Source organism: Furipterus horrens, unplaced genomic scaffold (assembly GCF_987537825.1).
Source record: "Furipterus horrens unplaced genomic scaffold, mFurHor1.1.pri manual_scaffold_2, whole genome shotgun sequence".
NCBI classification, from domain to species: domain Eukaryota; kingdom Metazoa; phylum Chordata; class Mammalia; order Chiroptera; family Furipteridae; genus Furipterus; species Furipterus horrens.
This window is the reverse complement of record NW_028327172.1, coordinates 7,561,276-7,683,171: the sequence shown is the minus strand read 5'-3', so window position 1 is coordinate 7,683,171 and position 121,896 is coordinate 7,561,276. Positions and strand designations below refer to the sequence as shown.

Here is a 121,896-nt window from a genome sequence, read left to right as displayed (position 1 = left end):
TGGGGGCGGGGGTCACTAAAGCACTTACAACAGAGAGATCAGTTTCGTGGCCTCTTCAAAGCAGTCTGGTAGCACCACAGGCTGGACCAGAACTCACTGAGACCGGAGAGACCAGCGGGAAAGCACCTGTAACATGAAGCAGTATGGGGACAACAGGGATGGGTAGCAATCAAGAAACCTGGGGCCATGGGGACTTTGAGTTTTTGGGACATGGAGCCAGGAAGTTTGCTAATACCTGTCAGCCACAGACCATCTGAGCTAGAAGGGACTCTCTAAGTGATAGCCTATCTACCTCTTGGTTTTATTATTGGGGAAACTTAGGCCCAAAGAGGGGAAGGGGCTGGCCGAAAGGTGCCCCATATGTGAAAACTGAGACTGGACCTGAACTCAAGCCACCTGGCATTTCATTCCAGGGCACGTAAATGTCTCTGACAATTCACCCTGGCCAAGACCTCCCAGCGCGCATTTTCCGGCTGATAAATAGATGTTATTTGGCTTTATTAACATTGCCTCCTCTCTAGTGAAACCTGACTTGATTGTGGCTTACATAGGATGTCCAAGTTCATTCATCACATACCCTTAGGACTTAAGAACACAGTCTGTCCTGACAAAGACCTCTTAATGGCTTTTCAGTTAATACCTTTGTGGTTCGGGGCACATTGCTTGTTGTTTCTGCAGTAAAATGGAAATGACAGAACCTACCACACAGGTAGTATCTCATCCAGGAAGTAATGTATGGAAAGCACCCAGCGTAGTTCTAAACTCTAGCTATTTGGTACGCTTCCTGTTTCCTCCCCCAGAGCAGAGCAGAGAGGAGTAGGTTGGCTGAATCAGGGAGATCAAAGACATAGAAAATTCCTTGCAAACAGAAAATCCCTGGTGTTGCTAATAACAGAATGCTATAGAATGGCTGGATGGGGCTGTGGGATCGTTCTCATGGAAAGTGGGTAGAAGTCATAATAGTATCTTGAAAAGTAGAGGACACTTGCAGCGCATGGGTGGTGCTAACCCTGCCAGTCCCTCCTCTTTTCTTCCTTCCTGTCCAGCTGGGACGTAGCCACAGAAGCAGGCGGGGGAGGAGCCACCCTTCCTACCAGTTCATTGAGCAGGTCTCTCAGGGAGGAGCGGACAGTTTGAAACTAACCTCCCGGGTTAGTTACCAATGAGTTTGTGGATGATGAAGAATGTGAAGTCCCCCAGGGTCACTCGGAGCCTATACCCTGGAGAGTATTGGGCAGCACCCTCCCTGGCTTCAGTGCCTCTTGTCACCAGCCCATATGGATCTTTAATGGCAGTGCTGGGCCTTGGATGTGAGGTGGGAGGCCTGGTGGGAGGCAGTCACCAGTTCCGACCATGTACATGTACATTTATACCAGCCCGCTTCTTAAAGCACAGTGCTCCCTCATTCAACGAATAACCGCCCACACGTGGCTAGGGGTGGAGTCGTCGTCGTCGTCGTCGTCGGCAGCCGTCCGTCTCGAGAGACAATGGTGTAGCTTCTTAAGAGTCTATCTGCACCGCTGAGAATGGTTGTGCAGTCCGACTCGGGAGTGACACGGTATCTGTCTCCTCCCGTGTTGAATCGACATCTTGTGATGACGCTGAAGCTACAGAGCCTGGGCAGGGTAATATGGAGGGTCTGCTGTTGCCCATGCAGCAGACCCCCCCTCTCTTCGCAGCTGAAGGGTCCAAGGGAAAGACGGAGCCAAGGGGTGGAGTAGTGGGCAAACAAGTCTGGTCCCTGCCCTCAGGAAGTTTTGAGTCTAGTGGAGAGGAAGACAATAAGCCGATAAACAAAGTGTGACAACTGCCAGGAAGGAGATAAAACAGGGTGGGAGAGAATGAGGGATGGTCGCGCTGGTGGAGGGTGCTTAGGGAAAACTCTGAGGCGTGGCTTTGGAGCCAGACCCAGGCAGGGGGAGAGCAGGAACGTGTTAGGCAAAGCTAGCAAGCAATTTGGGCCAAGGCCATGAAACAGGAAGAACCTGCCTTTTCAACACCAGAAAGCAGTCTTGAAGTTTGGACTACGCTAAGAGCAACGGGAGATTTTCAACAGGGAGCGACAGGATCCAACTGTTTATGTTCTAACTCCTCGAGCTGGGTGGAGCCAGGCAAGAGTGGGAGCTGGCCAGCGCTCAATCCACTGAGCCACACCAGCCAGGGCTTTAGTTCAGCTTTTTATTGAATGTGTCACAAAACAGGTTTAGTCAAAAAGACCAAAGCCCGTGTCCTCACCAGACTCCTCAGATTCTTCATTCTGTGCTTCTGAAGCTGGAAAAGTGGGAACTTGTGCTGCCTGTCACTACCAGACCCAATAAGTAGAGACAAGCATCGGATCTTTATGGGCGCTTTATTCAGATGGTCGGTGATCTGAGAGGACAGCAGGTTGTGTACCCTAAAAACCATCTTAACACTTCTGTTCAAGCTGACCTTTGTATAAGGAGGAGAAAGGGCGGGTAAGGGATTTGGAAAAAGGTAAATTGGGTAAGAGTTGTAGTCAGGCAGATTTCCTAGTACTTCTTTACCTGTTGATCAACGATTCTTTACCTGCATCACAGATTCTCTCCCTGGAACACAGTGGCTCAACTACTATCTCCAGACCCCCTGGGGCACACTTGCCTGTGGCCTGTTCCTGCATTCCAGTTCCTGGAATGACAGCTTTCCACATGCATTAGTCACTTAAGCCTATCAATGAAGGCCAAAATCTTTAACTCTTGAGTTCCCCTATCACCTCCACTTTCTCCTTCTCCACTGGGGCAGCAGTGGTGGAACGGGGGCAACCCCAGCTCCCGGGGGGCAGATCCACCAGCCCCTACATTGCAGAGGAGGCTCCCCATGCTGACATTGGCCAGAGGCTTGCAAACAAGCCTGGCCAGCTGCTTTAATGAGACCAGTGATCTTATCCTTCATCACCGTCACCTCATCATCCACCTCATCATCAGGCAGGAAGGAAAAGGGCCTGTGACCCAGCCATGTGCCCTGACCAGGAATGGAACCAGTGACATTTTGGTCTGTGGGGCCAGGGGTGTGAGAGAGGCAGCCGATTGATGTTTCTCTCTCACATCAATGATTCACTCCCTCTCTCTCTCCTTCCCTTCCCCTCTCTCTGAAAATAAATAATTTTTATTAAAGTTTTGGTAATTAACACCCAAATTTTATGCTACTTTTTCTACTCTCACTTTCCTGACATATTTAACATAAACAGGACTAACTTTGCAGTCACTAGAACAACGGGAATGGCAAGTGACATATATCCCATGTTGCTTTTGGTTTCCCATCTCTTCCTTGCTTCACATCCCCATGCAAATCTCTTGTTTTTTGGAGCACTCTGTGACTTCTCAGCTTCTTTTTATTGGCTTTCACAAAGTCATGGCAGGCAAACACTTTGGCAGTTTTTACACCAAGCTCTTGGGAAACTAGCTGGTTGCCGAGTTCCTCAGCCTTCTCAGTATTCCACTCTTTCCGCAGCCTGGCTTATGCTCTTTTCAAAGCTGGACTTCAGTGGTTGGGGTTTTTTGTTTGTTTGTTTGTTTTTGTTTTTTTCTTTCTAACAGAGGGTTCAAACCTGTCACTGACTCCAAAATACTAAGTTCCTTCGACTGGGCTTTACTTGAAGACTGTCTACGATGAGGTTCTTCTTCATTCTTCAATTTAGCCTTTCAAGGGCGTTTTCTTCTTTTCCTTTTGAATCTTGAAGTTGAGGCTTTCTGTTCAGAGTGTTTTTTATGCAATTCTTGAAATTTAATTTCAGGAGGACACTCTTCATATTCATTTGCACTTGCCTTTGCTTCCGTTTTTGGTCCGTCTGTAGGGAAATCTTAGATCTCTGTTTTTGTAATGATCCCAGCTTCTTTATCTTCCTGTCAGTTCAGTCCAGAGTTCTCTAAATGTGCCTTCATCTTCAGAATTCAACTCAACATCACCTTCATTGAAGCCAGGAGGCTGCAGCCCACTCCACGTATTTTCTTGGGTCAGGAGCCCACCCCCAACCCTTTCTTTCATTACCCTAACCCCTAAGAAGCCATTTTAGACATTTCTCCCCAGATCATAATCCCCCTTAGAATGTTAGTACCCCAGATGGCTGTTTATGTACTGTATGCGTATCTGTGTTTATATATGGAAAGAGCAAGATTTTTTAATTGAAGTTTTTATTTATTTATTTTAGAGGGAGGGGAAGGGAAAGAGAAAGAGAGGGAGAAACACGTCGATCAGTTGCCTCTCGAATGCATCCCGACCAGGGACCAAACCTGCAACCCAGGCATGTGCTCTGATTGGGAATTGAACTGATAACCTTTTGCTTGAGTAAGATTTTTTTTTTTTTTTGCAGTTTTTGTCCCTTCGGGGTGATCCTGACCCATACTGGAGATCAGAGTCTCCCCAGGTTGTCACGGGCCCGCAGAGAGCATCTCACTCAGCTCACCACCACGTCCGCTCTTGCTTCCTACAGGAACTTGACTCGCTTCGCCAGCTTCGCACGTCCCGTGAGGGCCCTGGGCTCCCAAGGCCACCTGCCCGCACTTCCGGAGCAGCCGAAACCTTGCGGATCCCACCACACTGGGTTCCCTGTGGGCCTCACCGCCCCAAAGCCTGCCGACATCCCACAGAAAGGAGGTGCGTGCCCTTACCCCCTCCGTATCTTGTGTGTCTCTGGCAGGAGGCAGCACCCTGTCCTTATTCTCAGAGACCTCATGACCAGGACCTTTCAGCTGAGGCAGGCTGAGTAAGATACACTGCTGTCTCTCCGGTTTTTTAAAGGTTTTTTTTTTTTTTTTTTTTTTTTTAATGAATGAATTAATTTGTTTGTTTGTTTTTAAGAGAAAGGGAAGGGGAGAGAGAAAAATATAGACACGGGAGAGAAACATCAATCCGCCACGAAGGCCCCTTACCCAGCGAGAACATGGAGAATGACCGATGTTCGCCTCGCATGCCCCCAACTGGGCCGGAATTGGACCTCTCAGCCTGTAGGATGACGCCCAACCCGCTGAGCCACACCAGTCAGGGCCCAGAAGGTACTTCTTGAAGGGCCCTTCTAGCAACTACAGATCGCAGCCGCGGCCGTATCCCAGCTCAGGCTCAGCTGGTCTTCCCCAGACCATGGAACATTGACACTCATCTGCGTAAGTCACCTTATTGTGCCAATAACAGCCCATTTCACAGCTGAGAGCCCTGGGACTGAGAGGTTCGGAATTGCAGAAGGTCGCAGAGTGAGGGGTTCCGAGGCCTCTTTCCTTCGGAGCCTCCGCTGCAGTGCCTACGCCTCTGGGAGCCGGGACCGCGCCTGTGTCTCTGCAGAGTATGTATCCCAGTCCTCTGCAGAGTGTGGGCCTCACGGCGGCACCTGGACACGAATCATTTGTTACCTGTCCACCCCGAGGTAAGTACAGGAATCGAGAGTAAGCATATAGAAGTGTTTATAGCTAATTGATGGAGAAATTCTATGTCTACTAATTTTAATAATAAAAACTGGCCTTGTATCCGGTTTTTTTTTGTTTTTTTTTTTTTTGCTTCTAGTTTTATGATTCATTTTCATTGTATTTTACAAAACTGTTGATCTGCGATGGGCTGGATTTTGTTTTTTTAAGCTGGTCGTTTGTCACTGATAGTTTGAGAAGTGCAGTATGGAAGCCGTGTGCCCCCTACCTCGGGATTAAAGAGAAAAATAACGTGGTGGTTGTTTGGCAGAGCTAAGAGGTAGATGGAGCTCAAAGTTCTCTTAGCCTGGGCTGACACAGCCTCAGGGTCATAGAAGCCTGGCTCCCAGAAGGTCTCCAGCCCCAGGGCATGGCTTCCCACTACCCTACACTTACTTCTGGAGAGGACCTGGCTGCTCAGCCCCGCAACGGGGCCATAAGGCAGGATGCCCGCTGGTCTGGTGTGAGTCCCCCTTTTCCTTAAAGCTCTCCATGGAGTTGTCACAAGAATCTAATGAGACTTAACTCTGAGTCAGGCTCTTCCAACCAAAGCCTTCAGGTCTGGTGATGGAGGCAGATGTTTAAATCATCTTGATGCTATATATGTATTCACGTATGTGAAGTGCTTTGGGAGCACAGAGCAGGGAACATCTGACTGGGCCCCAGTGGCAGCGACTTGCACGCAGAATCTTAAGGTCGAGTAGGAGTTACAGGCAGACAAGGTGGGGAAGGGCCCCCTGGCCAGGGGATGACCTTGGATCAGAAGCCGGGAGTGTTGAGATGTCATGGCCATGCTGGGGTACACTGAGCGCTTCCGCATGGCTGCGGGTGGGACAACCAACCGGAGGGGAGAAACGACCCAGGAAAGTTAGGTTGGTGCCGGATCACACAGGGTCTCATGTGCTAGAACGCTGGCAGGAAGACAAAGATGGCTGGACTTGGCAAGTGCCTTGCGGGGGCAGAGGGGGGCAGAAAATACACCTCAGGGACGATTAGAGGTAGGGTTTGGATGGAACACCCGTGGGATCTCTTGGAGGGCGTGAGAGCTTGTAGGTTTGAATCTGGGGGCTCATAACAATGGCAAACAAGGATGAGGAAGCCACTTCCTGAGTCACACGTGGTGTCAGGGCCAAGGGCAGGATGTAAGGAGAGGTAAGGCCAGACTGGCAGCCTCTTTTGCTTTAGGGCGGATCTCTCCTACGGGCATGAATGAGGCCCTTAGTGTGTGCCAGTCTGCGGATACAAGATCAGACAGGACTCCCAGATGACTCTGAAACCTGGTGGGCGATTCCTTCTGGCTGCCAGCACCTGGGATGGACTGACCCCTCCTCATACAGCCCTGACAGCCCCCTCTGCTCAGCTGCCTTGAAACAGGGGAGGTGGTGCCTTAACTTGAAGTATCTGTCACTCTTGGAGAAAGTGGAATCACAGGTTAGAAGGGAATTTAAAGATTATCTACTTAAAAGCATTTTGTTTATAAAAAGGAGAGCCCTAGCCGGTGTGGCTCAGTTGTTGGAGTGTCGTGCCGTAAACCGAAAGGCTGCGGTTCCGATCCCCGGTCAGGGGACATACCTAGGTTTCGGGTTTGAACCCTGGTCAGGGCACCTATGGGAGGCAACTGATAGGCGCTTCTCTCTTACATCGATGTGTTTCTCCCTCTCTCCCTCCCCCTTCCTCGTTCTCTAAAAGCAATAAAAAAAAAAAGTTCTTGGGTGAGGATAAAAATAAAAAAGGAAAAAAGGAAAGAGAGAGGTACAAAGTGAAGACAATGAACTTGGGCCTATTTACCCCCATTTGATGTTTTTGCAACACATCCGTTATCTGGTTGTCCCGTGCTTTGCTTGGCTTTCAGACAGAGATGGCTGAGGACATTCAATGGCAGTGCCAGGGCAGGGTATCATCCCCCTGGGGGCGGGACCCAGAGGCGAGGGATACTGCTCCAAGGTCACCCAAGATCTGAACAGCCTTTGCACAGCTGACGCAACTGGTGGCTGCTGCCTTGTAGTGATACTTTGTATGTTTTATCCAGGATTTTTAGTTAATCTCAGGTTCCTAACTGCTGAGTGGTTTTTGGACAAGCCAATCTCTTGAAGGTAAGGCCAGTTAATCAGCAGGCTCTCCCCCACTGCTAGTTACAGCATTCCTGTGCCCTGTTGCGTCTTCCCCACGCCCTGGGCTGTGTAAGCCAACCAGACCCCTGCCCAAGGTCCCAGGGCCCGCAGCTGCACTCCCACTGTGTGTCCAGCTCCGCCCCTATGGCCCCCTGAAGCTCCCTTTCCTGGCAGTGCTTCCTCTACCCACCCTCCCTCCCTGGCTAGCAAAGTTCGACATGCGCAAACTGGACTCCACGGAACATGGGAGGAGAACCACTGAAGCACAGAGACAGCGTTTCTGCCCAGCTATAGGCAGCAGAAGACATCGACTCAGCCACCACCCACGGTGCAATCAGCGGACTCAATTAGATGCTACAGGGCCTCTGACCTTCTAGGTGTATGTCAATGTCATCTCTGTAGATGGGCATCTGCGTTACTTAGCCTGCATTTATGACAATCTGAAAGTGTTTTTCTACCCATTATGTCAGGTAACTATTGCAGCAACCCTTTGAGGTACGCAGGATGTGTGTGTTTTTCTCTTTTTTACTAATAGGAACGCTGAGCATCAGAAAGGGTTAAATCAGTGGCCTGAAGTGATGCTAGTTTGGAAGGACATTGTACTTTGGAACTGGAACTGAAAGTCAGATTCTAGTTTTGCCAATTACATAACTTCACAGAATTTTGATTTCCCAACTGTACAACAGGACAAGAAGGTCACGTCTGCTTCTTAGGAAGTTCCCTCCTTTAAGTCACCTGTGTTTGAGCACTATCAGCTGTGTGGTGAACCAAAGGCTGGGGGCCAAGGGGCTGGATACTACCCTGGTGAGGCCCCACAAGTCCCTAACCCGGAGCACTGGGGCCTCCTAACCCTGGGTCTCTCCAAGGTGAGGGCAGAGAACCCAGGCACAGCAAAGGGCGAGGGCAGGAGGAACCTTCCAGGCTCAGAGACTCTTTGAAACCCTTAGGCGCCATTAGTATCTTGCTGAAACACGGGTGCATTTTTGGGTGTTGAAGCAAGTCCTGCCATCTGTAATTGTCTCGGTTGTTACCAGCAACTAGATCAGAGATGAAAGCGCGCTGACCTTTAAGTCAGAGAACCTGAATTTCTAGTTTTTGTTCCGCCGCTAATTTGCTATGTGGCCTTCATCAAGGCCTTCATCTCGCTGGGCCTTAGCCATCTTGTTGGTGTAATGAGGCCTTTGATGGCATCAGGAGACCTGAAAGCAGAACCAAAGACAGTGCCCTCCGCGGTCCTGGGATCTGTCTCTTGCTTCAACAGGGTTTGGATGGAAAGGATCCCAGGACACACCTTCTTTCCAACTACCCTCCCACCTCTTCTCCTGTCCCCACCACCTTCAGGACCCCCTCGGCCGTCCTCAGCCTCCAAGACCAGCCAACACCGTTTTTCTTTCTTTTCTTTTCTTTTTTTTTTTTTTTTTTTACCTTAAATCTTCCTTGTGGAACAACCCTGAGCTCCCAGATTCATCAAAATTATTCCACCGAGGTGGAAGCCCCATCCGCCACCTGGCCAAACTGCGTCTGTGGGCCTCCTACACTTCCCTCTCCCTGGGCTTCTGTTTCAACCCGGAGGATGTGGCTCTGCAGGGCGTGGGCCACTTCTTCCAAGAGTTGAGGGAGGAGAAGTGTGAGGGCGCAGAGTGTCTCTTAAAGCTGCAAAACCAGCATGTTGGCTGCATTCTCTTCCAGGACGTGGGGAAGCCTTCCCAAGATGAGCAGGGTAAAACCCAGGACACCATGGAAGAAGCCACCTTAGCCTTGGAGAAGAACCTGAACGGGGCCCTTTTGGATCTGCACGCCCTGGGTCCTGCCCGCACAGACCCTCATCTCTGTGCTTCCCCGCAGAACCACATCCTGGATGAGCAAGTGGAACTCATCAAGAAGACGGGCAAGCCCCTGACTCAGCTCCGCAGGCCGGCCGGCCTCCAGGCTGGGCTGGGAGAGCATCTCTTTGAAAGACTCCCCCTCAAGCAGGACTAGGAAGCCTTTGGAGCCCAGAGGCCCTTGAGGGACCCTCTGCATCTCCCTGGTACCTGCCTTTTGCCCAAGCCTCTCCCTGAAACCACTGGACGCCCTTTTAACCCTGGAACCCTCTCCCATGCATTGGACCAAATGGAAACAATAAAGCTTCTTGCAGCAAGAAAAAAGAAAGGAAGGAAGGAAGCAGAACCGAAGATCTGCAGGGCAGCCCTTCCTCCCAGTGGACACTGCCTGCCTTGTCTCCTCTGAGCCTGGCATGAGAGGACACTCAACAGGTTGCATGAGTGAGTGGATGGCTTTAGGTTTTCCCATTTATCATGGAAACACATAACCTCCCCGAGCCTCGAAGTCCCTAGTGGTCCTTATAGGATGGTTAGAAGATTAAAACAGATAACACTGGGAAACACGCTTTTTGTTGCATTAGATCTGAAACTTGTTTTTGACTAACTTTTGGCATCTGAATCCAAACATGACCGCAGTTTTTCTCTATCACGTCACCTTTTTAAGGTACAGGATACCCTCCCTTTGTCCCAAAGATCATACAAAATGTACATACAAAGGAAAATAAAGAAAACATTACCTGAATATACTCTTTATTTAGAGTTATTTTATTCATACAAAGGCTATATATTGCTACTGTAAGTCAAATTGGGTACAAGTAGTAAAGCTCTGCTACCAAACATACATATTAAGGTATTTTATCTTTTCAGACGACAGGCTAGGAAATGACAAAAAGAGATACTTGAAAATAGTCTCCCTTCAGTTGGCAAAGCTTTCACAAATTGCTTCATGAGACCCAGTTTTATGTGCGGAGGTGGGAATATAATGTTCTTTCTGTCAACAAGTGGCTCATGTAGAACATTTGGATCATCAGGTTTGAGGTTAGACCTTGGAGGCCAGTTCGACTCCACCCAATGCTTCTCACGAGCTCTGCTGTCCCACATACACAGAAAACAGGGCTACTTGGTGTATCCGCATTGCTGACCAAGAAGGAAGCAGACCATTTGAAGGTCAACACAGATGCTCCTATTGTGCTTGTGATATTGCAACAGATCAGTTTCTTCATATTCTTCACAAAAACAAACTGAATGGCCAGTTGGGACTGCACCACATAAATTGCCATCGTGGAGGGGACACACTTCAAGCTCCGCTTTGAGCTGTTGATGAACAGTCACCATTCAGTTGCGTTATAGATTGGAATTCCCAATTCTTCCATTAAACCACATATGTTATGGCAATACACAAAGCCACCATCACTTCGAAAGTACTGCAGAAATGCACGTTCTCTTGATCGAAAGTAGGATGCTTTTTCTCCTTTTTCAAGCAAGTTTTCTCGTGCAGTCTTGATGCTAGGAGTTCTGAAGCCTTTTTGGATGGTCCCAAATCTCTTGGCAAATCATTCAATTCATGCTGATCAAATCCCTTCTGAACTGAGTCAACTTCAATTTCAAAATCTTCATCGTTGCTGTCACTTAGCTCTTCACCATACTCCTGTTTTTCAAAAGAGGGTAGTTCACTGAAAACTGGCACTGGGATTTCAGCTGAATGAGGCACTGGGCATATAGCTGATGGTAGACTAGGATACTCTGGTTTACATTTATTTTTCTTGTTATACCCTGACGTTTTCACTATACAAAAGTAACAGTTACTTGAATGATCTCTGGGCTCTCTCCAAACCGTAGGTATACCAAATGGCAATTGATCACGTGTTCCCTTCGTCCACATCCGTAAACTCTCAACACACTGCTTGCACACCTTGTGAGGAGCCCAAGACTTATCTTGATTAACAAGTTTTACTTTAAAAATGCAAAATAGGCTTGCCTGACAAATGCGCTGATGTTTGTCTTTTGACTGGGAATGGTGAAACTGCCACAGATATAACAAAACAAATCAGGGTTGTTTAGGCACTTACGATGAGAAATAGCAGAGGCAGACATGATCTGAAGGAAAGGAAATAAGTACATACGTAAATAAAAAATAAATTCTGCTAACTCCTTGTATACAGACAAGAACTCGGACTACACTTCGGAATATGATTCACTATATAGAGCGGCACCCAACCTCTCACCACACTGTCTCGTGTGTAACTGAATAGCCTAGACAAGTATGAACCTGTCACTGGTCTCCAAGGTCATCCCCCACCTCTCCCCACTCGAGGGAGGTTTGCTCTTAGCCAATAGGAGAGCGCTAGTGCTTCCCTCAATCCAGGTTCAATCCAGCCTAGAGTGGTCACATTAAGATAAACTGTACAGAAAAAATCTTGATGTGTTAGAAGAAAACTAACTGCAGTTTTGAAATTAGTATGCCTATTTAAATCTGAAAACAGCTGAAAAATCGAACTCAACGGGAATTATGTTAAAAACTGTTCCCCTGTGTAATGGATATAAAAGATTTAACATAGTGCTTACCTAACGCAGAGTAAATGCTCAAGAAATGTCAATTATCGCCTTGACCAGTGTGGCTAGCAGGTTGGGCGTCATCCTGCAAAATGAAGGGTCACTGGTTCAATTCTTGATCAGCGCACATGCCTGGGTTGCGGGCCCGGTCCCCCGCTGGGGGCCTGTGAGACAACCAATCAATGTTTCTCTCCCTCTCTTTCTCCCTCCCTTAATAAATAAAACCTTTAGCCCTGGTTGGTGTGGTTCAGTGGATTAAGCGCTGACCTGCAAACTGAAAGGTCACCTGTTCAATTCTTGGTCAGGGCACGTGCCTGGGTTGCAGGCCAGGCCCCTAGTTGGGGGCATGTGAGAGGCAACCAGTCAATGTCTCTCTCGCACATTGATGTTCCTCTCCCTCTCGTTCTCTCTCCCTTTCCATCTTTCTAAAAATAAATACAAACAGAATCTTTTTTTAATGTTATTTAAAATAAATAAATAAATAAATCTCTTTTTACAAAAAACATGTTAATTCTCAGTGCCGGTAGCCAAAAACAAACAAACAAACAAACAATTATCAGCAGTGGCACCAAAGCCCTGGGACTGCTGATGCAACAACAGCTGTGATGATCGATCCCTTGTGTTGGGTATAGTGCTTCATAAACTGTCAAGTGTTTTTTTGTTTTTACTGCATTTGTCCGATTTTTGTCTTTATAATCCTATACGGTATGAATTTTACAGATGAGGAGGCCGTGGGTCGGAGAGAGAAAGTTACCTGGTCAGGGAGGGTCACACAGCCAGCAAGGGCCAAAGCTTGTTCTAGGATCCCGGCTTTCTAATACCCGTATATTGTGGGGGCTGGCTCATGGTTCATCGAGCCATTGTCCTTTCCTGGCTGGGACATGAGGTGTGCGCGGTCACCTTATCTGATGTGATTATCAAAGATTAGACACATCCTCCTGGGAGCACACTGGGTGCCTTTCCCTTCCCCCCTCCTTCTTCCCCCAGGCCTGTTGTTACCTTTACCTTCCCCTCCCCTAAGCTCCAAGAACCCTGCTTTTGCCTCTGTGACTTGTCTCCCAAAGCCTGCTTCTTCTTCTACCTCTGTGACTTTCTAAATAAACTTTCTCCTATAAAACAAACAAACAAAACAAAACAAAACCAAAAGAGGTTAGCCACATCCCCCCAGCCTGGGTTCCCCGTTACTCTAGAGCAGGCATCAGCCAGTCATTCTTACACTGGTTCCCTACTAGACATACATCTCCTTAGTCATTCGTTGATGTCATGATCAAAACTACATGGGGCGCTCCTATCATGATTTTGTATAAAAATAAGGTAATCTTCCCCCCTTCCCCACCTTACCCCCCGCATCCTCTCTGATGACATCCTATATATTTTTAGCCATTTGGGTTGGAGTTTTGGGCAAGGCCAATGACTTCAGGGAACATTATCAATATTTACGCGCTTTCCTTCCTCCCGCATCCATGCTGAATTAACTAGGCAACGAGAAACCATGGGCAGGAGAAGTCCAGTAAGAGCTGGGCTCAGCAAAATGACATCGAGGCAGTGACCGCAATGGCGGAGTGTTAGGTCTGCGACCCAGGGCAGTAGCGGCAGCATGGATTAAAAGGAGCAGATCGGAAATGCCGTCGGAAGTAGAATCTATAAAACACAAGGGTGGGAGAAAAGAGAAGAGAATTAAAAGACATTCTGAAATTCTGAGATTGAGTTTAAGAAAGAGTGGTGCCTAGCCAGGTTAGGACGTCATCCTGATACACCAAGGTTGGGGGTTCCAACCCCAGTCGGGGCACATACAAGAATCAACCAATGATGCATAAATGAGTAGAACCACAAAAATTGTTGTTTCTCTCTCTCCCTTTTCCTGTCTCTCTAAAATCAATAAATAAAAGGTTTCTTTTTAACGTTAAAAAAAAAAAAAAAGTGGTGCCATGAATAGAAACGAAGAAGTTCACAGGAAGGGCTAATTTTTAGGAGGGAAGATAAAAAATTCAGTTTTATACCCCAAACAGTGAAGGTTACACCTGGATGGACCCAAAGAACGCATCTGCTGAGTCCATGGGCTCAGGGAGGTGACACTGAGTTTGAGGTGCTGGTGGGACATTCAGCTGTGCACGAGGAGGAGGTGAGTGGATGTAGATTCACAATACAGAGTCACCCAAATGTGGTTCCTAAAGGAGAAAACATTGAAGCCCTGGTTGCTGTGGCTCAGTGGATTGAGCGTTGGCCTGCGAGCCAAGTGTCGCTGGTTCGATTCCCAGTCAGGGCACATGACTCGGTTGCACGTCAGGTCCCCAGTTGAGGGCGCAAGTGAGAGGCAACCACACAGTGATGTTTCTCTCCCTCTCTTTCTCCTTTCCCCTCTCTCTAAAGAAATAAAATAAATAAACAAATAAATAAATTATTTTAAAAATATATTTTTTTAAAAAAAGGAGAAAATATTGAGTGAGCCCAGCACAAGAACATTTAGAGGAAATGGAGGAAACAGAAAAATGGGTGCCCGACAGCAGAATCCAGTTGTCTGCAGTCAAAGAACCAAAGGAGCATGACATTGCTAGAGCGAAGGGACGTTGGCTTGCCAGGTGCCTCCAAGAGGTCTTGACCTTACTAGTGACCTTTCAGAGAGGGTTCTAGAAGGCTAGATGGGAGCAGGGCCTCAAGTTTGCATTCTAGAACTCAGGTCTACTTTCTTCTGGCTGAGGGCTGGACCTGTTACCTCCCTGACCAAGTCTGTTGTCCTCTGCAAAGATAAGCATATTAATACTTACCTTTGGCCTTGACGGGAAGGATGAGATCAGGAAGAGGAAGGATAAGAACCACCACCGACTGAGTCCTTTTTCTATACCAGGCGTTGTTCATTATTTGAGTTCTTTGCCCACACTAACCTACCAGAATTAGGGAACATTAGGATAGTCAAAGAAATGAATGGGAGACAGAAAGCAGACCCAGACAGGGATGACTACCTATTCACTCACAAAATTTGACACTGAATGGACTATGAAAGATAGGGGCCATGACTTGAGAAAAAAATTGACTTTGAAGATTGTTTTGAAGATTAGGGGCAACTTGGTCATATCTATCAACCAAGGAAAAAAAGAGCAGTCTGCTTCGGCTGCTGGTTCTCTACCTGTGCAGTGCTCGGTGTCTGAATCATACTCCCTCTTTAAGTATCTTTTTTTTATTGTTATTTTATTACAGTTGTCCCATCTTAGGTGTCTTTTACTTTCACTCTTTCTCGCCCTCTGATGACCTTCTGTGACCTGCCCATCTACCAGCAGACATCAGAGACTCCTTGTAAGGAGTAAGATGGAAAGCCCTGCTCACCTGTTCTTCGGGGAGGGTGGCACGGGCTCCATGCCCCCAGGCCCCGTCTTTCACTTCTACCCAGTCTTTCACCCACTTAGCTGAGAGGCCTGGGCTCCAAGCCACACAGGTCGGTCTCTTTAGATGCTGATAAAGTACAATGATCACAACGGATTCCTGGCAAGCGCCCCAGGAAGCTGCAGCCCTTGGTACTGCTGGAGGCAGCGGGGAGGGATTCTGAGGGGCAGGAGGAAGCCATGGGAACCTTGTCCCTCTCTGAGATCGCCTCTTTACCTAAGTGACTCTGGGGTCAGCTGGACACTGGGGTTTTCGCTAAAGGAACTGTTTTATCAGTCCATCCAAGTAGTGAGAACAATAAATAATAGAGTAGGAAGAGAGCAGATGGGGGCAAGGCAGTCGTGTCTGCTGTGGGCTGCAGCCTTCTAAAGTTCTCTCTTAGCTCAGGCCCCCTCTTCCTCTCTCACCTGGAATGTTGCAATGGCCCCTGAACTGACCTCCTTATTGAAACACACGAGGCTTTTCCCAATTTGAACACTGCCCATGGCAGGTCCCATCAGAACCCCCACCAAAGTCATTCCTTGTTCTTTTATTCATTCATTCATTCATTCATTCATGTCATCAGCAAAGGTTTCCCAGGGCCTACTCTGGGTAGGACTATGCGAGGATCTGCTGGGAACCACACACCCTGGCTGGTCTGCACTTCTTGTCCACCCCAAACACCCTCGCTGCCTTTCGGGGCCCATCGCCTTCCCCCTCACATGCCCGGCTCTCACCTGCGAGCCTCGTCCACACACTTGTCCCTGGGTCTCTTTTTAAAAAAGTGCTCCTTTTTCTGAGCTCCACGCCCTTTGACAGTTTTTTCCTTAAAGTTATCCATGTATTGTGTTAATCCTCCTTTTGAAAAAACCTTTTGAAAAAATCGCAGTCTTGGTGTTTATTTCAGTAACCCTTTAACAGACATCAATGTCAGTGTCCCTGGTGCTTGCTTCATCCCCTCCGAGTGTGTCAGTGAAGCTTTTTGTTTGGACGTCTAATCCCACTCTCCAGAACCAGAAGCCTTGCTCTCTTCCCACCTGGAGTTTGCCGCATGCGTGAAGGACACTCGAATGCATACCAGCATGATATGACAGTGCCACAGCAGGATCACCACAGTAGGAATGGTGTGAAAGCGACCGGTGTGGCCCCCACCACCCTGTCCCCACCAGCTGGCCAGAGTGGGCACCCTTCCACAACCCGTGTCAGCTTGCTCCCCAGCAAAGTTTCTACAGTGGTTCCTTTCCGCTGATTGCGTTAGGAGAGAGGCAGTGTGATGTCTGAACAGGCCCAGCTGTGTCCTCTGTGCATTGGGCCATTTCCTGGGTCCTAAACCTGTCCCTCTGTGTTTACATAAAACACTGGCGATTATTCACCTCACAGGGTTGGAGTGAGACGCTGACAAGAAGTGTGTGCTACCTCTCAGGGACCTAGAAATCATCCCGTTGGAATCTGAGGGCCCCTTATTAACTTCTAATTCCCAAGGCCTGCTTCCCCCCACCCCACCACACCCCACTCTGTTCTTCCTTCCTTCCCACTTGTCCTCAGCCAGGCTCTGCATGCATGGCCTTGCCAGCCCTCTCCTCGAGGCCCTGATCTAAACAGCTGCATCCAGCTAAGGCCTGGGGGGCTGCCCCTCCACCTATCCTTTTAACACCCCAGTCTTTATTTCCTGGAGTCTGTACAGCATTGCCCGGTTAATCGTGTGTGGTCCCGTAATGATTCCATCTTCGTCTCCCAATTAGACTGTGAGCTTCCTGAGCCCAAAGCAAGGACCATGCTCTGTTCCTAGTCGAGTCCCCACAGCCCCCACAACGGAGCTTCCTGCTCCCCCACCACGGCGCGTAGCACAAGGAAGCAAAGCAAAGAAAGGTTCCGCGACTCTTTCCTAAGATCGTCTGATTACAGGGCTCAGGGCCCTGGATGAGCCCGAGGCCAGCTCATTCCTCCAGGGAGGGCGCAGGAAGGCGCCAATGTGGAACGCGCAGACAATGTGCAGATACTGGAATCCCGATTTCAGCGCGCTGGGGAGGGCGTAGCCTAGCCACGCTAGCGCCGAAGTGCGGCTCGCCCGCCGGGAGGTTAGTGCCACCCACCCGTTCGCCTGGCCGGCCGAGCCCCCTTTGTGCGGGCATCAGGTGCAAACCCAGGCAGCGCGGGGCGTGCGCACACGCGCTCCGGAGCGCGCGGAGCCAGGCAGCCGCCTCAGCTCGCCCGCCAGCCAGCCCGCCCGCCCGGCTCCTCTGGGATCTCCTCCTGAGCCCCGGGCGGGGACAGGAGGAGGGAGGAGGTCGGACACGTAGCCGGCCTTGCGGCAGGGCTAAACTCGGCGCGGCCGGGCGGGCGGGGGAGCCGGGGACCGCCGCTACAGCCCGCTGGCCTTCGAAAGATCCTCCTGGGCCAATGGCAGGCGGGGCGACGGGCCCGGATTGGTGCAGGCGCTCTGCTGATCACTGTGGAAACCCGGACGGCGGGGAACGCGGGAGGATGCGGAGCCCGGGGCGGGGGAAGCCAGAGGGGCGGGCGGAGGAGGCGTCGAGGCTCTGAGCACCCGAGAGTTTTTACTGGTGGCAAAAGTCCATCGCGGGTTGGCGGGCGGAGGGCGGGGCGGAGGAAAGAGACTACTTGGGGGCCCTGGGAAGCCAGGGATATTCCGAGGGGTATTTGGCAGCACATTCCCAAGCAAAGTCGAGGAGGTTGGGGGAGGGGGCGCGGTGGGAGGAGGAGTAGGAGAAGACAAAAGCCGAAGGCGAGCAGTGCCCGGCGCATACTCGGGCAACTGGTGCCGGTTGGCTGCAATACGGGGGATCCCGGTCGGTAGGCACCATGGGGAAGGGAGGGAACCAGGGCGAGGGGGGCACTGAGCGCGAGGCGCCGTTGCCCACCTTCAGCTGGGAGGAGATTCAGAAACACAACCTGCGCACCGACAAGTGGCTCGTCATCGACCGCAAGGTCTACAACATCACCAAATGGTCCAGCCGGCACCCGGGAGGCCAGCGGGTCATCGGGCACTACGCGGGGGAAGATGCTACGGTAAGGGTCTGGGGCATTCTCCCGCCACCTTTCTCTACTGAAGGCGAGAGTCAGGAGCCATGAGCCCCAGGGCGCCAAACCGCCGCCTCTAAATGGAGCTTTGGGGCGCCCACAAGGGGAAGTGTGTCTACTGCGCTCATCCCCTGCTCCGAATCTTTGTCCCATGGGACAGGCGGGCCAACCTGCTATGGGGGTCGGATTTGGGACCCCGGGAGGCAGCGCCGCGGTGAAGATCCGAGCGGTGGAGAGCCGTGCAGGATCTACCGCGCGCACTGGGACCCACACGTCCTCCTCCTCCGCCGCCGCCGGGTTCACCCGAGCCAGGGACGTCCCAAAAGGGGGCGCTCCGGCCCTAGGGCTTTGGCGCCCCCAGCGTGGAAGATGGCCGCCCGGGCGCTGCGGAACGGAGCCGGAGAGGAGCCAGGTGTGGGGCCCCGAGAGCGTCCCTCACTCTGCAGCCAGGCTAGGGGGCGGGGAAGGAAAGCTCGTTCCCGGCCCGAGCTTGCTCCTGCCGGAGTCTGGTCTAAGGAGGTCCGCAATGGCTGCCTCGGAGAGACCGCCTGGGAGCTGCTGTTCCCACGCTCTCAGACTCCCAGGACCCACCTCACCCCGAGGATCAGCCTTCTTGGGGACTCGGGTGGGGACTTTGTGAAAAGGAGAAAGGTCTGGAGTTTGCAAAGCCCAGATTGAGAGTCGTGCCCGTGAGCCGCGTGGATTTAGCTGCACTAGGCTGGTTTGGCAACAGGTCCAGGTGCAGCCGAGGTTACTCTGGGACGTTCAACTCAATGGTCCTCTTTTAAATCCAGCCAGGAATGTCCTTCCCTCATTTTGCTCAACCCCTATCCCAGAAGCTTACTTCCTTCTAAGATCAGACTTTTTAAAAAAGGGCATGAACTGTACTAACTAGGGATGTAGTTTAATGGTAGAATGAGCAACTGGATATTCTTTCTCTCCGCCCCCCCCCGCCCCCACCCTTCACCATGGGAAGAACAGGAAGGGGACTTGAAGAGAAGAGGCAGAAACAAGCTAGGAATCAAGAGAGTTTTGTTTGTTTTTAGGCTGTTGAGCAGGTGCTTTGCCTGTTGGCGCATGGACCGGCTTCTTCCTCAGAGTTTGGGGAGTGGCAGTATGAAGGGCCCAGTAAGTTTGGGGAGGGACTGATCAGCACATAGAGGTGGCCTCCGCTGCAGCTCTCGAATGCACTGTTAGGAGCCAATCACCATGCAGTCAGGTCTTGACAAAAGGCTGAAAGTCAAGGAAGCTCTTCTTGGGACAATTCAGGGTCTCCCTAGGGAAGTTTCCTGTTTCTGAAGGAGAGACCCCAGAACTCAGGACTTCCTCTTCCCCCAGAAAGATGACCTAGTGAAGGGCAAGGGCAATTGCTTTTTGGGCCTCCCTGGTCCTCCCCATCCAAGTGTGTACAGATCCACGTTTCGCTCTCACCTCGCTGTTTTTCTGTGTGTGTCTGTCTTTCTCTATAAAACCAATAAACGTATCCAAGAAAAAAACAACTAAGGAAGAAAAAAAAAGAAGTTAGAACTTCTTGGCCTTGCCTGTCAGAATAAAAGTTGCTTAATTTTTTGAGCTTACAAATCACAATCATACCTCTTAAGTCATTTAGCCAAGCCTGGGATCAGCTCTAATCATGTCTGATTGCTCATTGCTCTTATGTTTAAAAACCTGCTCAAGCAGAAGCACCTGGGCCTAAACTCAGGCCCTACCATCACTGAGTCCTCCCTCCCTATTTCATCTCTGATCTCTTTCCCTCTGGTCCTCTGGCACCTCTCTGATATCCATGCTTTGCTGTGGGCAAAAGGAACGCTCACTCAGGTCCCCAAGGGTGTCTGCTCTTCTCATGGCGAAGTCCCACCACTGCAGAGCTTTCACCACTGGGGACTTTTAATCTTCAACTACAATTTCGTCACACATTTATTCAGTGTCTCCATGGCTCAGAGCTAGGCCCTGAGCACAAAGGTGAGTAAGCCACCCACAAGGAATGCATCTGTTTGGTTGCTTCCCTCCTTCCTCTCAAGTTGGGACTTGAATGCAGACCCTCTGCCTCTAGATTCCAGCTCTTCCCATCCCCCTGGTCCGGCACGTTCCTGCCCCGATCCCTCTTAGAACCCAGAGAAGGAGAGAAGAGGTCAGGGTGCATCTTCTATCTTTCAACCTGCTCCCACACTGTTCTTGTGGAAAGGCCACAGACGGAAAATGGAAGGGGTCCTATCCTCCTTTAAACAGGACAAGAGGGTCACAGTAGAGGAAGATGACATGGGTTTCAGTGCCAGACTTGTGAATTCCTAGGCAAGACACTTACCTTGGCCTCCCCTTTCCAGATCTATGAAATGGGAAGGTTATTATCAGGCTCAAGTGGGCTGTGTGTGAGGTCACTGTTTGAACTTCAGAATGCTCTACAGGTGTGAGGGATCCTTACGGCACCTGTGTTCCGAGCATACACACTGGGGAGCTCAGTAAACAGGAAAAAAAGTGTGAAGAACGGGAACCTGAGTGACCCCATTTTTTCCAAAGGAAAAGACATTAACTGCAATAGAAATTCCTCTCTTGGCTGTGCCTGGAGGGCAGCTCCACTTTCTCAGTTCAATCTGGGTAGAAGGAGTCCCATCTCTGCTGGCCACAGCCTCAGGGACGATCCCCCACCCAACCCAGGTTTCCCGGTATTCTATACAGAGTCCAGGGATGGAGAGCCCTGCTTCTCCGCTGTAATCCCACCTTGCCCAGGTAGCCTGCATGGGGCCTGCTTCCTGTGTAGCCCTACCCTTCCCAGCTCCCAGCAGTGCATGTACCTGGCATCAGGGACACTTGCCAAGATCTCTGGGCACAGATCACTGCCCCCACCAGCCTCCAATGCTTTTTTCCCTTTGGAGGGGACGTGGCATAAGAGGCTTCCTGCCCTGCCTGCATCTCTGCTTGCTTTGGAAACGAAGTCAGCATCCCTGTCTCCAGCTGAGAACCCAGGGTCCCCCCTTTGCTTCTCCCTTTCTAACCACGTGTTCCAGAGTCCGGGTTCCCAGGGCTGCTGCCTGCAGCACCATGTGCCTGGAGCTGGCTCCTCCCACACTTCTGAGTCCCCTGCTCAGTGCCCGGATGTGCGAAGCTGGATTAGGGACCAGCCATGCTCTGCAGAGAAGGTGGACTCAGCCAGGAATAAATCTTGGCATCAGGTGCTCAGAGCACAGGGAGGAGCTATGAGCTCTACCTGGAGTGGGGCTGGGACAGGGATTACGTCTTTTTGTACGAGTTGGCTGGCGTTGGAACCAGGTAACGGCAGAAGCAGGAACCATGAAGGCCAGGCAGTGTGCCATGCACATCTTCCATTTGAGAATCGGGGCGTTGTGGCCCTCCCTCCTGCGGCCTGCCCCCCTTGCCCCCAGTACACCCTGCAGGGGCTGCGTTCCTCTCTGCTCTTTCAACCCGTTTGCTCCTCCTTTCTCTTCGTCTGTGTCCATGGGCTTTTCCTGGAAAGTGTTTGGCTTCTCTCCCTGTCTATCCTACTAGAGCCTGGTTTAAATTATTTCCAGCTCTACCCTCGAGTTGTTCCAGTCTTGCCTCGCCTTGCCACCAGCAGTCACTTCTGTAATGGAGCAGCTATTGGGGAACTTCTCCAAGTGGGTGCAGCACGTCTGTCACACTTGGAAGGGGGAGACACAGTGGTCAGCTCTCAGGGAAAAGGAAGCTCCGTTTGGTTGAGGGCTTTGTATTAACAGTGGGAAACTATAGAGTTCAGGCACACCTGGAGTGTGACCAGGGACAAGTAGCTTTGTCTCCCTTGGCCTGTTCTCATCTCTAATACAGGACCTGTCTCGGAGTTTGGTAAAGATTAGTGGCTTGTGAACACAAAGCCTGTGGCTCAGTGGCTGGTCCACATAAATTCAGCAAGTGGCCCCTCTACCAACCACCGGTGTGTAAGAGCTGGAAAAAGTGAGGAGCTCCGCTGATCCAGACGCATAAACCGGGTTGTGCAAAACAGCAGAAGGGTCTGAACATGATTGCAGAGTGGAAAAGTCTCCTGGGATTAGGGGGTGCAGAGTCGTGGGGTCCTGGGTCCCCACATTTACTGTGAGCCCTTGTGTTGGGCACTGTTGTACGCGCTGCGGCTAGTGCAGTAAATGAGATGGGCATATGGCCTATCCCCTGTGGAGCTTATATTCCAATGGGAGAGACAGACAATAAAGAAGTGAGCACAGCCCTGACCGGTGTGGCTCAGTGGGGTTGGGCATCGTTCTGCAAAGCAAAAGTTGGCTGGTTCGATTACTGCTCAGAGCACATGCCTGGGTTGTGGGCCATGCCCCCAGTTGAGAGTGTGCAAGGGACAACCAATCGATGTTTCTCTCCCTCTCTTTTTTCCTCTCTTCCCCTCACTAAAAAAAAAAAAAAAAAAAAAAAAATGTGAGCACAAATGCTCCCCAGTTAATGATGGTTTGACTTAAGATTTGTCTACCTGACGGTGCTGCAAAAGGGGTGGGCATCATAAGTTGCACTAGGCTTTGTGTTAGGGGGTTTTGCCCAACTGTAGGCTAATGAGTGTTCCGAGCATGTTTAAGATGGGCTGGGCTAAGCTATGATCAGTAGGTTAGGTGTAGTAAGTGCATTTTCTCATTTTGATATCTTCAGCCGGCAATAGATTTAGTGGGACAGAACCCCATCGTAAGTCGAGGAGCATCTATACATAATATATCCTGTGATCCTGGTAACTGTTGAGAATAAGATAAAATATGTCTCGGAGAAAGTGTGGGGCTGAGGGCGGCTATTTCCGGCGGGGTGGCTGGGAAAAGCCTTTCTGAGGTGCATCCCCTATGGAGCCAGCCATGGGGCGCCGTGGGAGCAGGAGTCCAGGCCAGGGTGAAGGGCAGAGCAAAGGCCCTACTGTGGGTCCCATGGCGGTTCTCACCAGGCCTGCTCAGAGAACTGGCAGATCCAACAACGCTCAGCTTTCTGAACTGGCAGGAGGCGTCAGGTGTGTGGGGAGACAGTCCCTGAGCCAGGTGAGCCTGGATTGGATGCACATGGAGCACAGGACGCCACCTTCCCGAGCTCCAGGGTCTTCCCTGCCAAGTAGGGCTTGAGGCCTCAGGGCTCCAGCTCCCTGCCTGGCACGTGGCGATTCCCTTGCCCAGGAGTGAGAGCCCCACCAGGTCCCCAGCCCGGGCAAGGGCCTGGAGGCATGGCCTGGACCTGGTGGCTGTGGCAGGAGCTGGATGCGGGGTGAGCGCACTTGCAGATGACTGTCCTGAGTCCTACCTCCCCACGAAAAGCCGAGAGTAACCGTTGAATTGTCAGACAAGGCAGCTCTTCCTCAGGAAGCCGCCTTTATCAGGGACTTCCTCTTAGTGTCTCAGGGGCTCCGGTCTGATGTGAGGGGGACCAGTGAAAGGGCTCTTTTAGGCTCCCACTTGAGGAGGCAGCGCTGCTCACTACACTGCCACCAACGTGCTGGGCCTGGCCTTGGGAAGCAGCGCTGGGCCCTTCCCAGGGCCTTGGAACATCAGCGCTGGGAGAGACCCCCCTTTGCGAGTGGGCAGCCGGCCCAGAGTGGGCACAGCTGCTCAGGACCGCACCCCAGCCCCCCTCACTGCCTGCCCAGGGACCCTGGAAGAGCGGCAGGTCTCTTCTCTGGAAATATTCAGAATGGGGATACTCTACCACCATCCCTTTTCTGTTCAGCTAGGGGGACACAGCCCTTTTTTTAAAAAAACTCTGGGCCCAGTTTTCCTCTGCACAAAGTGTTGCTTTATAAGTCTGTTCTAGACACAAATAGAACAGAGGCGAGGCCAAAGGACTTGGTGCCAGGGAGGCAGTAAGAACATGGGAGAAGACCGGCAATTACCGTGGCGAGATACTGGGGTGGGGAGTAGGGGCGGGGGCGAGTGAGAACGTTTTTATGCACGGTCAGCATTTTCCGTATTTCTCCCCCTTTATTTTTAATTTGAAAATTTCCAGACATACAGAAAAGTTAAAAATGAGTGAACACCTGTAGAGTTTCCTCATTATGCACGTGCAATTTCCTTTCCCTGAATCATAGGAAAATACATTGTATCATATGGCACATCAGCCCTAAATTCTTCGCCATCTTTTCCTAAGAATTGGGACATTCTCAAACATAATCGCAATACCTTTCTCAAATATGATAGAATTCATAATAATGCTTTAATATGGTCAGATATCCAGTCCTTTTTCATATTTTCTCACTCAACACCCCCCCCAAAATTGTCTTATATAACTGCTGGGGTTTCCCCCCTCCCTCCGAATGGAGCCTTTCAAATCAAACATTGCAGTTTTTATATCTTTTTATTATCTCTTTATTCAGTCTCTTTTAATCTAGACATTGCCCCCCACCCCCCGCCCCGGCCCTGCCAAACACACACACACTTTTTTCCCCACTATGTTGATTTTCCTGATTGTTTCTCCTGGTGCCATTGAACTTGTTCCTCTGTCCTAGCAATGTCCCGAAGCTTGATATCATGCAGAGTGAATACTGTTTACCATGGGGACATCCTACTGTGGCCCATCAGGGGAACCAGGTGGCAGTTCACCTCCAAGGCAGATGCTATATTTGTTATGAGACAATTTATGAAATGTACATAATAGGTACAAAACACAAAAAACTGGAGCCCTGGCTGGTGGGGCTCAGTGGACTGAGTGCCGGCCTGCAAACCAAAGGGTCGCCCATTTGATTCCCAGTCAGGGCGCGTGCCTGGGTTGTGGGCCAGGTCCCCTCTTGGGGCGTGTGAGAGGCACCCACACATTGATGTTTCTCTCCCTCTCTTTCTCCCTCCCTGCCCCTCTCTCTAAAAATAAAATAAATAAAATCTTTTTAAAAAGGAAAAAAAAACTGGAAGGAAATATGCTAAAGTACCAGCAACGGTCACTCTCTGGGTGGTATTTATTTTCCTCTCTGTTCTGTCCTATTATTTACTAAATTTGCCAAAACTATGCACATTAGCACTTTACAATTGAAAAAGATTAAAATGGATAACACTTTCTCAATTTTAAAAGCAATAAAGCAGTGTTAGAGGAAGTTTGGAAAGTAATGAAAATAAAACAAGCCATAATGCCACCACCTTAACATATAACAGTTTAGAGCCTCCCCAAAAATTATTTTTATAATTTTCATAATTAATTTCATATTTTTTAAAATTTTGAAAAAGTTTTTTTCAGAAATGTTTTTACCTAATCCTGCATTTGTTTTTGGTTCAACACTGTCCCTATCTTCCACGCAGGGGTAGTCGCCAGCCTTGTCCCCGCATTGATAGCTGAGCGCCGGGTGTGTGGGTGGCCCACTTTGTGGGGTCCCTGGCCCTGCTCAGCCCCGCACCAGCACCCTGAATCTCTCCCTGGAGGAGCGCCTTGTTCCGACTTGCCCAGAGGCAGCCCGCGTGTCCCCGTGCCCACTGTCGCAAAGCTCAGCGGCCCCTCATCAGGGCACAGGCCTGGGTGGCACCTCGGTGGGCACGGGGCGCTGAGGCATCTGCCCTGGGTGAGGCCTAAAGGAGCATTTGGGGCCAGCACATGCGAGGCCACATCGGTGCCGGAGTGGGAGGCACAGAGAGGTCTGCTTGTGGGTCCTGCCCTTGCGGGTAGGAGTGCAGGCTGAGGTCGGGGTCCCCACTCACCACCTACCCCCTGCTCCCCAGGATGCCTTTCGTGCCTTCCACCGGGACCTTGACTTTGTGCGCAAGTTCATGAAGCCCCTGCTGATTGGCGAGCTGGCCCCGGAGGAGCCCAGCCAGGACCGGGGCAAGAACGTGAGTCAGACCGGAGCGACGACGGAGGGGAGGGTCCGTGGGAGATGAGGACTCCCACCGCCAGGTGGACAGAGCTGGGTGTGGGGCAGGGGAGCGTCATGCCAGTCCAGGGTGAGCCGCCACCCACGAGCTGGGGTCAGGGAGGGCTCAGAGCCTCTACCGGCCACGAGCCCCCACCACTGGGGTCTTGCTGCCAGGCCACCCTCCGCGCCCAGCCTCTACCTCTGGGGCCTCAGTGGGCCCAGGCTGAGCAGAGGGCTGTCCCCTCTTGTCCCTGTGTCTTCCAGAGGGCAACCTCGCTTCCTACTGGCTCACCTTGCCTGCTCCTCCTCTCATCTTTCCCTCCTGGAGCTGGGCAGGGGGCCCACCTGAACTGCACTGGTGACTGCGCCCTCCACCCCTTCCAGGCAGCTTCTCTCCCCACCCCCACCGCCACCGCACCGCCACCGCCCAGCAGACCGCAGGCTCCGCCCCTCCGGACCCTGCTCCTGCTCCTCTAGCCCCCACCCTGTCTCCCCACTTTCACTGCGCTTGAGTGGTGGCCAGAGATAACTCTGGGTTGGTTCTTCACGGCCGGATCTGGCCTCCCCCATCCCCTGGCTGCCGATCAAAGGACCCTGGGTGTGTCCCGTAGGTGCCTTCAGCCCTTGCTCTCCACTTCCTTCCCCCATTCCTGCCCTGCCTCCCAGCCAGGCCCCTGTCTCCTCAGAGCCATCCTGGGTGCTGCCTCCTGACCCCTGACCCCACCAGTCCTGTCCTGCCTCCCTCCCCGGCTCCGGGGGCGGGGGCTGCTTCCCACGCAGTTTATGTCTCCTCCACCTCAACCTTCTCGAGGCCCGATGGGGTACCCAGAACGAGTGCTGCAGCCTCGCTCGTTTAGTGGAACCTGCAAGCTTTTACGTTTGTGTGTGTGTTGGGGGGGAGGCGTGTGTGTAAAATAGACGTAAAATAAAATCTACCATTTTAACCACTTTTAGGTGTACAGGTCAGTGGCTTTGAGTACATTCATACTGTTGTGCAACCATTACTCCAGAGCTCTTTCTCTCCAGAACTTTTCCGTCTTCCCAAACTGAGACTGTCCCCATTAAACATTAACTCCCAGTCTCCCTCCCCCAGGCCACGGTGAATACCATTCTGTGTTCTATGGTTTTGCCTATTCTAGGTACCCCAGCTAAGTGGAATCAGTTGATTATTTGTGTGTTTGTGTCTGGCTTAATTGCACCGAGCATAGTGTCTTCAAGGCTCATCTAAGCTGTAGGCATGTGTGAAGACGTCCTTCCTTTGTAAAGACTGAGTGACATCCCGTTGTATGGATGGACCCTCTTTGTTTAACCATATTCATCCATTTGTTCTGCCTCCTGCCTACTGTGAATAATGCTTCTCTGAACAGGGGTGTACAAAATGCAAGCATTTGCGTCAAATCCTTTCTCTGCCACCTAACTGCCTGTGGACAAACGCATAGTCCCCAGGGCTGGGCCAGGCCCAGGCAGGCACGTGGTATTGACAGCAGTTGTCCTGCATGGTGGCCGGTGGCTGACACTTTCCCCGTGTTCTTGCTCCACAGTCCCAGATCACCGAGGACTTCCGGGCCCTGAGGAAGACTGCCGAGGACATGAACCTGTTCAAGAGCAACCACCTTTTCTTCCTCCTCCTCCTGGCCCACATCATCGTCATGGAGAGCATCGCGTGGTTCATCATCTTTTACTTCGGCAATGGCTGGATTCCAACCATCATCACAGCCTTTGTCCTTGCTACCTCTCAGGTGAGGTGTGACACCCTCACCTGTCGCTCGAAGCCCCCCACTCCCCCAGCTCACAGGGGCCTGGTACCTGGGCATGGCTGTGGCCTCTGTGAAAGCACCTGGCCCTCTCTCCCCAGGCCCAAGCTGGATGGCTGCAACATGATTACGGCCACCTCTCTGTCTATAAGAAGTCCATGTGGAACCACATCGTCCACAAGTTCATCATTGGCCACTTAAAGGTAAAGGTCAGCAGCCTGGGCACCTGTCCCATCAGTTAGCAGTCGATGAAGCTCTATTTCACTTGACTCTGAGACCAGGTCTCCTCTTGGGCCAGCGGACTTTTTTTTTTTTTTTTTTTAAAGATTTATTTATTTATTTTTAGAGAGAGGGGAAGGGAGAGAGAAAGAGGGAGAGAAACATCATTGTATGGTTGCCTCTCGCATACCCCCAACCAGGCACATGGCCTGTAACCCAGGCATGTGCCCTGTCTGGGAATCGAACCAGCAACTCTTTGCTTCGCAGACCGGCGCTCAATCCACTGAGCCACACCAGCCAGGGCAGCTGTGAGACTTTTAAATCCTCCACTTCTCCAACCTGCTGAGCCCTGACTCCATTTCTTTTTTTTTTTTTTTTTTAAGATTTTATTTATTTTTAGAGAGAAGGGAAGGGAGTGCCAGAGGTGTTTAAAACTCAGAAGGTAAGGCAGTTCTGTCCACCCTGCAGAGGCCGGCCCACAGCAGTGGCAAGTTTGTAAAAAACCCTAGCGGGACTTGCCAGTGACCTTGTGCTGATCTGAGAGGCGTTATCTCCTTGGTTTTGGAAATAAGACCTTGCCAGCTCTCTCTCTGAAACAGGTCATCCTCCCCGCACCTTAGCCCTTTCCCTTCAAGCCTCCAGCTGCTTCCTAAGAAAGGCTGGGTCCTAAAGACTTCCATGCTCCCCACCCTGGCTTGGGAAGTGCTACCTGTCTGGCTTAACTTACCCTCCTGCAACCCTGATGCATCAAGCCCTTGGCTTGCAGGCTCCAGATCTGGTCGGGGGTGAACTACCACTGAACTAGATACCAGTCCCACGGCAAGCGGCTGGCCTGGCCCTGAGCCTGAAGCGGCCTGAGAACCTGGGTTCTTTCCAGAATTTCAGGGGTGAAGGGAGCCGTTGCTCATAGTAGAGCACTTTGTTTCGTTTCATACGCTTTTCTGTTGGACAAACCCCTCCTCAGCATTGGAAAGTAACATTTCCCTCCCGACCCATGGTATTCCCCACGCTCTCAACAAAGATGGGCTGTGTCCTGTTTCCAGATTCTGGGCAGGAGCCAGGGTGGGGGGGTGCTTCCCCTCCTGCCGTCCCTTGGTCCTTGAAGGGCCTGGAGCACAGCTCTTGTGTCATGCGGAAGACAAGGTCAGAACTTAGGATTGGCCTCCGTGGAAAACTCTTAGGAAATTGGAATTCTGGAATGACGGGAAGATGGCACTTGGGCTCAGAGACTAGAGGAGGTCAGGGACATGGGTTCCATTCATGACTCATTAGCCCCCATGCTGGCTGTGTCCTTCATGCTGTGTCTAGGCCAGTGGCAAGGCCACGCAGCTCGCCCAGGGGTGCCCCAAAGCCAGGGCAATCGCAGCAAGCCTGGAATTGCTCTGGCACCCGGTGCCACATTGCCGTAGACAAGTCTTATAAGGCCATTCATTCCTCTGGTCTCTGCTGGGGCAAAAAGGGACTGGAGCATCCCCTTCCACTCAGATGTTTTAGCACAAGCAGTGAGGATAGTGAACAGTGTTCCGGGGGCCTGGAGGCCTTGAGGTGCTGGGATCTGCTGCTGCTTTTTAAAAATATATATTTTATTTAATTTTAGAGAGAGGGGCAGGGAGGGAGAAAGAGAAGGAGAGAAACATCATTGTGTGGTTGCCTCTCACGTACACCCAACTGGGGACCTGGCCTGGAATCCAGGCACATGCCCTGACTGGGAATCAAACCGGCAACCCTTTGCTTCACAGACCAGCGCTCAGTCCACTGAGCCACACCAGCCAGGGCTGGGTCCTGCTTCTTAGTAACGGGCTGTGGGATTGCATGTGTGAACCCTCCACGTCCCGACTTCCCCTCACTCTTCAGCCCAAGCCACTTCCGGTAGACATCTCTTTCAGAGGATGATCTTGCAGAAAGACAGTTCTAAGCACCGTGCCTCTGCTTAAAACCCGTGCGTTGTTCAGCACCGCACTTAGGATGATATGCAAACAGCAGGGCCTGGCGCCCGGCAGACTCTGCATCTGGAGATGGAAACCTGGAAACCTGCCAGCCTTTTAACAACCTCCTCTGGGGCCATCGGGCCATCGGGGCCACGACTAGGGTGAGGCGAGTGAGGCACTCACCCAGGGAGCAAAACTTAAGGGAACATCAACAAATTTTAACTCAGTAATCATAATCACATTTTCAATGCCATATTTTATTGAAAAAGTCAAATTAATGCAAAAAATCCACATTGAACAAAATATCAACATTTTATTTTTAAATTTATTTATTTTTTAAAATAGTTTTTAATTTTTTTTTTTTATTTTTTAGAGAGAGGGGAAGAGAGGGAGAAAGAGAGGGAGAGAAACATCACTGTGTGGTTGCCAACTGGGGACCTGACCCGCAACCCAGGTCTGTGCCTTGACTAGGAATTGAACCAGCGACCTTTTGGTTTGCAGACCAGCACTTAATCCACTAATATTTTTAATTTTTAAGATTTCATTTATTTTATTTTTAGAGAGGGGGGAAGGGAAGGAGAAAGAGGGAGAGAAACATCAATGCGTGTCTGCCTCTCATGCGCCCCCAACTGGGGACCTGGCCTGCAGCCCAGGCATGTGCCCTGACTGGGAATTGAACCCACGACCTTTTGGTTGGCAGGAATGTCAACATTTTAAATAAAGATCAGGACTATGTTGAACCATATTGGAACTGGAGGCAAAAGGAAAAGCTTGTGCCCCTGCATACATGTTTGTACGTGTTCTCTATTTAATGGTTGATTTTTTTCACCCTAGAGCTCTCAAGTAGTTGACAAATATTTAAAAATTGGGAAGTTCGGTGTATTAAAAGCCCCAACATTGACTTTAAGTATATTATTTATACCAAAACAGAATTTACTACTTTATTTCAGTTCATTGAAAATCATTTGTGATGGCCACTTGGTTGAAGTCATCCCACTCAGCAGTTCTCGCCATTGAAAACAAGATGAACCATAAGTAGATCTGGAGAAGATTGTTGATGAGGTTGCATCTGTTCAAACCAGGATGCACCTGTTCGCTTTTCCCTCTGGCTCTGATGTGGCTCTGCCCAGCCCTGCTGGTTGCCATCCTGGGTCTCGGGCCCAAATCAGGGGCCTTCCTTTGGCTTCTGGGACAGCCCACACTCCCCCTCCCTCCATTCCCAAAGTCCTCCCCTGGACTCTTCCCCTCTTGTCACTAAAGCACCCTCACTCGGCCTGGCCCCCGCCTGGCCCGCCTACAGACCAAGTGCAGTCCTAGGCAGCCTCCTGAAACCAGCCCCATCGGCCCCGTCTCAGGGTGGTGTGATGCCTGACTCCCTGACTGGACAAGGGCTTGCCTCTCCTTCCCCACTTCACCCCAGGGCAGGAACCATGGCCACCAGGGCTGGGTCACTGTTCCCGGGCAAGCAGGGCTTCCTGAGAAGGAGGAATCAGGAGGGAGAAGGGGGGCTTTTCCTAGCAAAGATGAACAGAAGAGAAGCACAGCCAAAGCATGATCAGAGCATGAGCTGTCATTCCATCCGAGCTGATGCAGCGGGGCTCCGCCTTGCTGCTGGTCAGCCCATCTTGCTTTTCTCGTTACTCATTCCACAAACACCGTGTTGACTCATAACATGCCTTGTCTCTTAATCTCTTTGTCCCGGAGGCTTTTCCATTTCATTCTTCTCAGGAATTTGGTTGCTTTTGGCAAGAAAGACAGGTGTGTCATCCCATTCCTTCAGTCCTCTAAGCTCTTGCTCCCTAACATTTTGTTTTGCTCTGATGGTCTTTGAGGCCCACCTGCCTTCAGGTGCCCAAGGTCACCCGCAAGGGCCGCGCAAGTGAAATGTTCGTTTTTGCTATTCGTCGTCGGCAGCCGTCCGTCTCGAGAGACGATGGTGTAGCTTCTTAAGAGTCTATCTGCACCGCCGAGAATGGCTGTGCAGTCCGACTCGGGAGTGACACGGTATCTGTCTCCTCCCGTGTTGAATCGACATCTTGCGATGACGCTGGAGTGTCCTCTCCAGTGAAGCTGAAGCTACAGAGCCTGGGCAGGGTGATATGGAGGGTCTGCTGTTGCTATTAGGCCCTTTTGTAAATGGCCAGACCCCTGGCCAGAGCATTGATGGATCCAGGAACAGTTCACCCATGAAGTCGCAATGTGAAGGGCCAGAGTCTTTTTTTTTTTTTTTTTTTCTTTTTAAGTATATTTTATTGATTATGCTGGTACAGTTGTCCCAATTTGTCCCCCTCTGCCCCCCTCTTCCCGGTACCTCCCTTCCCTCCAGCAACCCCCTCCCACTCTCTGCTTAGTTCATTCATGTCCATGGGTTGTGCATATAAGTTATTTGATTCTTTCTCCCTTTCCCATATGATTCTTAACTTCCCCCTGTCTATTCTGTTCCTATCAATTATGCTTCTTAGCCCCTGCACCATTTCCCCATTTCTCTTCCTTCCCCTTCCCCACTGATAACCCTCCACATGATCTCCATATCTAAGATTCTGTTCCTGTTCTGATTGTTTGCTTAATTTGCTTTTGTTTTTGTTTTTTAGGTACAGTGGTTGATAGTTGTGAGTTTGCTGTCATTTTAATGTTCATAGTTTTGATCTTTTTCTTTTTCTTAAACAAGTCCCTTTAACAGTTCATGTAATAATAACCTGGTGATGATGAACTCCTTCAGCTTTACTTTGTCTGGGAAGCACTTCATCTGCCCTTCCATTCTAAATGATAGCTTTGCTGGATAGAGTAATCTAGGTTGTAGGTCCTTGCTTTTCATTACCTTGAATATTTCTTGCCAGTCCTTTCTTGCCTGCAAAGTTTCTTTTGAGAAATCAGCTAATAGTCTTATGGGAACTCCTTTGCAGGTAACACTCTGCTTTTCTCTCGCTGCTTTTAAGATTCTCTCTTTATCCTTAACCTTTGGCATTTTAATTCTGATGTGTCTTGGTGTGGTCCTCTTTGGGTCCAATTTGTTTGGGACTTTCTGTGCTTCCTAGACTTATATGTCTATTTTCTTCACCAAATTAGGGAAGTTTTCTTTCATTGTTTTTTCAAATAGGTTTTCAATTTCTTGCTCTACCTTTTCTCTTCTGGCAACCCTGTGATTAGGATGTTGGCACATTTAAAGTTGTCCCAGAGGTTCGTAAGCCTCTTTTTTGTTTGTTTGTTTGTTTGTTTGCATGCTTATTTCTTCTTTTTGTTCTGGTTGAATGTTTATTTCCTCCTTTTGTTCCAAATTGTTTATTTGAATCCCAGTTTCCTTCCCTTCACTGTTGGTTCCCTGTGTATTTTTCTTTATTTCACTTTGTGTAACCTTCATTTCTTCCTTTTATTTTTTTGCCATACTCTATGAGTTCTCTGAGCATCCTTATCACCCGTATTTTGAATTCTGCATCTGATAAGTTGGCTATCTCCATTTCATTTAGTTATTTTTCTGGGGTTTTGTTCTGTTCTTTCATTTGGGCCATATTTCTTTGCCTCCTCAATTTGGCGGCCTCCTCGTGTTTGTTTCTGTGTATCAGGTAGAGCTGCTTTGACTCCCTGTCTTGGTAGTGTGGCCTGTGTAGTAAAGGCGCCTGTACATTGTGTGGGGCAGAGCCTTAGGTGGCCAGGATAAGGCCACCTGCTTTACTACTATGTGGCTCTGTTCGTGGTGGGGGGGCAGTGCTGCTGCCTGGCTTCTGGTGATTTGCCCAGTGTTTGCTGGGCTTCCAGTCATGTCACCCACTTCCCATATATGACTGGCGCCCTTCCAGTTGCTGCCCTGGGTTTGCATATGTTCTAAGACCATGCGTGCCCTTTAAATGGTAAAAACCTGGCAGTTTCTTCCCCCACCCCAAACCCCACTGGTTATTACAACCAGAGGTCATGGGGGTTTATCTTCCCAGTGCTGGAACCCTGGACTGTGCGATCAGGCCTGGAGATGGGATCACTCACTCCCAGAGTATCCCTCCTGATTTTTATCCCCCACATGAGTGTGGGACCACCCATTCCACCACTGCTGCTGCCACCACTTGTCCAAGCACATGCCTCTCAACCCCATCTCCGTGACTCCACCCCTTCTACTCATCTGGGTGAATGATGGGATCACTCACTCCCAGAGTATCCCTCCTGATTTTTATCCCCCACATGAGTGTGGGACCACCCATTCCACCACTGCTGCTGCCACCACTTGTCCAAGCACATGCCTCTCAACCCCATCTCCGTGACTCCACCCCTTCTACTCATCTGGGTGAATGTGGCTTCTTTAAATCCTTGACTGTTGGACTTCCATATAGTTCAATTTTCTGACAGTTCTTATTGTTACTTGTTTTTGAGATCTGGTTGTAATTCTTTCTATGGCTGTGTAAGGAGGCAAAGCATGTCTACCTTCTCCTCCATCTTGACCAGAAATCCAAGGTCAGAGTCTTATTTCTTTCTGTGCATCACTGGGCCCCTTTGTAGAAGGACAAGCTCTCAAAATGTGTCAAGAGCTTGAGCTATGAGACAGATCCGTGGCCTAGAAAAAAAATACTAACATAATGCTGCTTATTTCCTAGAATCTTTTTTTTTAAATTATTTTTTTAATACGCTTTAGTAGAATCTTAATTTTATACTTACGTGTAAGAACCAGGGAGCTCTTACCAGTGCTTGTTAGCGATTCAGTCTGTTGTCCCTGTAGCCCTGTCCCTGACTCTGTCCTCACCCCTCAGTCTGGCTGTTGGGTTATCACTTGCCAACTACTTCAGGCCCTTGTTTGTTTAGAAAAGCTTTATTGAAATACAATTCACATACTGTCCAATTCGCCCAGTGAAAGCATCTAAGCCAATGACTTAACTATCGTCACAACCCATTTGGGGACATCTTCATTACCCCCAAAAGGAACCCTTGCCTCTTAGCTATTGCCTTTCCATCCTCTCGTCCCTTCCACACACCCCCGACCCTAGCCGTAGGCAACCACCAATCTGTCTCTAGATTTCTCTATTCCGGACATTTCATATAAGTGGAATTATTTATGTGGTCCTTTGGGACCGGCTTCGTTCACTTAGCATGAGGTTTTTCAAGGTCCATCCATGTTGTAACACGTCAGGCATGGCCAAACAGCATTCCATCGTACGGACCCACCACGTTTCACTTATCCAGTTGTCAGTGGTGGGTACTTGGGTTGTTTGCACTTTTGGGTTATTTTGAGTAATGCTGCTGGGAACATTCGTGTACAAGTTCGTGTGTGGCCATGTTTTCATTTCTCCTGGGGAAAGACCGCTTCTTACTTACACGACACGGGCACACAGGGGCTGTGCAGAGGACAAGGGCATGGAGGCTCACAGCTGGTGCTGCGGGAGGGCAGAGACCACCCCACGCCTGCCGAAGCGCTCGCCATGTGGCGGATCCGCGGCAGCGCTCACCCACCGTCACCATCTTACCACTGGGGAAACGGGCCGGGGGACGCAGTGACTTGGCTCCACTCAGAAGTCCTGGCCACGCGGCCGCCAGCATTCTTGACTCAGTACCGGCAGGGCCGCATTCTTTTGCGGTCAGATACCTTTTTTTTCTAAATTGATTTTTAGAAAGAGAGAGACATCAATTTGTTGTTCCACTTATTTATGCACTCATTGGTTGATTCTTGTATGTGCCCTGACTGGGGATCGAACTCGCAACCCTGGCATATCGGAACAACACTAACCAACTGAGCTACCCGGCCAGGGCCAGAGGCCTTTTGTGTAACAAAGAAGCAGCCCTGAGCGTTGCAGGTGCTGAGTGCCTAGCAACTGGCCCCGGGCAGGCCTGTAGCCAGCGAGCTCGAGTCCCCCGGCAGACTGCACGCCTCACCCCCATCTCCCCACACAGGGTGCCTCCGCCAACTGGTGGAACCATCGCCACTTCCAGCATCATGCCAAGCCCAATATCTTCCAGAAGGATCCAGATGTGAACATGCTGCATGTGTTTGTCCTGGGCGAATGGCAGCCCATTGAGGTACAGTGATGGGGGGGCTGGGAGGGTTGACATGGGGAGTGTTTGTCCTGACTGAGGACCGGGAAAGGAGTTCCGTAGGGTGACTGTCGGGCCAGACCTGATATGTACATGGAAACCTCTCCTGGGCGCCCTGAATGATTGAAGCTGCAGTCTCTGTGGCACGGTGTCACGTGTGAATAACAGACACGGCCCCTTATCAGAATTAGATGTCCGCCTGCTCCCGCTGGCCGGGGAAGAACATTTCCTGGCTTGTTTCTTCCCTGGGGAGGGAGGAACCTGGTTACAGTTTTCGAGAAGACACACTTCTAGGGCTCAAACTTGGTCCCCAAAGGCCAGCTCAAGGAAAGCTTATTTGGAAAGTCACAGTCCTTGACACTGGGCGTGATCTGTTCCACCTGCATCACCAACAGATGACAAAGCGAGGCTCCGCGGGAGGAGGGGGTGTGTTCAGGGTCACGTAGGGAATGTGACACAGCTAACCATTTTCTCCCGCTGTCGCATGGCCTTGTTTTAATATCAGTACATTTAAAAAAAAAAAAAAAGATTTTATGTTTATTTTTAGAGAGTGGGGAAGAGAGGGAGAGAAACATCTATGTACAAGAACAACACTGTTTGGTTGCCTCTCCCACGCCCCCAGCCAGGGACCTGACCAGCAACCCAGGTGTGTGCCCTGACTGTGGATCGAACCAGCAACCTTTCGCTTTGTGGGACAACACACAACCCACTGAGCCACGCCGGTCAGGGCTAATATTAATACCTTTTAAAATTTTAAATATAGAACATACTTGTTAGAAGCATTTCAGTGGCACAGAGATACACACAGTTTAAAAATGAGTCTTCTATTATCTCCACCATCCACCTTTGCCCCAGGTGTCATGAGGGTGACCACTGGTGACAGGCTGCCATAGACTTTCTATGTGTGTATAATCATGCATATACCTGTTTCTCAAAAGAAAAAGTTGGGAGTTAGGTGCTCTATTCGTCCACTTGCCACCTCACCAAACATGGACCCCTTTCCGAGAGGCTATGGGCCTCCGCCTGGGGCTGCCCAGTGCTCTGCTCTGTTTCTGTTCCATGATGTGACCCACGCTGTTTTCTAAGGCAGGAACATTGGGTGTTGCGAAAGCTTAATTTCCTTTTAATAAGAGCACTCCCTATTTATTTGAAGAATGTCCTCATTTAATGCACTTTTTTAAAAAGATGGGACCCTTTTTGTGACAGCTTCTGTTATGGTTCAAGTTCCCCCCAAAAATCCACCTACGCTTTGATTTGTGGAACTCCATTGAGGATGTGGAACAAAGATGAGCCCATCCTCGTTGCTTTTGGGCAGATCTTAGCATCGCAGAGCGGGACACAGGGCAGGGGGGCAGGGAGCGTCTGCCCAGTGAGGCCCGCTGACCCCAGTAAGGAGCGGTGTCTCCGATTTTGTCCTGTTCTCAACAGTGTGGGCACCCAAGGCTTTCAACAGGAGAGGAGGGGAGAGCCTCTTCCCCCAGGTCTGGTTTGTACCTCCTCTCTCCCATTTCTCGTCCACCTGAGAGAATATCTGAGCAGAAACATGGGTTTTCTGTGACATCATCAGTTCAAAGGAAAGTCGCCAAAGCGCAGTGCTTTGGAAGCGTGGGGTCTCTGTGCCAAAGTACATGCTTGAGTTTCTAGGAAATGTTGCTAGCTTTGATTAGAGGTGTCTCGATGGTGGCCCTGATTCACTTCGGCCTCCTGGTGAGCGAAGACAAAGCCTCCCTTCCTGGGTGAGGCTTCAGGTTGGTTGGCTGTCTTGACAGATGGTCTGTGTTTCTAACAAGATCGAGTATCACCAGCAATGCTGGCGGGAAGGTGTCTTTCTGCCTGGTGGCCTGTGAAACTTCTTCCAACATCTCCCTCTAGAGACTTCTCCACTGCGGGCTTTTGGGCAGGGGATGGGCAGGAGGTTTGGGGGTCTGGTCACTGTTGCCGGTAGCATTTGAGAAACCTTGGCCTGGGCCACAGTGCTCCGTGCCATCCTCCTCTCTCACACTTCTGGGGGGAAAGGGCAGCTGTTTCTGGATTCCTGGCTGAGCTGTGCCCTGGAAGGGACTCTGGTGACAAGAGGTCTGTTGGCACTCGTCCCATGCCAGACCCGCATGGCACAGCAGGGTCAGCCTCCAGAGCAAGGAGGCCAGGGCTCTTATCTCTGTACCATAAACAAACCAGCCCTGCTGGGCACTCCAAAGGGCTGCCCCGCACGCAGCGATGTAAGCAGGGGCCTCCTAGCTGGTTTTCTGTCTTTTGGTCTTCTTTATGACTTCCGGGAGAATTTCCTGTTTGTTTTATATAGCAAGGTGTATTCGTCACCCCTCTACCTTGTCCCCCCCCCCCCGAGAGTCCTTTCATTCCTTTTATGTGTAAGCAGTCCTTCATACCTACTATTTTCAGTGTTGTATAGTTTTGCTTTTGAGGGTTTAACTTTTGCCCAATGGGATTGGGCTAAGATGATCTTCTGCCTTCACATTTCTCCAGAGGCAGCCTGTTTCCTAGTTCCCCCGTCGGGTCACATTGCTCGTCCCTTCTCGCTGAACCCCGGCACCCGGGCTGGGCTGGGCTGTCTATCCTGGTGCTGGATGGTGTCTGTGTGACTTGGGCATCACCCCAATCTATCCTCGGCTACCCTTCCTTTTCTAGAAAGAAATTACACCTTTTTATTCAGTTTTCCATCCAGGAATAAGGCATCTTTCTTTCTTCACCCAAGCCTCCTTTTATATTTCTTGGAAAGGTTCCATACTTTTATTTCATACTTTTCTTTTCATACTTTTCTTGATCTGTCTCATGGAGGTTCCTTTTTCTGCTTCATCTTGGCTATTTTGTACTTTCATCACTATGAGTGGGGTTTCTCCGGTGTGCCCAGAAGCTGTTGATAGTTGGCTAACTAGTTGTCCGAGGGATGTGCACTTATGTCTTTTTGTGATTCTGCTTGCTTTTCAGTTGGGCAGCCAATCAGCTCCTTGAAAATAATGAAAATTTAGTCTCTTTCTTTCTACTAGCTCCACACTCTTATTTCTGGTGTGGGTTTATGACATTTGTGGGGCTTCCAGAACAGACTTGAACGGCAGTGATGTCCGTGGCTCAGTGGCGGTCTGGTTTGCTCATCCTCCTTTCCTGGCCCCGCCACGGAGGCCATGGTCCCCGTGGCTCTGCGTGGCTCTGCGTGTCTCTGCCTCTCTGCCTGAGAGCCTGCTTTTCCACCCACCTGGGGTGCTCTCCCCGCCCCTGGGCCTGCTCACCGCTGACCCACCAGGCTTCCTGACTCAGCCAGCCTTCGGTGAGCAGGCCCAGTGGCCGGCCTCCCCTGGAATGACCACGCCCTCCTCTCGGGGCCGTGGACGGGCGTTGGCGGTTTTGCCAGTCGCGCGTGCCTGCTGTGGCCCTGCTGATCGTTCTCTCTGTGTGAGTTTGCAGGTTCCCAGGGGCTGAGGCTGGACTTGGCCACAGCGCCCCTCCTCCACTCCTCAACAGACAAGGAAGGCCCTTGTCCTTCCTTAGACATTTTGTTCCAAAGCTGAAAAGTCCCCTGTACATGCCCTGGCACCCAAGCCCGTAATCCAAGGCTGGCCTTGTGGTCCACAGAGAGGCTGAGCCCGGGAGGGCCCGCCAGCCGGGCCAAAGGGTTGCGGACCTCCAAGAAGCCGAGCCAGCCGGCCTGTGCTCCCCCTCCTTGTGCCCCCGGCCTGTGTCCCCAGTCAGCCTCAGTTTGGGAAGGCGTCAAAGAGAGCCCTGTGTGCCACCATCTTCTTCTTGGGGTCTGGACACACAAGCCACCCGTGCCCCGCTTGAGAGAATGCGCCCTCTGTCCTCCCAGCATCTCCCCTCTGACAGCCCCACTGCCCTGGGCTTTCTCCCTGTGTGTGGTGAGGGGAGAGAGGCGGGGGTCCCGGTGGGGATGCAGGCCGACTCTCAGCGCGTGAGTCCGGGGCCCGGCACTGTGCCGAGCGCTGCATGCGGGTCCCCACCAAGCCTTGCTGAGCCCTGAGGCGGGTGCTGTGAACACGCCCACTTTCCAGGCAGAACAACTAAGGCTGAGAGGGACGAAGTAACTCGCTCAAGGTTACCGCTAGAAAGGCAGCACCGCCATCATCTGGCCCTGAGCCAGGACTTCTGGGTCCTCTGGGACCCTGCCTAGGACCACCACCTGTCGGGCATTAGGAAAATGTATTTGTTGGGTCAATCCAGCTTTCTGATGAAGGAAGAAGCAGGAGCCCCCCTGCCCCCCCGCTCCCAGCTTGATACTTTCTAAAATACCTCTCTCGCCCCTTCGCGGTGCCCATGACTTATTAGACAGCTGGGTTTTGGCAGAGGACTGCGCGTGGGAAGACGAGGACCAGAAAGGCAGCCCTACGCGGGCCCGGCCTCGGCCAGCCACAGTTGCATATTCTGGTTTTGAGAGGAAAACTCGTGCTGTGGGTCAGCCACACCCTGACCGATGGCCTGGCAGATGCCCCAGCTCAAGATGGGATAGACGCACGGTGGCGCTTCCGTGTGTCAACACACACAGGTGCACGTGTAACCGTGACCGACCATCCCTTCACGGTCCCGAAGGGCTGTTATACCCACTTCGTCTGCTGGGCCCTCAACAACCTTGTGAAGTGCCCATCAGCCCCCACCTGACAGATGAGGAGCCCAAAGCGCGTGGGGTAGGCGGTGATGGAGCAATTTGCTCAAATAATAACTTGGTTCCAGGTCTCGAGCTGCCCTTATCCTGGCGACCTCAGGGGCTGATGGAGAGCCCTGCCACTGCCCCGTCAGCAGGGACCCATCAGCCCCCAGGCCATTCTGGGGCACCAAAGGGACACACATAGGAGCCGGTTGTGGTCACCCCGGTGGGAGCTGGGGGAGCATCAGCCCCTGTCATCCCTGTCACCACCCCACAAAGGTCACCGTAAATAAATGAAAACTATGCTTCTGTGCAAATGCAGCTTGAAAGGAATTCCCAGGTGACTCCCCTGGACCTCCCCAAGCAGGTCGGTCGCCCCTAAGGCCTTCTGTGGGGAGCCTCTGGTCTCTGCTGACTTGCCTAGGCTCATGAAGCCTTAGTGTGGCGAGCCTGACCAGTTCGAGAGGGTCCTCTGAGCTGCGGGGCAGAGAGATGGGGAGGGCTCCTGTCCAGGGCCCGAGAAGCCTGCAAAGGTTGGGCTTGTGGGCCTCTTTCCTGGCCTCTGCCAGGAAGTTGGAGCAGGACCCAGGGGCCATATGCTCCCCAGACCCTTGGGCAGCTGTACTCTCCCCCTCCCCCCAGGATGGCCACTCGGGGCTCCCTTCCCCCAGTGCTGGCCCCTCCCCCACCTCTGAGGCCTCCCTGGCTGGGAGATCTCCAAGGTCAGCCTCAGCCCTGGCCTTAATGGCAGTCTTTGAGCAAATGGACACACTTTCTGGGGACAAGCGGGACCCCTGCCAAAGCACAGGAGGGCTCACAGAACTGAGGGATAGGTTCTGGTGGTGCCTCAGTCGGTGAGCAGCCACCATGGCCGCTGGCACCAGGGTGGGCATCCTGGGGACAGGCTGGGCTCTGTTCCTGTCCAGGGCCCCTCCTTTCAGGAGTGCACAGACCCCCCCGGTGATTTGAACAATCACTTTCCTCTCTGCTCTCCCCTGGAGAACAAGGGGCATTGGCCTGGACAACCCTCAGAATCTGTCCGTCTACCTGGCTTTGACTTCCTGGCAATAAGCAGAAGTGGACATTGTTGGCAGAGGGTGGCTCTGGCCTTCAGGTCCAGGGAAGGGTTGCCAAGGGGCAGTGCCCCTGGGGTCAGCACCTGGCATTTTAGACCCATGTTCTCATTGGTTGTTCTTAACAACTGGTGATATGGATGCCAAACCGCTTAGCGGGGCTGCAGGTCTCGGCTCCATCCCGGGCTACCCGCCCAGCCCCAGGCAGGGCAAGCAGGAGCAGGTGCCACCCTGCGAGCAGCATCTTTTGGTCTTAGCCTCCAAGGAGCAGGCTGGACTGTAGGATTAAAGGGCTGCCGGGACCCCGTGGGCTATGGCCTTCCCGCTTCCTACATTGAGGGTGCCCCAGCCCAGCCCTCCTTCTTTGGCATATCCGGGCGGCAGGCTGCCCAGGGGTGCAGGCTCCAACAGGGAGGGAACTGGTACCCTGGGAGGAGTGATTAGCTTTGGGAATTGCCAAAGGCTCCCAGGAGGTAGATGCTCCCAGCCTGCTGGCTATTCATAAATCCCCAGGCCCTTGCCTGGGTTTTTGCAGCTGCTTCAGGCTCTGGAGAGCTCCCCAAGATGACCCAGCAGCTTTTGTCCCTCCCTCTAGGGGCCTGTGCCCCTGTGTGAGTTGTTTGGTTGTGCATGCATGCAGCAAACAGCTATTTAGTGACTGTCACCTGGGCTCTGAGTCAGCTTTCTGAGGTCCAGATCCCAGCTGGGCCCCTTCTCGTGTGGCCTTGGGTAGTGACTTGGCCCAGAGCCTTAGCTGCAGAAGTGCCAGTTTGGCTCATGGACTCCGGGAGGGGGGCATGGGCTGAGGCCTGCATGCAGCATGGGGACAGCTGTTAGCCAGGGTGGCTGGGAGCCGAGAGGGCCAGAGGGGTCCAGGCTTGGGGGGCTCGGGGTGCAGACCGACAGCAGAGGGACAGAGGCCCCCTGCGTAGAGGGAGAGATGTTGGCTACAGAGTGGGGGGCGGGGGGGCATGGGAGGCTGGGTCCTAGGGGTGCCGAGCACTCACGGTCTCTGCTCTCTCCTCAGTATGGCAAGAAGAAGCTGAAATACCTGCCCTACAACCACCAGCACGAGTACTTCTTCCTGAGTGAGTTGCGGGGGTGGGGGGCACAACCTCACCCCAGCCTCCCTCACCCCGTCTAGTCTCTTCCCGCTGACACCCTTTTCACTCAGAAAGTGACAGTAAACCTAGAAAAAGGGAGGCCATAGCATCCACTCCATGCAGACCCCTCCTGGCCTGTCACGCGGACGGGACACAGAGGCCGGGGTCAAACACTTGCTCGGTGATCCCTGGGTGGGGGGGGTGGAGTGGAGGTGTTGTCTGCTCCCAGCCCCCTCGGTGGGCGCCAGGCCCCGGCTGCCTCCCCGTGAGCTGCAGGTCTGTGTCCTGGTCCCGCCTTCTCCCGCCCTTCCAGCCTGGCCCAGGAGGGACAGGGCACACCAGGTGGCACGGGACACCTCTAAGCACCTCTGCTCCACTCTCTCCCCTGCAGTTGGGCCGCCGCTGCTCATCCCCATGTACTTCCAGTACCAGATCATCATGACCATGATCGTTCGCAAAGACTGGGTGGTGAGTCAAGGGGCGCAGCTGGCCCGGGGGTGTGGGGAGGAGGGAGTCTGAGTGGTGGGCCCCAGGGGCCTGCACTGTGCCCCCCACCCCTCCACCGTGCCTCTGCGGGGCCCCAGGCATTCCTCCTGGGGTGGCTTGCCATGTCACTCTCAGAAAGGGACCTGCTGTGACTGTGAGGCTGCCAGGAGGCAGCAGGCCCTTGCGCCCCCTCTCTTAAAGATCCCCCCACACTGTGGAGCCACAGCCTTTGCAGAGTCCCCTTAGAAAGTTCCTGAAGGCTGTGTGATCAGAGCCAAACGCAACCCACCCATCTGCAGCTCTGCTCCGGCCAGTGCCCTGTTGTGTCCCCGTGTGGCCTCTAAGACCCGTGAACTAGGTCACACGGCACTCAGGTTTGTAAATAGAGAGCAGCTGGTGGTGGCCGAGACAACAGGTATATTAATTTGCCGAGGCTGCATAATGAAGCATCACAGACCAAGCAGCAGTTCTGTGAACAACAGAATTGTACTGGCTCACAGTTGGGGGCCGGAAGTCCAAGGCTGCGGTAGGACCAGGGCTGGTCCTTCCGAGGCTGTGAGGAAGGGTGTGGCCGGGCCTCTCTTCTTGGCTGGTGGATGGGCACCCCCTTCTCTGTGTGTCTCTTCATATCATCTTCCCTGTGCATGTGTCTATCTGTGTCCAAGGACACTGGTCACAGTGGATTAGGGCCCTCCCTCATAACCTCATCTCAACTAATTACCCCTGTAGCAACTCCATCTCCAAATCAGGTCACATTGTGAGGTCCTGGGGGTTAGGCCTTCAACATAGGCATTTCAGGGGACACAGAGCGGCCCATAGCACCAGACTGGAGGGGATCTCCAGATTCTGCCCCCAGAGAGAGGCAGGGACCCTGGAGAGGGGCTGGCAGTGCTGTGCATGCAGCCGTCCTTGGCTTTATGTAGACATGTAGGATAATGTGCCCACGATGAAAGGACCAGGAAGGGGCAACCAGTGTAGGCAGAGCCTGCTTTTGGCAGAGCTGGTTTTGGTGGAACAAGGACAGGGCCCTGCTCTCCATAGGGTCACTTGGTCGGTACCGCTGGTCTCTCTTAACTCAGTTTCATCAATGAAAATATTGAGACTGTGAGAGTTTGGGACTTGCCCAAGCTGACACCAAAGGGTGGCTGGGGCTCTAGAAGCCAGGCCTCCCAGTTCCATGTCCCAGTCCCTCTCCCTACACTTCAGCCACCAGTCTCTGAAATAACAGTACCTTGTATTTGTATAGTATTTAAAGGGCCTCAAAGCACTTTGTCTTACATTCTGTCATTGAAAGTATGGGCACCGGGGCCACGGCTTTTGCTTCTGCGAAGAGGGCTAGGACCGGACTCAGGAGCAGGGGGGTGGTTGGGGACAAGACGTGACTCGAAGTCTCTGCCACCCCTGTGCTGGTAGAACCTGTATGACTCACGTCTAAGATATGCTACTTTCCCGAATGTGAGCATTTCGTCAGTACCCACCGTGTCCAAGGAATGGTCACGCACGTCTGCCTATGCTGTATCATATGCACGAGGCAGGAGCGGCTGGAGGAACGGGATTTCTGGGTCAGTTAAGTGATAAGAATTTGACCGGGATCTGCTCCTGCAGCGACCACTGTTTGCACAGGCTCACCTGTGCCCCGGAAGGAGTCATGGCGGAAAGGAATGTGAGCCCTGCTGTGCTGGGTCAGGTGATGGAGGTATTTTATCTGCTTTCATGGCAAATGACTCCTGACATGAATATTTAATCTTTTTTTTTTTCTTCTGTTTGTTCCCCAAGGAACAAAGCAATTAAATAGGGACAGCAGGAAAGGAAATTAGACTATGTACATGAACAGGATCAGATGGCAGGGCCAGGGAAATTTGATAGGGTGCCCTGGCCTTTTCAAGGGCTTGCCCAGAGGTGGGGAGCCTGCGTGGCCCTGCTCTAGCGCTTGCTGGGAAGTAGGGTTCAGTCTGGGCCAGAGGGCCAGCCTCCTGGCTGCTCCCACGCTTGTTGCCTGAGATTCACCATGGACACCACTCGGTGCCACCGTCGAGGGCCCATGACCACGTGGGTAGAAGCATGCCCCCTGCGTTGTGGTCTGCTTTATGGCAACAGTGATCTTAGGTGCCAGTTGCATCTGTGACCTGGGGCAGAGGTCCTCGACAGGGTCAATTCTGATTGTCACAACTCAGGGTGGTGGGGCCGGGGAGGGGGAGGGAACGGAGTGCTACGGGCATCTAGTGCGCACCAGCCAGGGAGGCAGCCGAACATCCTAACGCCCTAACATCCCACCATGCGCAGGGCTGCCGCCTACAGCTAAGAATTATGCAGCCTCCGTGCCGACCTTGTGAAGGCTGAGCACCAGCGTCCAGGAGGGAGGTGTTGACCGCTCTGGCCGCATCCTGGGGCTGCTTCCCAGGCCTCACCTGGGGGCTTCAAGGCCGGGGTCCGCGGTATTGACACCACTTGCAGCTCACTCCTGAAATTGGCCCTGTCGGCTCCCCCCGACCCCCACCATCCCTCCCGGGGGCCCTCCCCCACCTCCCTGGTTCCCTACGCCTCCATCACCGCCCACCCCGGGACCAGCGGCCGCAGCCCTGTATCCCTCCGCGGGAAAATAGAGGTGAGCACGCGCCACCATTGATAGGCAGGTGCTCACTGCTGCGCTGGGGGCGCATGAAAACGATGGTGAAGCGAATGGGATGAAAAGCAGGAGCAGAACTTGTAACATTGGCTCCCTCCGCCCCTTAGAGACCTACCAGGTGGTCCGGGGACGTTGCCCTGGGCTCACTGCGGGCCCTTCCGGCGCTCTGCTCCCCGTCCCTCCCCAGCCACGCTCCTCCCCCTTTTCACGCAAGGGACAGACAGACAGGCGCAGCAGTCCCTAAATGCAACTGCCTCTGCCTCCCAAGTAGTACTGGAGTCGGTTACCGCCTCGTGGGTGCTGCGAGTCCTGGTGGGGCCCCGGCCATTGCGCGCCCGAGCTACAGCAATAACCTCATCTCTGCACCTGCAGTTGGCAGGGGTCTATTTTAAATCCAAATGTACAGTAATCGGGTTCTTCTGTTGTTTGAAGTTCTCAGTGGTTCTCCACTGCCCGTAAGGTAGAGGTCCATCTCCGCGGCCGGACGTGACCTGGCCGTGGTCTCCTGCCACCCCCCACCCCCTCGGGCTGGAGAGTTTGGAACATATAATCTGTATGGAAGCATTGCTCCTGCCGGCTGCTCGCCGCCCCCACCAGCACGCACCCTCTGCATTGTCTGGGCTTTTCTTTGTATCCTTACCTCTTCTGCCCATGTCCTTCCTACTGCTCTTTGCTTGGCAGACCTCTGGGGTATCCCAGCCCCGCTCAGGCAACACCTCCTCATGGAGGCCTTTCCTAAATCCCAGGATAGCGTCGGGACCCCATTGCCACGTTCCCTTCACCCCTGTAACTACCTGTCCACTTCTGTGTGATATTGAAGGAATCTCTTTATAAGCCTGTCCTTGCAAACTCAGGGCTTCTGAACGACCTTTTGCTCCCAGGACCTAATTTAGCCTCTGACACAGAGAAGGCTTTTGCTGGGTGTTGGCGGAGCTAAAGGGACCAGAGCTGGCTTGAAGGATGAGATTGCTGAGCAGATAAGGGAAGAAGGAGCCTCCGGGCAGGTGCAAACATTGAAGCAAAAAGAGCACACCTGCTCAGGCGCACGTAGGTCAGGATATGGGCTGCAAAAGAGGCAAGATCAGTGTGTGAAGGGTTCCTGTGTCCTACCTGTGTCCTACCCAGGGGCTGGATCTTACTCATTGTCCCTTGGCAGTGATGGCTTTGAGGATGCGATGGCGTGTTTGAATTGACATATTGGGAATATCTGTCTCTATGGTAGAAGGCAAAGTGGTGCAGGGGGCTGACCGGAGTCATGGGTGCAGGCTTCGCTTCTTGTTACAACACACATTCAGGCCATGTAGAACCTCAGTGGGAGGTTCTCTCCCCATCCTGCAGATGGGGGAACTGAGGCACAGCTAAGTAAACCACCTACAGCCATACAAAGCCAGGGGTGGGGCTGGAATTAGCACAGGCAGCCTGAACCCAGAGGCTGTGCTCTGATCACTACCCTGCCAAGGCTCTGGGGAGGAGAAGTGACGGGGGACCCAGCCACTGCATGAGCATTCCTGGCAGAGCAAATAGTCTGTGCAAAGGCCCTGAGGTGGTTAGCCAGGGCCACAAAAGGGCGGCGGACCTCTGGCCCCTCCCTGTAGGTACTCCTCAGCTGATGTCCTCTGATCCCCATCCCTGTTTTTCTCCCTGAAATCAGAGCACACATCTCCCTTCCTGCTGCCGAACACTCAGCATTTCCCTAGAAACAAAGAAAGTTTCGCAAACCCTGCGCAAGCAGGTGTCTGCTACTCAGCGGGCCTGGAGCCTGGTAGAGTATCTCACATACCTGCGCCTAGCGGGCCACGTGAGGTGCTGTGTACACACCTGTGGTCAGGACGCAGTGCCAGGGAGGGCGGGGCTGGCCCACGTCTAATCGTGTCTCTCTCTTGGCAGGACCTGGCCTGGGCTATCAGCTACTATGCCCGTTTCTTCATCACTTACATTCCTTTCTATGGCATCCTGGGAGCGATCCTGTTCCTCAACTTCATCAGGTGCCTGAGCTTTGCTGGTTCATCCCTGGTCCCCTGAGAGGGACCATGAGGAAAGGCTCTGAGGTCCCCCACTTCCTGCCCCGGGCTGCTTGGGGTTGGAAGGGGGAGCTGTTCCCACTGTGGCAGGGTCCCTAGGCTGCGAGCAAGGCGGCCAGGGCCCCAGCACTGAGCGGCACTCTCTCCCAGGTTCCTGGAGAGCCACTGGTTTGTGTGGGTCACGCAGATGAACCACATTGTCATGGAGATTGACCGAGAACCCTACCGCGACTGGTTCAGCAGCCAGGTAAGGCCCCCGGGGTCCTTGGTCCCTGTCCGTGGCTGCCTCTTGCACCCAGCGCTGTGGACCCAGCGCTGTGCTGGGCTGTCCTGCTGGTTGGCACAGGGCTAAGCAGCAAAGGGTGGCAGGACTCCTCAGGAGGGACCAGTGGGAACCTGGGTGGGTGAGGGCTCCAAGCAGAATAGTATGACATGGGGCGGGGGGAGCCCTGAGACCTTGGCTAAGGCTTGCCTTATGCGAAGGAGACGAGGCCCTTCGTTCTTCATTCCCGGCCGCTCCGCCCTCTTCCCCTGACAGCTGGCCGCCACCTGCAACGTGGAGCAGTCCTTCTTCAATGACTGGTTCAGCGGGCACCTCAACTTCCAGATCGAGCACCAGTGAGTGCAGGCGCGTTTGGGGCTGGGGCAGGCGGGCCACATACAGTGGGGGGCAGTGGCCACCAGCCCCCTCTGGGCAGAGGGCAGCATTTGGGGGCTCCCTCTCTCTCCCCCCTGGTGAGATCTTCCACCCCCCAGTCCTAGAGTGTGTTCCACAGCCACCTGCATGGAGTCCAGGGAGGGGCTCCCGGTGCCACACTGTCATTGTGACAGCCATGCCTCAACGTGTGGCCAGAGCCTTGTAGCCACAGACAGCTTACAGCAGCACCTCCCTCGATCCCGTGAGCCTGGCAGGGCTGGGTGACTGACCCCATTTTATTAACAGGGAAACTGAGGCCCAGTGAGGTTAGCTAGCTTGCCTGGAGCTGAGATGCTGAGGGGCTCCCCCTCAGGCCCTTACTACCCCTGCGGTCCCTCATCCTGACTCCTGGCCCCTGATCGCCCTTCCCTTTCCTCTCACCCCCTCCAGTTCATTCACTTCCTTTTCAGAAAAACATGGTGTTCTGTCTCCAGCCATCAGATTTCTTTCCAGTGCCCAGAGCACAAACAGGGCTGTCCACAAACAGCCCCCACCCACGTGCCAGACGCCTCAGTGGGCACGCGGGCAGAGCTGCAGGCAGGGGCCCCTGGGGCCCGGGGGGGCAGGCACCCTCACACTCTGCCCCCCGTGCTCCCCGCAGCCTCTTCCCCACGATGCCCCGGCACAACTTCCACAAGGTCGCGCCGCTGGTCAGGTCTCTGTGTGCCAAGCATGGCATCCAGTACCAGGAGAAGCCGCTGCTGAGGGCCTTGCAGGACATCATCAGGTAAGGGGGAGCCCGGGGGTCCGGGGGTCCCTGACGCCCCTGGGGCACATAGCTGGGACCCCCCGTGGTGGAGACAGTGGCAGCCACCAGAGGGGCCGAGCCCTGCGGGCACAGGGGCCCCACCAGGCCACCTCCCTTCCTAGGAGCTGCCTGGCTTCTCTCTCTGGGCCGGATGAGGGCCTTCCCTTTGTCCTTCCACAGGGGGGACCCCTGGGAGCTCTGGTTGAGAGCTGAGAGGAAGCATCTGCACCCCCAGCATGGCCTCCCCCCACCCCAGGGCTCCCTGGCTCCTCTCCTGGTCCCTGACTGTCCCCACCTCTCTTCCTTCCCAGGTCCCTGAAGAAGTCTGGGGAGCTATGGCTGGACGCCTACCTCCACAAATGAAGCTGCAGCCCCTGGGGGCCCGTGGGGAAGGGGGAGCAGATGGGGGTGATGGCCATGGGAGGGGTGGGTTTTTGTTCTGAGGGGTGTCTACAAGGCTGGGGTACACGCCAGCTCACTGACCCCATTTTGGTCTTTCTTCTGTTCTCTCAATTTCTCTTTCACTTCGACCTCCAACACCCCTCGTGAGGCCTGCCCTCTGCAGTCCCCCACTCCCCCAGGAGCAGGGAGAGAGGTGGCTGCGCGCCCCCTCCACCCTTGGCCCCTAAACATCTGCTAGCTGAGAGGTCCAAAGATGCATCTGGCCCCCCTGCAGCCTGGCCTCCAGGCCTCACACTCCCTCCGTTCTCCCTCAGTCGGAGGGGCTGGGTCAGAGCTGGCAAGGTGGCTCCCGACCCTGCAGGCCCAGCTGCAACCGGCTCAGACCTCAGGCCCAGGAGCATGCCCTCATCGCCCAACGGGAGCCCTCTGACCAGGGCTTGGGCACTTCCGTGCCTCCGCCTTCCACCCTCTTCCCATCTCCAGAGCCTGTGAGCTTGGGTCCAAGGGGGCCGTCCCACAGATGGACTCTGCAGAGGTTGGGGGCCAGGTCAGGGTGCGTAGGCTCAGCCCCAACCCCCACCCCCATTCCGGTGTTTGTCCTGGTTGGGAGGCCTTAGATTCTGAGCATTCAGACCTTTCCCCAGATGCTCTCTTACTTACCAGGCAGCCACATCTCCCACTCTCTCGTGTCCTTTACTGGTTTTTTAACCTTTTGCTACAGGATATACATTCTGATGGGGTGGCACTGGGGCTGGGTCTTGTGACAATCTGCCTTTGACCACCACCCCTGAGCCCCCCACGCCAGGCTGTGCAGTAGGTTGAGCTGGGCTCACTCACTGAGGCCAGGGTGGCGGGACTGTCACTGTCAGGGCCACCAGTGTTGGGAGGGCAGTGGGCAGAGAAGGAGGGAGTCGCAGAGGTGACTCCGAGGAGCCGGGAGATGGGGGAGAGCCTCACGAGGGCCACATGGGCAGTGCAACTAAGAAGAGTTTGGTGCTGGAGGCCAGGAGCTGAGGGGACAGGAAAGTGGGGGGTGGGAGGGGAGCCCGCCACCCTGGCAGGGATCCAGAGCTACTGCATTTGGAAACCTAACCCGCTAACCAATATTTAGCTTGGAGGCAGCACAGGGCAGGAAGAAGCTTGGAATGGGGGCCTGTGGGGGAGGGCGTCTCGTCCCCCAGCTCTGGCCAGCCAGGAGGGACCAGCATCTACTGTGGCAGACCTTCCCGTTTCCGTGGCAACGTGGGCCCGCTAGAGGCCCTGCTGCCAAGAACACACAGGTCCAAGGAGCTGTGTCCCTCCCAAGGCTGATGGATCCTTAGGGAACCGATCTTAATTTTTATCATGCTGCTCCCCCAGCCCTGCAGTGTTTGGAAATAAAAGAAGTAATTTTATTCTCACTTCCTTGATGAGCGGACTGCCTTGGACTCCTGCCTGCTAATGCTAGCGGGGTGTTGGGGTCAAGGAGGGGCCGCAGCAGGACCCAGGGCTGGGCACAGGGAGGAGGTGAGCTGGCCCTGACAGCCCTTCTCCGTGGTCCCCTCCTCCCCTGTGGCCACCCTACCCCTGCCGCCTCTCCTCATGAACTTCCTCTCCCCATCCTTGACATGCGCTCCAGGCCGGGAACTTTGGGCAACTGACCCAAATAAATTGGGCCACCTTCCTCCTGGGGACTCGGCAGCTCAGACAAACCCAACTCCAAAAGCCCCTGGAGCCACATGAGGCCTCCCAGAAGTGTCTGGAGAGTGGCAAGGAGGGACTGGCACAGGTCACCTTACTGACACAGTCCCCATCGCTGGCATCATCCCAGGGCCAGATGTGCCTCCTGTTAGCTGGCTGCCGCCTCCCGTTGGCCCCCTTCTTGGTTAATACACAGCCCTGGGGGCAGAGAGAATCTCTGAGCAAAGCTCTGGAGACCAAGGCTCCCGGCTGGGCCCCTGGGCTCCTGTGCTGGCTCATTCAGTCCCCACCTGGGGGGAAGCCTGTGCCCTCCCGGCCGAGCAGGACTCACCAGTTCATAGGTGGTGCCGTGAAGACGGTCCAGGAGGGCATTCCCACAGGTGGGCTCTCAACCCCTACCTAGCCTGGGAAAAGTCCAAGGGAATGTACCAGTTGGGCCCCCACGGTGCTCCATGACCCCTGCCTCTGAGGTGGCTCAGTGGACAGGTCAAGCTAGGCAAACTATGGAAGGGCCAACAAGGTCAGAGCTGACTGTACCTCAAGGGCCTCCGACCTGGCCTTGCATCTTGCCCCAGCTCCAGAGTAGATTCTCTCCCCCTCTTGTTTGGCCTGTGACCTCAGTATAGCTGGCAGGGACAGCCAGGTGACTCAGATAGGATATGTGTGATCCCCCAGCAGACAGGGACTTGACTAGGACTGAGAGCTGAAGCAACCTGAGCCAGGCCAGAGACCCACCCCTGGCTCACTGAGTGACCTTGGGCAAGTCCTCTGCCCTTTCTGGCCCTCTGGGCCACAGTGTCCCCATTTGTACAGTGAAGGGACGGGGCTACAGCCCCTAAGTTTGCTGTCCTGTCAATACCTGTGAACCTTGGGCCCCGCCATCCTGTAGACCTATTCAAAGCCTTCAAAGCCAGGATCCTGGGCAGAACTGGCAGGCCAGGTGGACACCGTGGCTATGAGGGCACTGGGTAAACCTTGGCTCAGGTTGGTGGGCACCGGGATCTTCTCTGATGGTTTTCCCCCCACCTTGCCATGAAGTATTACCCTTGGGTCGATAAGCTGGGGGTACCTATACCTACTCTAACTACCCCTCCTGTCCCCATACTTCACTGACTCTTGCTTAACACAGAGTAGGGGGGTCCTGATTCCCACCCTCTGTCAAAGCTGTGACACCCTAACACTCAAGGCCGGGAAGCGTCCATTCACAGGACGCTGAGACCAGAGGGGAAAGGGCTGGCCCGAGGCCACTGAGTGACAGCAGCTGGGTCAGGGCAAGCACATGGGGTCCTGACTCCTCCCCCCCCCCCCCCCCCAGCACTGCACTTGACCATCTCCTTCACTTTCTACAAGGGAAGGGCTCTTTCCGAGACCAAGGCTTACCCCTCACCCCACCTTGTCAAATGTCAGACCTCCCAGGAGGCCCAGAAGCCGGCCAGAAGGGGTGGAGACCAGAGGAGATAAGAGCTCGGATAAAAGGGTATCAGTGTTGGGGGTGTGGGCATGTGCGGGGTGCCAGGCCCAGAGCAGGGGCTGCGGAGCAGCCGGGGCTGTGTGTGACCCTGGCGCCCCAGAGGCGGCCAGTGGCCTGGCAGGTTCCTCCTGCATCAGCAGGACACTCAGACACCCTCTGGGCCCACTGGCAGGAAAGGAGGCCTTTGGTGAGAAGGGGCGGGGCAGAGGTGGCAGCCACCTGGGCTGAGCTCCAGCTGCCACTGCTCAGGTGACAGAGCCTTGGACCAATCAAGATTCCTCAGCTGTCCCAGGTGCACCCTCGCCAGAGAGGTCTGTGCCTCTGACAGGAGGCGATGGGAATGGTAAACTGTGGGTCCCAGGGGCGCCTACAACCATGTGTGAAGCAACGGAGGCCTGGAGGGGGAAGGCAGACCCCCGCCGAGAACGCCGGTGCTCTGGTGGCCGCGCTTTATGTCTCTAACCAGACCGGTCGTGCAGAAGCAGAACAGGCGGCCACCTAGCATGGGTGATTGACAGTTCATGTCCCCGCTGTCCTCCACGGTTAGGAAGGTTTCTTTTCATTTGGAAGGCATTTAGATATTTCTTCCAAATCATCTGGTTCAGGAGCAAGTATCCTAGGGAATTAGTCACAGGCACCAGGAGCTTGGGAAGGGTCAAGTTGACCAGGGCAGCCAAGCGCTCCCAGACGTGGGGGGAGGGGTGTGTGGGAAAGACCAGCGAAAGAGCCACAACCTGTCCTGTCACGAAGAAGTTTGTCACCCCTACCAGCCCCTCTGGACTGGTTCCGGTGACTGCTTTGCCACCTCCAGCCCAGGTCAGCCCCCTGGTGACTCTTAGTAGAGCCATGGCTTCCCTCAGGAGTCTTGCGTTTCTTCGGGCCCCATGACTCTGTACAGACCATAAAGCAGGAACACGGAGCCCCACCCAGACCTGTCCCTCCTCCCTTTACAGACCTGGCACATGCTCGCTGAGTTCGTGCTCCCCGACTACGTAAGAAACCTACAGGTGGATAAGGGAGAGCGCTCAGCTCAGGAGAAGGGTGGTGACCTGTCCCCAGGGACTCTAGCATGGGGGACAGAGTGGGACAAGGACAAAGGTGACCAGCTCATGGAGAATTTCATGCAATAAGGTGTCTGGGGCTGGCTAGTTGAGGCCAGAGGGCCTCTCCAAGGGTCCCTTGAAGCAGGTTACTAGGCAACTAGCCTTTTGCAGATGAAGGGGCGCACTGTCCATGGCCACCACCAGGGGCAGCATGGAGCACGGCCTGCCGCACAGTGGTGCAGCCACTCCAGGCGCCCTCTAGGTGGCGCTGCAGGCTCAGCGTTCGCGCTGGGTGGGGACGCGCTGCCTGCCCTGGAGTCCAGGATGTTTGTATCTCCGACAAAGGCATCAAAGCCATTGCAGGAAATGTACTGACCGTCTGCCCACGCAGAGGATAGAGGGAATGCCATCCAAGGGCCCACATGGCACCAGGAGTCAGCAGGGCCTCCTCTGTTGGATACCGGAAGGGGAATCCCGGCAGAGGGAACAGCCTATGCAGGGGCCCCCAATGTGGGTCCTGCGCTGGACATAAGGAATTTGCTTTCAAGGCAGAAATACCTTTCAAGGAGTAAGCAAGCTCAGAAAGAACCAAGGACTCGTCCCGAGTCAGAACAGGTGGTGCCCTAGGGCATTGAACTGTGTGCAGAAAACATGTACATTTCTGAGCTCTGTTGCTACACCCTATGCCAAGGGTCTTCCATGAAATCCTTATCCTCCATCACTACTACCCTCAGAGAGATCAAGTAACTTCCCCAAGGTCACACAGCCTTGAGTCCTGACAGAAGCAAGATTTGCCTGGTGGTCCGCCAGACTCCAGAGAAGAGGGGAAGCCAGCTGGAGTGGATCAGGGTGGGGTTGAGCAATCCCAGGAAGGATTGAGCAAGAACTGCTTCCCAAAGGGAACCCAGTTTGGGGCAATGGGGGCCCTAACAAAGAGTGGGGGACAATCTTTAGCTGGTGGGGAGACTCCAGCTCCCACTCCAGAAAGGCCCTCTGATATGCTAGCTCAGTATTTCAATATTTTCTTCAAATTGATGACACTTCTTCAAATGGGGCCTTCACCTTAGCTTGGAACTGCTGGTGTGTAGGTACTGAGATGGCAGGGGCCCAGCAGTCCAGCTCTCCCTCCCACCTTCAGGAAGCCCCAAGGGGCAACTGAAAGGCCTCTACAGAACATCGAAACCACAGGCCAGCTGCACCCATTTCCCAGATGAGGAGCCTGAGGCTCAGGGAAAGTCAATGTCTGCCTAAGGACATGGGCAAGCCAGGGCGGGGCCCCCGATGCTGCTGTCAGACTCCAGGGACAGAAACGGCCACTTCTCGGTGGCCCAGCTCAGGCACTGCAGTCACTGCAGGCAAGCATCTAGCTCCAGGCAGGCACGGGGGACAGCCTGTGGGTGACTGAGTGCAGTCAAGCTGAGCCCCAACAGGTGCAATGACAAGAGTCATACTGAGACAGGCAGGTGGCCCACTGCCTATGGCCCTCTAGGCCCCTCATCACAGAGGCCGTGGGAGGAGCCCAGTGCAGGTCAAGGACATACTGGCTTCCCCATCCTGTGCTCTGGGACCACCTGCAACATGGCTCTTGGCCCTGGGCTCTCATCCCATACACCAGCCCCTCTCCCACTGTGCCCAGGAGTAAGGTGAAGTGAGCCTATGTGGCCACTTATAGCTGCTGGTGAGTGGGTGAGGAGAAGGAAGGGACCAGGCAGGCCCTCAGGCAGATGTGACCCAGAGCAGAGGGGAACTCTGAAAGCCACTATCCAACCATTCCCCCGCCCCCAGTACCCTGATGGCCCAAGGGCCATCGTGGCAGGCTCCAGCTCCAAAATTTATGCAAGTTCAGCCCTGACCAGTGTGGCTCAGTTGGTGGGGTGTCGTCCTGCAAAGTGAAAGGTTGCAGGTTCGATTCCCAATCAGGGCACCTGCCTTGGTTGTGGGTTCCATCCCTCACTGGGGCATGAGCGAGAGGCAACTGAACAATGTTTCTCTCCCTCTCTCCCTCCCTTCCCCCTCTCTAAAAAATAAATAAAATCTTTTTTAAAATTCATGCAAGTTCAATACTTTATTCCATAATATATACGGGTTTGTTTTTTATATAAAAATAACAGTTTTCCCTAAATTTTCGCTCCAAGAAAACATGCCATGCTCACCATGTGGCTTTAAGTACCATCGCGCCAGCCCCCGTCGGGTTGGGCTGGGAACTATGGCCTTGGGGCTGCTGAGCAGACAGGCGAGAGGGCCGAGGGCAAGACGGCAGGACCAGGAGGACAGCAGGGCCCCCGGGGCCCAGGTGTGGGTCGGGGGTTTCAAGCCTGAGTGAGCCGGCTTGGTGGTTGCTGGGGCCTGGGTGCTGCCTTCACTGTTGGAGGTAGGCTTCCAGCCAGACATTGCCAGACTTCTTCAGGGACCTGGGAGGGGGTGGGGTGGATGTTGAGGGCTCCACTGTAAGAAACCAACCCCCTTCCCCCCGGATGATGAGTGAGTGGCGGTATCCCCATTCCCCCTGAGTCCCTGTCCCCTGAGGCAGGCAGCTCAGTGGGGCTGAAGGGGTGGCCTGGGAAATGAGGCTATCCTCTCAGGAACTGGAGTGGAATTTAGATCTGGGGTGGGGGCAGGGGGAGGGGTAGAGCCAAGGCCAAGTCCAGGCAGGAGCCAGGGTGGGCCTGTCCCTCCTTCTGCTGGGCCCTGCAACCTAGAGATTAGTCAGGACTGGCCGCTGTCCACCAGTAAGTAGCCCGAAGTAGACAGCCAGAGGAGCCAGAAATACCAACGACTTGCTGGGAAACCCTGGGCCAGGTGTTGTAATGGGGCCAGGCTGAGTGGCAGGGACTCAGTGACAGGGCTGGGAAGGGTCACGAAGGAGAAGCAGGAGCTCAAACACCAGGATGGAAGGAAGGGTGTCTTAAGTCAAGGGAACATTGTGTCAAGGCACAGGGTTGGAAGAGCTCTGGCTGGGGAATCTGACCGGTTCCCCACCACCAAGGCTACCACCCGGCCCAGCCCATCGTCCTGAGCCAGGGCAGCTGCAGGACCCTCCACTCGGCTCTCTCTGCGGAGAGCGTCTAGCTGTGGTCAGCGCATCTTTCCAGGATCCAGTTCCTGCGTGTCCCTCCTCTGCTCAGCGGCTCCACCACACACCAGCTCCTGCCTCCGGGCTTCTGCCCTGCCGTTCCCGGGCCCAGAACATTCTTCCCCCAGACATCACCATGGCCATCCCTTCCCGCTCCTCCCTGGCTCTGCTCACTTCTCGCCTCAATACCAGCCACCTGCCACCCTATTAAAAATGGCAGCCCCTGCCTGGCAGTCCCCAGCCACTCTCCTGCTTCCACCCTTAGGTCTCATGGCTCGGGTTCCTGCCAAAGCACTTCCCCCTCTCTCACATTTTTCCGTAATTTACTTCTTTTAACTGCTTGTTTTCTGTTTCCCGTGCTAGGACGTCAGTGCCGAGAAGGCAGGGATCTTGGGCTGTTTCACTCCCTGGTGTATTTGTAGCGCCTACAACAAGGTCTGGGCCCAGGGCAGGAGGCGTGTGGGTGACGGCTGGGAAGGGAGGGAGGCCCCAGGCTGAGGACAGACAGGCTGATGGGAAAGGCCTCACGTGTCAGCTCCGAGAGAGGGACCAGTGTGGGCTCCGAGAGGGGGCTGGTGGGAACCAGCGTGGACAGGGGCCCCGGGGGAGCCCCCATGAGCCCTTACCCAACGATGTCCACTAGGGCAGTGAGGAAGGGCTTCACTTCGTAGATGAGCCCATGCTTGGCACACAGCGCCTTGACCAGCGGTGCGACCCTGTGGTAGTTGTGCCGGGGCATCGTGGGGAAGAGGCTGGGGTGGGGGGAGAGCACGTGCTGACACCTGAGGTGGGTGGGGGGGGTGCCAGATGGACCACCACCCATCACCAGCCAAGCCCCCCGGGAGTCCAGGGCTCACGACCTGAACCCCCCGGGGGAAGGCCTGCGCCCCTGCTGGGCCCTAGGCCCTGCACTCACTGGTGCTCGATCTGGAAGTTGAGGTGCCCACTAAGCCAGTCAATGAAGAGTGATGACTCCACGTTGCAGGTGGCGGCCAGCTGCCAGGGGCAGGCGAGGGCACAGGTGAGGAAGGCTGGCATGAAGGCCTGAGCCCACGGCATTCCCATCAGGGCCCCTTCCCGCTCACCTGGGGCCCCACCCCAGCCCAGGAGGTACCCCTCTGGGCCATTCCTGCTGCCCACCTGAGAGCTGGCCCAGTCTCGGTGCTTCTCATGACCGATCTCCTTGGGGATGTGGTTCATCTGCGTGATCCACACAAACCAGTGGCTCTCCAGGACCCTGTGGGAAGGCTCAGGCACTGCCATGTCCAGCTCACCACTTAGACCAGACCTCGGCCTCAGCTCCCACATTTGCACGATGGGATTGCGCTAAACCCTCCCCCACTGGTATCTAAAGCAGCTGAGAGGGGCAGGCTCCATTCCAGGCTGAGCCCAGAGCAGCCCTGGGGCTGCTTCCCCGAGATCCACGGTCCCCCCGGCAGGTGACCACTCTCAAGTCATTTGATTCTTCTACAACCCAGGGAGGGCCTGAGGGTGGAGGACTATGGTCAGGGTCCCCTGCTGCTGGGGCAGGACCTCACCATCCCTACCATTCCGAACTGCCATACCTGACGGCCACAAAGAGGAGCAGCACCCCAGAGATGCTGTAGAAGGGGAGGTAGGACAAGAAGAAGCGGGAGTAGAAGCTGGCGGCCCAGAGCAAGTCCTGCAGAGCGGAGGACAGAGGTCTCGAAGCAGCCAGGAGGGGCAGCCAAGGTCTTCCACGCCTTCTGCTTGATGTGCCTCGGAGCCCTGGACAGGCCGCTGCCCCTCTCTGGGCCTTGGTTTTCTCAGCCAAGTAAAGGGGCGCGGTCTTTGCCCTACCAGCTGAGCGTGGACATGAAGATGCCGTGGCCAGGCTGAGAGGCAGACCCCTGGCTGGGAGTCAGCCTGGCAGGGCTGGCCCAGCGGATCCCCACCCCCAGGGAGGACGCACATTCACTCTCCCCCCACACACGTGTACCTCACTGCTGCATGCACACACACCTGGGTGCATTCGTGGATAGGGGCTGCTCCCTGATGCCCCCGCCTCCTGCCACCACAGATGTATGCCTAGGGGACCGGAGCAGGGCCCACTCACCCTCCATTGCATGCACACCAACATGTAGGCCAGATTCTCCACCTCAAAGTTCACCAGGGTGAGCAGCGGCGGGCCGACTGCAAGGAGGGCAAGAAAGAGCTCAGGCACGGGGCGGGGAGCTGAGTAGGCTGGGCAGACGGGACGGGGGCGGGGCTCCGTTACTCCGGGAACACCAGTGGGACTTGATGCTGAGCCCAGCCAGCTGGGATGACCCTGCATCACCCTCCAGGCCTGATCCACATTCTTCCCTTGGCATCTGAGCTTCCCCAGGCTGACCTTTGCCTCACTGCCTCCCGTGTCCCTTCTGCAGGTCGGGGCCAGCCTTGCATGTCCCCATCCTGTCCCCTTTGGCCACACCCCTTGAGTCCTTGCCCTGTCCACCCCAACAATTATGCAAGTGCTCTAGAGCTCTGGACCGCTCTGATGTGAGGGCAGGAAGGAATTCTGAAAGCTCTGGGCAGGGCTGTGACTACCTCTGGCCGCAAGGCACTCCAGGCAGAGAGACAGGCTGGGGCAAAGACCTGGCAATGGGACAGTCAGCACAGGCCGCAGACGGGGGTGGCAGAGCAGGGTCTAGGAGTGGCTTGGAAGTGCCAGCGCTGAGGGATGGTTAAGAAGTGCCCCTTCTCCAAGAGGCTTCTGGAAGCTGCCCAGTGTCAGCACGCAGTGCAGGCTCAGGCATGGTCCGCCCCCCAGCCATGTGCCCACCATTGGGGGGACAAAAGGACACTCACTCAGGAAGAAGTACAGGTGCTGGTGGTTGTAGGGTAAGTATCTTCGTTTCTTCCTGCCATACTGTGGAGACAGGTGGTGTGGGGGGGGGGGGCAGCTCCCCAGGCCACCCTCCTCCCAGGCAGGGGCAGGGCGGCTGGCTGGACCACGGGGCAAAGTCTAGATTCTAGCACCTGGGCCCATCGTCACCAGCAGGCTGGGAGGTGGGGAGGGGGCACCTCTGGGGTAGGGGCTCAGCCTGGAACTAGAGTGGGGGGCTTGGTTGGGGGCTATAGGGCTAGGCCACAATTGGGGCCCCAGGAGCTACCAGTCCCCCCTCAGCTGCCAGCCCAATCCGTGTGTGCCCACATCCTCCCCACAAACCTCAACAGATGACTCTCCCAAGAGGAAGACAGGCGCCAAGGTCACATCTGGGTCTTTGTAGAAGATGTTGGGCTTGGCGTGGTGCTGGAAATGGCGGAAGTTCCACCAGTGGGCAGAGAAGCCCTGCAGGGGAGGAGGGGGCTCTCAGGGGTGGGGCTCGGCCGAGGCCACCGCTCCATGCCTGCACACGTGGGCAGTCCCGGCGTGGCGCCCCAACTCAGCCCCCTGATGACCGCTACGAACCCCACCCTCACCTTCAGCTGTCCCATCACAAACTGCTGGGCCAGGTGGTTCCACCGGGACTTCCTGAAAACAGAGGTGTGGCCCAGGTCGTGCTGCAGAAACCAGCTCTGAGCCTGGGGAGAGAGGCAGGCTCAGAGCCCTGGCACCTGGCTCTGGCCGTGTGGGGAGGTGCTGGCTGCCTGGAGGCCCAGGGAGCCCCGCCCCACCCCCAGCTCACCGGGCACACCCATAGCTAGTGTTCCGTTTTAGGACCCTGTACCCCAGCTTCCTCTTTTACAGAACACTGAGTTTCGGGAGGTTTAGGGGCCTGCACATCATGGGGCTGTGGAACAGCGGACCTCTGGTTCCGCCCCTGTAGTCGTTCAGGGTTAAGTAAGGTGCTTCCTCAGATTATTTAAAATACAGCTTGACCCTCAGATACATGCCTCATGGGGTCTTTGGCTGATTGTTCATTCATCCATCCATCCATCCATTCATTCATTCAGCAAATAAGTCCAGAATGTTCACAGGTGTCTGTTGCACAGTTTAGGGGCTGCAGACAGTGCTGGGGTCACCTGGGAAATGGCCAGGATGAGGGCGGCGAGGGTGCTGGGCACCCAGCCGGGGCCAAGGAGGTAGATGATGAGCCAGGCGAGCACCTCCATGGCCAGGATGTGGCCCAGCAGGAGAGCGAAGAAGGTGGGCTTGGCCTCGAACAGCTTCATGTCCTTGGCTGCCTGGCGCAGGGCTCGGAAGTCCTCGGCCAGCTGGGCCTGCCATGGGGAGTGGCCAGTCGGGCGAGGAAGCGATGTCCCAGGTGCCCCAGAAACCCCCTGCAGCCATTCCTCCCATGCCAGGCCCAAGAGTGTGGCCAGAGGGGTCAGAGGGACAAGAGCCCCTGGCTTGGGGAGTGACCTGGATTGCTGCCTGGTGGCAAAGGCTCCCCTGCAAAAGGTGGGGAGTATGAGAAGCAGCAAGAGCCAGAGCGCGCAAAATCCTTAAAGCACAGCTCCTCAAAATCCTTATCACAGATGGGGATGCTGGGCCCACCACCCCTGGAGGGCAGGGCCCACCTGGGGACAAGCACTGGCCCAGCCCGAACTGCAGCCACGGGCCCCTGGCAGGCATCCCCACAGCTCTCCCTACAGCTGCCCGCCAAGGAAGGGACGGCAAAGCAGCCTTGGCTCCGGGGCCCGTTGGGGTAACGCAGATGGAGCTGCTACCAGCCACGCACACCCCCGTACCCTCCAGGGCCCTGCTCACATTCCGAGGTCCATCCTGGCTGGGCTCCTCTGGGGCCAGCTCTCCGATCAGCAGGGGCTGCAGGAACTTGCGTACAAAATTGAGGTCCTGGTGGAAGGCATGGAAGGCGTCCTGAGGGAGAGCAGACAGTCAGGTGGGCAGACAGACAGACAGCGGCGCAGCACCCAGAGGCGGTGGGCCAGGTGGAAGGACTGTTGATGGAAGGGCAGAGCAGACAAGACAGATGGACGGAGGGTCAGCTGGTTGGTCAGCAGTTATGGAAACAGTACCCCATGAGTCAGCCTTGCCCACGGGCCTGCCCTGGTCTCCCCCCCAGACCCTGGGTGCCAGCCAGGCCCCAGCTGCTCCGTCCAGCCCAGGGGGCCCTTCTCCAAACCTGGCTGGCTGTATAAAAATCTGGACTTGCAGAAAGGTCTCCCTGCAAGACCCTTGATTCCTTTTGTGACTGGGTTCAACTTTTCCCGAAAAAAGGTAACCGGGAAGCTTTCTGGAAATCACATGGTTTTCTGCTGCATATAAAATAAGGTCTGGGTCAAACGTCACCTTTTCCCAGCCACAAATACAAGCCTGGGGTAGCGTGAGTGTGGGCGGGAAACTTGTACTTGAGGCCACTAGGCCACCGGGAGAAAAAAAATCAGGTGAGAGCCACACAGACTGAGATCTCGGGGTTTGTAAGGAAGAGACTTGAACAGTTCATTTTAAAGGCAGGAGCAGAAAATGTAAGTTTTTAAAAAGTAAATTAAACGAATAACCTAACATTCTCTGTAATAGCAGGGGAGGGGGTGGGATGCGATGCAGAGCAAGGGGTTAGAGGAAGAGAGAAACCAGAAGAGAAATAAAGGGATGGAAAAAAGACACTAGTCAGGAAGTGGCCTGGGCATCTCTGAAGCGTTAGTAACCTTGAACTTCACACTTTGAACTTCACACCCAGGGCTCCCTTAGTCTTCCTGATCTCATCTCAGTGTGATTGACTGATTACTGTTCACAGTTCTTCAGCTGATTTTTATCCTTGGGCTTCCAGAGGCTCTGAAGAAGCTGGCCACAGAGGCCCAGCAGCCTGAGCTGAAGAGGCAGTGGCTAGAATGGCGATGTCCCCATGGGCCCAGGGCAGGTGATGGCTGGCTGCGAAAGGAAATACCTCTGAAGAAGGTACACTGAGAACAGAGGCCTCCTATTGTCTTCTCACTAGTGAGCCTACCAGCTTCTGGGGAGTGTTAACACAGAAGCGACAGCCTGGCCTCTGTGCTTACTGCCAGACCTCCCACCGGGTCCGGGGAAGGATGAAACCTGGGCCCCACTTAGAGGCCACACCTGCAGGATGCCTGCTCCCTTACTGGCCCAGGGCAGCGTGGGACGAGGGTGGGGGCTGGGGTTGGGAGGGTGAGGTTTCTGGAATAACCTAGGCCCTGGGGAAGGCTGAGTGGGGCCCCTCCCTGGAGTTCCTAACAAAAGAGGGTGCTGTGTAAGCTATTCAGTGCCAATCTTCTCCTGGAAGGACCCTAATGGAGGGCAACACACCTGGGAGGGAGTGGCTGGAGGGGAGGCTGCCCCCCCAGGGAGCTGTCAGGGCCGCGGCCGGCCCTCCCAGGGAGCGAGGAGGGAAGACTGCTCTTGGGGCTCAGTGGACCCCATGCTCATTGTGACCCTGAGCTAGTCCGTTGTGCCTGGGACCAGGCACATCCAGGGACAAATCTAGGGGACAAGACTCCAGGGCCATTCGGGCTCTGGACTGCTAAGGCTTTTTTATTCCTTAATTTGGGGGGGGGGGGTGAAGGGGTGGAACCGGGCCCAGAATGGGTTCTTGACTTCAAGCAGGAAAGATTTCACAATACAAGTCCAGGTGACTTTGAGAGTATGTTTATTAAAGCTGGGGACAGTGGAACAAAGGAAGGACGCGGGGTAGAAGCAGCAAAAGGCCTTGCTCTGCTTTGGCTCCCTAGGAACGTTGTGGGAAAGAAGTGAGCCACACCGGGCTGCATGGACTCCCTGAGAAGTAAACGCTGCAGTGACAGACGTGAGCCAAGGCAGGGCTGCCATCAGCTCACCAGGAAGTCAGAGGAAAGGGGGGCCTTGGAGACAGGCTCAGGGGGTCAGCCCGGGATGAGCTGCCCCTGCCGGCTGCTGCCCCACTTGCAAGTTTCCTAAACCCTCTGAGTTTGGGGGGAAAAGAGCGCCGAGCGATGCTACGGGAGAAAAGCGTGCGCATGCTCTGGAGAGCGCACCTGCTCCTTAATGTTTTAATTGTAGTAAAACATGCATGATATTTACCATATTAACCATTTTTTAAGTGTGCAGTTCAGCGGCATTATGTGTATTCACATTGTTGGGCAACCATCACCACCACCCAGCTCCAGAACTCTCACTTTCCCAAAGTGAACCCCGTCCCCGTGAAACACTAACTCCCCACCCCCTCCCCCAGCCCCTGGCACCCACAGTTCTGCTTTCTCGATAAGAGTGACTACTCCGGGGACCTCACAGAAGAGAAGTCATACAATATTTGTCCCTTCGTGACCGACTTGTCACTTAGGGTCATCTTTGCTGTAGCCTGTGTCCATTTCCTTCCTTTTTAAGACCCAGTGAGTATTGATTCTGATTCCCTCTCGTTTCCTCTGAAGCTCCCCTGGCAGCACGAGGAGCCCACGCACACACACGGGCACGCGCGCAAGGCAGTGTCTGATGCATGGGCCTCCACACGTGCGGACACACCCACCACCCCACCTCGGCACCAAGACTTGGAGACACACACACACACACACACACACACACACTTGGAAACATGCATGGTCAGAGCCCGTGAGAGCACTCAGACGCAGCATCGCGCACACGGCACGCACGCGGCCGCGTGCACATGGCACGCCCACCAACTTACAGGGTGGAACACACGTGCTGTGCCTACCACCCTAGGATTTCCTGCCTCCCATCCCTTTCGGTCTACCACCTTGTGTCTGTTCTGGGGCCACCCCAGCACCCAGCCGAGTCCTGGGTGCTCCGGGACCATGCCCTCCCCCTGAGGGGCTGCGGGAGCAGGTCAGCTGCCCCGACTCCTTTCCCTCGGCCCTCATTCCCCCAGGCCAGGCCTGGGGAGTCACTGAGTGAGAGGACAGAGCCAGACCCACCCAAGGCACCTCCAGCCAAGCCTGTCCCTTGGCGTGACAAGGTGAGATGTGACCGCTCAGGGCCCCGGGCCAGGGCCCCAGCGGGGGCGCGGGGCTCAGCAGGACCTTGGCCGGCCGGGCGGCTCCTGGGGCCGGGCGGGCACCACTGAGCCCAAGCTCCTGTGCTCTCAGAAACCAGCAAGGTGGGTCCCTGGCCTCAGACCAAATCCTGATGCACTGGCAAACAGCTTTTTCTGGAACGCTGGCTGGGGCCATGTGACCTAGTCCTCTCCAGACCTCCACTTAAGGACCCAGGGGCCTGGCAGAAGACTCAGAGGTTAAGCCCCTTATCCAGCTCCATCTGACGGAAGCTGGATCAGAACCCAGTCTGACTACACAGCCGTGCTTGTGGCTGCTTGGCTACAGCCCTGGGGTGGCCGGCCACTCCTGGGCCACAGGGGAGGCGGTGGGCCTCCGAGGTCGGGGCGGGGGTCCTCGCCATGAGTCTGGTCACCATCCCAAGCAGCCAAGAACCTGGCTGCTCTGACACTGGACTCTGGGGGATAGGAGGGTGGTGCTGGCATTTCTTGGCCTCACGAGGCCCCACTGCCACCCACCCCTAGTGAACTTAAAAGTGTCCTTCTGGGGGCATGTGTGCAAACCCTGGGACGCTCCCCACCTAACGAGCTGAAGGGGGCACTCAAGGCCTCTTACCGGGTCTTGAAACAAAATTGGGAATAACTACTGGGATAAAAATTGTGGCCTTAAACGTAAGCTGCTGGTGGCAGCGACAAGCCGTGCTCCCAGCGGTATCCTCGGAGCAGGGGCTGCAGAGTGGGCGTGAGGAAACAGACAAGAGCCGGCCCTCCACAGCCCGCAGGGCAGGGGCGTGAACCACGTGACTGGGGAGGGGGCGGGGGGCTCAGCGTGGTGGGAGCACCTGCCGACCTGGGACTCAAACTCAGGTCCCAATAAAATCGAATAATAATAATAAAAGAAGACACCCAGGCCCATGTTCAGCGATGTCGGCGCCCTCCCGGGATACAGCTACCGCCCGGCCCCGCCTTGGCCCCTGGAAACCTGCCCCCCAGCCCTGAGCTCCATGGAGCAGCTGGTTAAGGGGCGGGAGTGGGGGCGCAGCCAGCCTGCCAGGGATGGAATCTGAGCTGCCACTTATGAGCTGGGCCTTGGAGCCACGAAGATCACCCCCCTTCATTCTGTGTTTTCTCCTCAGTACATCGGGAACCACAAATGTCCCTCTCGTGGGGCGGACCCAGTCAGCGCAGGTGGAGCACGCGGAAGGGGCCCGGGGTCCAGGGAACGCGCCGCAGCTGAGCTGCGACTTGAGACGGCCCCCCCCACCCCCTCCCACCCACTGGCCTGCAGTGCTGCCTCCTGAGTCCACTCAGATTTAGCACCCTAGAAGGGCGGGTCTGCAGGGGTGACAGGCTGTAGGACAGTGTATTCTGCAGGTCAAGTCCTGGCCAACCTGGGGCTGAGGAATGAGCCACAGTGGGGGTGGGGGAGCATTTCTGGCTACTCTCCAAAGATTCTGGAATGTTCCAGGCCAGAAAGAGGACGGAGCAAGGCCACTGGGGTGGTCTGGGTATGCTCCTTCAGCCTTTGCTGAGGAGGTGGCAGGGGGCTGTGGAGATGGGGGTGAGGGGACATGCCTCCAAGGACACCCCAGGAATTCTTCCCTCCCTCCCTCTCCCAGGTGGGAAGACAAAGCAGGACCCCATGCCCAGACCTCAGGACACCCCTTCCGTCCTCTCCCCAGCACTCCTCACAGGAGGCCAACAGGCAAGCACTATCAATATCCTCATTTTACAGATGGGGAAACCGAGGCACAACGAGGCCAAAAGGCGCACATCTCTGGACGTGGCGCATCCAACTCCCACCCACGCAGCAGAGCCCAGCTCGGGGACAGAGGCCCCTAGGAAGCTGCCCTGCCTGCCCAGCACTGCTGGTGTCCCTGGTGACAAGCCGGCACAACGTGCCACGGCCTCCTCCACCCAGCACACCCTTGGCCTTGCAAGTGTAACAGACCCAGCAGTGGCCCCAAAGCGGCCAGGTCCTCTAGCTTTCTGTCCTGTCTCCACCACTTGGTTCTGGCAATTCTCAGCTGTTCCATGAGAAGCCCATGGCAGCTTGGGTCCCTCGGGAAGACACAGGAGGGCTGCCAGCACCCCCACCTCTGCACACTGCGCTCCTGCCCAGCGCCAGGCAACCCCGACTCCTCCCCCAGAGAGGGAGCAGGCCACTGAGCAACACTGGGAAGGGGCTTGGGCGTGGGACATTGTAGGAAATGCCTACAGAGCCCAGACAGATCACACATCATTAGGCAGCAAGGCTTTCATGGCAGCCGGTGTGGTGGAGAGAAGCAGACAGAGTGTGGGCTCTGGATCCAGGGCCTCCCCAAGTTCACGGCCAGCACCTTCTGGGCCCCACCCTCACTCCAGAGCCTCAGGATCTGCCCTGATTCTCCCCAACTTCCACCCAGACACAACCCCACCCTCGGAGCCCAATGAGGAAGGCCCTGCTGCTCAAGGGCCCCAAGAAGGTCCCTTTACATCACCCATATTCAGCCTGAGTCTCCTCATCTGCAAAATGGGCTAACTAGTACCTGCCTCATAAGGTTGTTGTCAGACAGCCACACTGAGCTACACCTACGTGACATTAACACATACGTATACAGTACCGCAAAATCCCGTGACATAGCGAAAAATCCACAATAAATAATTAAATATAGTTAAGTGAACCGCGATATAGAGAGGAACTGCTGTATATCCCAATGGCTGCTCTGGTGCACCTGCGCCCACAGCATCTGCCCTTGGGGACCCGTCATCTCATCCCTTAGCCCCCTGCCCTTCCCCTTCCCCACTAGGGATCATTTTGAATCTCTATCAGATTCCCCTGGCTTCCCTGCTGCGCCCTGCAAGGCCCCCTTAGGATAAAACCAAAGTGCTGCTTCCAAGGATGCGGAAGCCCAGAAGGAGCAGCCCTGTCTCCCCATGACCTCACCACCTGCCCCCGCCCCAGTGCTCGACTCCAGCCATGCAGAGACTTGCCGTTCCCTGAATGTGCAGAGCAGGGTACCACCTCGGAGCCTATGCTCCGGTGTGACCACCTGCCAAGGAACTCCCTCCTTGTAGAGGTTTGTTCACAGCTGCATCTCCAGAGGCGAGAACAGAGTCTGACACTTAGGATATGCTCACTGCATATCTACCGGTGGGTTTAATAATTCAATAACTAAAGAATGAATGAATGGAATAAACAGCTAAGTTACAGTGTAGCATGTGATGAGGAGCATGGGCTGTGGGTTCAAATCCCAGAACTAACTTAATTTCAATTCACTTTGCTTCTCAAAGTGAGGCCCCCGTTTCCTCATCTGTAAAGTGGGAATAATGACAATGGTACCTGCCTTATAAGGGTAGCTTGAGGATTAAAAGGAAGAGTATCTATAAATCTGGCTCTGGAGCCACAATGGGTGCTTGGCGCCTGGCCCTGGTATACTTCTGACCATGGAGTATTGTGACCACTTGGGATAGGACATAATCTTTCGCAGCGGTCAGGCCTCGCCCCTCCCTGGCTGGCTCAGGCTGCCTATGACTCTTAGACGAACCTGGCCCAGGGCCCAGAGCATTCTCTCCAGGGTACCCGCTTTGTATCCCAGGATGGCCACAGGCTGACTTAATGGCACAGGAACTCTGGGAATTTCCTGGCAGGAAGGCTTCTGTTGCCTGGACATGAAAACAGCTGATGGACCGCCAGGGCTGGTGGAGGTGGCTTCGGGAACACCACTCTGGCAAGACGGCTACCCCACCCCCACCTCTACTCCAGGGCCTGGGATAGGAGGCCCGGGGTCTGGGCTCAACTACACAGGGCACTGGTTTAGTCCAATCCCTGGATTGCCCAGTGGGTCCATTCTGGACAAAGACTGGGGTCCCTCCGCCAACCCTAGCTACCTCATAACCCCTTTGGCCTGAACAGACCAGTTATTTCTAGCAACTCCAGCCCAATGTCTGGGGCCTTGAGGCAACTAAGAGATGGCCTAATGCAACTCTTTCTTGTTACAGACACACGTAGAACCAAACATCACTCAGCAAAGTGGTGGCTGTCCCACGGCTGTCCCAATGCACTATACAGTTTGCAGGGCCCACCCATATTGTCAGCCAGCAACATATGCTGACCAGGAACAATGACATGGCAGCCTGGGGCCACACAGTTGAGAAGGCCAAGTCCTGCCCTCTGCAGGCTTGCTGTCTGGCCCAGCTTTCCCCATTTTACAGATAAGAAAACTGAGGCTCAGAGGAATGACATGCCTGGTTCAAGGTTACTCAGGGCCTCCAATGGCTGAGCCATGACCCAGCCTCAGGGGACAGACAGATTGTTTTTGGAAACAAGAAACAGGCTTCACTGGTGAGGAATCATTAAAAAAAACTGTCAGATGGCGTTCTCAGAGTCAAGAGCTAACGGCATAATGAGGCTCCCACACGGGAGGGTCCCCAGCACAGGTCTGGAGAGCAAGGAGAAAAATGCAGGTAATAAATGCTCTCCAGCCCCTGGCTAGGATGCCTCAGTGGATTGAGCACCAGACTGTGAACTCAAGGGTCACCGGTTTGATTCCTAGTTGGGGCACATGCCTGGGTTGCAGGCTGGCTCCCCGGATAGGGGCATGCGAGAGGCAACCAATCAATGTTTCTCTCTCACACCTATGTTTCTCTCCCTCTCTATCTCCCTCCCTTCCCCTCTCTCTAAAGGGAAATAAATAAAATATTTAAAGTAAGCAAGTAAATAAATACTCTCCGTTGCCTTCTTCTTGGCTGCCTACCTCCTGTCCTACAGATCAGAGGTCGGAAAAGGCCACAGCAGGCACCCACAGGATCCCCGAGGGGTGGCCGAGGGAGGGGCTGTGGCACCTCATGCCCCCGTGCCCTGACGGAAGTGCGCACACACAGCGCGCACAGACACGTCAGCGTTCGCCCACATACAGGCCTGTACATGGTCACACCCTCATTGGCCCATGGCTACCTTCAAATCTGGGGCCACCACCCTGACCCTCAGTACCCAAGCACAAGACTTTCTGTCGTTCCCTAGAGTTTTAGGAGGCTTCTGACCCTAACCCCTCAGATTCCTGGGATGGGAGTGGGGAAGAAAGACCTCTTTCCTCTAAAAGAGTGATTTTCAACCGGTGTGCTGGAGCACAGTGGTGTCCCGCAAGGATCTTTAAAACGTGCAGAACCTGGCTATTTAGTCGGGGGCACTGACCGCCTTGTCCTTAGATTGTCAAACAAGAACATAACAACAGGCAACACAGCAATAGCCGTCTGGTGTGAGTGAATCAAAATCATACCTATTTTTGTTCAGATCAGCAATACATATATATTTTTGGTGTGTCACAGAATTTTAGCAGTTTATATATGTGCCATGAGATGAAAAGGGTTGAAAATAGTTACTCTAAAGCAGTCCTGCAGCCCTGGCTGGTGTTGCTCAGTGGGTTGAGCGCCGGTCTGCAAACTGAAAGGTTGCAGGTTCGATTCCCAGTCAGGACACATGCCTGGCTTGCAGGCCAGATTTCTGGCTGGGGACATGCAAGAGGCAACTGATTGATGTTTCTCTTCCTTTCTTCCTCCCTTCCCCCTCTCTAAAAAATAAATAATTTTTTTAAAAATAAAAAGCCCTGCAAAGAGTACTTGACCTGTGAGAGAAAGCAGTGGGCAGAGGGCAGGTGGCCTCACAACAGTGACACCCTCTTGGGATAGGACGCAATCTCTTGCTGCCTAAAGTTCTGCCAGTTACGAGTTCATCCCCTGGAATTCCTTGAAGACCTTCCCGGTACTCATTGCGGCCCACCTAGTATTACTGATGGTCAAGGACAGAGCATCATGGCCCCAACTCCTTTCCCCCGCCCGGTGGGGGACATCGGGAAGGGGGTTGATGAGGAGTCCCAGTTGGCTGCTCGGCCTCTGGACTCCACCCAGACGGTCTCACTGGACCAGGCCCCACACCTTCTTGGCCAAAACATGTCTAGACATGGACTGGGAAGGGGAAGTCGGGGTCCCCAGGGGCCAGCCTGTTCCTGGGGTGATTGTGCTGCCCAAGGAGGCCCACCCAGCCTGGCTGGCAACGGCCTCCCACATGCAGCTGCCAGCCCAGGAGAGGTGAGTCACTGACCCTCACTGACATTTACAGCAGCTCTTGGGCAAGCCACATACCTCTGGACAGGCCGGCCTCTGCTGCCAGCCCCCAGCTTCTAATGGCACAGCCCCTGGGGTCTCAGCCCTACCACTGACGCCCAGAATGAGGGGCCTGGTCTGGGGGAGCCCGACACTGAGAGGAGGAACCTCAGAGCAGCACGGAGGACCCTCTTCCAGGGCAGGTTCTTTCCACCGTGACACACCCACCTCTGGGAGCCCCTTCCTCCAGCGCAGCCCGGCTCCAGCCCAGCTCTGGCCCATGGCCCGATGTGCGGTCCTCCAGGCAGGGACGTGGCCCCCTGACCTCTCATCAGGCCCCTGCCAGTCCATCCCAACTCAGGGTCACCGGCCGGGAGGTCAAAGGTCAGCTAGGGAGGGCGCTAAGGCCCCGCAGGCGAAGCGGGGCACAATGCCCACCATCAGGCCCCAGCGAGCGTCAGGCTCCACCCCGGCGGCGGCGGGTTTCCTTACCGTGGCGTCCTCAGCGCCGTGGTGGCCGATGAGGCGGCTGCCCCCCGGGTGCCGCTGTGCCCAGCGGCTGATGTCGTAGACGCGGCGCTCGATGACCAGCCACATGTCGCCCGGCAGGTTGTGCGGGCGGATCTGCTCCCAGCGAAAGGTGGGCAGCGGCGCCCGAAGCCGCGCGGGCCCCTCGCGCGGCCCCGGCCCCCCGCCGGGCTCCCCGACGCCGCCCATGGCTGCGTGCACAAGTCCTCGGGGCACCAGGACCTTCCCGAGGCCCCCGCGAGACACGGAGGGGAGCGAGGCGGTCTCCCCCGGGGTTCCCTCCGCCGCCACCCGCTCCTCCGCGGCCCCGCCTTGCTGCTGCAACCGCCGTACGAGCGTGCGCCGCTCGGCTCTCCCTTCCGCGCAGAACTTTCCTCCCTTATAACCGCGCCGGCGACTCGCCGGCCGCCCGACCCCGTCCCGGCCCCGCCGCCCACCCCGCGCTCCAATCCCGGCGCAGCGCCCGGGCCCCCATTGGCTGCGGGGCGCTCCGGCCGCCCCGGAGGACAGTGTCAAGGCGGGCCCGCCCCGCCCCCAAGCCGGCAGCCGCCGCGCCCGGCCCTTACCGGCGTTCCGGCGCTGCCCCGGGCTCTGTCCGCCCGTGGGCGCCGGGCTCGGCGGGGCGGGAACGGGGAGGGGCGGGGAGAACCCCCGCAGCCGGGGTCCGCTGCGCCCTGGGGGGCCCACGTCCGCGCCTGGTGGGCCCGGAGCAACAATGCGGATAGCGGGTTTCCTGTCACGCGTTCTTGAACATTAAACGTTGAGCGCACTGATCTGGAGACGCGGGGCGACCGGGTGACTGTAAATAGCATTCAAGCCGTGGACCGCCGACGTCCGCGCAACAAGGCCGCCGGCGGGGCTGAGGGACTGGCCCCATCTGCGGCCGGTGGTCTTCCTGCTGTCGTGACTGTAGGGCTGGGGATGTTGAGGGGTTACCACTGGGGCGAAAAGAAGGGGGTGGGCACTGGAGTAGCTAGCGGGGCACTGCCATTCACTAGGGGCTTGACTGGGTGGCTTGCTTGTTACTGACCCTGCCCCTCTATTTTTTACTTAAATAAACTCTAGTTCTTTTGACAATGTAAAGTCTTCTACCAATGACTGCGTATTTCTTTGAGGTAAAGACTCCTGTTCCTAAAAGCTGAGTTCACACCTGATGCAGATGAAACCAGACTAAGGCTATGCTTCGGGGCAGTGGCGTCAAACTTGCTCGCACATCCGAATGACCAGAGGACTTGTTAAGGATGTGGACCGCAGGGCCCCCGGACGGGTTCCGCAGGTCGGAGAATTGCATTTCTAACAGGTTTCCAGGTGAAGCTGATGTGCTGGTTCCGAAATGTACATCGAGAACCCCAAGTACCGTTGACCCTAAACAGCAGGGTTTGAACTTCGTGAGTGGATTTTTTTCTTTCGGTAAACATACTGTCAGCCCTCTGTATTTCTGGGTTCCTCATCTGAGGGTTCAACCCACTGCAGATGGGAAACAGTATTTTCCATCCTGGGGTGGGAATTCCTGGATGCGGAGGGCCAACTGTATCCATCGTTCTACACCATGTTACATAAGGGACTTGAGCATCTGTGGATCTTGGTATCTGTGGGGATCCTGGAACCGATCCCCTGAGGACACTGCAGACAACTGAAGATTGGGGGGACTCAAAAGTTACGTGCGGATTTTTTTAGTGCGAGGGCATCGGCGCACCCTAGTCTCTGTGTTGTGCGAGGGTCAACTGTACTGTATTTCTCTGATATGCTAACATTTTATCTTGGTCTAACGATTTGTAGGACACCATTGTAGCTAATATTTGAAGGGTAGGGAGACCAGGGCCCAGAAGAAGGGCCTCTGGGTTCTCCTCGGTACCAGGAACACCTGCGTTGGTTGCCAGGACAACTGGTGATGCTGTGAGGTCATCACCAGTGGGGCTGCCTGAGCCCTTCCTGCTGTGGCGTCCTCAAAGCTGCTCCACAGCGTGGACGCACGCGTGTGGGTGCGTGTGTGTGAGGCAGGGCAGAGGAGTGTGACAGGCAGCCAAGGCCGGAGGCCGCTGCAGGCCTCCCTGCTCCCACCGTGCTGACACATGGGCATGAGCTTGGAGGAGGCAGCCTCTTAGAGCAAATAAACCTCCTGCACCAAAATATGGAGAGAGAAGTTGATGGTTGCCAAAGGGGGAGGGGTGGGTGAAAAAAAAATAAAAATAAACCCGAAAATGCCGGGGTGGAGGAGTCCATGCTGGCTGCCCTCTCCTTCCGGCAGATGTGGAGGAGGAGGAGCCAGCCCCCGTCCGCTGCAAATGCCTCTAAATGATGCAACTGCAGAGCGTTTGTGCATGAGTTCATTCACAGTATAACTTCGCCCTGGCAAAATATATACACTTATGCCCCCCCCAAATGGATTAAACAGAAGCCCTGAAACCATAAAGCTCCTGAAGGAAAACATGGGGGAGAAGCTCCTTGACATTGGTGTTGACAACAATTTTGTGGGTATGGCACCAAAGGCACAGGCAACAAAAGCAAACAGTAGCAAGTTTGACATCAAACTAAGTGAACAATCTGGTTTAAAACTGGGCCAAAGAACTGACTAGACATGTTTCCAAAGAAGACATACAAATGGCCAACAGGTACATGAAAATGTGCTCAACATCAGGGAAAGGCACATGAAAACCACAGTGAGGTGTCACCTTACTCTTGTCAGAATGGTTTTCATGGAAAAAGGCAAGAGTTACCTGGTGGTGAAGATGTGGTGAAAAGGAAACCCTAGTGCCCTGTTGGTGGGAATGTAAACTGGTGCAGCCGCTGTAGAAAACAGTATAGAGCTCCCTCAAAAATTAAAAATGAAACTACCGTATTGTCTGGCAATCCCACTTCTGGGTGTGTATCCAAAGGAAATGAAAACGTGACCTTGAAGAGATATTGCACACCCATGTTCATTGCAGCCTTATTCACAGAAGCCAAGATATGGAAGCAGCTCTAGCGTCCATCAACAGATGAATGGGTAAAGAGGATGTGAGATGGTGTGGAATATTATTCAGCCATGAAAAAGAAGGACGTCCTGCAATTGTGACAACATGGGTGAACGTGGAGGGCATTATGCTAAATGAAATAAGTCAGAGAAAGACCAATACTGTATGATCTCACTTAGATGTGGAATCTAAGAAAGCCAAACTCATAGAAACAGAGTAAAATTGTGGTTAACAGGCTGAGGAGTGTAGGAAATGGGAGATGTTGGCCACAGGGTAAAAACTTTCAGTTATGAGAAGAATAGTTATGAGGATCTAATGTACAATGTGATGATTATAGTTAATACTCTATTATATACTAGATAGCTGCTAAGAGAGTCAATCTTAACAGTTCTCGTCCAGCCCCCCCACAGGAGCATGGCCCTCTTGCTGTCTTCAGCAGCCCTCAGTGGTCGGATGCTGACCCCTGATGCCCTCCCTCCCTGGGCCCTGGCCTGCTCTCTGCTCATGTGTGAGGGAGTTGGGGGGAGTTGGATCCTCCTCCTACCCAGGTGCACCTGGAGAGATGAAGAAGACGAAGGCCTTCACAGGGTCCCTTGGAGGCTAAGCAAGGACAGGGCTCAGGGCCAGCCACCCCTCCAGGCCCTTCATCTCAGCAAGAAGAATGAAGTGGTCGAGCCCTCCTGCCACCCGGAGTGGTGTTCCTGTAACCCCAGAATTGTGTCTCCCCACCGCGCCCCGCATGATTTCTCTGCCACCTTCGATAGGTCGCTTTCTCTCTCTGGGCTGCATGCAGCCCAGTGGATCTTGCGACTCTCCTGGAGTCAGGGGCAACTTGGGACTTCATGGTCCCCACACCCCTGTCAGGGCAACCGAGCCCTTTCTGACCACTTGGAAAGGGAGAGGCACCACTTGACATTCCTGAGCTGCCACTGGGCCACTGCCAGAGTGTTGGGTTTAGGGAGGAGGGGGAACTAGCTAGCCAAAAGGCAAGGGGGGGTCTGGCTGGCTGAAGCATTTGGGGAGGGGGGGGGTCTCAAATACAGCCCTTGTCTCAGCCCCTGCTTGGCTTTTCCCTACCACGATCTGCCACACAGGCCTCTTGTTGGACACACTGGCGTCTCCACCCCTATGGGGCTGCCAGCCGCTGTCCTGGAGCCAGATGACGCTCGTGCAGGCCTGGGGCGGGGGGCAGCTCCGACGAGCCGCCCTGGTGTGGTGGTGGCCTGGGCGGGCAGATGTATGAGAAAGTGCTGGACCTCCCAAAAGGAGTGGTCACAAAGCCCAGACACTTGTCCCGCAGCAGACACACAAAAGGAACTCGAGTCAGAGCTTTAGGATTTGGCTTTGAGTTCAAGCTCACCACACTGCCAGCTTAATTATGAGTCCCTGGACAGAGCTCTTCTGTGAAGCGGGGAGGTCCGGGGAGGCAGGGCCCACAGAATCACTCAAGAGCTGTGGCCCTACCAGCCACAGAAGACTCTCCCTGAGGCTCCACTGTCATGGTGCAGTACAGCTCCTGAGAATGGACGCCCCTTTGTAAAAGAGGCTGCGTGCAGATAGCCAGCAAGCAAGTGAAAAGATGCTCAGCATCATTAACCATCACAGAAGCGCCAATCAAAATCACAATGAGATATTACCTCACAGCCATTAGCATGGCCATTATCAAAAAACATCAACATAACAAGTGTTGGCAAGGATGCGGAGAGACTGGACCCCAGCCCGCTGTTGGTGGGAGTGTAAGTTGGCAGAACCACTACGGTTGGTGCCTCAAAAAATTAAAGACAGAACTATCATAGGATCCAGCAACTTCACCTCTGAGTAAATACCCAAAGGAATTGAAAGCAGGGTCTCAAAGAGATCATTGCACTCCATGTTCATAGCAGTGTTATTCACAATAGCCACGGGGTGGAAACAACCCAAGTGTCCATCAATGGCTGGATAAAGACAACGTGGTCTATATACACAATGCGGCATCATTCAGCCTTAAAAAGGAAAGAAATCCTGGCCCACGTTGCAACACGAAGGAACCTTGCCGGTCACAAAAAGACAACTAACTACTGCATGAGTCCATTAAAGTATCTAAAGTAGGCAACCTCACAGAAACAGAAAGTAGAACGATGGTTGCCAGTGGCGAGCGGAGGGGAGCTGTTGAGCGGGTGTAGAGTTTCATACTGGCAAGATGAAGAAGTTTTGTTTCGTAACGATGTGAATCTACTTAACACAACTGACCTGCACACTTAAAAATTGGTTAGGATGGTAAACTTTAGGTTTTTTAACCACAATAAAATAAAGAAGAGGGAGGGGGGCTGCCCAAGCCACTTAGTCCGATCTTCCCAACTCACAGATGAGGAAACTGAGGCCCAGAGAGGAGCGACTTGTCCGGGTGCACAGCCCTGGCAGGATCAAGTCGGGACAAGGTTGGCAGATTGTGCCTGTGGCAGCGGTGTTACGTAAGGCCGCTGTGTGGCCGGGCTCAGGCTTGCTGACCATGGTTGGTGCTAGCTTTCAAGAGGTGGCCACGTGTGCCAGGGTTATGTAGAAAATTCTCTTAAGAGGAACAACTCTTATGTGACTGATGTCAGCTCACTGCCCCTCCCAGCTCCAAGAGTCAGACCCCTGAGCTCCTTCGGAGATCCCCCACCCCCACCCCACACCAGGATAGCAAGGGTAGGGGTGGCTGTCATGAGGTAAACATATGGGAAACAAGCCTGGACTCCAGCCTGACTCTGCCACTGCCTGAATCTCATTTCTCCATCTCTGCAAAACAGGGGAGAGCTTGATTTGGTACCAGGCACCCGGCAGGGGTTTAGTAAGAGTCTGGGGTGCTGGTTAATACTGTGAGCTCTGGAGCTGGGCCCATTCATTCCTCTCGTGGGGCCACCATCTTCTGCATGACCTCCCAGTGCCTTAGTCAATTCATCTACAAAATGGGGGGAATAGTACCTCTTCGGGTTGCTCTGAGGATCCAATGACCTCGTTCATTAAAGGGCTTGGAACCCGGCAGGGGACGTGGTGAGTGCTCAGAAATTAATTGGTGGGAGAGAATGGGGCCAGAGTGTGCGTGTGCCCATCCCCCTACCCCGCCCCACACCCCTGGGCATCTCAGATATTGTTTGCTGCTGCTGCTCCCACGTGGGCCGGACAACAGAAGAGTCATCTCTCAGAAGTGTCAGCTATCGCAGGCGCAGGCAGAGCGGGTGTGGATTGTGGGACCCTCCTCCAGGCCTCTGAAATGTTGCCCAGGATTTCCTTGGCCCTGGATGTTCCTGGGCCAGGGGCATGGGCACCGGGGGGCAGGGACGAGCAGTACCAGGGCCCAGACCTTCATCCCCCTTTGTCCCCCATCGCTACCACGGTCCCTGCCTCTGCTGTCTCAGGCATCACCAATCAATCCTGCCACGAGCGCCAGGCAGCCTCAACGCTTTGGCTCCAGGCTTCCATTAGCCCACGTGGCAGGGAGACTGGAGGCGGATCTGCCCAAGGCCCTGTGAGGCGGCGGCCAGAGCCAGCGGGGAGGAAGCCGGGCGCATCCCCCGGCAACCCCCAGCCCCATGGAACACCGGGGAGGACTCCAGTAGTCCTCCCTACAGCAATCCCTTCAGGATTTGGGTTTAATCTCAAGCACGAGGGCGGGTGGGCAAGCAAAGGATTTGGTTTCATTCCTTTAGATGCCCAAGCCTTGGCCTGAGCCCCAGGGCGCAGGAGTAAAGACGCGTGGCTGCCCGGCCTCTATCAACAAAGGCTTCTTTTATTAAATAGAGATGGCACTACATTCCATTCAAAGGAGGAAATCGGACGTGGTGAGGGATGTGTCCAGGTTGTACCCCAGTCCCAAGTGGGCTGTAAGGGGTGAGGAGGGGCCCGGGTCCTGCCCGTCCCACCCCAGTCCTGTGTGCAGGGCTTGGTGACCTCAGCCCCTGTTGTCTGAATGGCCACCCACAGCAGGAAACCTCAGGAAGCGTCCTGAGGTCCTGTCTGTGTTTTACTTTGGGAGAAAAGTGCCCCCATCCTTCCAGCAGTGGTGGGGGCGTGGCTTCCTGGGGCACGAGGTTCAGACAGGGAAGGGGGAAGGCCAAGTGTGTGTGGGAGGGCCTTGATCCATCTTAGGAACTCTGGGGCAGTTCTCAAGCAGATACCAGCTGGCGTGGAAGTCCCTGCTGGCCTCTCCTAGCACCGCTGCCCTGCGGGCACTTACGATGGCAGGCTGGCTCACTGGGGCAGTCCAAAGCAGAGGCCACCTGGCAATAAGGCGAGGGATGGCCACAAGGGGGTGCTGGTGACCCAGGGCTTGGGAACGGGGGAAATCAGGTCACCCAGCAAAGTTCCTTTCTGAGGAAATGGCAGCATCAATGCACCTGCAGGCAGCCGCTCCCAGAACTGCACGTGACGGGTGCTGGCTGACCCGCGTGTCTCCTCCAAAAACCTGAGCCCCTGAGTCTGGGTCCAGGCTTCTTGGTCTTTGGTGCTTTCTAGAGTCTCCTGGGGGCTGTAGTACTGCGGGGGAAGAAAGGTCGTCTCATGAGGTCCTGTCTGTCCTGGGATGGACATGGGGTACTGGCTCAGTGCTGCCTCCATGGCCTGGCCATTTGTCCATCTGCTCAGTTTCTGGCTCAGAGCTGGCTCCAGGACCGCGTCTTCCCATCCATCTGTCAGTCTTGGGGCAGGTGTTGGCTCCCGCTCTGAGCCCAGCTCCAGGCCTGGGCCAGCGCCTAGGCCTCCTGGGGGAAGAAACCCAGCTTGGCCAGCGACATCTCCTTCCGCAGCCTCGTGACCTCCCAGAACATCGGCTCTGCTGTAGGCAGAGAGAGAGTGGACAGCTTGGTGACAGCTCAGGGTCATCTCAGGCAGGTGGCCTGGCCCCCTCCCCTGGCTATGGGCAGGGCTCCCCAGTGCCCCAGGACAGATGACCTTGGTAAGTGGTGGAACCTCTCTGAGGCTCCAGTCTGAGGTCTTGCAAACTGCGGAGCACACTTGAAGGATCTGTACTGTACTGGAGGAGGAGGGGACGGTCACACCCACAGCCTGACACAGATATGCATGTGCACACTGCCACACACTAGCAAATGGTTTCCAACCTCACCTTGCTGGGGTCTCACAGAGACCTGGAGCAGGGAGCAGAGAGCAGGGCCACAGTGTCAGTCCAGGCACCCGGGAGGAGGTGACCCCACAGGGCTTGTCACCTGACCTGGCTTTGGCCGTTCAGAGGGACTTGACCCCCATGCTGGGTAGGAGAGGCTCAGACTCCAAACTGGTTCAGGGGAAGACTCATCAAGGAACAAAGTTTGGAAGAGCAGGAAGGTAGGCTTTACAGATTGGGAGAGGGGAACAACGGGTGGATGGAGGACCTGCCGGGCAAGGGCACAGTGGGAGGCTCTCGTTCAAGGGACCATAAGGAGACCGCAGTTGGAGGGGAAGAGATTCCCAGGGGAGACCCCTCATGGCACGTCCTTAAATGCCAGGCCAGTCACACGGAGCTGTCCCTGCAGGCCCAGGGGCAGGGATTGGTTTCTGGGCAGGAGACAGCAGTCATACCCAGGTACAGGGGTGACATTGGGCTAGCTTTCCTGGTAAGGCAGGGCCCAGGAGGCTCCTTCTGCAGCTCATCTCAGCACCAGGAGGCCTACCAGCCCTTTCCTAACCCACAATCTCCCCCTCCCAGAGTCCTGGCCTGAGACAGGCCGCAAAAATCTTCTCTGGTTGATACCAGTGCTGCTCACCCGCCCCATCGCCCTGGGGCGCCGTCCCCCCATCGGCCACCAGGGGGTGCTCACCGTCCTGCCGCACCAGGCCTTGCTGGATGTAGCGGATGTAGGTGAAGAAGTTGCACACAGCAGTGATCTGTGGAAAGACGGGGGGAAGGGTGTGACGGTCCAGTCCTCAGATCTGGGGTTCCTCAAAAGCCAGGGCAGACCAGAGGCCTGAGCAGGAAGCCCCACGTCCTGTCCCATCAGAGGCAGATAATGCTTCCTGAAATGTACAGGGCTGGGCTGTCTAATGAACAATAGAAGTACTATCGCTACTTCTAAGAAAAACAATAGCAGCAACTAACAGTTAATCAAGTACACGCATCCAATGAGGCAGGCATGCTTATCATTCCCAACTTACACGTGGGGAAAACGGAGCCTCCAGAAATGCAGCCACCGGACAGCGATCGTGGAGGTGACCGAGCTCATGGCAGCAGAGTGGGAACGTGAAACCAGGAGCGTAGAACCTACGCTCACCCCTGGGGCCTGCTTGCTCTTTGTAACACCAGCAAAGACAAGAGCATCAGAAGCGGCTCGCCTGGCTGCCCTTGGACCCCCATGCCCAGAGCCCCCAGACTGGCCCAAGGCCTGCTCTTTGCCAGGCCCGGTGTTCAGACCTGGGCTGTGCCATGAAGACTCATACCACAGAGAGGGCACTGCTGATGCCTCACCCAGGCCCTGCACCAGGCTGGGGCCCCATCTCCCCGCTGCTGGGAATGCTGGCCACTGATGGTTCATAGGTACCCCTCGGCCCATGACTGACCGGCATGGGGGGTATAAAAGGCTAGCTCCCTTGCCTCAGGGTGGAACCAGTCTGGGCTACAGCCAGGCCCAGCTGAGGCCACTCCCTGCTCTACCCCATCAGTTCCCCCCACCCTCCAGCCCACCTGCCCTCTCTAGCTCCTGAGCCTCGCACAAAATTTCTCATAGGCTCTGCTTCTTTAGGGAAACCCACCCTGAGAGGGTGGAGGGCAGCTGGCAGCTGTGCCCACAGCAGCCCCTACCGAACGTCCAGCCCTCTGGGGAAGGCATGTGGGGGCCCCAGTCTGGGGAGTGGAGAAGCTGCAGGGAGGGGACAATGCTCTTGCTGGGCCCTAAACCCACACAAGAGCCCTTGCCAGGGGGACAAAGTGGGTGCAGGAGGGTTGCTGCCCCAGGCAAAGGCAGGGCGGTCTGAAGAGTGTGGCCAAGTCAGGGAACTAGACCAGGGTGGCTGGCGGGTGGGGGGACAGGGTGTCTCCGGTGGCCAGTGGGCCCCCACAGGAAGCGTGTGAGCAAGGACTGGTGGGGAGCAGTTGGGTTCTTTCCCCAGGGCTGTGCTCCAGGGACAGAACTCTTCTCTCTGTGGACTCTACACTCCTTGGTCTCTTCAGGGTGGGCACCACATCCTAAAACTTCACATCCTTCTCACCTCCCACACCAGGCCGGCCAGGTGCAGCGAACACGCGGCCTGGAAGGAGCAAAGTCTTAAACGTAATTTTGCCAGGCACGGGAATGTCTGCTGTGGATCCTTCTGTTGATCCCTAGTTGGGACTGGAAAGGGGGATGGAACAAGGCTCTGGGCACAGGTGAACGGAGTGGGGGCTGCAGCCAGCAAGAGTCTGGATTCAGAACAGGGAGGCTGCAGGTCAGCTGAGCGGCCCCAGGTATACCCCTGTCCTTTCTGAGGCTCAGACGCCCTTTGGGTAAATGGGAGCCCAGCTCCCTCCCAGGCAGATTCATGGAACGACATGCTCAGGTGCCCTGCGGAAGCTGCCAGGACCAGACGAGCTGCCCTCACTGACCAGTCTGCTGCCCAATGACAGGGCCACTTGTCCATTTAGTCCCCATGAGGGGCCCCCAGCAGGTCAAGGGGAGGAGACTTCCTCAAAGAGGGCCTACCCATACTGTGTCACCTTTGCACCGAGCTCAGAGTTTGCCAAACACACTCTCTTGTGTTCCTTACAAATCCTCTTCACCGTCTACGAGGGGATAGAGAAATGTGGACCCTTACCCACCAGCTGGGTGAGGCCCCCTGACCCAGCCTCTATCACAGGACAAGAGAGACAGAAGCTGGGAGTCCTAGAGGACCCTTGGCATCCAAGGCTGACTGACTGTCAGGCTTTATGACAGACACACCTTGGAATCCTCTCCAAAGCCTGGGGCTAGAGCCCAAGCTGGGGTCCAGGGCCTGGAGCTGTAACCTAAGCTCTAGTGTCACCCCCTTGATTAAGTTACATTAAACAACAGAGGCCATGAATATCACTCCCCTGTATTATGTTTTGGCTCCCAAGAAAACAGGCACCTCAGTCCTTCAGCCACAAAGGACCTGAATTCTGCCAACAGCCACATGCATTCAGAAGAGGCCCTCTGGACTGCAGTCCAAGAGACCCTGAATGGGGAACTCAGCTAGGCTGTGCCGACTCCTGACCCAGGGAGGTGAGAATAAGTGGGTGTTGTTTTAAGCCACTAGATTTATGGTAATTTGTTACGCAGCAATAGCTAACCGATACACCTGGCTGGGCTGTGTGGCCCGAGTCAGTCTCTGAACATCTCTGAGCCTGCGCTGTAGATCAAGGCCTGGGGCCCAGAGTCCCAGCCCAGGGGGCCCCTAAGGAGCCAAGTGACACTCCAGATGGATGACTCACCCTGGCCCGGGAGGATGGTGAGATGTAGTAGTGGCTCTCGGAGTCCCCAAGCCGGATTCGGTGGCGACAGGCACGGGCCAATCCGCTCAGGGCACATGTGCTGGGGGAAAGCAGAGGCAACCATGGGGGCCAGCTGGGGCTCACCAGCCCAGCTCATGCAGGGAGGATGCAGCAGCCAGGAGGCACAGTGGGAGGGGCAGCAAACAGACATGGGGTGGGGCTTGGCATCCTCTTCCCCCACTCCACCCAGCCTCCCAAGGAGCCTAGGGCCAGGCCAAGGACAGGCAGACCAAGAAGCCCCTGGGATGCACCTTTAAACTAAGATGACCTCACCCCAGAACCCCTGTCCTTGCTCCTGCTAGATGGGAGAGCTTGGTCAACCTCATGCCAGGTACACCAAAGCCCTACCCCCTAAAGTCTCTAAAACTGCCTCTCCTACTTTCCTGGGGCCCTCTGATCCTCCCCCCAGCTAAGCAGGGGTCCACTCTCTCCCCCACTTAGTCACCAAGTCTCCAGGCCAGGTCATTCCAGCAGGGCCTTTTGCCTGGCTGCCCTCAGCTCCTTCCATCCAGCCCTGTGCCTTTAGTTACCATGGGTGCTACGGGTCCGGGGTGCCCCCAAAAACCCACATCTAGCTCATCATCTTTCCCTGCAGCTTACCCACTGCCCAGGAAGTAGTTATGGGGAATCCCGAGTAAAGTTAAATAGGTGCCTTGGCTGCGGGACTTATCAGAGCCTTTGCCACCTCCAGGTTCACTATGACTCCCTGATTGGACCAGAGAACCCTCTTTCCAGAGCCACCTGTTAATGATTTGTGAAATGCTGACCTAGCAGGTTAAAGCCCAAACCTCATTTGAGGACCTTTACAGTCTGTCCCTCAACACCCTCTACAGCCTCAGTCCCATTTTCTGCCCATCCCACTGGTCCCCCGTGAACTCAGTGGTATTTCTATTACATATTCCCTCATTTATCGCAGGTATTACGTTCTAGACCCCCCCCCCACAAAGTAGGAACCTTACATTTATTCTACACTCTTAAACCTACATAACTTTAACAACATACATATACAGTACCACAAAATCCCACGATATAGCAAAAAATCCGTGATAATTAAATATAATATTTTTTAAAATCCCACAATACAGTGAGTCCGCAATAAGTGAACCACGAGAGAGGGACCGCTGTAATGCCCCAGCTTCTCATTACTGTACTCATTCTGTTCCCTCTGCCTGAAAAGCCCTTCCCTACTTGGCAAACTGCTATTCATCCTGCAAATCAGGCTCAAATATGCCCTTCCATAACAAAGCTCCCACCAGGAGGCCTCCCTGGCCCACTGCCCTGCTGAGGGGAGTGCTCCCCAACCCTCCACCCCTTGCTCCCCCTGGAGACTCTGTTCTGCTCCATGCCAGCTCAGTAGCAGGAAGGACAAGATACCAAGGCTGGCCGGTTATTTATTAGCAGAAGGCAGAGCTGGCAACTGGCATCACTTACGTGTCAATCGGGGCCCGGAGCCCACTGTGGGAGAGAGGGGAGTGCAAGAGGAATGTGCATCAGGCTGGCCAGGAAGAGGAGGACCCCAGCTCCTGCACTCCCTGGAGAGCCTGGGGGTCCGTGACCAGGGGCAGGATGGGTCAGTGGGCAGAGCCAAGGATGCCTCCTTGCCCTGCACGAGGGCAGCCGCTGTTCCTCTTCTGTCAGGCGCCCCTGTACCCTTCCCCGGTATATACCACACCCTGCCCATGCCTGGGAGCCACACCAGAACTCCCGCGGGCAGGCCTGGGGCTCAGTCCTCCTTGGCCGCCCCCTCAGCAGAGTCAAGGTGGGCGGGGGGCTTCCCCAAGAGGGCAGGAAGGAGTGAACAGAGCTGAGCTTACTTGGCGCTGCCATTTCCGACTGCAGCCACGTTCATGGTGGGCGGTGTCTGCGAAGCCACGGGCTCAATGGTGAGCGTGTTGTCCTCCACGGCAGCCCGAACCAGTGCCGAGAGCTGCGGCAGACCAGGGCGGCGGGTGGGCGGGTGCCGAACAGCCTTGGCGGGGGGCTGCGCCTGCTGGCTGGCCACCCCTCCGCCCGACTCACCTCCTGCATGGTGAAGTCCAGGCAGGGGCCCACATCCTCCCGGTACACCCTTTCTAGGAAGGGGCTGTTCTTGTCCAGGGTGGGTGATTCCCTCCAGGCTTGAAACTCTGCAAACAGGGTTGTGTCCACCTGTGGCGGAGGGCGAGCAGGGAGGGGCAGTCAGGGCCCTGGGGACCCGCAAGGCAGAGACAGGCAGAGCTGAAGGAGGCGGGAGCTGGGGAGGGTGCAAGGAGGACAGCAGCGTGCCAGCCGGCCTGTCCCCAGGGGCCGGGCAGGAGGGCCAAGTCCCGAGAAAGAACTCCCTTCTTCCCTCTGCACCAAGGACTTTAAAACGCAAGTTTCCCTTCTAGGCATGTGTTTTCAGCTTCCAGGCCCTGCAGGGGTACAGACGTGGGTCCAGGGTGCCATCCCGAAGGCCCTCACTGCCTCCTTGAGGAGGAAAAGTTGAAGCGACCCCGCAGGTGCACACAGGCACCCCCCGCACACATAGGCACATGCACACGCACACGGGAGGGAACACGCAGCGGCTCTGAGAGGCCCCTCCCTGGCCCGTGGTGGGGGGCATGCAGAGTGAAGGAGGCGGAGGGCACAGAGGGACAGCCATTACCTGTCGGGAAAAGGAGAGAGAGGTAGCAGAAGTGGGGGCTGTGGGCTGCTCCCCAGGTGGGAGCTGCCAGGCCGGCTCGTAGGTGAGGTGAACCGCCTTGCTGGGGACCACACAGAGGAGCAGAGAGAGGAGGGGGGGCAGCCCGGGCTGCGCAGGGGAGGCAGACAGACAGACAGACAGACGGGTGGACAGAGACAGACAGGAGGAAGCAGCTGTTAGGGTCCAGAGCTCAGAAGGGGGACCAGACTCCTGGACTGTGTCTCCTCCCCAGACATTCCAGACACGCAGGACAGGAAGGGGTTGGGGGCCGCCTGGGTGTCAGAGACCCCAGGAAGTCGAATGCCACTAGAGCCCTCATGGGCGCTTGCTGAGCCAAGCTCCTGACACCCCCATCTCTTCAATTCCTCCAGGGCCCCAGGAGTCCCCACTTCCCACATGAGGAAACTAAGGCACTGACAGGTGTCCCCACTTGCTCAAGGATGTCAGAGCCCCTTGTCCAACCTGGACCAAGGACTCCATGAACCCAGCCGAGGACGGGGAGACAGCCCCTCAAAGACCATGCTGGTCTCGGCACCGCAGCCAGAGGGTGCTGAGACCCCTCAAGTCCAGGGGTGTGCAAGGTCGTCCTGGGCCTCAGGGCTGTGGCCACACAGGGCCCAGGCAGCCTCCTTAGGCCGAGGGAGTGTGTCCCCCATCCCCAACTGCAGGCCCCCAGGGGGCAGGCCTCAGGCCCAAGGCCAGCCTCAGAGGGGCGAGGAGTGGTATCAGGCCCTCAGACTGTATGCCCGGAGGCTAAGGGCTAAATGTTTCATATTACAAGAGCCTGCCCGGCCCTCGTGGCCAGAAGACACAGAAGCCCAGAGAGGGCAGGACAGGCTCCAGGTCACACAGTGGGGGGCGGGGGCAGGCCTGGTCCCCACCGGGCCCCGGTGCCCGGCCGACAGTGGGACTGTTTCCCTTTCCTGGGTCCACTGCCCGCCCGCCGTCCCTCACCTCTTTGCCCTCCTTGTCCGGGGTGAGAATGTGGCCGGCAGCAGGGCACGCGGCAGGGCAGAGGGTGCTGCTGGTGCTCTTATGACGTAAGTGGCCCTTGCGGGGCCCGGCCTTGGCGGGGCTCAGCAGCTGTGGGTGCAGCTCACGGTTGGGAGAGGCTGGTGTGGATGTGATGACCAGTGTCTTCAAGGCTGTCACCTCTGCCTGCAGCATGTCGATCTGGCAGGAATGAGACAGCAGCCAACCTTAGCCCAGAGTGGGTGCACCCTGGCTGCCACCGCCTGCCACCGCCTGCCACCGCGGCTCAAGACAGCAGCAGCGAGCACCTGGAGCAGCCTCCAAGGTGGGGACTGAGACACCCATTTCAGACAGGGGAGCCAAGGCTCAGAGAGGACACGTGGCCTGCCTGGGGTCACACGTGAGCCAGGACGCCGTAAGATGCCCATGTCGGGGAGCTGGCTGGACCGCCGCCTGAGGGACACCCAGGAGCCAGGGACAGCCGAGCCCCACGTTTTACAGGTGGACAAATGGGAATCCGTGAAGTACCCCTAAGTTACTTTCCCAGGCTCACACAGCCAGGCAGAGGTTTCTGCTTTGTAGAGGGGGTGGCGGGTGGGGGGCAGAAGTGACAATGTCCTCGGATGGGATCCTCCCAGCCCCTGGAAGGTCCCAGAAAGGTCTCTGTGGCACAGCGTAATTTCAGTGGTATCATCTCTGCCCCACCCTTCTGGGCCTCGGTCAGCGGTCAGCCCACCCCGGGCGGCCCCACTGGGCCATGCAAGGGTCTGACTTGAAGAGGAGCGTGGGCAGGAGCTCTGGACGGGCCTGCGCAGGTGGGGGAGGGGGCTCACCTTGCCCCAAGCCTCTTTTAGCCGCTTTTCTGAGGCCGCCTGCTTCGTGTTGGCTTCTCGAACCATCCTGTGAGCTTCCTGGGAAGAAGGCAGCGGTGAGAAGCCGGTCAGGCGCCCGGCAGACCCCGTCCCCAGCCCGCCTGCCGGCCGGCCGGCCACTGTACCTCAAAGAGGCTGGCTGTCAGCTCCTCCAGCTCCTGTTCCAGCTGCTCCCGGACCTTGGACAGCCGCTCACACTCCTCATCCTTCAGCTTTAGCTCCTGGGGGTTCCAGGGAGGGTGGGTGTCAGCCCCTCAGGGGCCCCCAAGCTTGACACTGGGGAGACCAGGTCCCCTGAGCAGGCTCCATGCCCCAAGTCATCTTAGGGGGGCCCGAGCTTGCCTCCTCTGTTGCTCTGCTTGATGAGGCATTTCCCAGTGAGCACCTGGCTACAGGCTGAGACCCTTACTGTCAGTCCATGCGCACCCAGAACAAGTGTTCAGAGAAGTCCTGACTGCTACAAGTCATCTTGGAAGAACTGATCTGCGCTTTGTTTGGACTTCCCTCCAGCCCCCACAGGGCACGCCTGACAGGTGCACGAGACCCAGGTGCCCAGCTCCCCCAGGCACCCCTCCCCAGACCCCCACCTTCTGGGCTCTGTGCAGCTCCTCCTTCAGGAACTCCGAGCCCTTCTCACGGATCTCCATGGATGAGCTGCGCAGGCGCGACATGTCCATCTGGGCGGCTGCAGGGCCCTCCTCACCGGGGGTCTCCTCCCCTGCAGAGGCCTCTGCTAGGCCTCCCGGGGGCTCCCTGCGGCTTCTGCAGGAGCCCACACTCTTCCAGGAGAGAGGGGCAGCTTCAAGGGGCGGTGGGTGGCCCTCATCTGGGTGGGGCTGCCTGTGAGGCAAAGAGCAAACGCAGGGTGGTGTCTTGAGACCTAGAGTGCTGACCCCGGGGGACCCACCCTGGGCAACGCACCTGCCACTCTGGGCCTCAGTTCCCAGACCTGTAAAATAAGGAGGCCCCCAGTGAGGCCATCACCAGGGTTGTCACAAGGGCAGAATGACCAAAAACGAAGTCTCTTGGGGACAGGAGACTTCATTCATTCATCTTTGTTCACCACCCCCTCCAGGGCTGTGTGCGGCACACAGCAGGTGCTCAGGACTGTCTGTCCAGCAGGTGACTGTCAATGCATCAGTGCGGAGAATCTGGGTTCCCACTTCCGTAAAGTGGGGACAATCCCAGGGGTCCTACCTCAAGGGTCACTGAATGCAGAGATGTGCCTAAACCCTTGGCACACAGGAGGCACTTAAGTGGGAACCGCCTTTTTGGTTATTGTTAATGAAAACTTTATGCAAATTAAGGGCAGACCAGAGAGGAAGGCCCAGCCAGGGCACGCAGGAAGATTCTGCAAACAGCCAAGCAAGGCAGACCCACTTCCTGTCCCCCTGAACCTGTGGGGAGCAGTCCCAGCACTCCCTGATCTGCCTTGTGACCCCAGACAAACACCCCTGCTCTGGGCCTCAGGACCCTCCTCCCCTGGAGGCAGAGTGGGGTGGGGGCCGCCAGCCTCCGCCCTTCCCTCCTTCAGCCAATCCACACTCCCGCCTTTGAAGCAGACCCCGGGGAGGGAGGGGGGAGGGAGAGGGCTTGGCTCGTGGTGGTTTGTGCCAAGACAGCACCTCTGGACTCGCTCACTCAGCAGAAGTTGGCGGCTCCTGAGCCAGCAGCTTCTGAGCGGCAGTGGCTGGGCTGAGAGTGGGGGGCTGGGCCAGGCCGCTGATAACAGTGCGGAAGTGGGGGGAGGGGGCTCAGAGAGGCCCACCCGGGAGGGAGGGAAGACCAGACCAAAAAGTCCTGGGATTCACGATGGCTGAGGGGAAAGTGTTCGAGGCAAGGCCGGCGGGAGCCCATGTCTCCTCCTTGTCCTTTGGACCCTGGGACTGTCACCAAGCAGCCCCTCAGTCTCTGTTTCCCCCTAGGGAAACACAAAGGGCCTGGACCCCAGCAATAAGCCCATTCTTAACCCTTCGCGTGGCCGGGGCTTTGCCGAGTGAAGTGGGCACACACGTCCATTGCTTCATCAGCGGTGTGTGCGCCAGGCGGGGATCTCCCTAACACCCTTGTTTGGAAAGGGTCTTGTTGGAAGGGGGCCCCTGAGGCTTGAGGGGCTGTGGCAGGGCTGCAGCGGCCCTGGGCTGGGCTCCGCGCCCAGGGGACTTTACACGGGGTGCTCTGCCGCTCTTGCCTTGTTTAAAACTCTCAACAGCAGTCATGGCATTGTCCCCATTCTACAGATGAGGGAGGGGCCCCAAAGCGAGCTGGTCGGCTACAGTGCTGGGACAGGTGGCAGGCCCACCACTCCCAGCAGGTGGGAGTGTGAGTGGTGGACTCCAGCCTCTGTTGCGGATCCAGGACTGCTGGGTCCAGGGGGACTCAGGAGTCTCCTCCTTGGCTGTAGCAGGGAAACCTGACCCAGTTCCTGCCCCACCTGGCTTCCCAGCCTCTGCTCAGGCCCAGAAAGCGCCCCCCGGAGGGAGGGCCAGGGCTGGGGAGGCTGCAGCTGAGCGCAGAGGCCATGCCAGGCTCTGACCTGGGGTGCACGTGAGCCCATGGGAAGGTCAGTGGAATCCTCGGAAACTGCTTCGCATCTGGGAGGGGGGTTAAAACCTGCAGGAGGGGCATGAGGAACCAGATAAGACGGCCCTGGATACAGCACCGGGTAAAAGGTATACAGTTCCAAGCCACATTGGGCCGACACCCTCCACCCCCCACCCCAGGCCTGCCTAGGCTCTGGATCCCGCAGCTGAAACCTAAGGCCCTGATGACTATCCCCACTGGCAGTCCATCAGGGGCTCGGCCCTCCATCAGGCGGGGGCAACAGACCCCACCTTGGTGTTGCCCACTTTGACAGAACGAGCAAGAACCAGATGCCCAGGGTGGGAGTGACCGACCAGGACAGCACAGGGTACAGACAGGGTCCCCGGTCTCAGACACCCAGACTCCGTGCCTTTCCCTCTGCAAGGGCCACGTTGTCATGTCTCACACCACCTGCCGAGGAGAAGGGCACCAGCCTCTCCATGGGGGCCGAACTTTGTCCACCAGCGCGGTTGGGGCTCTGAACACAGTGAAAGGCTTTAACTCTCCTGCTGGTGCTGAGGGCACAGGCTGGGGGGTGTGGCCGGACAGTCCCCCATCATCTTCCCAACAGGGCTCCACTTTAGCTCACTGCTGGGCGGGGGTGGGGGAGGGGACCCTATTCTGTAGCCGGAGGAACAGAGACCCTGGGAGGCCTGAGACAGAGTCTCTGTGACACCCTCCCTACCCCTGGTGGGAAAGCCAATGTGCAAATCCGAATGGCAGAGAGCGTGGGAACAGCAGGACCACCCTGGAGTACCAGCCAACCGATGCGCAGGCCAGGGGTGCAGGAGCAGGAGGGAAGGAAAGGCGGCCCTACCCTGGGAGGGAAGCTCTGACCTGAGGACCCTCTTCCTCCCATTTCCGGGCTGTGAGGCCAGCTTGGTGACTCAGAAATTTCAGACTAAGGAGGAACCCCAGGACCTTTGCTCCTCGGGCCCAGCGCAAGCCAGAATACTCGACCATACACTTCAGCCTCCCAGACCACAGGCCCAAAAACCTGGGTGTGAACCCCTGCAGTGGGGAGAGCACACCTCCCTCCGACAAGCAAGGGCTGCCTCTGTCCCTCAAGTCCATCCACGCCCTCTGCTCCAACCTTCTCAGTCCTCATTCCCTGCGGAAACGGTCCAGCTCCAGGATACGATGCTACAGGGGCCCCTGGGAAGAGGTCTGTCTGCTAAGGGGCAGGAGATAATAAGGGTCAAGGTCATAGGTAGGTGGGGGCCGTTTCCTAGGGCCCACGGCAGTTCATACAGGAAAGGCCCCGCGGGATCACTTCCCCTGGAAACATACAAGGGTGGGGGAAGGACATGGAACCACCAGCACCCCCACACCCCTCCCAGGCCTGCCCGAGGAGGGCCGGCAGCACTTTTGTCCCCATGCACAAAAAAGGGCCAACTGAGAACAAAGACCCTGGATTTATAGTCCCCAGTCACCCAGCAACCCCCACTGGTCCACAGGCCACTCCTGGGGCCAGAAGGGCCCAACTAGGGTCCTCTGTGCCCCCTTCCAGCCCTGGCCTGGCCAGGCCATGCTGTCACAAGGTCTTTCTGTCCCCCATCCTCTCCCTCCCCACCCACCAGTGCCCAGATCACCTCTCAAAGCCAAAGACCCCTAAGCTTATGAATAAGCACAATGGGTTCACTAAACAAGCAGGGGTGTTGTCAGCAAGGGAGGCTCTGCAACCGAGGGAAGAAGAGGGCAGGGAGGGCACACTGGGGCCACTCTCCCTCTGCCTGGGGCCACCATGTCCCTGTCCAGCGTGGCTGCCGCTGACCAGGTCGGCAGGAGCCCCACCCCAGAGCCCGCTCTGAGCAGCGCGTGGCACTGGGGCCGGCCTCAGACTTGCGCTCATGCGCTCAGCAAGCCCTGGGAGCATCGAGGCTGATAGTCAAGTGATCCTTGTCCAGGGCCCACGGGGACCCCAGGAAAGGTTTCACGTGCTGGCTGCCCAACCAGCCTCCTGGCCCGGCCAGGGTCAGCTTACTAAGAGGGGCCAAGTCTTCGGCTCCAAATGCACCAGCACGTAGGAATCCTGAGCCCCTCGCCGACGCCAGCCCTCCACTCCCCTGGATGGCGTGTGAGGGTCGCCGTGACTGCGTGCCCCAACCCTTGACACCTGAATCCTCAGATGTCACTGCACGTGAGCCTCATTATGCCACTGCCACGAGATGCCCTCCTCATCCCGGTTTGAAACGTGAGGCGTCGAGGCTCAGAGAGGGATGGCGACTTGGCTGAACACACAGCAAGGAAGTGGCAGGGTGGGAAGTGAACCCAGAGTCCTGGCAGCAGTGAGTCACAGGACCTGTCACCCAGAGAAGCCCGGAGGGGAGCAAAGGGGGTGAATGGTGCCTTCGGAGAAGCGCCACAGGATGCAGATGGGGTGTGAGGAAGTTTGCGACGGTGCCCAAGTGCTGGTAGCGACGGGTTCCGCCCAGGGCAGCTGTGCCCGCCAGGCAGGCTCTGAGCTAGGAGGGTGGCACAGACACAGACGCCTCTGAGAGGGGGCCCGTGGGAAAGCCAGGGGCTGGAGAGGGGGACAGAACAACCTAAGTTGCAGTAATGAATGAATGTAGTCGAAAACCAAGGGAAAGGTGAAGGAGGAGAACAGTGGCGATGATAGGAATGAGGAACTGAAAGAGGGTCTTTCAGGGAAGGGAAAGGGGGTGGCTGAGGGAGGCACCAGGCCAGAGGCAGCAGCCGCAGCCCGAGCCAGATGAGGGGAGGGTTCCAGAAAAAAGGGAAAACGGTGTCCCACATGGGAACAGAAGACCAGGACTCCGGGGGCAGGAGAGGGTGGATCTGGACCACTCCAGGAGCTGCGGAGCAGGTGCGCACACGGAGGCAGGAGCCGCAGCAGTGCCTGGCAGGAGAGCGTGGACCCAGAGTGGGGAGAAGGTTAGGAACAGCCTTGGGGTGTTAAGGAGGCGGGTCAGAGCTCCTGAAGCAGGCACCAGGTCTCTTCCAGCCATAGCCCCAGGCCTGCCAGCCCAGCCCAGCTCAGCCCTGATGAGAAAACCCAGCCCCAGATCTCCACTGAGAGCTGGAACTAGGCCTGAGAGGGTGGGGGTTCCACGCTCCGCTGGCGTAGGGCAGCGCACACAGCACGTGGTTCGTATCCACCTGTTCAGTACTAGAAGAATCTGACATCCCAAGACCTCAAATATCCAACACATCCATAGTGCCCACCTACCATGTGCCAGGCACTCCACCAGCCCTGACCCACCCAACTGCACAACCTCACAGATTCTAGCGGCAGCACCACCAAGCCCCCCTCTCACTACATTCTAATTCATTTTATTCCCTTTCCCCAAGCCCGTTTGTTGGGCACAAATCCTGTGCAGATGCCGGGGAGTCTAGGACAAGCAAGGCACTAATGAGGGTGACTCTCACAACCAGGTGTGCTGATTAGGGAACAGCAGAAAAGATCTCTACCTGTTGAGGAGGAGGTAGTAATTCATGGAGAGCTTCCAGGAGGAGGCAACAGGAACGGTGGCACAATCCCCTTTCCCCTGCTCCCAACCCTGGAGCCTCGGGCCATACTGTCTCAGGGAAACATTTAAGATCTTGCTTCCTGGCAATGTGATCAGTTTGGCTCAAATAAACACATAAAAATTTCAAAAAACAGAACAAAACTGTCTCAGAGTTATAGTCTCCTGTGACTTAGGCCTTACAGACAAGAGCCACAGACTCAAACTCTTTAAGGTAACCATGGCCCAGAGCAGTTAAGTGACTTGCTCAAAAGCACACAGCCTATCTGTAGCCCTGGAGCTCTCTAGCATCCTGCCTGCTGCAGACACAATCCCCATCCCTGGGAGTGTGGGGTGGTCTTATCTCATTTCTCAGTAGTCCATCAGAGCCCGGCCTTCCCTGGGATAGGTATGATTAGCCCCGTTTGTCAGATGGGGAAATTGAGCCTAAGGGGCTACACCGATGTCATGTGGCCACTTAGTGGCAAGAAACTAGCCCAGAACCCAATCTCTGACCCTCGGCTGACCAAGTTCCAAGTGCCCAGCACAGTGTTAGCTACAGAAGTACCCAAGACGTTGTCCTCACCCCATCCCCTTAGAACAGGCCTGGTGCCCAAAACCATGGACACGGGGCACTGTGGGGGATGAGGAGAGGTCAGCCTCATTTTGGGGGGAGCTGCCTCTGAGTCCAGAGTTATGGCCCACATTCAGAAAGAAGGTCCGCCTCAGCTCCTGACGAGTCCCACCACTACCACCTACCCGCTAGGAGCAACTCTGGGTGCAGGGCCAGAGGCATGAATGAGCTGGCACCATGACCTGGCCATTAACAGCAGTCACCTAAGTGAGGTACCTCAGTTCCCCTTACAAGATAAGGATTCCAGGGTCACTGACTCTTAATCCCAGATGCCTCCTAGTCTAGGTTGAAGGACCCCAAGTGCAACCGCCCAGAGTTCTCATGAGCTACTGGGGGTCATAAACACAAGCAGCTTGTCAGCATTATGAGGGCAAGAGGGACCCCCAGGCAGGTCCCTCTAGCTGCTGCTGTCACAAGTTTCCTCCAGACCAGGCTGCTCCTCAAACAGACCAGGCAAGACCGCCCTCACCTCTCCAGGTGCCACCAACCCCCTCGGCCATATTCTCCCTAAACTCCGTCCCTTCCCTCGAGGCAAAATTCCAAAGCACACCTGCTCTGCTTCAGAGCTCTCCCTGTAAGAGTCTCTGGCCTCTCTACACCTCACCCCTACCAGGAGTCCATTCCCTCAGCACCCACCCCACCCCACCCCCGCTGGAGATCAAGCCTGCTCCTCCCCCAGCAGCTCAGCTCAGGCTTTGCTGGGTGCCACCAAGCACAGGGGATCTGGCCTACATCAGAAAACTCCCCAGCCGGCCTCTCCAGGGGAGCTGCCCTCACTCCCCTGCTCTGTCTGGGAGCCCCGTCCTGGGACCACCCATCTGGCCCAGTTCTTACAGGAATACAACCCACCCCCACTTTGGCCATCCAGTCCCTCGTCTGTCCAGGCCATGGGAAGAGGAAGTGTTTACCCAGCTCCATGAGAAGACCACAGCCTTCCTGCACATACAGGGAAGGGGTCAGCCAGGGCCTCGGACTGCCGGAGAGCCCATGAACAGATATGGGTACTGGGGGGAGACCCCACCCCATGCCTCTGAGCCCTGCCGGCTCCAGGAGCCCCAGATGGAGGCTCAGCAACTTTCAAGCGACTTTGGCAGAGACCCAGCCCCCTTTCCCCAACTGCGCTGCTTTCCAAGGGTTCTTCCAGCCCGGGGGCCCTCCTCTGGGTGTGCACCCCAGACTTACTTTGACTTGCACCCCTCCCCCCCACCTCACTTGCTCTCCAAATGAGCTAGGAGGAGTTGGCGCTGTCCCGCAGGGACGGTCTGCCGGCCGCCTTCACATTCCCAACCCTCGGAGAACCCCCACGGCAGACCTCTCCCCGGAGAAGTGTCCTCCCATCTCCTGTCCTCGTGCTCTACAACAGGCTCCTCCGCTGCAGAGCACCCAGTCCTGTGGACACAGACTCGGCAGGGATCCCTCACCCTCCCTGCCCGGAGGCAGCCGCGGACCGACCCCGCTCAGCGCCGGGATCGCGCCCCGGACCTACCCGCTCCACATCCCGGAGCCTCGGGGCGCCCGGGCTTTCGTCCCCGCCGCCTCCGAGATCTCCCTGCACCGCGGCCCCGTCGCGTCCCCGCCGCCGCTGCGGACTCCACCTCTGGCCGGCCTGCCCTGCCGCCTGTCAGTCCCGGCTGCAGTCTGTCTGTCCGTCCGGCTGCGACTCGCGCCCGGGACCCCAGCTCAGCCCCTACCCTGCCCTCGGGGGGGTCACGTGGCCAAGGGGGTGGCTCGAGGACACATGCCCGGCCCCGCCCCTCCGCCCGCAGGGCGCAGAGCTCGGGCGCGCTACGGGCCCAACCCCACTCGGCCGCCCGCACCAGACGGTCCCGGGTGCAGGGAGGAGCCGGATCCCCATCACCCCTGGCCAGCGGCGCTCCCGCTCCGCTGCGCCCCGCTTCTCCTTCTCTCGGGTCACCACCTCCCCAGCACTGCGCAGCACCCACTCCGGGTCACCCCTCTCAAGAACCTACACTGGTTACCAGGTTTTCTACTCCCTGATTCTTATCGGATTGTCACTCGAGGTCAACAGACACCTTCCCACCTCCCCACCTGACCTTCTGGCCATCACTCCCTCCTGAGCTCCCTGTTCTGTGCCAGTCCCTGTGCAACATTTCACCAGCTGGGGAGAAAGGCAGACCCCAAAACAAGTGTTCTGCGTCTTACTCTTTGAGTGCTTATCCCAGGACCCACATTTGGTCCAAGTCTCCAACCTCAGCCTCTCCCATCTGTGAACACGCCCTGTCCATCCTTGCTTTTGCCCACCGTCTTCTCTCTGGAGGAAGGCATTCCCTACACTCACGCACACATCCCTGTCTGGTCCCACATATTCTGTGAAACCTTTCCCCAAATCCCCAACCATTGGCCTCTGTGTACCTCAACCTCTCTGTCTGTCTTGTCACCTACCCTAAGCTCTGACCATTGTATTGGCCTCAACTTCAACCCAGGACTGCTGAGAACATACCCCCCCCCTTCTCTCCTGCAGGGAACTCTGCCTCCGACCCTCCATATCTAGAACGAAGACTGGGAGGGTTGGAAGAAGATAACTTCCCTTCTGGATGCTACCAGATCACTGGGCACTAGGCTTCCAGGCCCACAGAGCCAGGGTCCTTGGCTTGAGTTTGTCTGGGGACACGTACATATCTCATTCATTCATTCATCCACTCATTCATGCATCCAACCACTCCTTATGAGTACAAACTATGGACCATACAAAGGCTGAGGACCCAAAGGGAACTCCTAGACACAGGCTCTGTCCTCCTGGGACTCCAGTATAGTGAGGGATGGCGGTACAGGGACATACTCTCAAGGACCTCCACTTCCAGGGCCACCACTTGCCCAGGGCGTACCTACCTTGCTCAGTGCATGATATCTTTGTTCAACATAGAAAAAGTATTCCTTCCCTAGGTGGGCACAGCCCAGGCCAAGATCCAGGACTGGGTGAGTAGAGAGCAGGCTGGGTTTCAGGCCTTGCTCACTTGTTCCCTTGGCCAGCACCTGTCCAGTGAACAACCTGGGTATCCCTTCCACCTTTCCAGAATCATTCTGCCCAGGCCTCCCATGCCCTACAATCTACAGGGAAGTTGCTTCCATGAGTGCCCCTTCCTGGCGCTGTGTTTCCACACCCAGCCCAGCCCGGCCCAGCCCAGGGTCTGGCTGAAAGCAGACATCATCATGATTTTTGACTTCAGTCCTTCACCAAATAGGTCTTGAGCATCTGCTATCTTCCTGGCCCTTGCTTTGTTTACTGTTTAGGGGAAAGGGGAGAAGGTAACTCAAAACAAGTTAGGACAGGACCCTACCTTCCATCCTCACAAGCCCAGGCCGGAGATAAGACCTGGCCCAAGCCTGGCGACCCAGACTGGTGGGAGATAAGGGCCAGGGCTCAAGAGGAAGAATCTTCAGTATGGGGAGGACCGGTGGGCTCTGGAGGCCCTTGAGTGAGGCTTCAACAGACAAGTGCGGGCTCACCATTCTGGGAGCATATACTAGCCAAAAATATTCCATCATCTATGCATCTAGTTACCTTGCTCTCCCAGGCTTCACTAGCTTCTCCCACAGCCCCAAACGCTCTTCTCCTCAGCTGAAAAGGATGGGCTCAGAGAGGGTAAGGAACCTGCCTGATGTCACACAGCCAGGGGTGGTGGGGCTGAGACCCCCTCATACCAGTTCTCTGAAAAGACAGCCCAGAAGCCAGAGGACTCACAGGGAGACGCAGCTGCGTGCAGTCAGGCAACTACTAGGTGCCTGGCCTGCAGGTGGAGAGGGAGAAATTTAAAAAGGTGTGTCCTCTGTCCCCAAGACACTGGCCTCCCCAAATCCTCCCTGCCCCCAACAATTTCCCTGGCCATCCCCACCCCCAGGTTTGGCCACGGACCCTTGGCTGGAGGGAGATGTGGAACAGAACTGCCAGTCTGGATGACCCAGGCCCCGGCTCTGTCTTTTGTGACCCAGGACGAGCGCCTGTCTTCTCCTCCCTGAGCCTCAGTCTCTGTATAACCGCCGAGCTGGACGAGACAAGCAGGGCCACCCCCTGGCACTGACCTTGTAAGAGGCGCATGGAAGTCCTCATAGTTCCTGGCTGGTCCCCTGCCCAGAACTTGAGTTCTCACACAGACACCCCAAACCCCTTGTTGAATGGCAAGATTCCGCCCTCCTTTCATGTCCCAAGTCACTAGCTCACCTGTCTGTGTCCCAGGGCTCCTCTCCCAGGTTCCCCTCAAGGGCAGGGCACAGACCTGATGGAGCGTAGCGAACAGTCCCTGAGCTCATGGCCAGGTACACAGGGCATGTTCCGCGGGCAGGGCACCTGGTGCCTTCTTCAGGGGGGTTCATGCCTGCAGGGCTGGACCAAGAGTCCCTCTGGAGGCTGCCAGACGGGCAGGTGGCAGAGTCTTCTCCCCACCCCCAGGCTCACACTAACCTTTGCTATCTCTGAGAAGCAGCTGCTGATGAGGGAGGAGCCTATCAGACAGGAGTCTATCTCCTTAAACCCGTAATTATTAACTCCTGTGGCTCAGCAGGCAGCAGAAAATTCTGGGGCCCTGCTTGCTCGGCCTCGAAGGGAGGTGGAAGCCTCTACATGCTCAAGGCCACGGGCTTCAACGAGGCCCACAGATGACGCTGCCTGTTCCCTCCTTGCCCAGGTTAGTGAGTTGGAAGGAGCCTGTCCAGCCCCGGCTCTAGCGCTAGCTGGCTGTGTGGCCTTGGGTGAGGCTGCCTGCCTCCCCTACCCCAATCCCCGTCCTTGATATTCCCTTCCAACCCTTAACCACCAATGAAAAGGGGCAACCAGTAAAGTAGTTAAGAACACGGGCCTGGAGTCAGATAGGCTGGATTCAACCCTACTTCCAGACCATGAACCTCTGGACCTGTTAGCTTCTCTGTGCCTCAGTTTCCCCAACTATAAAATGAAATCTCACCCTCTGTGGCACACCAGGCCGGCTACCATTGCCCAGGTATGACCTACAACCTCGCCTTCCTCACATTAACCCCTCTTTCCTCAGCTTCCACCCTGATCCCACCCTGATAGATTTCTCTTTCGCTCATACCCCCTCCTCCAGGAAGCCTGTGAACTGCTTTCTTCCTCTGCAGGCAGAGGGCTCTAGCCCTCAGACACAGGGTCTGCCTTGTGTCATGATGAGTGCCCCACGGTATTGTAGGGACAACCCCTCAAGCCCTGAGTCACCCACCCATGGGCAGAGGCTGGCTCCCACTCACCACCAAACCCTCCCTCAGTGCGCCCTTGCCTGGCACAGGGCCAACCTCAGTCCACCTGGGAGGGGTTGAATGTTTCACCCTGTCTCATTAGGCCTGAATACTAACCCTAGTTCTGCCATTCTCTGGCTGTGTGACCTTGGGCAAGTCACTTAACCTCTCTGGGACTCAGTTCCTTCATCTATAAGATGGAAACAGTTCCCCCGTGTGATGTTGTGAACAGCTTAGAAGGTAACATTTGTGAAGTGTCTGCCACAGCGGGGACTGGAATGTGCCTCTTGTCCCCTTCTCCCCTGCCTTCCTTCTCCTTTCCTGTCAGCCTCTGAGTTCCCGCTGGGGAGAAGCTGCCAGTTCCTGACTAGCAGTCACACCCTACCCGCCCACCCGCCTACGGATAACAATATCTCCCGCTCAGGCTTCGGCCTCAGAGCTCTCTCAGCCTAATGCAAACCAGATGCTGGCCTCCCCTTCCTGGCAATGAATTTCCCATGGCCTGCTCCCACCCCCTTCCTGTTTTTGCTCCTCACCGATCCCCCTGTTAAATTCTTCCGTGCCCCCACCTTCCTCTGCAGGGCAACCTCTGGGCCCACCTGGAAACAATTAATGGAAAACAGGATGTGTGAAAAGGGGGCTCTCCCCATCACCCCAACATGGCAGGAGGGGAAGGGGCTCTGTCTAGCTGGTGATAAAGTACATGACGTATAGTCCTTTCCCAGCCATCATGGGAGAAACTGAGTCAGAATTGCTTTGTGAACTGTATAGAAAACTTTGCTACTCTCCGGACATTTAGGCACAGCTGGGGCTGACTAGGGAGCTGTGAGGGTCTTGTCCTTGGCTGTGACTTCTTAGAAAAATCAGAACAAGAACAGGCCCAACCTCTTTCTACTGCAGGTGAAGAAAATGAGGCTCAGAGACTTGTCCCGGGTCACGGGGGAGTCGGAGGTGTGAGGCAGCCAGGTCTGAGACTGACTGCCAGTAAAAGCTGCTCCCTGATGTCACCTCCAGGGACGCTTTCTCCGAGTCAATCCCCCACCCCCCACCCCGGCCCCATGAACCTAGTCACGAGGGGAGGCTCACAAGGCTGTCTGCCACCTCCCAGCCAGCAGGCATGAGTCTGTGGTGCACACCTGGCCCACAAACCCGGATCTTCCCCTCCAGGGCCTTGGGCAAGCCCACGAGTGCCAGTGTGTGCGTGGGGAGGGCTCTTCCTTCACCCTCTGGGCCCAGGCTGGCCCTCCCAGTGAGGACTTGCCAAGTCCAATAGCCCAAGGGCTCCCAAACGCCTGGCTCTGGCCGCCCCTCCCTCCACCAGCTGTGCAGAGTGTTTGGAAAACTGGATGGAATGTTTTGCAAAAAGAGAGTCCCCCCTGGATCTCTGAGCTCAGATTTCAAGAAGGCGGGAGGAGAGGCTGCTGGCTTCGGGGAAAGGGGAAGAGGTTCAAAAAGTCAAACGTGGGCCTGGAGACTGTCCTCCCAGGACTGACCAAGACACTGCCCACCCAGTCCCAGGGTGGTGGGGAGCTGGGGTGAGGCCCAGACCCCTGGAGGAAGGACAAGACAGAGGGTGGAGGCAGCTGAATGGTGTCAGAGAGTTGACAGGGCCAACCTGGTGAAGTCAGGCTCTGGGGACAGTCCAGGCTCCAGGAAGGGCCCAGCTGCGGACAGCGCTTTAAGAACATTAAGCCCCAATGCAAAGATGTTTCCATCTACCACCACCCCCATTTTACACGTCGGGCAATTGGGGTCCAGAGGGGGCAGGCATTCTCCCCAGGTGGGTGTACAGCTGGGCTGGAATCCGGGGTTCCTGAGCTTAAGCTTGCTCTTTTCACTGTCCAGGCTGTCCCCACTCTCACTCCCAGCCCCAGACACGCAGACACCCCAGCCAGGGGACTGCCATTGTCCTCGCTCTTCCCCGGTGACCACGACTCACGTGCAGTACTCGTGCTCACAGGGAAAAGACACAGACAGTGAGCTCCCCGCCAGCTTTAACCCACTTGTGGACCATGGCGGGGGCCCTGAGAGCCGGGGTTCCCACGCCATCTCCTACTCTGGGGCCAGAGCTCCCCCAGATTCTCCACCACAGCTGCCCAGGCCTCCCAGAGCCCCTGGAGGAAGGCTGAGGAGGTCAAGCCCTAGACCCAACTGCATGGAAGACAGTTTGAGCCTCAGTTTATTTACCTTAAAATGGGGGGATTATCTTTGCTATACTTGACCCATCACATTTGTGGGTGCTGCTGGTAAGGGGCAGGGGGTTCCAGCAGGCCCCTTTGGAGACTTATACAGTTCCCAGTGACAAAACCATTAGGCTCACGTGAAGAAAGGAGAGAGACATTCCTTTGGGCCCGGATGGGTGTGGGAGTCCCACCGAGGTGCCCGAGGGCCTGGGCTGGATTCCTGGAATAAAACCTGTTTGCTCACTCCCAGCTCCCAAGCAGGAAAGCTCAGCCACCTAGTGGAATTCCAGAACCGGCCAAAGCTTCAGGGGTAGATGCGACCAGAGAAACCTGGGGGACTCCCTTCCAAATGGCAGAACGTGGAGTGGGGCTGGGATCATGCTGGGATATTTACTTCTGATATCAGACTTAGTTTTCCCTCACAACCCCTGATGTGGTCCTTCATTGCCTTCAGTTCGTATATGAAAGATGAGGGAACTGAGATGTCAAAAGTATAAAGAATTTGGCAACAGTGAACAACCGATGCAATTAGGATTTTAATCCAGGTTTGTCTGACTCCAAAACTCATGTTTTTATCCCTCCAACATTTACTTTCTTGGGAGAAAGGGTAAGGTGAGGCTCTTTTTGAAAAAGGAGGGCTTGAAGAAACAGCGCAATTTAAATATATGGAAATGAGAAAAATAGAGATGGGAGGCGGGCATTCTATGCAGAGGGACCTCAGGAGCAAAGGCTTGGAGGAGAGCAGAGCTGGCAGACAGAGAGGAGGTCACCTTGCACTTGGTAGAACTCAGGCTGATTCGGAGACAGAAAAGACTAGAAGGGGAAGCTCAAGATGAATCATGAAAAGCCTTGGAGGCCAAGTTAGAGAGTTTGGACTTTATTCTAAAGGCTCCAAGGAGCCCTGGCTGATGTGGCTCAGTGGATTGAGCGCCAGTCTGCAAACCGAAAGGTCACCAGTTCGATTCCTGGTCAGGGCACATGCCTGGGTTGCCGGCCAGGTCCCTGGCTGGGGGTATACAAGGCACAATGATGTTTCTCTCCCTCCCTTCCCCTCTCTCTAAAAATAAATAAATAAATTCTGTAAAATAAAAGTCTCCAAGGAGACTTTGAGCAGAACAGTGATGTGATCAGAGCCTTGCTTCTGGGAGATAAAATTGGCAGCCGTGTGCATAGGAAATACAAGTGAACACTTATTAATTTCCAGAGAGGAACAGACTTTCTAAACTTAGAAGCATTTGAAGAGTCCTCAAAAGAAAAATCAATAGATCTGTTTACATTAGAATTTAAAACTTCTCTATGGTCCTCCCTTCTCCAAAAATTAACAGAAACTAAAAGGCGAATATCCTGGGGAAGATATTCCCAGCAAATGGCAAAGTGTTAAGATCTTTAATATATAAAGAATTCACAAAAACCAAGAAGAAAAACACTGGGTGCTCAGTAAACATGTCCATTCATTCATTCATTCATTCATCCATTCAACAAATATTTAATGAACACCCGTGCCAGGCGCTGAGCAGATAAGGGTGGATAAGACAGTTGCTGTACTCATGAAGCATACAGTTTGGAAGAGGCGTAAGTAGGAGGCACTCAAACATCTAATGACAACACTGTGACAGGTATAGGGAGGGGAGGCACCTCAAGGAACTCCAAACCTAGACTTGAAATCTAGGAAATGTTTCCAAGAGAAGAGTGTGGGAGTAGGAAAGGGGACTATGGAAAGAGATGAGTCTGGCAAGGGCATCAGGGGCTGGGTCACATGGGGCCTGCAGGGCCAGGTAAGGAGTTCAAACTTTATATTGGAGGACAAAGGGGAGTCTCGGGACGGTTTAAGCACAAGTCTAATATGATCAGATTTACGCATCAAAAAAATGGCATGTGAATGGCTCCTGTGGATGTTGTGTGGAAAGGATGAAAGAATTTCTGCTTCCAGGGACGCGGTGGACTTGGAGCAGGAGGGGACTTCCCTACTACAGAAAAAGAATATCCTGGAAAGAGAGGCCATGATTCTCGGAGGCCCTGTTGTCTACCAAGATCTTTAAAAACCACTTTCTAACCCACGGAGGAAAGTGAGAAGGAAGCTGGGAGGTTGGCCAGCTACACTGAGCCGGGACCCCGAAGGACGGCTGAAGCGCTCTGTGCTGGTGGTACTCCCTGGCCCTTGACAGAAGCAGATGCAGACACCCTTTGGAGGGACGTGTCCAGCTTTAAGCAGGGAGGATTCCCGTTGGTCAATATGAATCAGTGAGCTCACCATCCCATCTCACCAGCACAGGAGGAGGCTAGCCACTAGGCATAAGCCTCAGCAGAAACAACACACAACAGAGTAACATGCTACAGGACTTCAGATATCTGGGTCCTTATATAATATAGAAAGGTTATGTATGAATTTCAGTAGAATAAGCAACAAAAGATTATCAAGGAGAACGAAGAAGATTTTTAAATGCCAAATGATTGGTAGAGATATATAGATACACACACACACACACACACACACACACAAAACAATGGGTTAAATAAACTAGACACAGCTCAAGAGAGAATTAGAGTCCTGGAAGCTACGTCTAAGGAATTCATCCGGAAGCAGAGAGTGACACACAGAGATGGAAAATATGAAAAAGGAGTTTAAAAAGAGATCTGGAACACAGACTTATAAGATCTATAAAATCCAAGAATAGAAAATAAAGCACGGAAGGGAGGTGATATTTGTTTAGTAGATATAGAGTCTCAGCTTGGGAAGGTGAAAAAAGTTTTGGAGATGGATGATGATTACGGCTGCACAACAATGTAAATGTACTTAACGTCACTAAACTGTACACTGAAAAATGGTTAAAATGGTTTTAAAAAACACACACCTGACCCACCTCAGCATAAGGATATGGAGAAGTTAAGCTTGAAAAAGTTATACTGAAAAATACAGAACAGAAGCCCTGGCTGGTGTGGCTCAGTGGATTGAGCACCAGGCTGTGAACCAAAAGGTTGCCAGTTCGATTCCCGGTCAGGGCACATGCCTGAGTTGTGGGCCAGGTCCTTGGCTGGGGAAATGTGAGAGGCAACCCATCGATGTAGCTCTCACACATGGCTGTTTCTTTCCCTCGCTTTCTCCCTCCTTTCCCCTCTCTCTAAAAATAAATAAATTAATTTTTTAAAAAATACAGAACAGAAGAAAGTTAGTATACATAATAACTGAACTTTAAGACAAAAATCATTATGAAGGGCAGAGATGGCCATTATTCAGTAATAATAAATTAATGACAATGTTTAGTAAAATGAAAGTTAAGTTCACCAGAAAGATGTAACAATCTGAAATTAACATGTGCCTAACAAGATAGCCTAAAAATATTTAAAGCAAATAGAGCTGCAGGGGAAAACCGTACAAATCTATAATTATGGTGTGAGGTATAAACAAGTCTCAATTATGAGTAGATCAAGGAAACCAAACATCAGGAACTGCCTGCAACAGAGACTTCCCACAGTAGCAGCAAAGGCTAAAACATGGAGCTCGAGTTCAAAGCTGATCGAGAAACAGTTAGATGCCTGTACTTCCCTTCCCACTTCATGTCACTGAGCACCTTCTTTCCAAGTCTAGCGTATATTGGAACTTTATTCTCTGGCGATAGTAAAACGGAGAGGCTTTGAGCCAGTATCTGACTAAGAGGATTAAGGGATTGCATACAAATTGAAAATGGAGACCCCCCTCCCCTCAACCCCCTTCCCCCACTTGGCAGCCAGACCTTTGCCCTTCAGGGGCAGCTCACAAGAGCCTTCCCTGGGACCTCTGGCCACCCCAGGAAGAGAGAACTAAAGACCTTAAAACTAGATTTGCCCAAGAAATGCCCAGTAAGAGCACCACAGTGTGAAGCTCAAAGTCAGCATACTTGAAGTTTCCAGACAATGTTAAGTTCCCATTCTCAACAATGAGCAGACAGCTACAGAGAACTTCTAACACGACAGAAATCAAACCTAGTAAGCAGAAAAAAAGCAACTTGCAAGAAACAGAGGCTCAGAAAAAAAGAAAAAAAAACTCTATCAATATTCTCAGAGGGAGAAGAGAGAGTATTGTAGTCATGAAATAAGAATGTGTTTTTGAAACAAGTAAATATTCAGAGAACCAAAAGAACTCTTGGGAATTAACATTTTTTAGAAAACATGATGGCAGAAATTATAACTGTGAAGAAGGTTTGGAAGACAAAATCGAGGGAAGAGCTCCAAAAATAAACAAAAATAAAATAAAACTTAAAGGATTAGAAAATTAGAGGACAAATTTATGAGGTTTAATATCTGAAAAACAAGGATTCTGGAAAGAGAGAACAGAAGAACGTGGAGGGAACAAAGCATCAAATACAGAATTTGAGACTATTTCCTTGAACTGAAGGCTATGGTTTGTCAAATTGGAAAGGCCCATTGTGCCCAGCAGTCAATGAAAATACTAAGATACATTCGTGTACAATTTTAGGAAACTGGAGACACAGAGAAGATCCTACAAGCTTTACAAGCTGAACATCCTTAACATTAAAGGATCTGGAATCAGAATAGACTTGAATGTCTCAGCAGTGACAGCAGAATCAAGAAGACAATGCCTTCAGAATTCTGAAGGAAAATTAGTTTCAGCCTAGGACTCTCTGCCAGCCAAACTGTCATTCAAGTATATATGCAGGCCTCAAAAAATGTAACTCTCATCATATTCCGTCTCAGGAACTACTGAAGGATGCACTCCAACAAAATGAGGAGTTAAGCAGAAAGAAAACCCATAGGTCAGGAGACAAGAAAGCCAGCAAGGAACAAAAGGAAAGGGAATCTTCAGGATAATAAGGCAGATCTTGGGATCCTATGTAGGCAAAGATGAGAATCAGCCCAAATTGGAACAGACATGATCAAGAGGTTGGCACGCTGAAAATAGTCATGACCATATCGCCTGCCACTGTACCTACCATCACTTGGAACTCATGAACCGTCACGGGGTGTGTTCAACCAAAGCAGAAGAGTAACCCATAGGAAGGAAAGACAGAGGCTACAGGAAGACAAAGAACCCAGCCCGGGACAATGAGAAAGGTTACTCCAAGGACAAGAGCAAAGTTCCAAGACAAAGACTGTGTAGTGCAGGACACAGAGCAACCAGTCCAGTTTGAGAAGAATGATGGTCGTTAGAAAGGATGTCTCCAAAGAAAGTCATGGGGACTGATAGATTAACTAACGTGACTATGTTGGAAAGCGTGGGAAGAACAAACAATAGGTAAGTACAAAAAAAAAAAAAAGAAAGAAAGAAATAAAAAAGACAAGGCAACTAGAAATTTTAGAGAAAACTAAAAGTAGAAACTATAATCATAGTTTCTAAAGTGCTCAGCAATGAATAACATTTGAGGAGGCATAACAATGTAAAGTTCAAATATTTTCCTAACCCTTATTGTTTCAACCCACAGTGGTATCGGATAACTAAACCTCATCTATCAAATAAGAAGTCAATAGAATGAATGGTAAATAGAAAGTTGTGTGTATAGTCATGTTATTTACAAGATAATGAAATGTGTAAATCCCAGAAGGCACGGCTAGAGGGGGCTGGAGAGGAGGGAGCAGTGGAGATGTAAATTGCTGTGTTTCATTCTAAGCCTTTCTGTGACCATTGACTTTTAAAATTATATACACGTTACTACTTTGACAAAATCAGAACTACTTTTAAAGAGAAAAAGAGAAACCCAGCTAGGACGTAGGAGAATAAAAAAGTATGAGACAATATCACTAATCCTAGGTGCAAATATTCTAAATGCAATTATTAGCACACTGAATTTAGCAATGAGTATGTAAGAACAGAGATATAGATCAATGGAACAGAATTGATAGTCCGGAAATAAATCCATACATCTATTATCAATTGATTTTTTTCTTTTTTTTAAAAAAGATTTTATTTATTTATTTTTAGAGAGAGGGGAAGAGAGGGGGAAAGAGAGGGAGAGAAACATCAATGTGTGGTTGTCTCTCATGTGCCCCCAACTGGGGACCTGGCCCGCAACCCAGGCATGTGCCCTAAGAATCAAATCAGCGACCCTTTGGTTCACTAGTCGGCGCTGAATCCACTGAGCCACACCAGCCAGAGCTATCAATTAATTTTCAACAAGAGTGCTGAGACCATTCAATGAGGGAAGAGTGGTCTTTTCAACAAATGGTTCTGGGACACCTGGACATCTGCATACAAAAGAATGAAGTTGGACCTTTACCTCACAGCATATACAAAAATTAACCCAAAATAGGTCAAAGACCTAACTGTCAGAGCTAAAACTATAAAATTTCAAAAAGAAAACAAAAGCGCAACTCTTCATGACCTTGGATTTGGAAAAAGCTTCTTAGATATGACACCAAAACACAAACAACAGAAGAAAAAATTTGATAATCTGGACTTCATCAAAAGGAAACACTTGTATGTATCAAATGGCATTCTTGGGCATATGAAAAGACAACTCACAGGATGGAAGAAAATATTTATAAATCATATCATATACCTTCTAAGGGTCTAGGACCCAGAATATATAAAGAACCCTTACAACTCAACAATAAACAATCAGGTTGAAAAATGGGCAAAAGACTTAGATAGACTTTTCTTCAATGAAGATATGCAAATGGCCAATAGATACATGAGATATTTATTGTCGTTTGTCATTAGGAAAATGCAAATCAAAGTTACAATGAGATCCCACTGCACATACCAGGACGGCTATATTTAAAATAAAAGCAAGAAAATAACAAGGGTTTCTGAGGATGTGGGGAAGTGGGAACCTTTCTACAAGGCTGGTGGGATTTAAAAATGGCACAGCCGCGATGGAAAACCGTCCGGTTGTCCTTTGAAAAGTTAACCATAGAATTACCATGCATCCAAACAGTTCCACTCCTGGACATGTTCCCCAAAGAACTGAGGACAGAAGCTTAAATACATGTACGATAATAGCCCCCAAATGAAAACACTTCCTATATCCCAGGGGTTTGTTCTGATGAGCAGATGAGTTCATTTCTAAACAGCACTTAGGGCACCGCCTGGCACCCAGTAAATGCTCAAGACAGGGGCAAAACCATTGTTTCTTCTCTTTTTCCCTCCACAAGGCCCACCACAGAGCTGAGCACAGCTGCATTTAGCACGTGGAACTAAAACCACAGCAACCTTCTGGAACAGTAAAGAGACACCCTGCTCTGACGCAGACAGTGACCTCCTTATGCCTCCCAGCTGTGACTAATTTTGGTGGCTTGAGGCAAGTCCACTTCTCTCTCTAGGCCTGGGTTTGCCTGCAAAATGAGCAGCTGCATGAGAAGCCATTCCCGTCCTCTCATGCCAAGCCAACCGCAAGCAGGCCCATTTGGCAGATGAGGAGACCTGAAGCCACACTGACTTGTATTGAATGAGTGACAGCACCCAGGTCTTCTCACGCCCAGTGCGGTTCTCCAGGAGAAGGCTGACCTGTGATGCTCCTTCTCCTCCTCATCTGCCCACTGGCCCCAGTTTCTAGAGGGTGGGGTGGATGGGGGTAGGGGATGTGGACAGGGTCTGTGCCTCACCTGGCTGGCCTCGGTGGGAAAGAGTCCATGGGGACAGGGCAGCTCGGGGATCGGCGTTCCCCCCAGGCCGTGGTGAATCCTCTTGCCTTGTGTCTCTAGTAGGACTGGCTCTGGCCTAGTCCATGCTATTCCATTGTCATTGGTAGCACTGGGCTTGGTGAAGCGGGACCCAGGCGTGTCCCAGCCTCTCGCGGCCTCTTTTGGTCCCTGTGACTTTCTGCAGGAACCAAAGCTTATACGTTCATCTCTTTGAATGTTGAGTCAATCTAGCCCTTCAGGGGTGAGGGCTGCCTGGCCAGAGGGCAGAGGTGTTGTCTATCTTGCTTCCAGGCCCCAGGCGGCCTTTCCTCCTCTGTCCAGCTGTGCCAAGTCCTTCCTTTTCTTTCTTGGCTTCTGCCCTGTTTGTTTTGTGTTTGCCCCAAGAGACGGGCGTGGGCTGGCGGGTGCTCTATGCAGAGCCTGGAGGCAGCACCCAGGCCTGGCTGGCCCACCCCAGGGCCCCCTGCCCACTGCCCCCAGCCAAGCTGGGACCCCTTCTTGCCCAGCTGAGGCAGGCCCTGGAAGGGTACAGTGGCAGAGCCTCTGTGATGATCCTGTTGCCATGGTGATCCTAGATGAGAAGGCTATAGCATTCTGCCTTTGGAACTTCCACCCATCTGCCCAGCTCTGCTCTGCCTGCCCCCGGACATGGCTCTCGGCTGGGGGACTCAAGAGCATGGGCTATGCTGCAGTCAAAGTCCCTTCCATGTCTTCTCCAGCCCTTGAACCTCCCTTCAACCCCCAAAGAAACCACGACCCTAACACATAAGGCTCCACCGCTCAGAACTGACCTCCACTGCTGAGGTGATGATGGGTCATGGAAAGGGCACAGGATTCAAAACAGAAGGCCCATATTCCAGTCCCAACCTGGCCCTTTATTGCTGTGTGACCTAGGACAAGGCAGGCCCTGTGTTTCAGCATCCTTCTCTGTAAAATGTACATAATAAAGCCATATTGACCCGCTGCTCAGTAATTCCTCTGTGACTTTTCGTGGTCTATTCCCTTGATGTGCAACGCTCTTCCAGCCTCCTCAGCTTAGATGAGCTCCTACTCATGCTTCAAGATCCAGTTCAAATGCTCCCTTCTTTGTAAAAGTTTCCCTGACTTCAGTGCACTTGGCATAGACAGTAGGCCTTGATGTTAGAATTATTTGTTACCCTGGATTTTATTTGACTATGAATTCTTTAATTTTTTTTTTCAATTATAGTTGACATACAATATGATATTAGTTTCCAGTGTACAACATAGTGTTTAGACATTTATAGAATTAACAAAGTGATCTCCCGTATAAGTCTAGTACCCGCCTGGCACCATACATAGTTATAACAGTATTATTGACTGTATTCCCCATGCTGTACTTCACATCCCTGTGACTATTCTGTCACTGCCAATTTGCACATCCTAATCCCTTCACCGTTTTCACCCACTCCACCCCAACTCCCTCCCTTCTGGCAACCATCAGTTTGTTCTCTGTATCTATGAGTTTGCTTCTGTTTTGTTTGCTCATTTATTTTCTTTTTTAGATTCCACATATAAGTGAAGTTATATAGTATTTGTCTTTCTCTGACATTTTACTTATCATAATACCCTCTAGGTCCATCCATGTTGTCACAAATATTTTTCCTTTTTTATGGCTGAGTAATATTCCACTGTCCATGTGTATCACATCTTTTTTTTTTTTTTTTTTCTCAACAGAGATTTACTCCCACAACTACATATGGTTCAGGATTATCACTAAATTCTTTATTGAGAAGGAATTTGAATTTTTTACGTGTATCTTGTTCTTGAGAGCCAGCATTCTTTAAGTGAAGACAAGCAAAAACGGTCACGTTGTGATGTAGCGGCCTTTTCTGTCTCTCCGTGGTTATAAGACTTCTTTCCAGCTAGTGTTCCGTTGGTTATTCCAGATGATTTCTCCAAAATTAAGTTGTAAATCCAGACTGGTCCTGGGAGGAGGTTAGTGTAGCTTCCACTTACTCCTCCACCATCTTGGATCTTCCCACATCTTCTTTATTCATTCGTCTAGCGACGGACACTTATGTAACTTCCATATCTTGGCTATTGTAAATAATGCTGCAAGGAGTATAGGAATACACACATCTTTTTGAATTATTGTTTTGGATTTCTTTGGATAAATTGACTATGAATTCGCAGAGGTGGGAATTAGGATAGTCTCAGTTTGGGCATCGGAAATGGTTTTTTGAATGACTACTTTGAAAATGCAAAGCAGAAGAAGCCAACTTGGACTGTGTTGGGTCCCATCCCGGAAGCAGTCAGTCCTGGGGCCCTTTGTCCAAGCGCGACTTAGGTCAGTCGGTGCTTGTTGTGGCTTTTCTGTGTGCCTGAGCTGTCCCAGGCTGGCTGGGAACATCTTTGTGGCCACGACCCGGTGGGAAACGCCATGACTTGTGCTTGGGGTGTGCCTGTCTTAGTGCTGGGGTGGCGCCAAGAGCCCTAGCTGCTCAGGGTGTGTCTGGGGCTATCCCGGGGCGCCTGCGGGGGAAGGGAACCTGGGGCAGCACTCTCAGCTGGTCCTAGTGGGACTTGGGGGATGTTGTGGAGAAACCACAGTTCAGGAGAAAGTTATCTCCCAACTGCCTCTCATGGCTCTGTAGCTCCTGGTCAGGGTCAAGGATGTGCAGGAGCCATCCAGGGCCAGCTCCAGGGTCCACACAGATTCTTATCAGTGGGCCAAGCTTCCGGCGCCAACCAGAGCCAGCTGGTCAAGGGCTCCCTCCGGTGGACACCATGGGGGAGGCAAAACCCTGAGACACCTCAGAGGCTGGTGTTTCATTTATTCCTTCAGCGGGGAGAGTGAGCATTTCTGTGCCAGGCGCGGTGCCAGGCACATGTTTCAATGTTAATTTAAATACATATTTATTAGTCATCTGCTAAATGGGAAGCTGTCTCTCGAATGCTATGGGTTGGTGGGGAAGAGGGAATACAAGGCGGGGAAATAGTCCTTTACGGCAGTGGTCCTCAACCCACTCTGTCCGGTAGATTTGCCTGGGGAACTTGAAAAGACACCAGCACCTGGACCCCGTCCAGGCTAATGGAATCTGCAGGGGAGGAACAGAGGCACCCTGGGTTGGCAGGAACAGTTAACAGGCTGCCAGGCATGGGAATCACTGGTTTGGAGAGCCGACGAAAACATTTCTTGGCCAGCGTTCTCACCCGGCTGCTGGGCAGGTGTTATTGTCCCATGTTGCAGATGAGGAGACTGAGGTTCAAGTGAATCTGCCCCTTTCCCTGGTTCAGTTTCCCACATCACAGTGCCACCATCGATGTTTAGCTAGATGTCGATAAAGGAAAGAGAGCGAAGGGAACGAGACAATGAGTTTAATAAACTGGGAAGCATAAGCCTGTTTGCTTGCTCAGCCAGGAAGCTGCAGCTTCCCACTCCGGGGGATGACAGCATTTCTCAGCCAAGGGGGTTAACACTCCTCCCTCCCACTGCTCTCTGGTACTGATAGTTGGGGGCTGGGGGGGGCCAGGGGAGGTGCTGGACCATACAGGCCTCTCACTCTAACTAGGCGGTGAACCTATCAAAGCCCCCCAAAGTCTGGGAAGTCGAATGGTTCTTCTGAGAAAGCACCTGGTCCATCCCAAACCCAAGCTCTTGGTCATAACCTCAGGGGAACAAAGAAGCTCTCTCTCTCTCTCCTCTCTCTCTCTCCCCTCCCCCACCCCACCTGGCGATACAACCACCCTGTTCATCCATGCGCTCTCTCTCCCAGGAGCGCGAGACCACGTGGGTCTAGCAGCTACCGGCCTGCAGCAGATGGCGTGGGCTCCGAGAAAACTGAGCTCTCTCTTTCGCTGGTGGCCTGCACTGGCACGCCCCACGCGCTGTTCTCTCCACGCGACCCGAGCAGCCACACAGCCCACGGCCACGCGACCTCACACGCAGGCTCCAGGAGGGAGCCCCAAATGGCCTGCAGCTGAAACACACGCTAAGCTAGCCAGAGGCTGGGCTGGCCTGAGCTTTAATATGAAGTAGAAACTCTGGACGCTGGCTTTCGTCTTGGCCTTGCTGAGGACACGGCTGGACTTTTTCCACGGTGGGACGGAGGGGGGCTGGGACCATTTAAACCCAGGGGCAGCTTCTACCTCAAGCACAAACCATCTTGCCACATGTGGGTCCTCGGAATGCTTTCCTTGTGATCACCTGGAAGAACCCAATTCCCATCAACAGCAGGTGGCAGGGATGCGACAAACACTCCTCCAGGGCTGCCCCGATCTCTGAAGAGATTGCCTCCTATACTCACATGTTTGTCGTGAATAGAAAAAGAAAAAAAAACAACAACAAAGGTCACTGTGAAATAGCTATAATTTTTTCTAGGCATTAAATTATAGAGGCAAAAATGGCGTGCACCAAAATCACCTGCAGTCTCCGCGTTGTTAACACTCAGGAGTGTGTCAGACAGAGAGAGGAACGGGTGAATTTATTTTAAGACTCGAGGTCGGATTGTAAATCAGGGCCACTGGAAGTGTGGTCGGAAGACGGTTGGCATCATAATCCTTCAGTGCTCCTTAGAAACGCAGCATCCCCTCTGTCACAGAACCACACTCTGGAGGAGGATTCTGAGAAAGCCACACATTTAATAACTATTCCCACCCATTCTTATGGCCACTGAAGACCAAGCGCCACCACTGTTTCAAGCTTTCCTGTAATTCAAGAGGTGTTCTGGACATGCATCACTTCCAAAGGCTTAGGAGTATGGATTGATGCATTAAAACGTATGGAACCAGCTGCTGAGCTATTACCCAGCTGCCCCTGGGGACCGGGGGACCTACTCCCATTTCTCCTGGGCTGGCTGGGAGCCAGCAGCACAAACATGAGAGGCGCTGTGTCATCCTGCACCAGGACCGGCCCCTGCCCGCCTTCTCCTTCCCCAGCTCAGAACCAACCTACTAACTCCGTCCCTGCTGGCCAGTCACAGCCTGAATAGCTGATGTCACCAGCAGCCAATCGGAGCTCCTCACCGGTATACACAGCATTCTGTCACTCTTCCTGAGGTGATGGAATTCTGAAGAAACACCATCTTTTGTAGATAGGGACCCTGAGAGGAGCAGAGGCCCTACCAGAGTCACCACACACAGGGGGCAGAGCCAGGCCTTCAAGTGTGGCTCATGGTGTCACCAAAGCCCCACAGGGCCTGGGCAGAGGTGACCCCTCTGCAGACAGTTCTGGGCCTCCGCCCCACAGCATTCCTTGCAAGACCTCAAGGGTCAGAATAAATCCCTCAATCTCCGGACTTTAGGGCCCCAAGAAAATGGAAGGATTGGCAGGGCCCGTGGTAGTGGGGTGGGGGTGTGTGTGCCGGAAATTTCAGCCCTGTTCTCAGCCCCACGCCCTGCCAGGAAGGAATTAGAGGGTTCCTGGCAGACTGTGGGCTGCTGCTTATGGGCAGATTACGAGGAACCAACACAAGGTCTCCTTTGTGGAGGTGCTGGCTTAGGGAGTCAAGTGACCGCTTAGAACCCACATGGGCAGTGCCAGCCCCTAAGTATAGGCAGGGACACTGGCCACAGAACCTCAGAGACTCCCACCGGTCCAGTGACCAGACCCTTTTGAGGGATCACCCCACCAGCCTGGAGCCCCACCAGTGAGTAGGGGTTGCCCAGGTGGGCTGGGCTGGGACTCTGAGGGCCTTTGGGGTGGATAATTATCCCAGCATACGTGTGCGTGATATATACACACAGGCAACACATGTGCAGGTGTGTGGGCACCTGCGTGTCTGTGCCGAGGCACTGGGTGGGAATGAGCTTGCTGTGCACTAGACGTAGAGAGAGCCGGTGCAGCTGCATCAGAGCACGTGGGGGACAGTGGGCATCGATCGTGGCTTCAGTAACTTTTCTGGAGCGCCTCCTTTGAGGACACAATGGGAGCCACCCTCCTAAGGAAAGAATAGGCAGTAAACAAGCAGTCTGCAAAATATGATTTCAAGTGTCACACGATTAAGTGCTGTGTAGAAAAATTGAGCAAGGTGAGAGGACAGAAAGTGTGGGTGGCGCTGGGATGCTGTTTTCGGGTAGGGTGGTCTGATGAGGTAACCTGAAGTGGGAATGAGCCAAAGGAGTTAGATAAGGAAGAGAATCCCCCCAGGCAGGAAGATGAGCAGGTGGAAAGGCCCTGGGGCCACCATTCAGCAAGCATTATTTGACCATATCCACCAGCCAGGCTCTGGGGACAGGATGGTAGGCAAGACTGACCAAGTCTCTTACCAATTCTTTCTCCAGGGTGGGTTGAGGGAGCTTGGGGAGCTAAAAGAGGACTGAGCCCAGTGTGTGCACTGTTGTCATTGTCCTTGTCATGCAATTTGAGGGCACAGACCTATCTATGTCTTCCCTGCCAAGGTTGTGGGCAGCCTCTGGGTTCACTTCCTACCTCCCCCAGGTAGTCAGAGTTCGTAGGGTCTTAGAGACCACCTCATCCCCGTCTCGGTGTCTTGTAGGAAGAGCTGAGGTCCAGAGCAGGGCAGGATCCTGGCTAAAGTCACACATGAGCTCCAGAAAGGCTCTGACCAAGGCTCCTGATCTTTCCTGGCCCGTCATCAGTGTCCCTCTCTCTCCACCAGGACCTAGGCCACCGGTAGCAGCCCAGTCAGTGCCTGACCATGACTGTCACCTACTCAAGCCAAGTAGCTAATGCCCGCTTAGGCTCCTTCTCCCGTCTGCTGCTGTGCTGGCGAGGCAGCATCTATAAGCTGCTCTATGGCGAGTTCCTCATCTTCCTGCTCAGCTACTACACCATCCGCTTCATTTACAGGTACAGGCAGAGGGGCTGAGGTGGGGCTTGGAAGGGGTGCATTGTGGCTTGGAGCCCCCAGGAGACCTCCAAGGCATCCAGGGGGCCCATGCACTAGACACATTTCTCCAACGCAGGGCGGGTCCTGGAAGCCAGGCCTCACCCGGTCCTACTTGGCTAGCCTGTTTTCCTGAATTCCACACAGGCTCCCAAGTCCAGGCAGTACTTTTTTTTTCTTTTCTTTTCTTTTTGTTTAAACTTGGATTTCCCAGCTTCCCTTGCAGCTATTGGTTAACAAGATATAAATTGGAATTCTTGGGTGGGGTGTCTGGAAAGCTGAGAAGAGAGGCCAAATCAGCTCAGGAGCCTTCTTCTGCTGGTCCTCTTTATTCCGCCTGGAATTCTGACTTGATGGTTGCAGTTCCAGTGGCCATCTTTTAAAGATTTTACTTATTTATTTTTAGAAAGAGGGCAAGGCAGGGGGAGAGGGAGAGAAACATCAATGTGAGAGAAAAACATTGATTGGCTGTCTCTTGCACGCCCCTGGAAACCCAGGCATGTGCCCTGACTGGAAATAGAACCGGTCGCCTTTCAGTTCGCAGGCCGGTGCTCAATCCACTGAGCCACACCAGCCAGGGCAGTACTTGTTTGTTTTTCCAATAAGAATGTTTATTTAAACAATAAAATATAGGACAGATATAATCACAGAATATATGAGAGCATTTTAAATAGAAAAAGCATTAATGGCTGAATAGATTGAAAATATCAAATACAAAAGAACTCTTGAGTTCATAGTGGTAATACTAATCACAAAGCACATTGATTTTCTTTGATTGTTACTAAGGCACTAATGTACTTTTACAAAAACTTAGATTTCTTTTTTAAAGCTGTTTTAGGTTTTCAGCAGAATTGAGCTGAAGGTGCAGAGTTCCCACATACACACCTCCCCCCTCCACAAACATACACAGAGCTCCCCACCCCCCAGACACACAAACATACACAGAGCCCCCCCCTACTATCAACATCCTGCAGCGGAGTGGTACATTGTTACAACAGATGAACCCGCACAGACACACCATTATTATACCCAAAATCCACTTTACAGTTTACATGAGGGTTTGCCCTTGGCACTGTACACTCTATGGGTTTGTACAAATGTTTGACTTGTATCCGCCATTGTTAGGATGGTGTAAAGAATGGTTTCACGGCCCTAAAAACCGTCTGTGCTCTGCCTGTTCACCCCTCCCTACCATACATTTTTTTTAAAGGCCAAACACCCTTTGTTTCAACCTACTTAAAAAACACAAACACAAAAACCAGCAACTGTCCTTTGGATCCTTTAAAAGGGCCCCCAGAAAATGGCAGGACTGGCAGGGTCCGCGGCGGAAGGGGTACCTAAAGCTGACCGCTTCAGCTGGTGGCACCTTCCGTCCCACCCCTGACGGAGCACCTCCAGGGGGAACCTCCCCAGCCATGGAACCCCGCCGCGGTTCAGGGCTACCAGACAAGGAGTGGGGCCCGGCTCAGGCCGTCAGAGCTGGAAGGGTCCGTACCAGGCCAGGGAGGCTGTGGGGCCGCACAGACGCCGCCACGCGTCCACCACCGCCTGGCGGCACCGGGGCGACCCGGCCATCCCCTCCCCCGCCCCTTCCCCAGGATGGCCCTCACGGAGGAACAGCAGGTGATGTTCGAGAAGCTGACTCTGTATTGCGACAGCTACATCCAGCTCATCCCCATTTCCTTCGTGCTGGGTGAGCTTCCTCTTTCCGGTGTCCGGCTCTCATGGCTGCTAGGACCACGAGGAGCTAGCGGGGGGTGGGGGGCAGTGTCAGGTCAGTGCCTCTCGGTAGTTCCGGGAATCGGGAGACTGCAGCCAGAGGGGCTAACGTTAGACCTTAGGAAGGACTCCTGCTGTGAGCATTCGAGACCTGTTTCTGAGGGCGGCGCTGACATCATGGTCCCCGGAGCCTCTGCGCAGGCAGGAAGGGGCGGGGGGGGAGGGGCGGCGGACTTCTGGGATGGGATGGGGGAGGGGGGTGCGGGAGAGAGAATCTCTTCGAGGCTCCCCGCCTCCATGCGGGGCTTTGATGGCCTTCCCCTCCCGAGCGCCTTCCAGGAGGGATGGGGCTGGGCCCGCTCCCGTTAGAAAGATGGAGAAACCGAGGCGTCGCCCTGGCTAGGCTCCGGCCGCAGCCCGGGCCCTCGCCCCCCGCCCCCCCGCCCTTTCTGCCCAGGCTTCTACGTGACGCTGGTCGTGACCCGCTGGTGGAACCAGTACGAGAACCTGCCGTGGCCCGACCGTCTCATGAACCTCGTGTCGGGTTTTGTGGAGGGCACGGACGAGCACGGCCGCCTGCTGCGGCGCACGCTCATGCGCTACGCCAACCTGGGCAGCGTGCTCATCCTGCGCAGCGTCAGCGCCGCGGTCTACAAGCGCTTCCCCAGCTCCCAGCACCTGGTGAAAGCAGGTGGGCGGGGCCGGAGCTGCGGGGGGGCGGAGCCAGAGGGCTCTGGGCTGGGGACTGGGTGGGAACCAGGAGCGGCTTGGGTAGAGACCTGGGGGCCTAATTGCGAGGTGCAGTTAGGCGCCTGAAGGTGGGGCCAGGCCAGGAAGCTACCCTAGGAGGACAGGGCTTTGAGGTCAGGCTAAGGACCCTTGAGGGATAAGGGAAGAGCAGGTAGGTAGGGGACGGGGATCGGGGAGTGGGACTAGGGGGGGCGGTGCTTTGGAAGTGGTGAGGAACTAGGGTCTACCTCGCTCTGCCCTCCCCCATCCTGTTCTCCTGTTCTCTGTGTTTCCAAGCTTCTACATCTGTGACCTGGGTCTCTCGTCTTCCCTGACAAGGCCCTAGTTAATAAGATAGACCCCTCTTATGTTCTCAGCCCAGAACAGCACAGAGTGGGTGCTCAGTAATTATTGTTTGAAAGAAAGAGGATGGCAAAGGACCTTCGAAGTCCCTGTGGGCTCAGCAGGGAATTGGGCCTGAACCCTGGGCCCCCGCAGGTCCCTGCCGCCTGGCCAGCCACCCCTTCTGTGGGTCCCCCCCAAACACTGCTTCTCTGCCCCACAGGCTTCATGACCCCCGCGGAACACAAGCACTTAGAAAAACTGAGCTCGCCGCACAACACGTTCTGGGTGCCCTGGGTGTGGTTTGCCAACCTGTCGATGAAAGCTTGGACCGGAGGTCGAATCCGGGACCCAGTCCTGCTCCAGAGCCTGCTGACAGTGAGCCCCCTACGCAGATGGGGCTGCTGCTGAGCAGGGGGGGCTGTGCCCCAGAGGGAACAAGACTTCCAACAAAGAGAAGCCTTGAGCCCTTGAGGGTTTTCCCGGAGCCTGCCTTGGGACTGTAGGACCTTTTCCAGCTGGGTTCCAGGAGGCAGTGTGGCCCCTCCCAAAGTCCCTTCCCATCCCCTCCCCAAAGTGGGCCTCTGAGAGCCTGGTTCGTTTTTGATGGATGAAGAGGCTGAGGCACAGAGAGGTTAAGTGAGCTGCCTGTGACCTCACATCTAGGGCTGGACCATGAGCACCAGACCCTGGTACCTGGGGAAGAGCCTGGGGGAGCAGGTGCTGGTCAGAACCCCAGCCCTCCCTCCTGCCCCCCAGGAGATGAACACCTTGCGTACACAGTGTGGACAGCTGTATGCCTACGACTGGATCAGTGTCCCGCTGGTGTACACGCAGGTGAGGAGGACAAGGCTGATGAAGCTGCCCCTTTAGGGAACTGAGGCTAGGAGGTCCCAGGAAGCAGCCTGTGATGGGAAGGACTCAATTAGAGGCTGAGAAAGAGGCTCACCCTGGGAATTGGGTCTGGACTTTGCAGGTTCTCTCTAGTGCGCAGTTCAAAGAGTCCAGGCTCCTGCCAGGTGTTGCCTGGTGGAGGCCATGTGATTATTACATTTTACAGAGGAGATCACAGAGGCCCCAAATCACATGAGTGTGTAAGTCAGGGCAGGGCCTTGTCCTCCCAGCCTCGGGAGCTTCCTGACCCCAGGTCCCCACCCAGCCCATTCCCACCGCCCCCTTTCTTGCCCAGGTGGTGACCGTGGCGGTATACAGCTTTTTCCTGGCTTGCCTGATTGGGCGGCAGTTTCTGAACCCTGCCAAGGCCTACCCTGGCCACGAGTTGGACCTTGTTGTCCCCATCTTCACATTCCTGCAGTTCTTCTTCTATGCTGGCTGGCTGAAGGTGAGCTGCTGGGGACAAGCCTGGGCTGTGGGCCTGGCCAGAGGGGTCATGGCCAGCCAGAAGAGGAGAGTCCCCAGTGTGGAAAGCAGTGCACTGGGTCCTGACCATGACTCTGCTGTCTCGCCACCTCTTTACACACAAAGAAACTGAGACCCAAAGGGGAGCGGGATCTGCGTGAGGGCCGTGGCTGATGGCCGGGGTTCACCCAGGGCCTGGAGTGTAGCAGGCATGAGAGACACAGGGACAGCTCAGCTGTCAGACCACATGATGCCTCCTCAAGAGCACAGTGTCCACTTGTTTGTCTAGAAGAAGGGGAATGCATGGAATAAGAGTGGCAGCGGCAGGCCCTGCTGGGGAGGCAACTTCTCACTGTCCCCAACTGTGCGGTCCTGAGTTTGTTCCCTCTGCTTAGTAACACGGAAGCCCTGAGTTTAACTACCCCTGGCCCCCTTTAGAAAGCAGAGAAACACCACCTCTCTTTACTCAAGTTGTCTGTGGTGGGGGTATGGGGGTCCTTGTCCCCACCCCAACTGGCTGATCCAAGTATTCCTTCCCACCACGTCCAGTGCTCTTTCTAACGGGGATTCTGAATAACAGTGTTCTGTCCATCTATTTAGCTTTCTGTTCGTTTCCCAGCCATGCTCCCTCTCTTCCTTTATGTTTTAGTGGTAGTGACTCCCCGCCTCTTGCTCCTGTCCACGTTTCACACATACATAGCTATCCACACACTCCTCCCCCCGTTATCTACACATCAAACCAGACCACAGCACGTTGCTGCTTGAAATTCCCCTGTGGTGCCGCGGTGGCTCACAGGGTGTCCCCCGCGCCTTAGTGCCCTGCAGCTCAGGGCTTGGTCAGGAGGCTTCAGAGGCCAGCGCCCAGGAGTCTGCCCACCTGGTCTACCCTTTAGCTCAGCACAGCCTCAGCATTAAGTCTGTCGCATTAGAAAATAATGAATAAATGAATGTTTGAAAACATGCATGAGTAACTGAACGAATGAACAGAATTGTGCCGCTCCAGGTAAGATGCAGTGAGGGGAGATAAAGGTGGTGACTGGGCTGAGAGATAACTCAAAGACAGCGCTGGGTATTTGGGGGGCTGGGGGACTGGCTCAGGGAAGTCAGGCCTGGTGTCCCAAAGGGAAAGGCAGTGTGTGTGGGTGTCCACACGTGTGGGTGGCTGGAGCCCTGACACAGTGGCTTTGGAAACAATGGTCAGGCAGGAGGGGCATCCTGGGAGAGCATTAGGGGGTGGGAATGTCAGGAGCTGAGGTTTTAGGGTGGGAAGCCAGGCTGCAAGGAGCTCTGCCTGAGGGTTTCCAGAGCCTCGTCTACCCCCAAGGTGGCAGAGCAGCTCATCAACCCGTTTGGTGAGGATGATGATGACTTTGAGACCAACTGGATTGTCGACAGGAGCTTGCAGGTACGGGGATGGGAGGGAGCCTGTCCCGTGGACCCTCCCCGGACAGGACCTAGGGAGGGAGAGGCCCAAACTGGACCCAGGGAGGCAGACCCTGCAATTCTGCAGAAGCCTGATAGTGAATTGCCTCCCTCCTTCACCCCATCAACCATTCACTCACAGGATTCTCACCCCAACTTTTGAGGCTTCAGAAAGGTGTCAATCCGTTTTGCAAGTAGGGAAACTGAGACCCAGAAACACAGAAGTGGCCTCTCCAAGTCACCTGGCAAGTTCATGGCCCTGCTTGGGCTGATCTTTCTATTGGACTTCCGCTTCTGTCCCGGGCGCCCAGGTGTCCCTGTTGGCTGTGGACGAGATGCACCAGGACCTGCCACCCATGGAGCGGGACATGTACTGGAATGATCCAGAACCACAACCCCCCTACACAGCCGCTTCTGCCCAGTCTCGCCGACCCTCCTTTTTTGGCTCCACCTTCAATATCAGGTGGGCAGTGCCAGGGTACCATGTGGGTGGATAGACAACC

At 54.6% G+C, this 121,896-nt stretch overlaps 4 protein-coding genes, 1 long non-coding RNA gene and 1 pseudogene across 14 annotated transcripts in view; 3 read left to right on the top strand and 3 right to left on the bottom strand.

The window, feature by feature from the left end:
- Positions 1-3,175: 3,175 nt before the first annotated feature.
- Positions 3,176-4,002, bottom strand: LOC150017667 (protein FAM204A pseudogene; annotated as a pseudogene).
- Positions 4,003-4,468: 466 nt separating this feature from the next.
- On the top strand, positions 4,469-10,077 carry LOC150017666 (uncharacterized). 2 transcript variants are annotated; one of them, XR_016509168.1, is made up of 3 exons: positions 4,469-4,611; positions 4,816-5,374; positions 9,212-10,077. It is a non-coding gene; the product is annotated as an uncharacterized LOC150017666 (long non-coding RNA). The 2 variants fall into 2 exon arrangements; XR_016509167.1 differs by having other exon boundaries at positions 4,469-4,720.
- A 7,790-nt stretch (positions 10,078-17,867) lies between these two features.
- Positions 17,868-51,146, top strand: FADS2 (fatty acid desaturase 2). Its single transcript, XM_090260545.1, has 12 exons — positions 17,868-18,285; positions 25,938-26,048; positions 27,613-27,810; positions 27,927-28,028; positions 35,838-35,963; positions 42,691-42,751; positions 43,158-43,234; positions 47,766-47,863; positions 48,050-48,146; positions 48,438-48,517; positions 49,198-49,323; positions 49,656-51,146. Exons 1-12 carry the CDS (start codon positions 18,079-18,081, stop codon positions 49,705-49,707), a joined length of 1,335 nt encoding a protein of 444 aa, XP_090116671.1. The 5' UTR covers positions 17,868-18,078; the 3' UTR covers positions 49,708-51,146.
- Positions 51,147-55,986: 4,840 nt separating this feature from the next.
- Positions 55,987-71,870, bottom strand: FADS3 (fatty acid desaturase 3). Of its 6 annotated transcripts, none has more exons than XM_090260496.1 (12): positions 71,437-71,870; positions 61,671-61,781; positions 60,983-61,180; positions 60,440-60,541; positions 60,186-60,308; positions 59,825-59,885; positions 59,091-59,167; positions 58,579-58,676; positions 58,154-58,250; positions 57,930-58,009; positions 57,640-57,795; positions 55,987-56,351 (listed from the first exon to the last, which is right to left on the bottom strand). In XM_090260496.1, the coding sequence occupies exons 1-12, from the start codon at positions 71,659-71,661 to the stop codon at positions 56,300-56,302; spliced, it is 1,380 nt and encodes a 459-aa protein (XP_090116622.1). In that variant the 5' UTR covers positions 71,662-71,870; the 3' UTR covers positions 55,987-56,299. The 6 variants fall into 6 exon arrangements, with proteins under 6 accessions (XP_090116622.1, XP_090116629.1, XP_090116636.1 ...); XM_090260503.1 differs by having other exon boundaries at positions 61,671-61,757; XM_090260510.1 differs by having other exon boundaries at positions 57,640-57,765; positions 71,437-71,868.
- A 6,520-nt stretch (positions 71,871-78,390) lies between these two features.
- RAB3IL1 (RAB3A interacting protein like 1) lies at positions 78,391-98,441 on the bottom strand. 4 transcript variants are annotated; one of them, XM_090260485.1, is made up of 11 exons: positions 98,231-98,441; positions 87,954-88,206; positions 87,492-87,587; positions 87,328-87,405; positions 86,477-86,695; positions 85,484-85,630; positions 84,877-85,005; positions 84,672-84,784; positions 82,798-82,897; positions 80,198-80,264; positions 78,391-79,218 (listed from the first exon to the last, which is right to left on the bottom strand). In XM_090260485.1, the coding sequence occupies exons 1-11, from the start codon at positions 98,380-98,382 to the stop codon at positions 79,136-79,138; spliced, it is 1,437 nt and encodes a 478-aa protein (XP_090116611.1). In that variant the 5' UTR covers positions 98,383-98,441; the 3' UTR covers positions 78,391-79,135. The 4 variants fall into 4 exon arrangements, with proteins under 4 accessions (XP_090116611.1, XP_090116597.1, XP_090116587.1 ...); XM_090260471.1 differs by lacking the exon at positions 85,484-85,630 and having other exon boundaries at positions 78,391-79,215; positions 98,231-98,440; XM_090260461.1 differs by lacking the exon at positions 85,484-85,630 and having other exon boundaries at positions 98,231-98,438.
- A 17,161-nt stretch (positions 98,442-115,602) lies between these two features.
- Positions 115,603-121,896, top strand: part of BEST1 (bestrophin 1) — a 9,864-nt gene continuing 3,570 nt past the window's right edge. Inside the window, exons 1-8 of the mRNA XM_090260449.1 lie at positions 115,603-115,785; positions 117,421-117,515; positions 117,999-118,232; positions 118,836-118,990; positions 119,372-119,449; positions 119,802-119,954; positions 121,296-121,376; positions 121,705-121,856. Coding sequence (XP_090116575.1) covers positions 115,634-115,785; positions 117,421-117,515; positions 117,999-118,232; positions 118,836-118,990; positions 119,372-119,449; positions 119,802-119,954; positions 121,296-121,376; positions 121,705-121,856 — 1,100 coding nt within the window. The 5' untranslated portion in view covers positions 115,603-115,633. The remainder of the gene's footprint in view (positions 115,786-117,420; positions 117,516-117,998; positions 118,233-118,835; positions 118,991-119,371; positions 119,450-119,801; positions 119,955-121,295; positions 121,377-121,704; positions 121,857-121,896) is intronic.

What these genes read in the sequence shown, in the direction of transcription:
- FADS2 (XM_090260545.1), top strand. Translation starts at nt 18,079, where the DNA reads ATGGGGAAGGGAGGGAACCAGGGCGAGGGGGGCACTGAGCGCGAGGCG. An exon ending in TCGTTCGCAAAGACTGGGTG is followed by an intron (nt 43,235 to 47,765) that starts GTGAGTCAAGGG and finishes CTCTCTTGGCAG; the next exon opens with GACCTGGCCTGGGCTATCAG. An exon ending in AACTTCCAGATCGAGCACCA is followed by an intron (nt 48,518 to 49,197) that starts GTGAGTGCAGGC and finishes TGCTCCCCGCAG; the next exon opens with CCTCTTCCCCACGATGCCCC.
- FADS3 (XM_090260496.1), bottom strand. Translation starts at nt 71,661, where the DNA reads ATGGGCGGCGTCGGGGAGCCCGGCGGGGGGCCGGGGCCGCGCGAGGGG. An exon ending in GCCAGGATGGACCTCGGAAT is followed by an intron (nt 61,181 to 61,670) that starts GTGAGCAGGGCC and finishes TCCCCATGGCAG; the next exon opens with GCCCAGCTGGCCGAGGACTT. An exon ending in TGGGAGAGTCATCTGTTGAG is followed by an intron (nt 59,886 to 60,185) that starts GTTTGTGGGGAG and finishes CTGTCTCCACAG; the next exon opens with TATGGCAGGAAGAAACGAAG.
- RAB3IL1 (XM_090260485.1), bottom strand. Translation starts at nt 98,382, where the DNA reads ATGAACCCCCCTGAAGAAGGCACCAGGTGCCCTGCCCGCGGAACATGC. An exon ending in CTCTCTCCTTTTCCCGACAG is followed by an intron (nt 85,006 to 85,483) that starts GTAATGGCTGTC and finishes CCTCCGCCACAG; the next exon opens with GTGGACACAACCCTGTTTGC. An exon ending in GTCGGAAATGGCAGCGCCAA is followed by an intron (nt 82,898 to 84,671) that starts GTAAGCTCAGCT and finishes GCTTTCCCCCAG; the next exon opens with CACATGTGCCCTGAGCGGAT.